Source organism: Heloderma suspectum, chromosome 4 (genome assembly GCF_057233095.1).
Source record: "Heloderma suspectum isolate Gila_16-S chromosome 4, 16-S_ref, whole genome shotgun sequence".
In the NCBI taxonomy this organism is placed as follows: domain Eukaryota; kingdom Metazoa; phylum Chordata; class Lepidosauria; order Squamata; family Helodermatidae; genus Heloderma; species Heloderma suspectum.
The window spans coordinates 191,198,700-191,342,878 of NC_139461.1; positions in this window are offsets into that span (position 1 = coordinate 191,198,700).

The following is a 144,179-nucleotide window of genomic DNA, read 5'->3' on the forward strand; positions in this document are numbered from 1 at the left end:
AAAGAATTGTCACTAAGCATTCTTTTGAAAACCCCAAAGTAAATATTAGTATTCCCTTAAGTACAAAATATCCCTTTAATAAATTATTTGCTTTTTGTTTAATTGTTCAACTTGTCTCCAGGGTTGGTGCCCTTATCATACCATCTACTAGGATGTTTTATTTATTCATTAATCTATTTATTACATTTCTATACCGCCCAATAGCTGAAGCTCTCTGGGCGGTTTTAGAGTATTAGAACTGGGGGCAGCAGGAAAGGGTCAGCTTGTGGAGTTATAGTAGCAGAGAGTTCTTTAGGCCCAGAAATATAAGCAATTGCTATAAATAAGAAACCCCATCAGTGGGACTGCCCAGTGAAAGTGCAGTTTCCCCATAGTTGGTGACAGTAAATGGGGAAAGGAAATCCCGCATATAGTCCAACACATCTGTAGGGCACCAGGTTAAGAAAGGCTGTTTTACTGAATAATAAGTTCAATGGTGGCAAGGTGAAACAAATGGGCAAGCACTTTTGTAGCATTCTTGGGCTCCCATATGAAAACTGTCTCCATGCATATTAGACTAAGACCAGAAATAGCATTTATTAAGCTTCTAATAAATTAAGGATGCAATCTTATGCATATTTAGACAGAAAAAAAGTCATGCAACTTCCAGCAGGCCCCGGCCAGACATGTTAGCTGGGGCATGCTAGGATTTGTAGGAGTTTTTCCATCTAAACATGCATACGATTCCACAATAAATGTATGGTATATGATGCCTTCCCACTTGTGTATGTGTGTGAGTGTGTGAGTGTGTGTGTATACATACACATGCACGTGCACACACATGCACGCATGCACGCACACACATTCAGTCATCGGTTGACTTCGCTCTTCATTCTTTTTTAGACTAGTTTAAAATGTCAATCTGTATAGGGGAAAAGAGTTTCTCTTTTTGTTACTATAATGTTTATTATTAGAAGATGCCATTGACAATGCTAAAACGGAATCAGACTATGGAGAGTCCCTGAGACCAAGAGAAGTTATTTTCCCATCACTTGTCATGGAACCTGGAAATAATTTTGTAATTCAACACTCAGGTGTCACCACTAGATAAAGAACTCTGTTCGGAACTCAGCATGTCCACTGCTGGTGTGAAAATCCAAGCCTGATGTAATTCTGAAAGTCCAAATGTGCAACTCTGATTCCAAATTATATTCACTTTGCTAGGAGGTGAACTCATAAGTTAAGATTTTAAAAAGTCATCTCCCTTGGAGGCATGTACATTCCCTTTTCCCACCCCTTAACAGGAAGAAAGAGTTCAGGGAGTGAAAGTAGAAGTAATTTAACCTTCTTAAAGCAGGTAAGATAGATTTGCTCCAGAGAAGATGTATGTCTGACAGTGTTCAAATTTGGTACACCATTTGAATAAGGAACATTTCATCCTTCTTACTTTCCAGTGGGTTCCAAGAACTACAGCAAGCAACACTACCTAAGGCATGCCCCATATAAGAAACTCTTATATGGGATGCCCTGTGAAAGAAATGATAGAAGTGCAAGAACACTGGGTGTGCCATTTGTTCCTGGGCCCAAATATTTCAGACCTAGAGATATGCATGCTGATAAACTGGCATGAACAAGTCCATGCAATCCTAATTGGTTATTGGTTTGGCTTGAATTTGGCAATTATATGAGGGTTTAGTGTAAGCTATGACTGGTTAGCTGTTAAGAGAGGTGTGAAATCCTTGAGAAATTTTGCGATTCTTACTGTTGTATCCCAGGACCCTGGCATGGTCTTGGGAGACTCTTGTCTTGAGGAGGAAAAACCTGGGATGGCCACAGAGATGTAACCTGGGGCCCAAGACATAGCCTTTGGGACACCCACTTGCAGCTGCCCCTTATTGCTCTTAGTAGATAACAGCAAATTGAAGTATAAGGAATATTGGCATAATAAATGTATTGAATGGTTTTGTATTGTAGTATTGTAGTGGGTGTTGGGGCCTCCTTCCCTCTCAGGTCCGTTGTTGGTCTCAACTTACAATCCTCAGTCAAGGAAGCACAGCAGCACTCCAGCTCACCTGTAGGGAATTCTGGGTATAGGCTTCCTACATGACTTGATAAGCCCCTGCCCTAAAGCTCACTGGTGAAAGGTTGGATGGGTTTGACCTTGTTTGTCCACTAACATTAGGCAATATGAACTGATACGTTGGGGACCCTCAACCTTAGAGGTATCCAGGGTAGTTTTTCCTCTTTGCTTTCCTCTCTGCACCTCTGGAAGAAGCTGCAGAGTCCAGGGATCATGAAGACCTCTTATTTGGTCCATCCCAAAGAAGAGCCCCCAAAGGGTCTATCCCATGAGGACTAGCTCCATTCCCATCACCTGGTGCTATTGACATGAGCACAGACAGGATGTTGCTTGTGTTGTAGTACTAGTTTCTTATTTTTATTTTATTTCTTCAACATTAGAAACAGTGACAAATTCAGATCTTATTTCTTGCCCAATCACTGCATGAAATGCTTCTGTCCTGATCACAAACCTTTACTGAGTTGTAGAAGTGTATCTGCTTTTAATGTTCTGTAGTGCATGATGGTTTTGTTTAAAATTATTTACAAATTGGCCTGTATAGACAGCATTCTAATATAAGTAGTAATGATAATACATAACATTGTATAGTGCTTTCAAGCATTCAAAGTGCTTCACATGCATTCTCTAGTTTCAGTCCTTATAATTGTATAAGGCATGATCTGTCAAGACTTACAGCGAAATCCTATGCATGCCTACCCAAAAGTAAAACCCATTGTTAAACATGTTACTTTGTCCCACTAATTTCAGTGGGAGAGTTTTCAGCAGATGCTTCGTTATTTTATTGAAATCAAGAAGGCTTAAGAAGTGCTTAATTTTGAATGGATCTTCTCCTTTGTTAGCAGCCTCAGTTTTCTTAAGGAGAAGAGAGAGAGAGCATGAGCAGATTATACATTTTACAGTGAATAAATAAATAAGGTATTATTTCTTTTTCCCTGTGAAATGCTGATTGTCCTACATTCACTTGGTAAGCTTTTAATAAACCCCTCAGGTCAAATGATAGGAGCAAAACCTCATAACATTTTATGACATCCCTTTGAAAAAACTGCTGTTAACATAAACATAATTGAACATGCAATTTGCATTACAATTAAACATTAGCACCAAAGGGAAATTATTTCTACTAGCATATTGTTGCATGAGTGTGTTTTCACATATATAAGATTTTTCCCCCTTGGGCAAAACAACTGTTTTCTAATTAAAGGTTAGAGTAGTGGTTGTCACAATGTTGGAACAGCCCTATGTGTGTGTGTGTGTGGGGGGGCAGAATGTTTGAAAGGGACACAAAGTGTTGAGGAAAGAGGAACCTCCAGCTGACAGATCCAGAGACACCTACCAGCATCACAGATTTAGCACTGCACTCACACAAACTTCTTTGCTATTAGAATCTGCAGAAAAGCAGGGTTCTAAACCCAGTATTGGACTGTAGAATATAGATAAGAGCACCAAGGCAGGAACTAATTGGATCTGCTGTTTACCACCTTTGAGAGTTTCCTAGTTCACAACGCAACAAGCCAGAGTATAGTTGTCTATGGGTTGAGTGTGGATTGTTGTTGAACCTTGGGTTGTTGTTGCATCGTGGCTTGTTGTATTGTGTGAACCTAGCCAAGCAAAGCACCCATGGTTTGTTATCCACAAATAACCAACAGTTCACAACCCGGCAACAAGCCATGGGTTTGTTCATGGGTTGTTCATGGTTAATGAACCATGGTTTGTTAATGTGACTGGGTTCACACAACATAACAAGCCATGATTCAACACAAACCCATACTCAACCCATACTCTGGCTTGTTGTGTTGTGTGAACCCAGCCATATTGTCAAACACTGTTTTCCAGAATTCTTGAGCATGAGGACACTTCCACCACTTTTTGGTGGCCCTCACCAAATAGTGATTGTGCACCATTGGGGCACTGCTTTAAGCAGCAAAATGGCTTGGACTGGCACTGGATTAGTGTCCCAACACAGCAGCAGGAAGTCATGTGTGAGGATTCTGTGTATTTGCCTGTTGAAAAGATGGCTGTTAATGGACTGAGGCAGAGTAAGTTTAGAAGAAGAGCATGTGCAAGAAGCCAGAAACACTGGCTTAGAGGATAATGTTGATAAGATATATTTTACTGCCAAACCCAACATTGTGGGGGAAAGCCACATAAATAGAGAGAGAGAAAGAGAAACAAATATGCAGTTCAGGACTTTCTGAAAAAATAACACAAACTAACTGCCCCATGCACATTCAGCCACAGAATAAATAGCGTATGTCCCCTGTGTTTTCAGTTTTAAAAGAAAGCAAGTCTCAGGCCTCATTACTGACTTGTCTTTCAATATGGTTAATTTGGAGCAATTAGTGATTTTTGCTCACATCCACTTATGTACTTATCTCTGGGACCTAATTCTGTTTTGCTTTGTATATTCCCATGGTTTTCTTGTTGTTGTTTACTGCCCAGATACTGCAACATTTCCACTTAATTGGAAAGTGCCAACATCTGTGTCTGTGTGAGTGCTTGTGGGGGTTCAAAATGCTCCAAAACAAAACTCAGCATGTGATGATTATTCTAAAGGGGTGTGTGTGTATTTATATCTATATATCTATCTACCTTCTGCAGGGGGTCACTCTCCTCTGTCTCAGCCACATGTCAGGAATACGGGGGGTAAAACTATAACTGAATGGAAAGGCAGATGCTCTGAATTCATATGGTCCCACGTTCAGTTCCCATCATCTCTTGGGTAACAGTAGGGAAGGCCTCTGAGACTGCAGAGAGCTGCTGCAGTCAAAGTACACAATGCTGGGCTATATTGACCAATGATCTGGCTCAGTATAAGGCAGCTTCAAATATTTAATGCTCATTTATTAAGCACTGGTATTCATTCCTCAATTCAGGCTTGTCCAAATGAAGGCAGCATCTCAGGGTTGTTTCTTTATGATAATTCCTTTTGTTGTAGGATCACTGAGTAAAAGAGACACATGCCTCGTGCCAGCTGTGATGAATGGTGCATGGGTACTTAAATAATTGCAGTAAATCCATGATATGAATAAAGTAATTAATTAACTTGAATGGTGGTTGTGGTCTCCTGGTCGACAGCTGGCTGGCCACTGTGGGAACAGAATGCTGGACTGGATGGACCCTTGGTCTGATCCAGCAGGGATCTTGTGTTCTTGTGTTCTAAATCATCTAGGTGTGTCTGTGTGTGCAGCAGAGTAGGGGTGGGGTGGGGGAATCAATCCCTGCCAGGCCAGCCACACCCTGTTTGGAGGCTATGGATGCTCAAATCAATTCTCCCAAAGCCCCTTTGCATCACATCTTGATAGTTATGGCAGATCTGTGGTGGTAGAAATTCTCCTCTACACATAGTCTTGACTTCTAGAAAATTACCAAGTGTATAATGGTGACATCTTGTCACATACTTAAGATATATCAGGCTCTCTATTGTTGCAAAGAAGGCATTCTCCATTCCCAGTACCTCCATTGCCAGTATTTGTCTTTAGTGATGGGAGAATCTGTCAAGCTCAGTTTCATCCAGGTTCTCATTGCTATGTTGGTTCTGTTCCAGTTGCACATAGGATTGCATATTTTTGTTTAATTCTGCATGGATATTTGTGCATTTTGTGTGCATTTTTTAGACACTATGCTATTTGCGTTCCCCTTATTTTCGCCGTAGTCTACGTAAATGTTTACGTAGACTAGACATGCCAAAATAAGGAACACAAATGGCGGCGCCCATGGGTGCTGCCATTTGCGTATGTGCAGGTTTTTTTTTTTACTCAGCCATGATAGGCTATGTAAACATTTATGTAGCCTATCACAACTGACTGCAGGGACGCAAATGCGTCGCCATTTCCGCCGCCATTTGCAGACCCGTCCGGCCAGGATCCGCGATGGGAGGGACGGGGCGCCTCCCCCCTGGCCAGAATTTTGGGGGGGAGGGACGGGGCACCTCCACCCTGGCCAGAACTTCGGGGGGAGGGATGGCGCACCTCCCCCCCACAGCGAATCAATTTCATCATAAGGTAAGTGACTTTTGTACATCCCTACTCCTTTACCAATCTTAAACCAGTCTGCTGTTCCATGGTCTGTTCTTACCATTGCTACTTGGTTGTTATACAGATTCCTCAGGAGGCAGACAAGATGACTTGGTATCCCCATACCACCAAGAACTTGCCACAATTTGTGATGATCCACACAGTCAAAGGCTTTAGAATAGTCAATAAAACAGAAATAGATGTTTTTTTCTGAAACTCCCTGGCTTTCTCCATTATCCAGCGGATATTGGCAATTTGGTCATTAGTTCCTCTGCCTTTTCTAAACCCAGCTTGTACATCTGGCAATTCTCGTTCCATGAATTGCTGGAATCTACCTTGCAAGATCTTGAGCATTACTTTACTGGCATGTGAAATAAGTGCCACTGTTCGATAGTTTGAACATACTTTAGTGTTTCCCTTTTTGGGTATGGGGATACAAGTTGATTTTTTCCAATCTGTTGGCCATTCTTGTGTTTTCCAAATTTGCTGGCATATGGCATGCATCACCTTGACAATATCATCTTGCAAGATTTTAAACAGTTCAGCTGGGATATCGTTGCTCCTGCTGCCTTGTTATTAGCAATCTTCTTAAGGCCCATTCAGCCTCACTCTTCAGGATGTCTGGCTCTAACTAGGGGGGGACAAGTCGCTTACCTGTCCTCGAAGCTTGTTCGCGGTGGGGGGGAGGCGCTTCGCTGCTCCCCCCGTGAAGTTCAGGCAGGGGAGGGGAGGCTTCCCGCCTCGCCCGGCCAAAATTCAGGCTGGGGGGGAGGCTTCCCGCCTTGCCCGGCCAAAATTCAGGCCGGGGAGGAGGCGCCTCACCTCGCCCAGCCGCGAACTCCAAAGTTCTTTTTTTAAAAAAAAACGCCCCCGTGATAGGCTACGTGACGATTAACGTAGCCTATCACGGCTAGATCTGCAAAGTCAGCCGTGATAGGCTACGTTAATCGTCACATAGCCTATCACGGGTGACTTTAAAAAAAAAAAAAAGCACGTATGCTAATGGCGGCCCCTATAGGGAGCCGCCATTCGCGTTCCTTATTTGGTCGCTGTAGTCTACGTAAATCTGTACGTAGACTACAGTGACCAAATAAGGAACGGGAATGGCGGCTCCCTATGGGGGCCGCCATTATCCGTACGCGCTTTTTTTTTTTAGTCACCCGTGATAGGCTACGTGACGATTCACGTAGCCTATCACAGCTGACTTTGCGGATCTAGCCATGATAGGCTACGTTAATCATCACGTAACCGATCATGGGGGCATTTTTTTTTATTTTATTGGAATGGCGGGGGCGGCAGCCGGTCGAAAGACCGGCTGCCGCTCCCGCCCCGGACGAACACCCACCGAACCGCCGGCCGGACCCGCCGCCGGGAGGGACATTCGGCAAAGGTAAGTCCCGTCCCGGGGGGGGTGCGGGGGTGCGAGGAGAATTTCTCCCCAAAACTTGTTCGGAGGGCCGAACACGTTGGCGCTCGGTCCCCCGAAGTTTCAGGGAGAAATTCTCCGCCATCCCTAGCTCTAACTCACTGACCACATGGTCAAATCTATTCCCGATATTATTATCCTTCCTATACAGATCTTCCATATATTCTTGCCACCTTTTCTTGATCTTGACCGTTTTCTTGACCATGCCTATGAAGTCATATTTAGTTAGCTAATGATATATCTCATTTCACCCTGCTGAAGGCTAAAACATGAATTGGAAGAACAGCAGAAGCAGATGGGTTATACTGATACACTTGGCTTGGTGGTGAATATTTACCTGGAAGGAGAGCACAGGTATCAACCAACAGGATGTGGGGGAAACCCTGAGACATCAGAAAGAACAGAAACAATGGTTTGGGGTCAAATTTGGTTCTTTCCACCTTGGGCCAGCATTAGGCACAGGTGGAAATTGCAACATGGGGAGAGACCCCAGCTTCTCGGAAGCTGCTCCACTAGTAACAATTAAAATATAAAGAAATCTCAAGTTCTTTCTGACCCCTTTAGCTCCTTTGCATCTCAATAAATACATAAATACATCTCAAGTTGTTTCTGTCCATTTTACAAAATTTGCAATTTTTGTTAAGTTCTTATTATAAAAAACAAAACATCCCAAACCAAGTGACATTCTCACCCATCACTGTCCTAGAGACATTCTCAAGGCCATCCCCCCTCACAAGTCCTCCCATTTCCCCTTTCGTTCATCTCCAAACAAACTTGGTGCTTCTGGCAGGGATTAGAAGTAGAGCTATGCTCAGATGGCCTCTCAAAGTTCTCCACCTTGTTTGTGGGCAGAGAGATTTGGGAGACAATTTCACTGAGGAGAAATTCTCAAAAGTTTCTCACAGGTAAGGCTCCCCATTGGCAGGAGTTGTGAGGGTTTGGAGGATTTTTGTGCTGCAACAACATCAACTGTATTGGCAGACTGGCCCCCATTTTGCATCTATCACAATGCAGGTGTGACTGGGGGCGGGGCGGGGGCAGTGTTGTGTCCAGCTCCAGGGAAGAGGTAGAGCTACTGCTGAGCCAAACTCTGGCCTCCAATTTCCTGAAAGTTTTCATCCCCCATGAAAAAGGCTTCCATTGTTCTACCTCATTCATAGGGTGTTTTATAATTTATTTTTGTGGTGTTCTTGAGTTTACCTAATCACTGCTAACCTCCCAGGCTGCCTGCACTTCCTGATCTGAAAAGGTCCTATGGGAGGAATTATCTCATGATGTCTTGCCCTGGACTTTAATTGAAATGTAGGAAATGCAGAAGGCTACAGGCAGCCAGAGAGATGATTGTACAATGATAAACAGGACGTGTACCCTTACTCCTAAGTAAAGTAAGCTCATGAAACCCAACCATGAGAATTTCTCTGAAATTTCTTCACCACTGAATTTCTTTTAAAAAGCCATTTCTCTTCTATTAAGTTGAATGAGAATTGTCAAAAAAAATGTGGGAGAAATTTACAACACAACACTAATTAGAAGGGCTGCAGTAGCAGCCTGGTTTAGTAGCCTGAAACTGCCAAAAGGGTCTCCAGAACTGCTGGCTTTGTACTTTCCCAGGGCTTTCTGCAAAAAGGACTCGGGGTTCTAGGTTAGTTTTTAGGGAAACTAAAATTCCCAGTAATCCTTGTACATGTGATATTGCTCCAGCATGCCAGTCTTTCTTGGAACTGTAGGACTCCTGGGGCCTTAGTGAGGATTCAGGTCCTGGAAACCTGAATACCTAGCAGTCCTGCCACCCACAATGCTCCTGCAGGGTCTAATAAAAGTGGCAGCAGCTTATCTCATTGTGTTGGCCACTGCGTATGTTTCAGCAGGACAGGGGCAACTCCAAGCTAATTACTACCTGAACCTCAACTATGGAGATGTTTGAGCTCCATGTGTAATTACTTCAGAAAAATTCCAGTCTGGAGGAGTGCATTGCTCCATGGTTTGCCTTCATCACTAGCATTATCCTCAATCAACTGCTCTGTTTGATTCACTGCAACTGGGCTTGAGGTGTTGCGAAGCTGAAGAGGCAACAAACTGGGGTGAAGTGGTCTAACTCTGAGGCATCCACCACCACTCTCTACAGAGCTGCCATTCCTCACCCCCCCCCCCAAGAGCTCTGGTTTGGGAGCAGGCACCACTGTTGTTCCCCGGGCTGGTGAACTCCTGAGCATCAGAATGGCTGAAAATCAGGGTCCTGAAGCCCTGAGGAGCGTAAGTAGAAACTTGCTCATGCTGGTCTGGGGAGTAGGGTTGAATGTCCTGAAGCGGTATGTCACATGAATCTTTATGTGAAACATCCATGTTATATCTTGTGTATATTACTACTACTTCACTAGTAGTTAGGGCAGTCTTGTGTCCTCTTTGACAGAGGACAATCCTCTATTTAAAGGTCTTCCAAAGGACTATCCTCTATTTTGAAGGCATCCCCTATTTGATGGGCTCTCCTGTCCGAGTCTGGGATAAAGATAAAGAACCATCCATTATCAGCCAGACTGATAATGGGGACCAGAAGGCCTGAACATATAAGACCAATTCTAGCCTGCTTGCACTGGCTTCCTGTATGCTTCTGAGCCCAATTCAAAGTGCTGGTTTTGAGAAAGCTCTACACAGCTTGGGACCACAGTACCTGACAAAATGCTTCTCCCAGCATGAACCAACCTGTACACTACTCTCTGCATCTAAGGCCCTCTTCTGGGAGGCTCAAAGAGTGGCAACAAGGGAGAGGGCCTTTTTGGTGGTGGCTCCCAATTTGTAGAATAATCTCCCTGAATAATCTCCCTGCCTGGCACCAACATTGTCATCTTTTCTGCGCCAGGTTAAAACGGCCCTCTTCTCTCAGGCATTTGGCAGCGTATAATGAATCTCTTGATTGTCTCTGGCTGAAGGTTTTAAATTGTTTTAGATATATGTTGTTGTTGTGTGCTATTTGTTTTATGTCATTATGTGAATAGTTTTTATATTTTATCTAATGTATGTTAATGGTTTTTAATGTTTGTGAGCCACCCTGAGAGCTTCAACTATGGGGACGTATCGAAATATATGAAATGGAATGAAATGAAGAGCTTGTAGTTGTCCTTGAAGTTTCCCATCAACAGAACCTGGACAGCAGAATGAACAAGGCACACAGGTCAGTCTTCCATGCTATGGTGAGATGTTCTGTATCTCTATTTAAATTATTATAATAATTTCTAAATTTGCATCAATATCTTTCAATTATCACATGCAAATTTTATGCAAATAAATATCCTCTTTGTCCCCTTTTTTATGATTCATGACCTCTTTTTCTGGTGATTCACAAGTGGCCACCCTACTACTAGTCCCTTGGCCCAGGTTAGAATATCCCCCTGGAGATATGAAAGCTTTCTATCTTCCATGACATCCTCTTGGGCTTGCAGTAGGAGTGTGAAAAAAATAATAAAAAAAGCATTCATTTGGATTGCAGAAACATGCTGGCTCACCCCTCTCCCTCCAGAAATGCAGTTGAGATGACAAAACACAATGTGACAGTAATTTGGCAATATGTAATTCTAATATCAATGTAAAACATGAAAGAGTAAAAAAAAAAAAATCAAATTCTCTACAGAGTTGACCTGAAAAAAAATATGAAAACGGTGACTTTATTGACTTATTTATTTTAATCTTCCAACCTGTCAGGAAAGCGTGATGGCCTTTGGAAGATGTGGCTCTTGAATAAGAGTCAATATAAACCAAAACCATGTGGGATTATATATCTTTAGCTAAACGGAAGCAATATGATACAGATCATTAACTCTAAACACCTTCTCCATTCGTCTTTAGCAATACACATATTGAGGTTGCTGAACTGAGAAATGTTACCGAGGGTACAGGCCATCCATTTTAAGCAGTGCTAGGGAAAATAAAAAATGATGGTGGGGCAAGAATTCCTCTTCTGAATTATTATGGGCTTGCTTAAACAATATTTGCTGTAGCTAGGCCTCCCCATAAAATATTGAGTGTAGATCATCGGAAGATGTAAAGTTGGCTATGTGTATATGTTGAATTACTGGATCTGTTGGTCGTGATTTAATTCTTGTACATGCATCGATGCCCTTTTTATCTTCATGGACAAGGAGGTTGTTTAATAGCATGAAGCAGTTTCCCTAACATGTTATCATAACTGTGCCTAATCATGATAAGTTATAGTATGCTATTTGTGTTAACCCACAAGTCGCATTAAAATATATCCCAGTAGCCTCTAAAAACAAGAGAAGCACTTATTTATGAGCTTCTGTGCCCACATTTCCATTCTGCAGATAAAAAATTTATTTAGCAACCCTCAAAAATAAGTCCTGGTATATATTTGCAACTGTGGTAAACTGTTAAAATGTAGTACACATCTTTTTGCTGTAAGTACTTCACAGCCATATTTTACAACAGAGGGCACAACACTCCATTCTTGCAGATTACCCTGTGGACCTTTTACATCCACATTATCTTTTTTTTTTTTTGCCAGCATTCATGTTTGAGTTGCAGAGCATGTGTTTCCTCTTAAAGAGGAGGCTAAATAAATGCAACTTTAAAAATAGAAAGCAGGTGCGAAGGGGGAAAGGACAAAGTGCTGGTATTATTTAGAATTAACATATTAAGCTTGAGAAGATAAAATATAAAAGAAGCAAGAAGGTTGGGAAATTCTGCATTTCTGAGGCAGAAAATGAATGCTAAGACCGCAAAATATAACCAATGGGGAAAATGTTGTTGTATGTGAGGTACATTTATTATCATTAGAATTGTATGTATGATAGGGTAAAACCTCTTTGCTGCCTGTCACTTTTGTGAGCTATGCACAGTACACACACAAGCACTGCTTGAGCTATGATGTCATGGAATATCTATAAACATTCTAACATTAAGGCCAGTCATCGTTCCCCCGCCCAATCTTAGCAAATACTGTAAGCATGTGTGTATTTTTAAGTGACATCTTGGCTGATGGGAAAGCGCCCTTACACTGGATCTAGGGTTTAGATGGGTTGCATACAGTTGGCAGAGAGGGGTGGGGTGGGGAGTTGAAAAGGCAGGGAAGCTAAGTGGGAAGAGTGCCTTGAAAGCAGGGTGCTAAGTAGGGAGTGGAGGGGGGATGACCATGACATAATGTGGCTAAAGGAAAGAGAAAGCATAGACAGCAGGCTATGGAGCAGGGATGTGAGAGAAGGATATTTGTTAGAGGCAAATGACTGGGGATCAGGAATAGAAGAGGTGGGGAGTTGAGGGGAGGGGATACTAAGAAATTGGGATTGCAAGGAAACTAGCATATGCCCTAGAGGCAGGAGGAACTGTGCACTCTTAAAAGGCAGAGGAGGGGGTTGGAGATGGCAAAGCAGTGTAGCTGAGGACTGAGAAACTGACTGGGAAGAGGTAGGATGGCAGAGCAACAGGTAGCCAAAAGAAAAAATAACTGAAGGAAGAAGAGTGGCTATGTGTCCTACCTTACAGAGGGCAGTCCTCTATTAAAGGTATCCTCTGTTTGAAGGGCTGTCTAGTCCAGCTCCAAGTTTAAAGATACAGAACCCTACGAAGGGAGAGCAGCAGGGTCCTTGATGTTCAATCAGTTACAGCAGATTGAGCAGGCACACAGGTCACCTGGCCAAAGTCTTCCCCACTCTGGAGAGATGTATTGTATTTCTGTTTAAATGATGGTTAATTCTAAACTTGCATCTATACAGATAAATTATCGTAAACAAAGGCTATGCAAGTTCGCACCCTCCTTTGTCCTCTCTTTTTGGCGATGCTTAAGTGGCCACCCTAGAAAGAGGTGGAGCAGAAAAGCCAGTGATGAGACAGAGGATAATTATGTGGAGACTGCAAATCTGTCATTGGAAAAGGCACACACAGTGAAATTCTGCCTTCCACTCTTAAGTCCGTGTGGTTCCCTGGTTCCAAGGCACTCTGATGAAGTCATGTTCTGCAACATGGATGTATGGGCTTTTGTCAAGCTTAGGGCCAGGACTGGGTCTCACTACCCTCAACTCCTCATTGGTAGGGATGGTGTGGGAACCTGATTCTGTCCTTGAATCTGGAGGACCCCCCCCCGCCTGCACCCCCGAGCCCCGCTCGCTGAGCCCCTGCCCCCACTCACCCCTGCCCACATTTGGTGAGCGGGCCGCACTCACCCCAGCAGCCTTGTCAAGCTCTGTGGTTGCCATTATTTGAAAAATAAAATGGCAATCGCAAAAATGCACATATTTGCGTATGCGCAAAAATGGGCATTTTTGTGAAATGCACATTTTTGCGCATACTCAAATATGTGCATTGCATTTGCAAAATGTGAATTTTCGTGCATATGCAAATATGTGCATTTTGGAGGTCGCTATTTTATTTTTCAAATAATGGCACCACAGAGCTCGATGAGACTGCTGGGGTGAGTGCGGGCTGCTTGCCAAGCATGGGAGGGGCTTGAGCACAGTCTGGGGATTAGCAAGCGGGGTCAGGGGTGGGTGGGCACCTGGAGAACCCAGACAGGAGTGGGTTCACACATCCCTACTCATTGGTGGACTGAAACAGACATTACTTTGAATGTGTGGCTAGTAGTTATGTCTTCTTTTCATTTTTATTCTAGAGTAGGTGCAGGGGGGGAAGTGATCCAGATCCTAAAAGCCACCTACCCACCACACTGGGGCCTGATCTGGATTGGGGGCCCTGTACCTACTCTAGCATAAAAAAGAAAGAAAGAGAGAGAGAGAGAGAAAGAAAGAAAGAGCTGTTGGACACACATTTAATGTAATGCCTGTTCTGGCAGAGTATATCACATTGCTCTCCTTAATGCCTTCTTCCATACCCCTTTATTCATACTCCATCATCCATGAGTATCTCCATGCCTTCATGCTCCACCCATCAACTATTTCCATTCCACTCTGCCATGCCTTATTTTGACTCCAGCTCTTTGTGTGGCCCTTTCACTCAAAGTGGCTGCTCCCTACCTAAGGATGGACGAAAGTCCCTTACCTGGTCCCGCAGCTGTTTTCAGTGGGTGGGGAGGCGCTCCAGTTCTCCCTCCGAAATTCTTGGTGGGGGGGGAGGTGGCCCACCCCTCCTGGCTGAAATTCAGGCCGGGGGGGAGGCGCCCCATCCCTCCCTGCTGAAATTCTGGCCGGGGGGGAGTGCCCCGTCTCCCCGGCCATGAAATAAAAAAGTAAATTGTAAAAAAAAAGAAAAAAAAGTGATAGGCTACGTAACGATTTACGTAGCCTATCACGGCTAGATTTTCAAAGTCAACCATGATAGGCTACGTAAATCTTTATGTAGCCTATTACGGCTGACTTTGAAAAAAAAAAGTATTTTTGCGGCGCCTGTGGGCGCCGCCATTTACGTTCCTTATTTGGGCACAGGTAGTCTACGTAAGGACTTACATAGACTACAGCGAAAATAAAGGCAACGCTATTTGAGTTGCCCTTATTTTCGCCATAGTCTACATAAATCTTTACGTAGACTACCCGTTCCCAAATAAGGAACACAAATGGTGGCGCCCATGGGTGCCGCCATTTGCGTACGTGCTTTTTTTTTTTTCAAAGTCAGCCATGATAGGCTACGTAAGATTTACGTAGCCTATCACGGCTGACTTTGAAAATCTAGCCGTGATAGGCTACGTAAATCGTTACATACCCTATCACTTTTTCTTTTTTTACTTTACTGGGAAATGGCGGTGGTGGCAGCCAGTCGGAAGACCAGCCCCCGCCCCCGCCGAAACGCCGCTGAAACGCCGCCGGGACACGCCGCCGAGAGGGACATTCACACGAGGTAAGTCCCATCCCGGGGGGGGTGTCGGAGAATTTCCCCACCAATTTCGGGGGGCCAAATGCGTTGGCATTCGGCCTCCCAGAGATTCATGGAGAAATTCTCCGCCATCCCTATACCCTACCCAGGGAAGTAGTGGGCTCTCCCACACTGGAGGCATTCAAGATGAGGCTGGACAGCCATCTGGACAGCCATCTGTCAGGGATGCTCTGACTTGGATTCCTGCATTGAGCAGGGGGTTGGACTCGATGGCCTTGTAGGCCTCTTCCAACCCTACTATTCTATGATTCTATGATTTCATTCCCAGCTACTGTTCAGACCATTTCATTGACTCATCATTTGGGAGTGCATTCCATTCTTATCCCCTTTTCATCTAACTCCACATCACTGTACTCTCTCATGGTCTATTGTCCTTCTATCTACTAACATCATCTCACCATGTTTCATTCAGGTTCCATCACACACAGCCTTCTGCATCCTGCTTCTACTCAAACTGCTGGTCAGGGACAAACTATACATTACACTGGGAGGTCAATAACTAACCTCCTGATGTGTGTATTTTGAACTAAATGCAGCTATTCAGGGAATGAGGTTGCTCATTTGATTGGGGAAGTGATGCAGGCTCTGGGAACATTTCACTCTACACCACTGATTTTCCAGGTCTAAATCATTCACACCCTCAAGTTGCTGTTTCAGCTTGAGAATACAAGCATGGTACAAGCATCTGCATCTTGTCCCAAGTAGCAGCTTGAGAGAAGTAATATACAGTGCAATCCTATCCCTGTCTACTCAGAAGTAACTTTCATTGACTTCAATAGGGTGTACTCCCAGGTACATGGGTATAGGACTGCAGCTTCAGATTGGAAAAATGGCATATGGACAAAGGATGAAACGCCCCCCATCCACCTTTCCGCTTCTTTATAGGTTACCAAAAGTAAATAAATAAGTTGTTCCATCTTCACAGATTAAGAAATGAGATCTAAGATGGGAAGGGCAAATATCTCAAGCCAGAGTTCGCTCAGGTCCTCATTTAGCATCCAATGCTAAATTCGTTCTGTCCTGATTCATCAGACTGCAATTTTATTTTAGTCTACACAAAAAATTGTATGTATTTTCAGTGCACACTATTTTTAAAATGTTTTTCTGTGCACTTTTCAGAGACGCAGATCTCTTTCAAGTGATTCCCCACACTTTTTTTTTCAAATATACACATTTTTGTGCATTTTCAAAATGGACTGTTTTTGTGCACATTTCATTTTTTTGCAAAGGACAAAACAAATGTTCAGGAAGTGTGAAATCAGTACATTCACCCATTCCCTCAATCTAACATTTCTAACACTGTCGGACTGCTTGCCCGCTTAGGTCTAGCACGTACCCAGGTCTCAGAGGATCTAAGAGTGAAAGTCTGACAGTCTGATAGTCTGAATAAATGAGGTTTGCTTCCTAGTTAGTGTGTTCAGGGCTGTAGCTTCCAGGTAGCTCATCCCATTATGGGCCTACAAGTTATGGTTTCTGAATAGTGCCCATCCAAGAATAATTCAACAGCTGCATTTTAGAGGTTTCTTTTTATATTCCTCTTCATGTTTCATGTGGGTCACCTTAAATTAACATTTGCCCCAGTGTTCCATTAGGAGTGCAAAAATCCCAAACAAGAAGTCTAATCTTAAATCTACCACATTTTGAAAAGGCAAGCCTTAAGTCAAAGACATCTTGCAGTCCAGCAGCTTTATTTAAAATATATGCCTTTCTTTGCTGCTTGTTCAGGTGTTATTGCATTAGATTTATTTATTTATTTATTTATTTATTGCATTTATACCCCGCCTTTCTCCCTCTCGCAAGGAACTCAAGGCGGCTTACATTCTCCTACTCCTCACCGTTGTATCCTCACAACAACAACCCTGTGAGGTAGGTTGGGCTGAGAGTCTGTGACTGGCCCAAAGTCACCCAGTGAGCTTCCATGGCCAAGTGGGGACTAGAACCCGGATCTCCCGGCTCCCAGTCCGTCACTCTCACCACTACACTACACTGCACTACACTGGAAGATACCTTCCCACCACTTCCTGTTTACCCAAATCAAATTTGGAAAGTTAAATCCCTCTTTAGTATAGCCCTCCTCCTTTCAGAGAAGAGACCACACTTCTCCTATGAGCGGATTTCATATAACATTATGTTGATGCTTACAGAAATACGTATTTTTAAAAGTATCATATCCAAACTACAGATATCAAGGAGAACATACAGTGGTCCTAGTTACAGAGACCAGAAAAACTTCAGAAATGTCTGGCTCTATTCTACTCTCACTAATTTTAAATTCTTTTGAAAGCTCTTTCTTCCTCTGTGCTCTTTTTTTTTTTTTTAATAACTTGCAGCTCCTGTACTTTCCTGTGAATTTTAAGACACATCGCAAGCAGCACAGTACTTGTTATTCCACACAGACAGATATAATCCCCCTCATAAAAATTGGCTGATTTTTCAAATAGCACTGAGACCCTCACACATAGTTAATGCTCTGCAAGGAAGTGTCCCAATTTTTAACAGAAACAAATAACCCAGAATAAAATAGGGCCTAGAGACAAAGTGGACATGACAGGGGCAGATTTAAACCTGGATCTGCCACAAACATGTAGAATGTTGGAGTTGGAGGTCTTCTTTAAGGAACAAAGGTGAGAAGTGTGGAATCTTGCCCCCCATCCCACCCCACCTTGCTTGTTCCCTTCCTCAGACACTTTTTACCCTGCTAGGGATCCCATACTGGAAGGGGATCCCTACTGAGAGTGTTTGGGATGAAAGATCATCATCATCTGTTTCTTTGTATGCCAATTTCCATGGAAAAACATGTTGAAAGCAGCTCACAACAACCTCAGATGTTTTACGCAGTAAAATACAGAAGCCTTTTAAAAAAATTAACTATTGTGAATCATAGCAAAGTATGAACAATCATACACATAAACAATCTCACATAGCTCAATAAACATTAGGATTAAATAGTCCAATAATAATTATACACAAGTCAAACTAAAGAGAAATGAACAAACTCAACCAGCAAAAATAGCCACAGGGACAGCAACATTTATAGCTTGAGTCAGTCAGTCAGGGCCCCACCCAACCAGACCAGGTGAAATGAGACACTGAACTTAGTAGGGATCAGGTTTTGCAGGACTCACAGCTAAATGTTCTCTAGATGGTCATAATTTCAGCACTACTGAATGCTCCAGAATGAAGAGGAAACTCTGGCAAGGTGTTCCCCTGGTGGTAGCAGCTGGGTCTGGGAAACTGCCCAACATGTGAATTTCCCACAATGCCCCAAAGTGATGCTACATCAGGTGTGGGAAATTCAGAATGTGGGCAGCTGCCGCAATAAGCCTGCTGCCAGAAAAATCCATAGCACAAACAGCAAGTGAGAGGGAGGGCTAAAGCAAGCATCAGCACCGGCGGGGCCAAGGCAGGCATCAGTAACAGTGGGCCCTCCTGTGGTGATGGAACCCCAAAGCTACTCAAAGATGCTGGGTACTGACTCCAGCCCTGGAGGAGAAGGTTCAGCCTCCCCCACCTTTCAGATGTTTTGGACTACAACTCCAATCATCCCTGACCATTGGCAATGTTGGTTGATGTTGATGGGAGCTGTAGTCCAAAACCTTTAGTGGGTACTAGGTTGGGCAAGGCTGATGATGACAATGATGAAGAAGAGGAAGAAGAAGAATTCATTATTTATACAATTTGCAGTTCTCACAGGAATATTTAGGCCACAAAGCAACTATACTCATATAGTGCTGAACATCAGTGTGGAGGAGGGGTGGGAAGTGAGAATGAATCCAGTTCTCTTTTCACAAACAGCTGACTGGAAAATGGGCAGGGTACCACCTACTGGATGGAGCCAGAACAATGGATTGGATCCAGAGTAGAATTCAGTGGAGTTCTACTCACATTGGAGGAAGGGATTGAGCATTGGGTAGGCAATCCCAGCCATTCCTTCTTTCTCCTGCAGCCCCTGTGTCCCCTGTGTCTAGGGAACCCTCTGAAGCAGTATGAGAGGTAACTCAGGGGGGCTGCAGCTGGGAGGGGCATACCCACTTCTTCCAGTGGAGAATGCCCCTGCCCCCTGGATCCCAGTTGCTTCTGTAAACAGAAGGAACTCTTCTGTTCATGAAATGGCCAATCTGGGATCCAACCCCATGTACACAGCATCCAATTATGTCTGTGTTCCCTCATTCTGCTAGCGATAAGCATGTGGAAACTTTGTTCTGTGTAACTGTGTCCCTCGCTGGATTGGGGTAGTAATGTATAAACAGTGGTGACACAAAATCTCTAAGGAGATTGATGATTGGGTTAAAGAACAGAAAGCAGAGTAGGGATAAATGGTAAATTCTCCCAATGGAGGGAAGTAAATAGTGGTCACCCCACTATTTAGTGGTTAGTGGTTTACTATTTAGTAGTAAATAGTGGTTACCCCACTAAGGCAGTGATCACCCCTTCATGGATCACTGCCTTGTTGTGGTGAAGGGGCTTGCATTACTCAGTGAAGCCATAAGCTATGCCGTGCAGGGCCACCCAAGATGGACAGGTCATGGCAGAGAGTTCTGACAAAATGTGGTCCACTGGAGAAGGAAATGGCAACCCACTCCAGTATTCTTGCCCAGAAAACCCCATGGAACGTATCACAAGGCTAAAAGAGATGACACCGGAAGATGAGCCCCTCAGGTCGGAAGGTGTCCAATATACTACTGGGGAAGAGCAGAGGGTATTTCCAAGTAGCGCCAGAAAGAGTGAAGCGGCTGGGCCAAAGCCGAAAGGACACTCAGCTGTGGATGTGTCTGGTGTAGGGGTGGACGAAAGTCACTTACCTGTCCTCGAAGCTTGTTCGCGGTGGGGGGAGGTGCTTCGCTGCTCCCCCCGCGAAGTTCAGGCCGGGGAGGAGGCGCCTCGCCTCGCCCGGCCACGAACTCCAAAGTTTTTTTTAAAAAAAAACAACGCCCCCGTGATAGGCTACGTGACGATTAACGTAGCCTATCATGGCTAGATCTGCAAAGTCAGCCGTGATAGGCTACGTTAATCATCACGTAGCCTATCACGGGTGAATTTAAAAAAGAAAAGCGCGTACGCAAATGGCGGCCCCCATAGGGAGCTGCCATTCGTGTTCCTTATTTGGTCGCTGTAGTCTACGTAAATCTTTACGTAGACTACAGCGACCAAATAAGGAATGGGAATGGCGGCTCCCTATGGGGGCCGCCATTATCCATACGTGCTTTTTTTTTTTTTAAGTCACCCGTGATAGGCTACGTGACGATTTACGTAGCCTATCATGGCTGACTTTGCAGATCTAGCCATGATAGGCTACATTAATCGTCACGTAGCCTATCACGGGGGCGTTTTTTTTTCTTTTATTGCAATGGCGGCGGTGGCAGCCAGTCGAAAGACTGGCTGCCGCTCCCGCCCCGCACAAACACCCGCCGAACCGGCGGCCGGACCCGCCGCCGGAAGGGACATTCGCCAAAGGTAAGTCCCGTCCCTGGGGGGGGTGCGGGTGGTGGGGGTGTGTGGAGAATTTCTCCCTGAAACTTGTTCGGGGGGCCGAACACGTTGGTACTCGGCCCCCCGAAGTTTCGGGGAGAAATTCTCCGCTATCCCTAGTCTGGTGGTGAAAAGAAAATCTGATGCTGTAAAGAACAATATTGTTTAGGAACTTGAATGTAAGATCAATGAATCAAGGTAAGCTGGAGGTGGTCAAACATGAGATGGCAAGATTGAACATCGACATCTTGGGAATCAGCGAACTAAAATGGACAGGCATGGGCGAATTTAATTCAGGTGACCATCATATCTACTACTGTGGGCAAGAATCCCTTAGAAGGAATGGAGTAGCACTCATAGTCAACAAAAGGGTGGGAAAAGCAGTACTGGGGTACAATCTTATAAACGATAGAGTGATCTCAGTACAAATCCAAGGCAAACCATTCAACATCACAGTAATTCAAGTCTATGCCCCAACCACTGATGCTGAAGAAGCTGAGGTTGATCGGTTCTATGAAGACCTACAACACCTTCTAGCTAACACCAAAAAAAGATGTCCTCTTCATCATAGGGGATTGGAATGCTAAAGTAGGAAGTCAAGAAATAACCAGGATAACAGGCAGGCATGGCCTTGGTGTAAAAAATGAAGCAGGACAAAAACTAATAGAGTTTTGCCAAGAGAACACGCTGATTATAGCAAACACTCTTTTCCAACAGCACAAGAGACGACTCTACACATGAACATCACCAGATGGTAGGGATGGCAGAGAATTTCTCCCCGAAACTTCGGGGGGCCGAGCGCCAAAGTGTTCGGCCCCCCGAACAAGTTTCGGGGAGAAAACCTCCGCACCCCCCCGCCCACCGCACCCCCCCCGGGACGGGACTTACCTTCACCGAATGTCCCTCCCGGTGGCTGGTCCAGCGGGCGGTTCGGCGGGTGTTTGAGCGAGGCAGGAGCGGCAGCCGGTCTTTCGAACGGCTGCCGCCGCCGCCATTGCAATGAAAGAAAAAAAAAACGCCCCCTGATAGGCTACGTGACGATTCACGTAGCCTATCATGGCTAGATTTGCAAAGTCAGCCTTGATAGGCTACGTGAATCGTCACGTAGCCTATCACGGGTGACTTTAAAAAAAAAAAAAAGAGTGTACAGATAATGGTGGCCCCCATAGGGAGCCACCATTCCCATTCCTTATTTGGTCGCTGTAGTCTACGTAAATCTTTACGTAGACTACAGCGACTAAATAAGGAACGCGAATGGCAGCTCCCTATGGGGGCCACCATTATCCGTACACTCTTTTTTTTTTTTTTAAAGTCACCCGTGATAGGCTACGTGACGATTCACGTAGCCTATCACGGCTGACTTTGCAGATCTAGCCGTGATAGGCTCCGTGAATCGTCACGTAGCCTATCAGGGGGCATTTTTTTTTTTTTTACTTTCGCGTTCACGGCCGGGCGAGGCGAGGTGCCTCCTCCCCGGCCTGAATTTCAGCCGGGCGAGGCGGGAAGCCTCCCCCCCGGCCTGAATTTCGGCCGGGCGAGGCGGGAAGCCTCCCCCCCCGGCCTGAACTTCGCGGGGGGAGCAGCGAAGCGCCTCCCCCCCACCGCGAACGGCCTTCGACGACAGGTAAGTGACTTTCGTCCACCCCTACCAGATGGTCAATATTGAAATCAGATTATGTCCTTTGCAGCCAAAGATGGAGAAGCTCTATACAGTCAGTAAAAACAAGACCTGGAGCTGACTGTGGCTCAGATCATGAGCTTCTTGTTGCAAAATTTCGGCTTAAATTGAAGAACATAGGGAAAACCACTAAACCTTTCAGGTATGACCTAAATCATATCCCTTATGAATATACAGTGGAGGTAAGGAATAGATTTCAGGGATTAGACCTGATAGACAGAGTGCCTGAGGAACTATGGGCAGAGGTCTGTAACATTGTTCAGGAGGCAACAACGAAATCCATCCCAAAGAAAAAGAAATGCAAGGAAGCCAAGTGGCTGTCTGATGAGGCTTTACAAGTAGCTCACGAAAGAAGGGAAGCGAAAAGCAAGGGAGAAAGGGGAAGATATATCCAACTGAATGCAGATTTCCAGAGAATAGCAAGGAGAGACAAGAAGGCCTTCTTAAATGAACAATGCAAAGAAATCGAGGAAAACAACAGAATGGGAAAGACTAGAGATCTTTTCAAGAAAATCGGAGATCTCAAGGGAATGTTTTGTGCAAAGACGGGCATGATAAAGGACAAAGAAGGCAGGGACCTAACAGAAGCAGATGAGATTAAGAAGAGGTGGAAAGAATACACAGAAGAACTATACAGGAAAGATCTGAATGTCCCTGATAGCCATGATAGTGCGGTCACTGAACTTGAGCCGGACATCCTAGAGAGTGAAGTCAAGTGGGCTTTAGCAAGCATTAGTAACAACAAAGCTAGCGGAGATGACAGTATTCCAGCTGAGCTATTTAAAATCCTAAAAGATGATGCTGTTAAAGTGCTGCATTCAATATGCCAACAAATATGGAACACTCAACAATGGCCGCAAGACTGGAAAAGGTCAGTTTACATTCCAATTCCAAAGAAGGGCAACACCAAAGAGTGTTCAAACTACCGCACAATTGCGCTCATTTCACATGCCAGCAAGGTGATGCTCAAAATCCTACAAGCTAGGCTTCAGCAGTATGCGAACCGAGAACTACTGGAAGTACAAGCTGGATTTCGAAGAGGCAGAGGAACTAGAGATCAAATCGCCAACGTTTCCTGGATCATGGAGAAAGCAAGAGATAGGGATGGGGGAGAATTTCTCCCCCAAACTTCAGGGGGCCGAGTGCCAACGTGTTCGGCCCCCCGAAGTAGTTTTGGGGAGAAATTCTCCACACACCCCCGCACCCCGCACCCCCCCAGGATGGGACTTACCTTTCCCGAATGTCCCTCCCAGTGGCGGGTCCCGGCGGCGGTTCGTCTGGTCTTCGACAGGGGCAGAGGCGGCAGCCGGTCTTTCGACCAGCTGCCGCTGCTGCCATTCCAATAAAAGTAAAAAAAAAAAAAAAACGCCCCCGTGATAGGCTACATGATGATTAACGTAGCCTATCACGGCTAGATTTGCAAAGTCAGCCGTGATAGGCTACGTAAATCGTCACGTAGCCTATCACGGGTGACTTTAAAAAAAAAAAAAAAGCATGTATGGCTAATGGCGGCCCCCATAGCGAGCCGCCATTCCCGTTCCTTATTTGGTCGCTGTAGTCTACGTAAAGATTTACGTAGACTACAGCGACCAAATAAGGAACGCGAATGGCAGCTCCCTATGGGGGACGCCATTTGCGTACGCACTTTTTTTTTTTTTAAGTCACCCGTGATAGGCTACGTGATGATTAACGTAGCCTATCACGGCTGACTTTGCAGATCTAGCCGTGATAGGCTACGTTAATCATCACGTAGCCTATCACGGGGGCGTTTTTTTAAAAAAAACTTTTTATTTCGTGGCTGGGCGAGGCGAGGCGCCTCCTCCCCGGCCTGAATTTTGGCTGGGCGAGGCAGGAAGCCTCCCCCCCTGGCCTGAACTTTGGGGGGAGCAGCGAAGCGCCTCCCCCCCCACTGCGAAGCAAGCTGCGAGACCAGGTAAGTGGCTTTCGTGCATTCCTAGCAAGAGAATTCCAGAAAAAACGTCTATTTCTGCTTCATTGACTACGCTAAAGTCTTTGATTGTGTGGATCACAACAAACTGTGGCAAATTCTTAAAGTGATGGGAGTACCAGACCACCTTACCTGTCTCCTGAGAAACCTGTACGAGGGTCAAGAAGCAACAGTAAGAACCAGACATGGAACAACCGATTGGTTCAAAATTGGGAAAGGAGTACGACAAAGCTGCATATTGTCACCCTGCTTATTTAACTTATATGCAGAGTACATCATGAGAATGCCAGGTTGGATGAATCACAGGTCAGAATTAAGATTGCTGGGAGAATGATCAACAACCTCCGATATGCAGATGATACCACCCTAATGGCAGAAAGCGAAGAGGATCTAAAAAGCCTCTTGTTGAGGGTGAAAGAGGAGAGGGCAAAAGCTGGTTTGAAACTCAACATTAAAAAAACGAAGATCATGGCATGTGGCCCCATCACTTCCTGGCATATAGAAGGGGAAGAAATGGAAACAGTGACAGATTTTACTTTCTTGGGCTCCAAGATCACCGCAGACGGTGACTGTAGCCATGAAATTAAAAGATGTTTGCTCCTTGGGAGGAAAGCTATGGCAAACCTAGACAGCATAGTAAGAAGCAGAGACATCACCTTGCCGACAAAGGTTCGTATAATCAAAGCTATGGTTTTCCCAGTAGCAACGTATGGCTGTGAGAGCTGGACTATAAGGAAGGCTGAGCGCCGAAGAATTGATGCTTTTGAACTGTGGTGCTGGAAAAGACTCTGACAAGTCCCCTGGACTGCAAGGACGTCAAATCAGTCAATCCTAAAGGAAATCAACCCTGAGTGCTCATTGGAAGGACAGATACTGAAGCTGAAGCTCAAATATTTTGGCCACCTAATGCGAAGAGAAAACTCTCTGGAAAAGACCCTGATGCTGGGAAAGACTGAAGGCAAAAGGAGAAGGGGACGGCAGAGGATGAGATGGCTAGATAGCATCACCGATGCAATGAATATGAACTTGAGCATGCTCCGGGAGAGAGCGGAGGACAGGAAGGCCTGGCGTGCTATGGTCCATGGGGTCGCGAAGAGTCGGACACAACTGAACGACTGAACAACAACAACAACAAAAATAGTGGTCTCCCATAGGGATCTGTATTAGGACCAATGCTTTTCAGCCTATTCATAAATGATCTGGAATTAGGAGTGAGCACTGAAGTGGCCAAGTTTGCCGATGATACCAAATTATTTAGGGTGGTTAAAACAAAAAGAGATTGTGAAGAGCTCCAAAAGGATCTCTCCAAACTTGGCGAATGGGCAAAGTGATGCACACTGGGGCAAAAAATCCCAACTTCAAGTATATCCTGATGGGATCTGAGCTAGCAGTGACCGACCAGGAAAAAGATCTTGGGGTTGTGGTGGATAGCTCAATGAAGATGTCAACCGAGTGTGCGGCTGCTGTAAAAAAGGCAAACTCCATGTTAGGCATAATTAGAAAAGGAATTGAGAATAAAACTGCCAATGTCATACTGCCCTTATACAAATCTATAGTGCAACCACACTTGAAATACTGTGTCCAGTTCTGGTCACCACACCTACAAAAAAGATATTGTAGAGCTGGAAAAAGTGCAGAAAAGAGCAAATAAAAGGGCTGGAGCATCTCCCTTGTGAGGGAAGATTGCAACAGCTGGAGCTGTTTAGCTTGGAAAAAAGGAGGGAAAAGGGAGACATGATAGAGGTCTACAAAATTATGCATGGCATGGTGTGGAGAATGTGGAAAGGGAGACGTTTTTCGCCCTCTCTCCAAATATGTAGAACCCAGGGTCATCCTATGAAGCTGATGGGTGGGAGATGCAGGACAGATAAAAGGAAGGACTTCTTTACACAGCACATAGTGAAGCTATGGAATTCACTACCACAGGATGTAGTGATGGCCACCAATTCTGATGGCTTTAAAAGGAGGTTGGATAAATTCCTGGGGGAGAAGGATATCAACAGCTACTAGTCCTGATGGCTATGTGCTACATCCAGTACCAGAGGCAGTGAGCCTATGTATGTACACCAGTTGTTGGGGAACATTGGTTGGAGGGTGCTTTTGTGCTCATGTCCTGCTTGTTGTTTCCTGGTCGACAGCTGGTTGGCCACTGTGTGAACAGAATGCTGGACTAGATGGACCCTTGGTCTGATCCAGCAGGGCTTTTTATATAGATATATAGAACTTACTTAAAGGAAAAAGAACTTTATAGAACTTTATGTAACCATAGAACTTAAATAAAGGGAAAAAATAGCCTTTGAACCAGGAATGGGGAACTTCAGGCCCAGAGGCCAATTCCAGCTCATCTGCGGTAACAATCTAGACCTCTGGGATTCCCCAAAAGACCATGCCCCATTTTCCCAAACCACCAATAATTTTGTGGTTTCCTGTCTGTTCTGCAGGCTGTCCCCCATTCTAGAAGGTTGCAATGCCTCTCCTAAGGCTTTGTCACTGGTAAAATGCTAAACTATGCAGGGTTTTTTAATTATTATTTGGGGCCCCACCCCTTTCACCTTCAGCCCTGTCCACCACTGAAATGCAGCCCCTGAGAGGTTCTCCAAAACTGAATTTGGCCCTTGGGCTGAAAGAGGTCCTTTGTCCCTGCTTTACATACTCTGAATCCTTTTAGAGGAGAGGAAATAAGACTTCTGGTCCATCAGATTCCAATTGACAAGGCAATTTGCTGATATTAATTTTCAAGTAAAGAACAATGTGATTCTAGCTAGCGCCAGAAACAATGTTGCTGAGGCAGTGTCCCTCCACCTTTGCTGAAGGTGTGAGGGTACGAAGAAACCCTCTCCACAATGAATAGGTTATTGATTGATTGATAAAATTTATTACCCACTTTTCATTATAAAATAATCCCAAAGTGCAAGCTATAAAACACAATAAAACCATACATTATCAACCAAAAGACAATAAATGAGGGTGAACAGTAACACAGATAAATAACAATTTACATAAAGCAGCAACACAAATTCAGTTGAAATCCTGGGTGAACAAATAGGTTTTTAGCTGGTGCCTAAAGCCTGTAAGACTTGGCACTGACCATATATGCAGTGGGAGGGAGCTCCACATTCAGAAATTATGTGATGTGGGAGCTCTCAATGCATGGAGCTCTGTGTAGAAATTCAGTGCCTTTATGATGGATGTCACAAGAATTAAGTACATGCTCTTCTATTCAACTACATCCCTTCCCCCATGTTATATTTCAAATATGACTGCAGCGTACCCCCGTTCTTTCCATACAGGCAAAAGGTTTGTCATTTGGATCTGTATGTGAACTGGTCATTAAGTTATTTTGCATGGTTCTAATAAGATAAGGAAGCCTCATATTTTAATGCTTGAAGGACTTTTGATACAGCCTGAGAAATGTAAAATAATATTACAATTTAAAAGGAGAGAGAATAGGGAGAGAAAGAGAGAGGGAGAAGGAGAATACGGTTCTGTAAAATATAGGCTGGGCAGAGAAAAACAATAGCCTACTATTCCATGTGGAAAAATCTTTCAGTTGAAGTGATTAGAAGACTAATATATGGAGGCGTTCATGCATTCCAAAGCAAAAGTGCATTAGCATGTATAAGGGAAGGAGACTGGGAAAGAAGCCGGCAGTATCCCAGCGGATTATGAAAATCGGAGAGTGCTTTTTGAAAATCAACTTTTATTTTCAAAGAACTCAACAACAAAGAAATCAAATTAGGTTGACCTAAACTTATTTTGAAAAGGGCAATGCTGGTAGAATAGAACATTGATCTATCACGAATGTTATCCTCACTGATTTGCTGAAAAAAATGTATGTGACAAACACCCTCCTGGAATATTTCTACAATTAGTGGTTGAACATGCCGGTATTAAATTTACAAGATGTTCATGCATTCAGCTTTCCCCTAACCTTGCTAATAATATGTTTTGAGCAAACCTGATTAGTTAAGCAACTTTGTTACCTATTTAAATTTCCATAATGCTTGTATTTCACAATAACGTAAGGCTCTGGGCAACAATAAAATGTGAATAATGACCCTTTTCATTTCAGCACTGTGTGAGCAAGAGAAAGAAACATCCAGTGTTTATGAGAAAATAGTGATTGGTGGAATGAATAAATAGTAATCACTCTGCATTAAGCAAACAAAGGAAAATATAGTTATATTAATATACACTCCTGTTTATTACAGCTTAGCCAACTATTCTAATCAACCATGACAGGAACTGAATATATTGGCTGCACCCAAAGGTGCTGTTTATTAATTTATCTTAGCACTTAATGATGGCATGTCAAAGTAAATTATGTTGCTTCATCTGTTGCATTTCTTTGTATTCAAGGAATGCCACTATTGGGAGGGGGATTTTTCTTTTCTTTTCCTTTGCTCTGCTTGCACTGAAAAGCATTGGGTATTCAGTATGGATGGGTTGCCTATACCCTCTTCCTTGTGAGGTGGTTTGTGCATGTTATGTAATTTAAAGCTGCCACCACCTACACTGGTCTGCTTTGCAAAGTCATTCCTATTTCTTACCAAGCCCAATTCAAGGAGCTGGGTTTGATGTAGAAAGTCCTACATTGCTTAGGATCTGGCTCCGAAAGGAGCACCTCTCCCTGTATCACCCTGCCTGTGAATTGAGATCTGCTGGGGAGACCCTTTTGATTACACCATCACCCAACATCTGTACTTCCAGAACTCATAATAGGGCATTATTAGTGGTGGCACCCTAGTTGTGGAATGCTCTCCCCCTGGCAGCAACATTGGTCAGCCTTCGGCATCAGTTGTAAACAATGCATGCCCTCTTATGGCCCTGTCTTTTTGTGATGCAAGTGGCCACCCAAAGATGGAAAAGGAAACGTGTGGAGTGTATTAGGGAGGGGGGATGCTTGGGACAGCTTTGCAGGAGGGGATTGTTGGTGGAGATGTGTGGAGGAGTGAAGCTGGGCATTTTTTTCTGGCTTGGATTTTAATCCAATCCAAAGAAGAAACTCAGGTTTTTAAAAGCCTACCCTGCATTTGAAGTGCACTTTTACAAGCCCCCAAACTTATTTCCAATACCAGGCTCAAAGTCCTTCGCCAACATCTTTCCCTAGGAGTTCTTCACATGGTTGTAGTCACCTGACAAGAGTTTAAAGCTTGGGACCACTGAACAAATGGTTCTCAGTCTACAATCCATCAAAATAATAATGGGCTCACTGTTGCTTATATTTTTTGTTCTGTGATGTGTTACTGCTTCACTTATTGTTGTATTGTTTTATGAGCTGATTTTATATATATATATATATATATATATATATATGGAAGATAGAAAAACTGACAACAGAGTATTTTAGAAAATGTTTTGAGATAAACTTTTGGTCCAACTGGCCTTAATCTGAAGGACAATTCATAAGCATTACACCAGTCATACCTCTGTTTTTTTTCTTCTAAAGAGCTTTCATCTCCAGGCATTCCAAACTGCCACTCCTGGTATCCATTTACCAGCACAGCCACTGATGAGGGTGGAAGCTGAAATGTTTAGCTCCCTCCCTCCCTCAAATACTCTGTTGTTAGTCTTTCTATCTTTCCTATATATTTTACCTTAAGACTGACTGTATCTATGGTGGACCCAGAGCTCTTGCTTTGCTGTTGTGTCACTTTACACCAACCCAGTGGAGGCTGGTGGCCCTAATTTCGGTGGGGCTGTGAATCCGTTCTGGATTTCAGTCTGAACCTTATCCTCAAAATAGGTTCATCACATTGGAGAGCTCCTTTAGAGTTCTGGCTGGTCCTGATTGAAACCCACAATGGATTCAATGCCCCACCGAAAGCAGAGCCACCAGCCTCGACTGCACCTCTGTCTCTCTGTCTCTCTCTGCCCTCCTCTCTAGTAACCACTGAGCTCTCATATATAATAATAGTGAACATATGCTCCAAGTGCATATCCTTATGTAGCTAGTCGAAACAATATCATTCATGCACAGGATGGAGCTCTCAACAGGCTTGGGATCTCAACACACACACACACACAAATTAGAAAAAAAAATCCTAAGTGGGGGGGAACCCAAAACAGCCCAAAGATCATGTTCAGTGAGCATGGAATGCTCACTGACCATTATGGGGTGTGGGTATGGGAGGGGAAATGAAATGGAGTGGCTGGAAATCTGAACAGAAGCACTCCATGCTGCAACATTTTGTTGCAGTCGTCCCTCTTGAAGTAAGAAAGAACAGGGAAATACTGCTAGGAAGCTATTTGTCGATTTGGCATCATCCATATTCTGTTAAAGCAGTTAACTTTATTTTTAGAAGTGCAATGCACTTTTTAATTACTAGAAGATTATTTGTAGCTGTGAATGTCTAAATCTGCACTCCCCAGTTATTGCATGAGAAGAGAATTAGCCAGAATAGAGGCAATTCAAGGAGTACAAGGTGAATTCTTCAGAGTCAAGGCAAAGGTTATTACATTAGGCTATCGTAATGTAGCACAATTGTATTATAAACTGAGTTTGCATTTCCAATTTTAATTGCACTTTGACTATTTAAATTCCACAGACATGTGTCAGAGCTTAATAACCATCAACTACATGTTCAGATTGAATGACCAAGTCAATTATTTCTCTGCACCTACTTATTAGAACAGCACTGAAGGCACATGAGGCGTAATAGAAACATGTTTCCAAAATTAATTTGTATCCATTTTCGGATGATACATTTCAGTGCAATAATTATTCCCACACTTGGACCATATTTAGAAGGTGCAAGATTAGTGCTCAATAGAAGTGGCTGCTCAAGGCCAATCAACAAGCCAGTCTGTGTACAGCAGCGTTACTGGAGGAAGCTTGGGCAATGCAAAAGTAGCCCATATAATGCCAGATAAACTCCCTTGGGCACATCTGAACTTTTCAGAAAGCATCTGTTGCAAGTGTTCTTGTAGGACGACCATCGTTACACCATATGAACACAGACTGGAATGCTAAGCATACATACGTTCAATTTGAATTAATCAATTAAACAGAAGGCATCACTGTGTGTTCAGGCCCACTGATTTTATGGGAAGCCAAGCAATATGCTTGTTTTGTAACAAATGGTCCTAATGAATTGGTATTCACATAACATGTGACCTAGAACCATGACAGTCAACTCATTAAAGGACACACAGGCTAAACAACTGGCCAATTAGACTCTGGAAGGCACTATTCTTTATTACAGAACTTCCAGCTCTGTGTCTTGGAGTCACAGACCACTGATTTACAGATTGACATCTCTCCCTACCACTAGAAACAAAACAAAAACAAAACATGAGTGATTTACTGACTTTGCCTGGTTTGTTTCACACAAAAAAGGCTAAAACATGTGTTTCTTCATTGGGTTTCCCAAGTAAAATTTCCTGTGATCATACCTTGCAAAAGCTGTGTTTGCTGCATCAAAGCCAAATACTTCAGCTTCTCTGCAAGCAAATTAAAATTATTATTATCTCTTCATTACTCCAAGGAGTTCAAGGCAGCATACATGGTTCTCACAACTCTACCTATCATCTGCACAGAAATCCTGTGGGGTAGGTTAGGCTAACAGATACTGAATGGCCCAAGTTCACCCAGTGAGTAGGAATTTCATCCAGATTTCCTAATATTAAATCCAACACCTTACATTCCAACCAACATCATCCAAGTAGACTTCCACTCATGTAATGGGACTTCCCTTTCCTTTCATACCCCTGCATCCGGATCTGTTCTAGAAGAGAGTGTCGGCTACTGGGTGGTATAGAAATGAAATAAATAATAATAAAAATGATAACATCTCTCAGCCCTCCAGAGCAGTATTTAGGGGCATATGGAGAACTACAGAGGAGAGAGGGAATCCATTCCATCAACTGTGTCCATTCCATTGGCAAATGGACACAGTTTGATTTCACCTGTTATGTGCGACACCAAATTAGCTTTAAACATGTGGTTTCCCCTTTCCCCCAGAGCATTGGCTTGTGTAGGAACTGACATGAGAACTATTCACACTCAAAGTAAGAATCATGTCCCTAGACCAACAAACTTGGCCTTTGCACAAAGCCTGATCTTTGTAAAATTTAGCAGCTAAGTGACTTGTGCTCTACATTCTCAGCAGACCTCTCAGCAGTAACAACAAGCAGTAAAACGCAAGCCATTGCTTGAGGGAATTGGGTAGGAGCTGCCACCTATCACAGTAAAGAAAAAAGAACTAGAGCTGAGCCAAAAATTTCTCAGATTTTTTTTCTGAGAATTTTGGAGATTTGTCTTTTGCTCACTTGCCCCCCTAGAAAAATAAGGACACTTTTCAAAATGTTCTCTGAATATTCTCCACCATTTGTTTGTGTAAATTCCCCCACCCCACCCCAAATGCCCCAGAATAATGCATTGTGTCTAGCGGGTTTGGAGCATAGTGGAGGATGCAAAATGGTGGTCACACTGCCAAAATTGCTGCTGTCACTAGTATCAACACAGAGGAGGAGGAGAAGGAGGAGGAGGAAGGGGAAAGGGTGGGGGGAGAGACAAAGAAAATGTAGCAGTGCTACTGCTAATGGCGAGCCCTACCCCCAAGAATCTGCTGGAGAATTTCTCCTCCCCCTGGATAAGTTTGGTGAAATGCTCCCTGCAATTTTTCTGCCTACAAAGATAATGGAGAATTTTGAGAGGCCATTTGCTCACAGCTCTAGAAACAATGTTTAAAAGCCCCACAACAATAGGAATGAAATGCCAGAAACATTCCTGGTGATGCACTGTAGCAAATGGTGAGCATAGGGAAATGGCAACAAGAGGTCTTACCAATTTATAGAGAAAAAAATAGAGGAGGAAAATGTGAGGGTTTTTTCTTTCTTCTAAGAATGTCTGCAGACTCAGAGTCCAGCAGTGGAAAGGCTGGTGATCTGCAGCAGCTGCAAAAGCTCAGATCAAGCGATGTGTTTCAGTACTGGAAAGAAATCATTTGGTTGTGACTTCTGGAGAAGAATCATGTGATGGAGAGAGGCAAAGAAGAAGATGTAAACTGGAGTGGACAAGGAAGGGTAGGCTACAAATTGAAGTGAAGTGGAAAAGGCAGGGCTGAAATTGGCTGACTTGAAAAACAGGCAGGTAACTCTGAAAGTGTAAAAGAAAGAGACAACTTGTAGACTGGAGTAAAAATGAAATGTAGCTATTCTGACCACTGGCTTGTGGTTGAAGGTCTACAGATTATTTTGGCATGATGCCTCCCCAGTCCCTTGTTCACAGTGGGTTTCCAATATCCATCCACTTTCTATTAGGCAAGAGGACAAACTGCAGTGGAAGCCAACTGTGTCCAAAAGACCAAGGCCCCAGATTGGCATTTACGCATATGAATGGGAATCAAAAATAATTTGTGAAGAGCAAATGGGTAGAGAATGGAGGAAGGTTGCTATTCTTCCTCCCTGCTTGGTGAGTCTTCCATCAGGAAGCTGCTGGAAGATGATAGGGCACAGTGACCTTGCAGCACCAACAGTAATAGATCGTTCCATCCATTGGCTCCATGGAGTGGATGGGCAGGAGTACTCAGCGCTAGCTAGCTATTTATTTATTTATTTATTTATTTATTTATTTATTATTCCCTTGCTTACTTACCTATTTACGTACTTACATGACTTTTACTCCACTCTAGCAGGAACACTCAAGCTGGCTTACAATGTTTTAAAAACAAAACTAGCAAAGAATAACTAAAAATAACAATCCAATGCAATAACTAAGCAGCAGCAGGACAAAATCACCAACCACAAAAAACCCACTCACCCAAACTATAACATAGAGACTGGGATGATGGTGGGGAATCAAACAGAAGGCAAGTTTGCCTAATGCTTTCCTAAGCAGAAAGTATATTTCACCTGGTGGTGAAAGATCATAACTGAAGGAGCAAGCCAAATCTCTTTGGGCAGAGTGTTCATAAAGAGAAGGCCCTTCCCTTAGTTTCAACCAGCTGATGGTGGTGAATATGGAACGGCATCTTCAGCTGAGTGCAGAGGTTGGACAGGGCCATATAGAGCAGTGGTGGGCATAAAACAGATCTGCAGAAGTTTTGGACTTCCAACTCTCAGGATTCTTGACAATTGGCCTTGCTGTCAGGGGCTTCCGGCAGTTGAAGTCCAAAACATCTGGAGATCTACTTGTAGTATCTAATTTGTTTTTTTGGTTTTTTTACTAGAACCCTGCAGGCCACCAGCTGGAGCCTGGTACAAGAGACATACATGTCTGAGCCTGGGACTTTGTTCTGAGTACCAGAGCAGAATGGCGCTCACACTCCTTCTGCACAAAAATTCACTCCTGGTTATCCCAACCATTCTTCTATTCAGCAGAATAATTTAGGGAGGGGCAAGGGAAGAGCACAGTTTTGTTGCTGCTATTGTTAAGCTATTAGAGTTAGAAATACGTAGGGATGGATGGACCCAACCCCATCCAGTTTTGGCAGGCACCCACAGAAGCACTGCCCATGCTCGAGCCCCCTTGGACCCGTGCTCGAGCCCCCACAAGCTCGCTGATTCACCCACACTCACCTAGACCCATCCATGAGTGCCCACCATTTTCCCAAGCTTCTTTTTACAGAAAAAATGAGGTCTTTAAGAATACACATATTTTAATATGTGCAAATTCGGGCTGGGAAAGATAGATATATGCAATATTAGAGGCATAAATGGGCCATTTATGCCTCCAATATTGCCTAGATCAGCCTTTCCCAGCCTGAATTTGCACAGATTTAAATATGTGCATTTTTAAAGACCTCCTTTTTCATAAAAACAATGATGGGCCGTAGTGGACAGGTCTGGGTGATTGCGGGGAACGTCCAGGAAGGCACAAGTGGAGGTGAGCAAGGCCAGAGGCTTGGTGGGCATGGTCCGGGGGTGCAGGCAGGGGGAGCCCAACAGACTCCCGGACCCAGTCAGGCACCCACTGTCATGTTCCCTTGGCCCCCACCTTCTTCATGCACACACACAAGAAGAGAGGCTTCAGTCTCACATATTTAATTCACTATCAACAGGTTTATTACAGATGCAAATCCCCAAAGACTCTCAGGCTACAAAGGAATAACAGCAGGGAATCCAAATGGGAGCTACGATGTTGCTAGCAGTTTGAACAGGGAGTTGCTGGCTAGAATAACTTAGGGAGGGAAACCCCTCCCATCCAGTGATGCTCCCCTATGTCAACCCTCACGCATCGTCAACCGGGTCAACAGTCTGAGCTCCACCTCTAACTTTTCCCACTTCACTCTGCGCCGCAGTCTAGCATCCCTCAGGTCATGCCTCATGCTCTCCTCCTCCTCCTCCTCCTGCATTCTCACAGAGGAGGGGGGGGCTTCAGGCCCAGCCATCTGGGTGCTAGCATCCTGAGAAGCACACCTCTCCATATGTGAACTTGCTGGGGAAGATGCCTCCTCCAGTTCTTGCTGTTCCCCTTCTGAATCTGAACTGCTAACTATCTCCATATGCTCAGAATCAATCCTGACACCCACACCATCCCTTGTCAGAAACACTTGCTGATCTACTGCAAATCACCCAGAGATCTACCAGTGATTCTGAGAATTTGTCCCGGGGGGGTACAGTATTATTTCAGATTCCAGTGAAAAAATAGGAGTGAATTCACAGTCAGGTAAGATTGCCAATGACCCAGAACAGAACAAACACCTTGCTGAATTCAACAACAGCCACCTCTTTTGAGCCAGTTACCAGGATAGTTTGTGTAAAAGCCATACATTGGGCTTGGCTGCCATTTTTTAAGTTGTTGTTTTTATATATAGTAAATATCGATTGCCCTATTTTCACTTAGCATACATGCTTAAAATGTGTATCTGTGCACGTACACTAGGACTGCAGGTTGTCAACTGCACAACGTCAATACACCATTTCATACACTGCTACGTGTGGGATTTCAGGGTGCGTGTGTGTGTGTGTGTGTGTGTGTGTGTGTGTTTCATCTCCAACCTCCACAAGCTCTGTTGAGCTGTTGGGGGCAGGATGGAGGATAGGGATGCTGGAGAAATATGAAACAGATTCAACTGATATTGGACTTCTGTGAATCCAGCCTGCAGATTCTAGAGCAGACCAGCTTTTTCCGAATTGTGCAGATTCCATGGACTTGGGGACCTTTTTATTTTTAACTTTTGGGGGGATTTGTGCAAACGTATGCAAGTATGCATTAGCTCAAGTGCACATTAGCAAAAGAACAAAGTTCTCATACAAAAAATCTAGTTCTATCAATAAGCTGAGGACAGAAGGAGAAACACCTGACAGCAGATGGAATGGATTTAACAAAAACCATACATCCCTAGTGGAGAATGGATCAATCTGTCAGTTTTGCTTTCTCCTGCATTCATTTTTTTTTTAACACCTCATGTCATGTTCTTTCCATCCCATGTATGGAGAAAGCTGTAAATTTTTATACATATGTATAAAAAACCCCAAACCAAATGAAATGTTTACCCATCCCTAGCAGACAGTGGTAGAAGAACATGACAGCGTGGTGGTGATAGATGTGAGGATTGCTCTCTTACTCACTTCCTTGTGTGGTATCATTGCCAGTCTTTGCCCTTGGACCTCTTTGGTACTAGAATTTTCTGAAAGGAAACATCGGCAACCCTACAGTCAACTAACTGTGTGAGCTGATTAGCTCCACATCCAAACGCTGCTTGCGTTTCCTCCAACCACATGCAGGATTGTGTATATTGGACTTAAGAGGACTAGAAATCTACTAGTCTGATCAGTGTTCTGCAGGAGAGGCCACGTTCTGAGTTAGGCATAGATATTTCTTGGCAGCTTGCAAAATTAAGCCTCGGGCTACTGTTTTCAGACATCAAAAAGGGACTCATTTCATAGGTTAATTGAATGAGTTGAATGTAAATTTGTTATCCAAGATTCTCATCTCAAGGATAAATTGGGTGGAGACGAGGTGGAAATGCCATTTTATTAATCATCAGTGTTTTCTCTGATGGATTTTCTATAGCATCTTCCATTATTGAACCTAATTTTCATTCTTCTTTTTTAAATCATACTTCATATTCAGTCTTAAGTAAATGCCAAAATGGCTGGCTGGGGGATGCTGGGAGCTGTAGGACTTTTTTCAGTCTAAACATTCATAGAATTGCACCCTTAAAAAGCAAACGTGTGTCTGTACAGACCACAGAGGGGGATCAGCTAGAATCTAAATGAAGATATACAGATTCCTATTCATAAACCCCAAATTCTCTCTAAGCAGAATTGCAAAAGTCAGCCCAAACTCCATTTTAGAAAGAAAACGATATGCTAGTATGTCAATGCAAGTTGAGGATGTCAGTACTTGGATTGAACTGGAGTGGCCCAGGAAATTATTAAATATCTGGGGAAATAATCCAGTACGTCTGGTATTCACCCACTGTTAATATGCACCAACTAATTTTGCATCATTTCTAGGTCAGATTATATTGTACTGGCAGTACAAAATGATGTTGCCCACTTTCAGACTGAGCCTATCATAAATGAAAATGTCTCATTCAGAATTAAATCCTAAACAGTATTAACAACAATAAAATTAAATGGGAAGAATGAGAACACAACTAATAGATCTGTTGAAGCTCTCAGAGACCCCTTGTTGAGAAATTGGTTCATTATTATTTAGAGGTTATGAAGTTGTCAAGGCAAAAGGTTCCATATTGCTTTTCTAACCAAAGCTGACTGATTAAGGGTGCTGGAAGGAATATGTTTTCCTTCTAGAATCTTAATTAGTTTGACTTTAACTCAAGACAGGAGATCCTGCCAGCTGTCAGCTACTACTTGGATCTCTTACTAATTAAAACTCTGAGGAAGCCTATTAAAGGTGTTCGAAAAGCCAAATCTTCCTTTGCAACATCTCTAGCATTGCAACAATGAATGTATGACAGCTCTATTATGGCCTGGGTGTCCTGCCTTTTGACTTACTCATTGGAAATGAGCCAAGTGTCCTTTTTGCTTCTGTATTCATCCTATGTCTATTCGTTATTGGATTTGGGATGCATCCATCAGGGTTTGGTTTTTGTTTTTGTTTTATTTTTTTATATTCCACTTCAGCATACTCCTCTGACATGCAACATTTCAAAAACCAGAATATTGTTGATTCTTCTGCCTCTAAAATGTGAGGCTGTTGTTGTTGTTGTTGTTCAGTTGTTCAGTCATGTCCAACTGTTCGTGACCGCATGGACCATAGCACGCCAGACTTTCCTGTCCTCCGCTCTCTCCCGGAGAGTGCTCAAGACAAGTCCATATTCATTGCATCAGTGATGCTAGCTAGCCATCTCATCCTCTGCCGTCCCCTTCTCCTTTTGCCTTCAATCTTTCCCAGCATCAGAGTCTTTTCCAGTGACTTTTCTCTTTGCAAAATGTGAGGCAGATGGAGCTAATTCAGTTTTCTTACTGGTGTTACAAAGACTTTGAGAAATGGATGGAAAGATGGTCTGTATCAAGTACAGTATTATTATTATTATTATTATTATTATTATTATTATTAGTTTTAAATGGCCTAAAGGTTTCCTGACTCACACATGCATGCTCATCACTTGATGTCAAGTGATGACATGTATATGTGAAGGGGACACCACACATAAAGCATGACTGATAGGACTTTTATTTTGCACCTCTGTCACCTCAGGTGATACTTTTCCATTTAGTTCAGGGTGCAACCCTATGAGTATTTTGACAGAAAGAAGTCCTACAACTCCCTGTGCTGGGGAATGCTAGGAGCTATAGGACATTTTTCTGTTGAAACATGCCTAGGATTGCTGTTTGCATCCTCTTTCATTCTAGGGATGTAGGAAAGTCACTTAGCATTTAACAAAATTGATTTGCGGTAGGGGGGAGGTGCTCCATCCCTCCCCCTGAAATTCTGGTCGGGGGGAGAGGTGCTCCGTCCCTCCCCCCAAAAATTCTGGCTGGGGGGGAGGCGCTCCCTCCCTCCCCCCCCGAATCCTGGCTGGCCAGGTCTGCAAATGGCAGTGGCCGTAGCCGCCGCTGTTTGCGTCCCTGCAGTCAGCCGTGATAGGCTACGTAAATGTTTACGTAGCCTATCACGGCTGAGTAAAACAACAACAACAACAACAACAACACACGGGTACGCAAATCGCGGTGCCCATGGGCGCCGCCATTTGCGTTCCTTATTTTGGCACATCTTAGTCTACGTTAACATTTACGTAGACTACGGCAAAAATAAGGGTGACGCTACGCTATTTGTGTTCCCCTTATTTTCGCCCTCTTAGTCTACGTAAATTTTACGCGGCCCATGGGCGCCGCCATTTGCATACGTGTTTTTTTTTTCTTTTAAATCAGCTGTGATAGGCTACGTAAACATTTACATAGCCTATCACGGTATTTTTTAAAAATCTAGCTGTGATAGGCTACGTAAATCTTTACGTAGCCTATCACATTTTTTTTTTTTTTTACTGGAAATGGCGGCGGCAGCCGGTCAGAAGACCGGCCGCCACAGCTGCTGCCGCCGAACCACCACCGGAGCCGCTGCTGCCGCCGCCAGGAAGACTCACCCAAGGTAAGTCCCATTCCGGGGGGGCAGATCATTTCGCCATCAATTTCGGGGGCCGAATGCACTGGCATTTGGCCTCCCCAAGATTCGTGGCGAAATTCTCTGACATCCCTATTTCATTCAACTGCCAGCCATCAAGTGTACAGTAAACAGCTGTAAGAAACCCAAGTGACATACATGTATGTATGTATGTATGAACCAGACCAGATTACAGCGCAAGTGTGTTTCAGGAAAAAAAAATACTGCAGTAATTTCTAAGTTAAAGAAATTTGGGTCATTGCACATGAATTCCTGTTTTGGAGGTCATGACGGATATTTCATCTGCTCACTGATTTCATACAGACTGCATAAATTCACAGAAGAACCACAATTCAATCAATATTGTCTGCAAGGAAATTTCCTCTCGTTCTGAAGTAGCCAAAGGCTACTGTAACTCTTACTGATAGCATCATGAGAATTATGCCCCCATGGTTTCTTCCCATGCTTCTATAGTAACATGTGCATCAAGGAACAATGGGGTCTGAACCAATGAGGTGGTGTCATATTTAGAGTGGCCAAATGCAAAGGAAGAAAGGGCACTTGCCTAGGATGGACACCTATGCGTCACCCAAAAAGAGGAAATGTATCACCAAAAAGACAAAAGAGAACACCAAGTAGCATAACATTTGCATATGCTACTTTATATGTATAGCTGTAAATTTAGAAATAATTACTATAGTTTAAACAGATATACAATGCATCTCACCACAGTGAGGAAGACCGACCAGGTGGTCGGTGTGCCTGCTCTGTCTGCTGTCCAGGACTTAGGGATGGCGGAGAATTTATCCACGAATCTCGGGGAGGCCGAATGCCAGCGCATTCGGCCCCCCAAAATTTTTGGTGAAATTCTCCGCCCCCCCATCCCCCCGGGATGGGACTTACCTCCTCCAGTGTCCCTCTTGGCGGCGGGTCCCGGTGGGAGTTCGGCGGCGTTTCATCGGGGGCGGGGGCGGCGGCCGGTCTTCCGACTGGCGGCTGCTGCTGCTGCCATTACAAAATAAAGTAAAAAAAAAACCACACCCAGGATAGGCTACATAACGATTAACGTAGCCTATCACGGCTAGATTTCCAAAGTCAGCCGTGACAGGCTACGTTAATCGTTACGTAGCCTATCATGGGTGACTTTGGGAAAAAAAAAAGCACGTATGCAAATGGCGGCCCCCAAATAAGGGCTATTTGCGTTGCCCTTATTTTTGCCATAGTCTACGTAAATCTTTACGTAAACTACCGGGACCAAATTAGGAACGCAAATGGCGGTGCCATTTGCGTACGCGCTTTTTTTTCCCCCCAAAGTCACCCGTGATAGGCTACGTAACGATTAGGGGTGGACGAAAGTGACTTACCTGTCGTCGAAGCTTGTTCGCGGTGGGGGGGAGGCGCTTCGCTGCTCCCCCCACGAAATTCAGGCTTGGGGGGGGAGGCTTCCCGCCTCGTCCGGCCGAAATTCAGGCCAGGGGGGAGGCTTCCCACCTCGCCCAGCCGAAATTCAGGCCAGGTAGGAGGCTTCCCGCCTCGCCCGGCCACGAACTCGAAAGTTTAAAAAAACAAACAAAACGCCCCCGAGATAGGCTACGTGACGATTAACGTAGCCTATCACGGCTAGATCTGCAGAGTCAGCCATCATAGGCTACGTCAATCGTCACGTAGCCTATCACGGGTGACTTTAAAAAAAAAAAAAGCGTCGCCCTTGAAATAGCGTTGCAAATAGCGTTGCCCTTATTTTCGCCGTAGTCTACGTAAATCTTTACGTAGACTACAGCAACCAAATAAGGAATGGGAATGGCGGCTCCCTATGGGGGCCGCCATTATCCGTACGCGCTTTTTTTTTTTTTTTTTTAAGTCACCCGTGATAGGCTACGTGACGATTGATGTAGCCTATCACGGCTGACTTTGCAAATCTAGCCGTGATAGGCTACGTTAATCGTCATGTAGCCTGTCACGGGGGCGTTTTTTTTTTCTTTTATTGCAATGGCGGCGGCGGCAGCCGGTCGAAAGATCGGCTGCCGCCCCCGCCCAGGACGAACACCCACCGAACCGCTGGCCGGACCCGCCACCGGGAGGGACATTCGGCAAAGGTAAGTCCCATCCCGGGGGGGGGTGCGGGGGGGTGCGGAGAATTTCTCCCCAAAACTTGTTCGGGGGCCGAACACGTTGGCGCTCGGCCCCCCAAAGTTTCGGGGAGAAATTCTCCGCCATCCCTAGTAACGATTAACATAGCCTATCATGGCTGACTTTGGAAATCTAGCCGTGATAGGCTATGTTAATTGTTACGTAGCCTATCATGGGTGTGTTGTTGTTTTTTTACTTTTTATTTTGCGGCCGGGGAGATGGAGCGCTTCTCCCCGGCCTGAATTTCGGCCGGGCGAGGCGGGGCGCCTCCCCCCCAGCCTGAATTTCGGGGGGAGAACCGAAGCGCCTCCCCCCCAGAGCGAAGGAAGCTGCGGGTCCAGGTAAGTCCCTTTCGTACATCCCTAGTCCAGGTGCTAACAGCTGATGGGCAGCTTCAAGGGCCCTGATGACCCTTCTTGTTGTTCTTCCACTTTAAACTAGATTTGGACCAGGCAGCCCATTAAATAGAGGATGCCTTCAAATAGAGGACTGTCGTCCATAAAGCAGGACACCTGGCCACCCTTGAATGGTTGTGCAGAAGAAAGAATTTTGGCAGATACAACATCATCCTGAAGTGAGAAAAGCTGTACCTGTACAAATTCTGTACAAATACAATGTACAACCTGTACAAATGAAGTGAGAAAAGCTGTACCTGTACCTGTACAAATACAAATTCCTTCTTTAACACAACTACTAAGAGGAGCCCTGCCTCTTTCCCTTTGCAAATATTTACAATTACACGAATGACAATTTCTTGCAAGTATATTTAAAGAATCAAAAGTGAAAAGTAAAGCTGTGGAATCACTCATCAACATTTTTTCCTAATTGGGAAAGGCGTAGTTGGAAATTATATTGCCTAACTGACAGTGATGAGGTTGTATGTTCAATAAAGGGACATATGTACCTCAAATATTTCCTTGTATGGTTACTGCTTTCTTTCTTAAAAAAAAAAAAAGTAGAGAGAAGCAAGGCAGGGGAACACCTCTGGATGTTGGTTATAACCATCACTGCTTGAGCCATCTATGGCTTTTCAACAGCTCCTGATAAAAACAACACTTTTTTCTTCCCATGCCAAAGCACAGACCTATGTGTCCTTTCGTTAAATACTGTTAGATTTTTCCCCTCCTCCCTTTGAAAGACCACTCTCCAGGGATTTGGTATTTGACAACACTGCATTCCATTAGGTTTCTACATGTCTTTTAAAATTATTTCTGGAAACCACATAGACTCAATGTGGAGAGTGGTAACCTTTAGAATACTTGATATTACAACTTGGCTGTGCAAAGAATACATGCATTCAATTTGCATGGCTTCCATTTAATGATAAGACTCTCATCAGAAGTTGAACACAGTAGTGGGTCCAATTTATCATTATTTCTTGCATATGGTCATGGGGTTCCTCAATAATTTACTAGCAACACTACTTTCTGGGGGATGTCATGTTTGTGCCTTAACACATTATTTGTACAATAAGGTGTTAAGTATTTTCATTCACATTCCTGGAAACATCCCTGTTGCTCTCTCTTCCCTTTCAACAGCATGTCACTGGCATGGATCAAACAGTCACTGGTTTATCACCCAAAAGAGATTTCCTAGTGTTGGCTCTACCTAGAGATGTCGCTAGGGATGTACGGACTGTGTAAAATCTGCTCCATCTGAGTTTCGTGAATTGTCACATGGCTTTTGTTCCGTCATCCGCTCACAGATAGTGATGGCGGAGAATTCCGCCATGTATTTCAGTGAGGCTGAATGCACTGGCATTCAGCCCCCCGAAATCCGTGGCCAAACGGACTGCCCCCCGCCCCCCCGCGGATTCCCCCCGGGATGAGGCTTACCTGGGGCGGATGTTCCGGACAGCGGCAGGTCCGGTGGCGGGACCGGCGGCGGCTGGTCTTTCGACCAGCTGCTGCAGCTGCCATTGTGGTCCTGGTCTTTCCCGTGATAGGCTACCTAAGTATTTACGTAGCCTATCACAGCAAGCCAAGCAAAAGAAAAAAATGGCATACACAAATGGCGGCAGCTATGGCGGCCGCCATTTGCATTCCCTATTTTTTGACGTTTTAGTCGACATAAATATTTATGTAGGCTATTACAGAGAAAAAAAAGGGAATGTAAATAGCCCCCACTACGCTATTTGCGTTCCCCTTTTTTTTGCCATAATGGCCTATGTAAATATTTACATAGACTAAAATGGCGAAAAATAGGGAATGCAAATGGCAGCGGCCATAGCCGCCGCCATTTGCGTATGCTGTTGTTGTTGTTTTCCCCAGCCACGTTAGGCTACGTAAATACTTACATAGCCTATCACGGCTGCCTGGCTGGATGCAAATGGTGGCCGCTACAGCAGCCGCCATTTGTGTCTGCAGCAGCCCGTCCGCGGCAGGAACTCTGGCTGCGGACGGGTCTGGCCGGCTGCGGAGTGGAGCCGGTAGGGCAGGATTCCAGGGGCGAGGAACGTAGGGATGGGGGAGAATTTCTCCCGGAAACTACGGGGGGCCGAGTGCCAATGTGTTTGGCCCCCCGAAGTAGTTCGGGGAGAAATTCTCTGCACCCCCCCCGCCCCCCCGGGATGGGACTTACCTTTCCCGAATGTTCCTCCCGGCAGCGGGTCCCGGCGGCGGTTCATCAGATCTTCGACAGGGGCGGGGGCCCATGGGCGCCGCCATTTGCATACGCGCTTTTTTTTTTTTTTAAAGTCACCCATGATAGGCTACGTAACAATTAACGTAGCCTATCATGGCTGACTTTGGAAATCTAGCCGTGATAGGCTACGTTAATCGTTACGTAGCCTATCACGGGTGTTTTTTTTTTTTTTACTTTATTTTGTAATGGCGGCGGTGGCAGCCGGCCGGAAGACCGGCCGCTGCCCCCGCCCCCGCCCCCACCGAACCGCCGCCAGGACCCGCCGCCGAGAGGGACATTCGAGGGAGGTAAGTCCCATCCCGGGGGGGAGGGCAGAGAATTTCACCAACAATTTTGGGGGGCCAAATGCGTTGGCATTCGGCCTCCCTGAGATTCGTGGAGAAATTCACGGCCATCCCTAAATTTACCTCACTACGTTTAATGTATTGTCCCCCATTCCATTCAATGTTTCCTCAGCAGAAACATATGTATTTTTCTATGGATTTATATGCATAAATTTTGGGAAAGTAAAAAAATCATCTTAAAGTCCATGGTCTCTGCACAGCCTGAGCGGGGCACTCCACAGTAGATTCATCAGGTCAGATTCTTAGAAATCCGAGCTCATTTAAATCCATCTCAAATTTCTCCAGAAATCCATCTCAAATTTCTCCAGCATCCCTAGTTGCGAGTGTCCATTTGGGGGCTTCCCATCAATTTGGCCCCCTGGATGCCAGTCTGTGCCTCCCTGCTCTTGCCCGACTCAGTGCATGCCAAGTCGGGCAAGCCCGGTGGCCACTGCTCCTTGCCCGAGTGTTGCTCTTGGCGGGGGCAGTGGCAGGACGGGAGCCGAGATGCCTCTTGGTTCCCATCCTGCCATTGCCGCCACCGAGAGCAACTGCGCCCCCTCTGTTGGTGCTTGGCAGAGAGGGAGACAGTTGCTCTCTGAGGAGGCAGCAGAAACAGCATTCAATGGGTTTCTGCAAACCACCAGCTGGCTCACATCCCAGCCCACTACGCTATTTGCATTCCACTTTCTTTTCTTCATCTTAGTCTATGTAAATATTGAAGTAGACTAAGACAGCGAAAAATAAGGAATGCAAATGCGTACGCGTTTTTTTGTTCTTGTTGTTACCCGGAGCCCTCCGCGGCTGGAAATCCGTCTGCGGACGGCCCTGGCCTGGGCCTGGCTGGCTGCTCCGCGGAGCTGCCACGGAGCACAGCCGGCCATCAAGGATTCCGGGAGGAGGACCGGATCGCCTCCCCCCCGTCAAGGATTCCGGGGGGAGGGATGGAATGCCTCCCCCCCACCATGAACAGAATCCACGAAAAGGTAAGTCACTTTCGTACATCCCTAGGCCACGGCCAGCTGCTGTGGACGCAAATGGCGGCTGCCGTAGTGGCCACCATTTGCGTCCAGCCAGGCCGCCATGATAGGTTACGTAAGTATTTACGTAGCCTATCACAGCAAAGAGTAGGGGCGCAAACGGCGGCCACTACGCCGTTTGCACCACTGCTCTTTCCGTGATAGGCTACATAAGTTTATGCTTTTTCTGTGATAGGCTACATAAGTGATAGGCTACATAAATTTTGCTTTTTTCAGCAAAAACTCTCAAAGCAAAGAGGCACCTGGCAGCCCCAATGCAGGAGACTGAACTAGGGATGGCAGAGAATTCCTCCTAGGGATGTCAGAGAATTCCACGACGGATCTCGGTGAGGCCAAATGCCAGTGCATTCGGCCCCCCCGAAATCCATCGTGGAACAAAGCCCCCACCCCCCCAACCCACGAAAGGCACATGGGACAAAGTCCTTGCTGCCTGCACCCCACGAAAATTGCGCGAAATGGAGCACTTACGTGCTCCTGTCCACGCTGCTTTGTGAATGGCAGCTGTCCTGCGGCCACCATTCGCTTCCTCCTCTCAATAGCCATGATAGGCTACGTAAATACATAAATATTTACGTAGCCTATCATGGCAGGGGGAAAAATACCCAGCGTACGCAAATGGCAGTAGCCGCCACCATTTGCGTACACTGGGGTTTTTCCCCATGCCGTGATAGTCTACGTAAATATTTACGTAGCCTATCACGGCTCAATACAGGGACACAAATGGCAGCGGCTATGACAGCTGCCATTTGTGTCCCTGCAGGGCTGCCCAGCGGCTGGATGTCCGGCTGCGGGTGGCCGGAGCTGGCTGGCGGCTCTGTGGCTTGGCCGCAGAGCGGAGCCAGCTGGGCAGGATTCCGGGGGGAGGGACAGAGCGCCTCCCCCCCACTGCGGATGCCTTTCAGCGGAGCAAGGTAAGGGATTTGTACATCCCTAATTCCGCCACTGATCCCAATGAGGCCAGATTCTCCGGAGTCCATGGCAGAATGGAGCACTTACCTCTGCCTCCCTCTGGAACCCTTCTTCAGCTGGATCCTGCTCTCGTCGATCCTGCAGAGCCACCAGCTGGCTCTGTAGCGCCAGCAAAACAGCCCCATTACTGTGCTGTATCATTGGTTGAGGGCTCATTCCGGACGCCAAGGGCATCTGCTACGCCATTTGCGGCCATAAAGCCCTTAGCTTAAGCTAAATGTATGCAGCCATTTATGCAATGCTCTTTGCATCCGGAGTCAGTCAGCCTCAGGCTCAGCCAGTGATATGGTAATGGTGGCTGTATCACTGGCACTCTGGAGCCCGCTGGTGGCTCTGCGGAATCACCGCGGAGTGGAGCCAGGTGGCAAGGATTCTGGGTGGAAGGACAGATTGCCTCCCCCCAAGGGTGGATTCCCTGGAGGACTGGCAGGTAGGGAATCTGCCTATGCCTAGACTGAACTTGCCAAGCTTCAGACAGTTTGGCCCAGTAGTTTTTGTGCTAGGCACAGGTAAAAGCGTGGATGCAAATGGCGTGGTGGGCCATGGACGCAAAATGGCGTAGTGGCTAGGGATGGCGGAGAATTTCTCCCCGAATCTTCGGGGGGTCGAGTGCCAACGCATTCGGCCCACCAAAATCAGCAGTGAAATTCTCCGCCACCCCCCCGCCACCCCCCCAGGACGGGACTTACCTTTGGCGAATGTCCCTCCCGGCGGCGGGTCCCGGCGGCGGTTCAGCGGCGGTTCGGCACGGGCGGGGGCGGCAGCCGGTCCCCCGACCGGCTGCCGCCGCTGCCATTGCAAAAAAAAAAAAGTAAAAAAACAAACAAACCCGTGCATAGGCTACGTAACGATTTATGTAGCCTATCATGGCTAGATTTCCAAAGTCAGCCATGATAGGCTACGTAAATCGTCACCTAGCCTATCACGGGTGACTTTGAAAAAAAAAAACGCTTACGCAAATGGAGGCGGCCCATGGGCGCCACCATTTGCGTTCCTTATTTTGGCACGTCTAGTCTACGTAAAGATTTATGTAGACTACGGCGAAAACAAGGGCACGCTATTTGCGTTGCCCTTATTTTCGCCGTAGTCTACGTAAATCTTTATGTAGACTAGATGTGCCAAAATAAGGAACGCAAATGGCGGCACCCATGGACCACTGCCATTTGTGTACGTGCTTTTTTTTTTTTTCAAAGTCACCCGTGATAGGCTACATGACGATTTACGTAGCCTATCATGGCTGACTTTGGAAATCTAGCTGTGATAGGCTACGTAAATTGTCACGTAGTCTATCATGGGGTCTTTTTTTTTTTTTTTACTTTTTGCTTCGTGGCCGGGGAGACGGGGCGCTTCTCCCCAGCCTGAATTTTGGCCGGGAGAGGTGGGAAGCCTCCCCCCCTTCGCCTGAACTTCGGGGGGAAAAGCGAAGCGCCTCCCCCCCACCGCGAAGCCAAGCTGCAAAAAGGTAAGTGACTTTCGTACATCCCTAGTAGTGACCATGGATGCAAATGGTGTAGTGGGCGCCATTTGCGGCCATAAATGCAGCCATTTACAGCTGCATTTAGGTTAATCTACCAGCTTTGAGGCCGCAAACAGCGCCCACTACACCATTTGCATCTGGAGACTTACTTAGAACAGCGATAAGGCACGGCAATGGCTGCCAGCTGTATCAACATTTGTCAGCGATGCGGAGCAGGCAGCTGGCTCTGCAGGATCGACACGGAGACAGATCTGACCTGGATGGATTCTGGGGGGAGGCGGAGGTGATTGCTCCGTTCCACCATGGCCCCAATGGGGTCGGATTCTTGGAATCTGGCCTCATTGGGGTCCGTGGAGGAATTCTCCCCCATCCCTAATTCTGACCCACTTTGGAGCTCAACAAAACATTGCTGAAGCACCCTGCTTCAGATTTGGGATTCAGACTGAAGCAGTGCACAGCGTGTGTGTGTGTGTTAAAAGTTAGGAAAGGAAAGGTTCCTCCTGTGCAAGCACCGGGTCATTACTGACCCCTAGAGGGATGCCGCTAGCACTGGCATTTTCATGGCAGACTATAGAGGGGTGGTTTGCCATTGCCTTCCCCAGTCGTGACTACCTTTCCCCCAGCAAGCTGGGTACTAATTTTACCGACCTCGGAAGGATGGAAGGCTGAGTCAACCTGAGCCGGCTACCTGGGATGCAGCTTCCGCTGGGATCGAACTCAGGTAGTGGGGAGAGTTTCGGTTGCAATACTGCCGCCTACCACTCTTCAACCTGCACCTTTAGTTGTAACCGAACTTCTATGGTAAGATTTTGGTGTTATGGAGTCTGTATGCCACATTCACAGTCTTCAAGGGCAAACCTCCGTGTACAAAACATTATAATAGTGGGAACTCCCATATAAATACATAGTTTCACTGATTGTGGACTCACACTAGAAACTGATATTATATTAACTCCACCCACTGTCAGTTCCTGACCCGAAACCTCCAGTCCAACATAATTCTGTCCCAGGAATACATAGGGTTGTGAATGTAGGGCTGCTTCAGACTTCAATTTACATTGAAGAGTTATGAAGTGTCACTAAAAATAGCGTGGGAATGCTACAAATAGGCCTTTAGAAGTTGTTGTTCAGTCGTTAAGTCATGTCCGACTCTTCGTGACCCCATGGACCATAGCATGCCAGGCCTTCCTGTCCTCTGCTCTTTCCCGGTGTGTGCTCAAATTCATATTCATTGCATCAGTGAAGCTATCTAGCCATCTCATCCTCTGCCGTCCCCTTCTCCTTTGGCCTTCAATCTTTCCCAGCATCAGGGTCTTTTCCAGGGAGTTTTCTCTTCGCATTAGGTGGCCAAAATATTTGAGCTTCAGCTTCAGTATCTGTCCTTCCAATGAGCACTCAGGGTTGATTTCCTTTAGGATGGACTGATTTGACCTCCTTGCAGTCCAGGGGACTCGTAAGAGTCTTCTGCAGCACCACAGTTCGAAGGCATCAATTCTTCGGCACTCAGCCTTCCTTATAGTCTAGCTCTCACAGCTATACATTGCTACTGGGAAAACCATAGCTTTGATTAGACGGACCTTTGTCGGCAAGGTGATGTCTCTGCTTCTTACTATGCTGTCTAGGTTGGCCATAGCTTTCCTCCCAAGGAGCAAGCATCTTTTAATTTCATGGCTACAGTCACTATTTGCGGTGATCTTGGAGCCCAAGAAAATAAAATCTGTCACTGCTTCCATTTCTTCTATATGCCAGGAAGTGATGGGGCCAGATGCCATGATCTTCATTTTTTTAATGTTGAGTTTCAAACCAGCTTTTGCACTCTCCACTTTCACCTTCAGCAAGGGGCTCTTTAGATCCTCTTCACTTTCTGCCATTAGGGTGGTATCATCTGCGTATCTGAGGTTGTTGATAATTCTCCTGGCAATCTTAATTCCGACCTGTGATTCATCCAACCTGGCGTTTCTCATGATTTACTCTGCATATAAGTTAAATAAGCAGGGTGACAATATGCAGCCTTGTCGTACTCCTTTCCCAATTTTGAACCAATCGGTTGTTCCATGTCCGGTTCGTACTGTTTCTTGTCCCTCGTACAGGTTTCTCAGGAGACAGGTAAGGTGGTCTGGTACTCCCATCTCTTTAAGAATTTGCTAGAGTTTGTTGTGATCCACACAATCAAAGGCTTTAGTGTAGTCAATGAAGCAGAAATAGACGTTTTTCTGGAATTCTCTCGCTTTCTCCATGATCCAGAGAAAGTTGGCAATTTGATCTCTAGTTCCCCTGCCTCTTCAAAACCCAGCTTGTACTTCCAGTAGTTCTCAGTTCACATGCTGCTGAAGCCTAGCTTGTAGGATTTTGAACATAACCTTGCGGGCATGTGAAATGAGCGCAATTGTGCAGTAGTTTGAACATTCTTTGGCATTGCCCTTCTTTGGAATTGGAATGTAAACTGACTAGGGATGGCAGAGAATTCCGCCACGGATCTCAGTGAGGCCGAATGCCAGTGCATTCAGCCCCCTGAAATCTGTGGCGGAATGGCCTGCCACCCCCCGCCCCCGCGTGGATCCCCCCCGGGATGAGACTTACCTGGGGCGGATCTTCCGGGTGGCGGCAGCTCCGGCGGCAGCTCCGGCGGTGGCGGCGGTGGCTGGTCTTCCGACCAGCTGCCACCGCCGCCATTTCCAGTCTTGGTAAAAAAAAAAAAAAAAAGACGTGATAGGCTACATAAAGATTTACGTAGCCTATCATGGCTGGGTGGGTTTAAAAAAAAAACACCCGCGTACGCAAATGGCGGCGGATACAGCCACCGCAATTTGCGTTCCTTCTTTTTGGCCGTCTTAGTCTACATAAATATTTATGTAGACTATGATGGAAAAAATAAAGGGGAACGCAAATAGCGTAGTGGGCGCTACTTGTGTCCCCTTTTGATTCGCCGTTTTAGCCTATGTAAAGATTTAGGTAGGCTAAAACGGTAAATGAAAAAGGGACGCAAATAGCGCCCGCTACGCTATTTGCATTCCCCTTTATTTTCGCTGTCATAGTCTACGTAAATATTTATGTAGATTAAGACGGACAAAAAGAAGGAATGCAAATGGTGGCGGCCGTAGCCGCCACCATTTGCGTACGCGTGTTTGCTTGTTTTTTACCCAGAGCCCTCCGCGGCCGGAAATCCAGCTGCAGACAGCTCTGACCTGGCTGGGCCTGGCCAGCTGCTCCCTGGAACTGCTGCAGAGCACAGCTGGCCATTCGAGGATTCCGGGGGGAGGGACGGAACGCCTCACCTCCCACCATAAACATAATCTGCCAACAGGTAAGTCACTTTCATAAATCCCTAAAACTGACCTTTTCCAGTCTTCTGGCCACTGAGTGTTCCAAATTTGTTGGCATATTGAGTGCAGCACTTTAACAGCATCATCTTTTAGGATTTTAAATAGCTCAGCTGGAATACTGTCATCTCCGCTAGCTTTATTGTTACTAATGCTTCCTAAGGCCCACTTGATTTCACTCTCTAGGATGTCCGGCTCAAGTTCAGTGACCACACTATGATGGCTATCAGGGACATTAAGATCTTTCCTGTATAGTTTTTCTGTGTATTCTTGCCACCTCTTCTTAATCTCATCTGCTTCTGTTAGGTCCCTGCCTTCTTTGTCCTTTATCATGCCCATCTTTGCACAAAACGTTCCCTTGAGATCTCCGATTTTCTTGAAAAGATCTCTAGTCTTTCCCATTCTATTGTTTTCCTCAATTTCTTTGCATTGTTCATTTAAGAAGGCCTTCTTGTCTCTCCTTGCTATTCTCTGGAACTCTGCATTGAGTTGGATATATCTTCCCCTTTCTCCCTTGCTTTTTGCTTCCCTTCTTTCCTCAGCAACTTGTAAAGCCTCATCAGACAGCCACTTGGCTTTCTTACATTTCTTTTTCTTTGGGATGGATTGAGTTGCTGCCTCCTGAACAATGTTACGGACCTCCGTCCATAGTTCCTCAGGCACTCTGTCTACCAGGTCTAATCCCTTAAATCTATTTGTCACCTCCACTGTATATTCATAAGAGATATGATTGAGGTCATACCTGAATGGCTTACTGGTCTTCCCTACGTTATTCAATTTAAGCCGAAATTTTGCAACAAGCAGCTCATGATCTGAGCCACAGTCAGTTCCAGGTCTTGTTTTTACTGACTGTATGGAGCTTCTCCATCTTTGGCTGCAAAGGACATAATCAATCTGATTTCAATAATGACCATCTGGTGATGTCCATGTGTAGAGTTGCCTCTTGTTCTGTTGGAAAAGAGTGTTTGCTATGATCAGTGTGTTCTCTTGGAAAAACTTTTATTAGCCTTTTCCTGCTTCATTTTGTACACCAAGGCCATGCTTGCCTGCTATCCCGGTGATTTCTTGACTTCCTACTTTAGCATTCCAATCCCCTATGATGAAGAGGACATTTTTTTTGGTGTTAGTTCTAGAAGGTGTTGTAGGTCTTCATAGAACCGATCAACCTCAGCTTCTTCGGCCTCAGTGGTTGGGGCATAGACTTGAATTACTGTGATGTTGAATGGTTTGCCTTGGATTTGTACTGAGATCATTCTATCATTTTTGAGATTGTACCCCAGTACTGCTTTTCCCACCCTTTTATTGACTATGAGTGCTGCTCCATTTCTTCTAAGGGATTCTTGCCCACAGTAGTAGATATGATGGTCACCTGAATTAAATTCGCCCATGCTTGTCCATTTTAGTTCGCTGATTCCCAAGATATCAATGTTCAATCTTGCCATCTCATGTTTGACCACCTCCAGCTTACCTTGATTCATTTATCTGACATTCAAGTTCCTAAATAATATTGTTCTTTACAGTATTGGACCTTCTTTTCACCACCAGACACATCCACAGCTGAGTGTCCTTTTGGCTTTGGCCCAGCCGCTTCACTCTTTCTGGCGCTACTTGGAAATTCCCTCTGCTCTTCTTCCCCAGTAGTATATTGGACACCTTCCGACCTGAGGGGCTCATCTTCCAGCGTCGTATCTTTTAGCCTTGCTGCAATACGTTCCCTGGGGTTTTCTGGGCAAGAATACTGGAGTGGGTTGCCATTTCCTTCTCCTGTGGACCACATTTTGCCAGAACTCTCCACAATGACATGTCTATCTTGGGTGTCCCAACACAGCATAGCTTATGGCTTCACTGAATTACGCAAGCCCCTTCATCACAAGGCAGTGATCCATGAAGGGGCAGTGGTACCTATATATTATATATGTACTCTAATCTGTGGCTAGGGATGGGGGAAAAATTCATTCAGTTCACACTTTAATGTGAATTTACCTAATTTCACACTTTTAAACCAATATGCAAACTCAGTAAGCCTTCCAAATTTGCACTTCTTTGAATTTGCAATGGAGTTCTCCAAGCAAACAATGTGGACAAAATTGTCTATGTTCGGGGAATATATTGGTGAATGCACATATTAGTAAATGTTCAAAAATGCATTGTATTAGGAAAATCCCTTACAAAAATGTATGTATTAGGAGTAATGCACACAAAAAATCCATACAAATTTTAATGTGAACATTTTAATTAAAAAATCTTAAACTCTGGAATGATGCATACTTAAGATTGGAAATGAGGTAATGAAAGAAATCCAAATTGACAGATCCTTCCATCCCTATCTCTGGCAAATGTGGATTTGAGCATAAACTATGACATTGGCTGTCACAAGATATAGTGATTTCCACCAATTTAGATGGCTTTACAAGGGGAGTAGACGAATTCCTGCAGGAGAGGGCCATCAATGGCTACTAGTACTGATGGCTATATGCTACCTCCAGTATCAGAGGCACTATGCCTTTGAACACCACTTGTATAATATATATTAAATATATATTAATAATATATATTAAAATATATTAATATACTTCCCAGCATTTATAACTCCATATGGGCAAAATCAGCTGTGTGGGGCACTATCTGGAGCAGGGAAATGACAGGCGGAGAAAATATAAAGCACCCCCTTCCCCTCCAGTCCCACTTGCCCCATTTGGGAAGTGGTTTTTCCTCATTTAAAGGATCTGTCAAGCTACTTTTACACACATTTGTGTGTAATCCATTGTTTGAACTTAAAATGAAGCTAGAAACTTATGACGGAACACTTCTTCTCGCTGCCGGCCATTTCTCCATTTCCTTCATTTATATCACAGCTTCCCATCGATATTTTTTCTCCCTCGGAGCCCAGACTAAATACAGAATAAAATTCTAAACCCCTGCAATCAATGCACTGGGCATGCTTTTAAAATGCTTTATTATAAATAAGAAAAACATAAAAACATATTCACATGAGAATAACAGGATAAACAAGAAAGCCATGTGATTTCTTTTCCTTCGTTCTCCTTAATGAAAGTAGTGGATCGATAATTCAATGAGGAAAAAAATTCATTACAGCTTTTCTTAACCCAAATTAGTTTTCCTTTGGATTAATGACATCTATATTTAGGTTAAAGGGATGTCATGAAAACACTGAAGGTTAATTAGGAATGCCCCTTCAAAACATTTTTCTTACTACTATTGGCATATGTGTTCCTTTACCCCCCCCCAAAAAAAACCCTGATGTTTATATTTTTCTAAAATGATCTCAGCATATATGGGCTGTCTTGATGTTTAAAATATATGTAGCTGTAAAATTAGGCATTGTATGATGCCATGAGTTGATGTATGTACAGCAGCATCTTATAAATTCTGTTTTAGTTGCACTTCCAGTCCAATATCTTACTTCTAGATAATTAGGTGCACAGGTTTGCACAAATCTGGCAGTAACTGTAATGCCATCAGGATGGTACATAGGTAAATTGTGCCCTGTTGCTGGAAAAAGGATAAGGTTTTTATTAAAAGGAAAAGGAGGAATTTTACAAATAGAAGCAAGAAGACAGGAAATCTAAGAAGCACTCAACACTTGAACAACTCAGAGAGAGTAGATTTGGTTGTGGCAATGTACAGGTTGCAGTCCTCTGACCATTATTTTGCACTACCAAATATTGTTGTTCAGTCGTTCAGTCGTGTCTGACTCTTCGTGACCCCATGGACCATAGCACGCCAGGCCTTCCTGTCCTGCGCTCTCTCCTGGAGTGTGCTCAAGTTCATATTCATTGCATCGGTGATGCTATCTAGCCATCTCATCCTCTGCCGTCCCCTTCTTCTTTTGCCTTCAGTCTTTCCCAGCATCAGGGTCTTTTCCAGAGAGTTTTCTCTTCGCATTAGGTGGCCAAAATATTTGAGCTTCAGCTTCAGTATCTGTCCTTCCAATGAGCACTCAGGGTTGATTTCCTTTAGTATAGACTGATTTGACCTCCTTGCAGTCCAGGGGACTCGTAAGAGTCTTCTCCAGCACCACAGTTCAAAAGCATCAATTCTTCGGCGCTCAGCCTTCCTTATAGTCCAGCTCTCACAGCCATAAATTACTACTGGGAAAACCATAGCTTTGATTAGACGGACCTTTGTCGGCAAGGTGATGTCTCTGCTTCTTACTATGCTGTCTAGGTTGGCCATAGCTTTCCTCCCAAGGAGCAAGCATCTTTTAATTTCATGGCTACAGTCACCGTCTGCGGTGATCTTGGAGCCCAAGAAAGTAAAATCTGTCACTGCTTCTATTTCTTCCCCTTCTATATGCCAGGAAGTGAAGGGGCCAGATGCCATGATCTTAGTTTTTTTAATGTTGAGTTTCAAACCAGCTTTTGCACTCTCCTCTTTCACCCTCAACAAGAGGCTCTTGAGATCCTCTTTGCTTTCTGCCATTAGGGTGGTATCGTCTGCATATCGGAGGTTGTTGATAATTCTCCCAGCAATCTTAATTCTGACCTGTGATTCATCCAACCTGGCATTTCTCATGATGTACTCTGCATATAAGTTAAATAAGCAGGGTGACAATATGCAGCCTTGTCGTACTCCTTTCCCAATTTTGAACCACTCGGTTGTTCCATGTCTGGTTCTTACTGTTGCTTCTTGACCCTCGTACAGGTTTCTCAGGAGACAGGTAAGGTGGCCTGGTACTCCCATCACTTTAAGAATTTGCCACAGTTTGTTGTGATCCACAAAATCAAAGGCTTTAGCGTAGTCAATGAAGCAGAAATAGATGGTTTTCTGGAATTCTCTTGCTTTCTCCATGATGCAGCGAATGTTGGCGATTTGATCTCTAGTTCCTCTGCCTCTTCGAAACCCAGCTTGTACTTCCAGTAGTTCTCAGTTCGCATACTGCTGAAGCCTAGCTTGTAGGATTTTGAGCATCACCTTGCTGGCATGTGAAATGAGCGCAATTGTGCGGTAGTTTGAACACTCTTTGGCGTTGCCCTTCTTTGGAATTGGAATGTTAACTGACCTTTTCCAGTCTTGCGGCCATTGTTGAGTGTTCCAAATTTGTTGGCATATTGAATGCAGCACTTTAACAGCATCATCTTTTAGGATTTTAAATAGCTCAGCTGGAATACTGTCATCTCCGCTAGCTTTGTTGTTACTAATGCTTCCTAAGGCCCACTTGATTTCACTTTCTAGGATGTCCAGCTCAAGTTCAGTGACCACACTCTCATGGCTATCAGGGACATTCAGATCTTTCCTGTATAGTTCTTCTGTGTATTCTTTCCACCTCTTCTTAATCTCATCTGCTTCTGTTAGGTCCCTGCCTTCTTTGTCCTTTATCATGCTCGTCTTTGCACAAAACGTTCCCTTGAGATCTCCGATTTTCTTGAAGAGATCTCTAGTCTTTCCCATTCTGTTGTTTTCCTCGATTTCTTTGCATTGTTCATTTAAGAAGGCCTTCTTGTCTCTCCTTGCTATTCTCTGGAACTCTGCATTCAGTTGGATATATCTTCCCCTTTCTCCCTTGCTTTTTGCTTCCCTTCTTTCCTCAGCTACTTGTAAAGCCTCATCAGACTTGGCTTTCTTGCATTTCTTTTTCTTTGGGATGGATTGAGTTGCTGCCTCCTGAACAATGTTACGGACCTCCGTCCATAGTTCCTCAAGCACTCTGTCTATCAGGTCTAATCCCTGAAATCTATTCCTCACCTCCACTGTGTATTCATAAGGGATATGATTTAGGTCATACCTGAATGGTTTAGTGGTTTTCCCTAAGTTCTTCAATTTAAGTCGAAATTTTGCAACAAGAAGCTCATGATCTGAGCCACAGTCAGTTCCAGGTCTTGTTTTTACTGACTGTATGGAGCTTCTCCATCTTTGGCTGCAAAGGACATAATCAATCTGATTTCGATATTGACCATCTGGTTATGTCCATGTGTAGAGTCGTCTCTTGTGCTGTTGGAAAAGAGTGTTTGCTATGATCAGCGTGTTCTCTTGGCAAAACTCTATTAGCCTTTGTCCTGCTTCATTTTGTACACCAAGGCCATGCTTGCCTGTTATCCCGGTGATTTCTTGACTTCCTACTTTAGCATTCCAATCCCCTATGATGAAGAGGACATCTTTTTTTGGTGTTAGTTCTAGAAGGTGTTGTAGGTCTTCATAGAACCGATCAACCTCAGCTTCTTCGGCCTCAGTGGTTGGGGCATAGACTTGAATTACTGTGATGTTGAATGGTTTGCCTTGGATTCGTACTGAGATCATTCTATCATTTTTGAGATTGTACCCCAGTACTGCTTTTCTCACCCTTTTGTTGACTATGAGTGCTACTCCATTTCTTCTGTGGGATTCTTGCCCACAATAGTAGATATGATGGTCACCTGAATTAAATTCGCCCATGCCTGTCCATTTTAGTTTGCTGATTCCCAAGATGTCGATGTTCAATCTTGCCATCTCATGTTTGACCACCTCCAACTTACCTTGATTCATTGATCTGACATTCCAGGTTCCTAAACAATATTGTTCTTTACAGCATCGGATTTTCTTTTCACCACCAGACACATCCACAGCTGAGTGTCCTTTTGGCTTTGGCCCAGCTGCTTCACTCTTTCTGGCGCTACTTGGAAATACCCTCTGCTCTTCCCCAGTAGTATATTGGACACCTTCTGACCTGAGGGGCTCATCTTCCGGTGTCATCTCTTTTAGCCTTGTGATACGTTCCATGGGGTTTTCTTGGCAAGAATACTGGAGTGGGTTGCCATTTCCTTCTCCAGTGGACCACATTTTGTCAGAACTCTCTGCCATGACCTGTCCATCTTGGGTGGCCCTGCACGGCATAGCTTATGGCTTCACTGAGTTACGCAAGCCCCTTCACCACAACAAGGCAGTGATCCATGAAGAGGATCCTTAACTCTTATCTAGTGGCTTCTAAATGTAACCACAACCCTTGTCTTAGGGAGCAACTATGGAATCTGGGTTCAAATCTATAGTGGGATGTATGAGATGGGAGAATGCCAGGGCCCAACAATTTTATCCAGTGCCTCCAGACCACCTGCCCTCTAAAATATGCTGACAGAAGTGAACTCTCGGAGGGGAAGAGTTTAAGGCTGTGATCCATTGTGTGCTTACTTGTGGGTAAGTCCCATTGAACTCAGCAGGATTTACTTCCAAGTAAACATCCATGGCATCAGGCTATATAAATGCAACTTCACCCATGACAAGCCTTTAACAGTGAACTTCCATACATGTCTATTTGTAAAGAAGAAGAAAAAAGGAAAGGAAGGAAGGAAGGAAGGAATTGAAAAGCAAAGGCTTTGGAAACCAATGTTCAAGTATCAAAAGCTTTTCTAGAACTGACACAAACTATGCCCGCAATTCTAGATGACCTTTATTGCTGGAAAATGACATATTCTTATTTTGTTACATTTTTTATAGCCCCCTTGAAAATAACTCACATCTATAGAGGAGCTGCGCAGGAAGTCCCAAAGTTTTTTTTTTTAAGGCTTCAGAGACCTCTGCAGACGACCCTGAGCTAGCTCATAGTGACCAACCTTGGAGAAAGTCCTCAAAAACTCCTGCAGTATCTTTTAGATACCCTATGCAAGGATTTTCACAACCCTCATGACTGTTAACTGGGCCAGAAGCATGCAGGCTCCGCTGTTACGAGTAACCTGGATTGGGTCCACCCAGATTTTCCCTTATTATCTACCAAAAGCTCAACTGGCAAGTAATATCATTATTAGTTCCATCTTTCTTCCTCTGCAGTCTTCTTCAGAGCTGAACCCTGTTTTGTGTCAAGGTAACACTCAGTTCTCATCTATAATTTCAAACACATATTAAACACCTGAGCAGAATAGATATCAATGTAAATGTAAGCTCCATTCAAGCATTTGGTGCCCATGGGTACCGAATGTACGAAGAGGCCAGCAGAAATGTGCCGGCTAATTTGTCCCCTTGATGATGACGCCTTGGTTGACAAAGGTTCCTGTGCCCATATTGGAGACCCTACACATGTAGAGCAGCCCCTCCAGCCTGATGCTGATCACATGTTGGTTGGGGGTGTGGCTGGCACACACAGTGTCATCAAGGGGCTGGCCCCTTCACAAAATCTGATCGTGGCCCCTGAATAGGGCTACAGTTTAACACACACCACTCAGGACACAAGTTGCTGTGTCTTATTCCGATGATTCCATTCAGATGATCTCAGCAGAACCCTGAAGAGATATTTCCATGATAACAGCAGTTAATTTAAAATCTGTGAAAGGGCAGCTTTTGTTTTGAAATGACAACAGGAGGAAAATGACACATCAGTAAATAATGTGAGCATTAAAAATGTTTTGCGCACAAGAGAACACCACAACGTATGGTTCTTTAAATGTGAGGAGAAAAGAAATATAGCTTTGTATTTAGAATTTGATATGCCAAGACATTAGTTTATATGTTATGAGCTTTGGATTGTATTAGGTTTGCTCCCTGGGAAATCAAAATCATATCACATTAGTATGAAATACAAACAGCTCTTTATTTCTTGTAGCTAGTTAAACCGTCTCTATGTTTTCAGTATTGTGATGGTAGCTGTTGTACCCTTCCAGGAGTTCCTAAACATTATGTAGGATTAAGTTCTAATAGGATACATTGCTGTCTTGCTCTTAGTGAGCACTAGAGAATATTTTCCTTCTGCTAACATTCTTTACGCTAAAATGAGAAAACAATGCTCTGACAAATTATTATTATAATAATATGTATTTATATCCTACCTTTCCCCCCAATATTGGGCCTCAAGACAGCTTTAGAACATTAAAACTTGTACAGTTAAAACATATAAATAGGAATATACAAAAGTTAAAAACAAAATTATGTCATCAATAATATTAAAATTGTATAAAATATCAAAATTTTAAAAGACAACAACAATATAAACAATAGTACCCATCCATCATATTCTCACAGGTCCAGACTATCTATCCCTAAAGGCCTGCTGGAACAATTTTTTTTGCCTGCCTGCGGAAACAAACCATGGAGGGTGCAAAACAATTATTCCCACATTGGCATCTAAAATGAAGGTCAAATAATTTACTGATCTATTAATGAGTGATATTTATGAGGGTGGATATGGATCATGCCAAATCCAGGAACACATACATTACTTTTAGTGATGGCATGGGCACCCACTTCCATCCGGGGATCAGGTAGAACCCCCTTGCCCTCACCCTCAAGCCCATACCCCTGCTTACCCTTTCCCATGCTCAGCGAATGGCCCACACTCACCGCAAAATGCGCATTTTCATGCATAAGCAAATATGCAAATTTTTCAATCACCATTTTATTCTTCAATAAACAGTGACCGCGGCGCTCAATGAGGCCACTGAAGTGAATTTGGGCTTCTTGATGAGTGCGGGAGATGCTCAATTGCAGTCCGCTGACTGGCGAGTCGGGGTAAGGGCTAGGCGAGTGCCCAGAGATCCCAGACGGGGGTAGGCTCGCACCCTAATTAATTTATAATTTAAATCAGCAAGTAGAATGAGTTACTTGCCTTTACTGCTAAATCTACTCCCATTTGTAAGTTAAAACCAGCCAGCTACAGCCATTCCTCAGTTCTTTAAACTCAGATTGGAGAAAAACTTAACCCAGAAACCTAATAAAAATTCTAAAACAAAATGAGTTAGTTTTCTAGACAAAAGCCCTTCCTATGTACTCTTTTTTGTCAGGAGCTTCAGTTGTTAGTGCTGGGAACTCTCATATCCATATGCTGTTGTCCTGTGGGGCAAACCAGCAGGGCTGCAGGGCAGAGTGCTTCCTGGGGGAGGGACGGAGGGGGAGGGACAGATGGAGGGAGGGAAAAGTTCCCAAAAATGATGGGTGGGGTTTGGCACAGCACTAGTTTCAACACAGAAATGATGACAGAGAAGCAGGGGTGGGCAGAAGGTAGATCTGGCTCTACTGATGGATCTTTGGGTGATTTGGAGTAGATGGCAAGGATTTCTACTTCCCAGTTGTTTAACAATAGGAGCAGTGCAATGGGCAGTGTCCATCAGTGTTGCTCTGCAAATTCAAACAGCACTAGCTGAGCTCCACCAAGTCTTTTCATTGTGCAAGCGGTTGCTGATTATGCTTGCACAAGTGGTTGTGCAAGCTGTTGTTCAACTGCACTTGCACGAACATAACTGTCATGCCCTACCTGGAGGAGGATTTGTCTGAGTATGAAGAGAAGGGGGAGAGCCAGCACAATGGGCCTCAGCCAGAGTTAAGCATGGAACAGGAGGCCTTGGCTGACAGTCCTCCCTTGGAAACATTGCAGGAGCAATCTGGCCCCTCTCGAGCAGTTCCTGAATTTCCTAAAATGCTGGAAGCAGAACCAGAGTTGATCCATCCCTCTGAACGGCAGAGAATCAGACATGAACAGCAAAAGAACAAAAGGAAGTCACAGTGTGGGGCCTCCCTTAAAAGCAAAATGCTGACCTAATTAGCCAGCTGTGCTGATTATCGACCACCTATAAATTCAGCCCCGCAGATGCCAACTCTCTGCTGCAAACAACAGCATCTTAACCTTGGCTTTGGGATTCCAGGATATCAGATCTGACAGGCTCCTCAACCTTCGGCTACCCATCTGGACACCCCCCTGACTGGCCTTGACACTTGAGTACACAGATGCTGGTGAAGTGACCTTTGGACTGCTCTGACCTTGCCTCTGGCTGTGCCTGCACTGAAACAGGACAGTAACTTTCATTGGATTCTCCTCCTGTGCATAGTTCTGAACCTAGTTTCCTCTAGTGCAACATCCTCTGAGCTAATGGAATGACACAATTGGATACTGCCCAATGTCTCCCTCTGCCCTAAAATATACTGCTGAAATGAAGACAGCTTGGGGGTAACTAGCAGATTTCAGTCTAGAAGGGCTGAGAGCCACTCAGTTCTGATTCTTGAAACAAATTCATGGGCTCAGAATTATGTGATGCAAAGTGTATTTGTTTTGCGCCAGTCTCTGGTTGGTGGATCTCAGGGTTCCGGGTGAAAAACAAAATCGATCCTGCAAACCTGACATCTGCCCACCCCTGCTCTAGAAGTAAAAGATCCAAATCAAAATATAATGGGCAGTATCCAATATTGCCACCGTGCCTCCGTTCATTCTGTTGCACGTGCAGGGCCCACTGCTAGTGCAACAGGAAGTGAGCGGTTCCTGAAGTAACCCTGGAAACAAGCAGAAATGTCTCCCTTCTCCACTGACATGCCCATTCCAGAAATGAATATTTCCTCTTGTTTCCGCTTGCTTCAGGAACGGCTGGCTTTCCATTGCACTAACAGAAGATCCTGCTAGCAAATAGGCAATATTGGATACTGCCCCATAATGACATAAACAATGCATATATCTAGATCTAGATGATATAGATATATCTTCACAGTAGAATGGCAGAGTCACAAGCCACACTACACACAGAGGTGAGATTTGCACTGAAGCTATAGAATCCCAAAGATCTGTGTGTGCCCCCAGTTGATGTAGAGCATGATAGTGCCATAACTTACAATGCACCCTACTCCACTCATGATTTTACAGCCTGTGGCCTAGACTTATAAGGTGTATGCTGAATGACAGCATGTGTGTGCACCCACAAAAGGTGTTAATCACAGCATAATGTTCACTCTTCTTAGCTCATTCCCAACTGCCAAAAATGAAGGAAGATTGAAATAAATTATTTCTATTTAATGTTCATTGTTCAACCACATGCCGCTCAAGCGTTTCTCTCCCACCCACCCTTCTTTTCAACTTTTTAATTTTCTCCTCCCTGGTTAATGTGAAATGCTAATGATGACTTGTAAGTTGCAGGCTGCAATTAAAGCCTTTCGCATGTCTCCTGTAAATTGCAGATATAGCAGCAAAAATTCGTACAGTCAGGTATTCCTGTTAAAACATGCTTCTTTGGATAGCTTTCAGATGGATTTTTGTACAAAAACAGAAATTTAATACAAAACCATATGCATCTAATTTCCTCTGCCAGTATTCTCTATTTCTGTTCAGTTTATACGTTGACTTTTTAGCAGGAGTAGTTTCAGATGTTCAACCACATTAATGATACTACTCATGTACTACAGAGGAAATAGCTTGCAGTCATTTTCAGACATAGGAATCTTCATGTGTCATACAAATAAAGAGAACATTAGTAACTGGGCAGATTAAAATAAAATAAATGTTTAACAACAACAACAGCAGCAACATTTCTATACTACCCCATAGCTTAAGCTCTCTGGGCAGTTTACAAAGACTAAAAACCATTAAAATACATTATAGGAAGTGTAAATCCTTTTACATAAAAAGATATAAACAGACATCACAAATCAACCATAAGACAAATTTGGGACCTGATTAAAAACTCATCATAGGCTGCCAAATACCTGAGAGAAGAGAAGATAACAATGTTGGTGCCAGGGCCTCGTCAGGGAGATCATTCCACAATTGGAGGGCCACCACAAAGAATGCCGTCTCCCTTGAGGCTTCCTTCCGAGCCTTCCTCAGAGGAGGCACCTGGAGGAGAGCCTTAGATGCTGAAAGTAGTATATGGGTAAGTTAATGTAATGTAATGTTTAATATAATATAATATAATATAATATATAATATAATAGATGTATTTACTTATACAACATTCTGGAAAACCATATAAGATTTATTTAGTACCTGAAAGGCTAAGAGAGCCATCCTATGATCCCTGGGAGAGCATTCCAGGTACCATAGGATGCTCGGATTACTTCTTCCGAGGTCAGAGACAGTGCTCCAACCTCTGAAGGAGTCAGAGATCCAGCCCTGACCCCACCCCTTGCAGACAGCATGGAAAGAACCACACCGGCTGCCTCTCCGTGGTTGGAGAATTGACCTCAGAGAGGGGGGAAAGGGCAGGGAGGAGAGGAGACTAGAGAGGCCAGGATATGATTTATCCTGAGCCTCCTTCAGCCTCCTTCCCTCCCCCTGCAAAGCACCCTCACTAGGTGGACTGAAAAGCTCATCTAGCAAAAAATCAAAGATTGGAGGATGGGGCGGCAAAGATCACATCCACAGCTCCTTCTACCTTGCTGGCTTCAGCCCAGCAGGGCATAGGGATCTCAGGTGCCTCCAAGTTCAAGGGCTTCAAAGTAGCAACGGGGCAAGCCATAGGATTGCCCCCCAAGAGATTTACTATGGCATCATCTTTTGGGAACTAGAGCCCACTTGTGCCAACACGTGTAATACAATCCTTAAATGGCAGATATTCAGGGGTACAGAATCTGGCTGCAGGACTGCTGGCTGGGACTGGACATTACAAACATATTATGCCAATACTCTGTCTTCGTCACCTGCTCCCAATCTATTTCCAGGTCCAATTTAAAGTGTTGATCTTTAAGGCCCTCCACAGCTTGGGAACTCAGTATCCTTCTGGACTTATCTGGACACTGAGATCTTCATCTGAGGCCCATGGCTATGGCTGAAAGGGCCATTTCCATTGTGGGATTCCAGTTATGGAATCCTTCCCCACTGAGGTTGGCCTGGTGTCTACTCAAATGTCTTTTCAGAGCCAGGGAAAGCCCATTTTATTTATCATTTTTGTTTTAACTGTATTATATATTGTCTATTCAGTACAATAAACTGATAGGCTAGATAGAGCCTGAAGAAGTTAAAGGAAACAATCAAACAGAACGTAATTCAGTTAGGATGCCTAGAGCACAGAATTGCCAAACCTTTAAGATGAAATTATTTTCTCTTAGTAGGTTAGCAAATTGTTATAATTATCTGGAGGTACTTGAGGCTGGGGTGTATGATCAACATATGACAAACATGGGTACCACGTTGCATAAAACAGTTCAGGTTGTTTCCAAAACTGTAAAATGCGTGCTGAAGCTCTTAACATTGTTTTAACACTGATGAGTTTTGAATCTTGGCTCTTTGTTTTCCTTGTTCTGTTGTGATCTTATATCATGGCGTTGCTGTTGTTTTAATGCTGTGTTTTGTTTTATTTTATTGTATTATTGTACTGAAATGTTAACTTGTTTATTTTTGTTTGTTTTTGCCTGTGAGCCAGCCAGAAAATATTTTGCTAGAGGGTGGTATACTATGTGTGTATGTGTATGTTATGTAGTTCGCAACCAGTGGGGCATAAGGACCATGAAATACAAAGGTTAGCAGTAGGACTGTGACAATTCTATGCGAAGCCAAGTATATACACATATGTCAAAAGTGGCATCTGAAATGTTACAGACCTATGAGCAGCCTTTGTATGGTCCTTCTACCCAAGTATTCGCAATTTTGTTTGTCTTTTTTTTTGCAGTCAAGTACATATGAGATTATATTAGTGCTCTGCTGAAAATGTCTCCCATGTTTTTTTCAACCATTCTCATTCAATTTGAATTTGATAGAAAATAAATTGGCTTTGAAAAGAAATTCAAAGGAGGAGACATTTTGGAGAAATTCTCATGGGTTGGGTTTGGGGTTCTTGTGCTTATCTGTCTTGTGAGGTGGCTGAGGAGTGCGCTTGAGTGTCCTGACTGTCATCGTACAGTAATCTCTGTGGCAGCCTGTAGCCTCCTCGGCTTCCTGCGCTTCAGTTAAAGGCATAATGAGGAAGAAGATCTCATGAGGCGATTCTTCCCAAGGGCCTTTTCCAGTTCAGGAAGTACAGTGGCCTGGGAAGCTGCAGAGCAATGGAAAGATGTGTAATAGGGAGAGAAAAGAAAACACACACACAGCACCTTTGGCCACCCCGCAGTGATTAGGTAAGCTCAAAGATACCACGAAAATAAATTCAAAATTCTGCCTCAAAAAAGTGGAAGCTTCAACACAGTTGATGCTGTTGCCACTTGCAGGAGCAGTACAATAAACCAAAACTCCTTAAGGAATAAAAGAAAGAAGCTGTGCTACTACAACCCCTGCCAATAGTGAGCCCTGTCTGTGAGAAACTGCTGGAGAATTTCTCCTCCCCTAGGAGAAATTCGGTGAAATTCCCCCCCTCCCATTGCTCTGCCCACAGATAGGCTGGAGAAGCCATTTGTGCACAGTTTTAGATTATATATACATATATACCCCCATAAAGGTAGGGCCCTGCAACAAAATATTGCAGTGTGGAGTGTTTTTGTTCAGCATTCTAGCTACTCCATTCCATTTTGTGTCCCCTGCCCCACAGTTTCCTTGCCCCCACAACAGTCAATCAGCATTCTTTGCCAACTGAGCATGCTCAGTCTTCATTGGCCTATTTTTGTTATTTCCTCTCTCTGTCTGTTGGGTTTTTTCTCTTCCAGGTTGGAGTATTTGGGGGGCGGGTTGGACATACTTGTGCCAATCCCAGCTACATTAAAATCCTTGATTCATCTGTTGATGTCTGTCAGCAGCTTTCACTTTCAACCCTTGGGATATTTTAAAACAGCCTCCCAGTATGAAATAGAAAATGGCCTGTCCAAACAATTAGATTGTTCACTCTAATATATATATATATATATATATATATATATATATATATACACATATATATATATATATATATATGTGTGTGTGTGTGTGTGTGCGTGTGCGTGCGTGCGTGCGTTCTGTTCTCCCTCCCCAGCCACTTAATTCCATTCTCCCTCCCCTTTGGTTGTCAGATTTTTTTTCCCAGTCAGCCAACATTCTGTGCCACTGAATCCTTATGAGGCTGTTTTGGGGTCCCCCCTCCAGAACTTCATTTGTTTTTTAGGTAAAGATTTATTGGGCATCTCTAAATCTTGGGATAATCCCACATCTGCTGAGACCACCCTCTCTTGTTCATAGATGGTACTATTTTGGCTACAGCTCTATGACCACTGAACTCAGAAATAGAGGGAATGCTGATAATATGGGGTAGAGTTCTCTTCATCAGATTCATGAAGTATTATTCTCAGTTGGTTATATATCAGTCAATTGATAGATACTTACCAGGGATAAAATAGATTTTTTTGGCCACGAAAGCTTATGCTGTGACAAATGTATTAGTCTTTAAAGTGCCACATCATTCTCTGCTGTTTTTAATACAACAGACTACTACTTTCAAATTTCTTCCACGATAGGTTATTATCGCATTTTTAAGAGTGCTGTCTTCTGGGTGACACTAATTACAGCATAAAGATTAGAAATGAATGATGAAGAAGAGGTATAAACGGCTTTTGATGACTTCTGCATTCTCTAGTTGAGTGATTTTTCTTTCACCACTATAAGCACAGAATGTTTAGCCAGGCTGTAAAGTCTGATCAGCTGCTGCCTTGCAACCTAGCACTTTAGGACAGTGCAAAGTGTATGCAAAATGCTAAGTTTGGACATATGCCCCTTTGCCTTAGCATGGATGTACTGCAAAGTTTTAAGAAGAAGATGGACACTGCAGCCTGATTTGCATCCATTATGGTTAACATTTGTAAGGATGTTTTGGATATCTGATTTTCCTCTTCCAATTAAGGGTGTACGATTCCCCTCTGTCTGTTCCGGTGGGGAATCCGTGGGGGGGGCGATCCGTTCCTCCCCCCTGTAATCCTCTAGAGCAGTTCCATCCACTTGGATTCCGGGAGGGGGGAACGGCTTGGGGGCGCTTACCTTCCCTCCTGCCAGCCAGAGCCATTCGCCTCCTCCCTGTCCCTGCCAATTGCCATGTGTTTTTTAAAAAAAGCGATCAGGAGGATGTGCCCATAGACTTATATGCAAATAGAGTCATGAATCGTGTGTCTAAGTCTATGTGTCCATAGGCTTATATGCAAGATTCACAGCTCTATTTAGCATATAAGTCTATGGGCACATCCTGCTGATAGGCATTTTTTATTTTTTTAAAGAAAAGACATGGTGATTGGCAGGGACAGGGAGGAGGCGAATGGCTCTGGCTGGCAAGAAGCAGCCGAGTGCCGTTCCGCCTCCAGTCCTCCTGGAGTGGAGATAAGTGGTCCCAATCCGCTGCGGATTCCTGAGGCCGGATTCCAAAGAATCCGGCCTCATTTGAATCCACAGCGGATTTCGCTGACATCCCTACTAGGGATGGACGAAAGTCCCTTACCTGATCCCGATGCTTGCTTCGCGGTGGGGGGGAGGCTCTCCGTCCCTCCTCCTGAAATTCTGGTGGGGGGAAGCACCCCGTCCCTCCCCACTGAAATTCTGGCCGGGGGGAGGCGCCCCATCCCTCCCTGCTGAAATTCTGGCTGGGGGGGAGGCGCCCCGTCCCTCCAGCCGCGAACCTCGTCTCCTGCCGGGACGCAAATGGTGGCGGCCGTAGCCGCCACCATTTGCGTCCCTGCAGTCAGCCATGATAGGCTACATAAATGTTTACGTAGCCTATCACAGCTGACTTAAAAAAAAAAAAGCGCACGCAAATGACGACGCCCATGGGCGCCGCCATTTGCATTCCTTATTTTGGCATGTGTAGTCTACGTGAACATTTACGTAGGCTACAGTGAAAGTAAGGGCAACGCAAATAGCGTTGCCCTTATTTTCGCCGTAGTCTAAGTAAATGTTTACGTAGACTACACGTGCCAAAATAAGGAACACAAATGGCGGCGCCCATGGGCGCCATCATTTGCGTGCGCTTTTTTTTTTTTAAGTCAGCTGTGATAGGCTACGTAAACATTTATGTAGCCTATCACGGTGTTTTTTAAAAATCTAGCTGTGATAGGCTACGTAAATCTTTACGTAGCCTATCATGTTTGTTTGTTTGTTTGTTTGTTTTTTACTTGGAAAGGGCAGTGGCGGCGGCCAGTCGGAAGACCGGCCGCCGCCACCACCGCTGCCACGCCACCACCACACCGCTGCTTGAGCCGCCACCACCAGGGACATTCAAGCAAGGTAAGTCCCGTCCCGGGGGGTGGCAGGGGGTGGCGGACCGTTTCTCCACCAATTTCAGGGGGCCGAATGCACTGGCTTTCAGCCTCCCTGAGATTCGTGGAGAAATTCTCTGACATCCCTACCATATACCCACTTTTGTAGTTATGTGTCATGAACATGGGATTCCAGCATGTGGGAAGAAGGAAAGTAGCAATGGAAACAGAGGGAAAGTTTTTACAAATCTAGCCTTTTACACATCCAAGAAAGGACACAATTCCGCCAATGTTTGTCACTTTTAAGTTCACTGATTTTCTTAAGGGAGTCACTGACATGTCCTTCACATGTCTATTCAGAATTAAGTCCCCTTGAGTACAATGGGGCTTACTCCCAGGAAAGTGATATTAGACTGCAGATGAGGGGAGCAATCCTATGGCCGCTAGACAGAGGCTAGAGGGCCATAGGATATGCCGTTTTCCAGGAACCGAACTCGGAGCCCATGCTCCGAGGTCGGTTCCCAGAGACCCAACATCCCCCCAATTCCACGTTGCCTCAGAGGCAGCACAGAACAACCCCATCCTCCACGCTCACAAAAGTGCGGAGTGCGGAGCAGCCGAAAAGGGGCATGGCTGGGGGCATTCTGGGGCGCCGCGGGGAGAGCGTAGCTGCCTGTACGATCCATTCCACGAGTCATACAGCAGCCTCCTTCCTCCGCAATCGGCTGTCTAGCCAAAAAAGTAGGGGTAGACGAAAGTCACTTACCTGGTCTCGCAGCTTTTCGCAGTGGGGGGGAGGCGCTTCGCTGCTGTCCCCATGAAGTTCAGGCTGGGGGGGAGGCTTCCCGCCTCGCCCGGCCGAAATTCAGGCCGGGGGGGAGGCTTCCTGCCTCGCCCAGCCGAAATTCAGGCCGGGGAGGAGGCGCCTCGCCTCGCCCGGCCAGGAAATTAAAAGTTAAAAAAAAAATGCCCCCGTGATAGGCTACGTGACGATTAACGTAGCCTATCATGGCTAGATCTGCAAAGTCAGCCGTGATAGGCTACGTAAATCGTCACGTAGCCTATCACGGGTGACTTTTTTTTTTAAAAAAGTGCGTATGCAAATGGCAGCCCCCATAGGGAGCCGCCATTCGCGTCCCTTATTTGGTCGCCGTAGTCTACGTAATCTTTACGTAGACTACAGCGACCAAATAAGGAATGGGAATGGCGGCTCCCTATGGGGGCCGCCATTATCCGTACGTGCTTTTTTTTTTTTTTTTTAAGTCACCCGTGATAGGCTACGTGACGATTTATGTAGCCTATCACGGCTGACTTTGCAAATCTAGTCGTGATAGGCTACGTTAATCGTCACGTAGCCTATCACGGGGGCATTTTTTTTTTCTTTATTGGAATGGCGGTGGCAGCAGCCGGTCAAAAGACCGGCTGCCGCTCCCACCCCGGACGAAGACCCGACGAACCGCCGTTGGGACCCGGCGCCGGGATGGACATTCGGGAAAGGTAAGTCCCGTCCCGGGGGGGCAGGGGGCGGGGTGTTTGTGGAGAATTTCTCCCCAAAACTTGTTCGGTGGGCCGAACACGTTGGCGCTCGGCCCCCCGAAGTTTCGGGGAGAAATTCTCCGCCATCCCTACAAAAAAGCAGGGCAGGGGAAGTGCGGAGGGCATGATCCCCTCCGTGCTTCTCCTGTCCTGCTTAGGATAGGCGGTCACCTCGGTGTTCGGAGGTAGCTGCCTATCTGGATAGGATTGAGCCCTTAGGTATTTTAATTGTTTCTTATTGAAGTCAGTAAGATTTAAAAGTGCTTCACTTTGCCTAGATCAAGTTCTAGAACATGTAAAATGTGTGGCTTATGATATGTCTACAAAGTTCTGCTTCCATATATTGTGGAAAACATCTGATATTCTTCCCACTTTTTAGCAACCCAGAACGGGTCGGGGGCTCCCCAAAGCACTCGGTGTGCTTCAGAGCTTCAGCACCCCTGGCCCAGCCGCGCCAGGTCCTTACCTGAGCCTCTGCCGCCTCCATTGCTGCTGCCACCACCGTCATCCTCACTGCCACCACTGCCTCCACCACTGCCGCCACCCTCCCCGCCATCCTTGCCGCCTTCTCTGCCACCGTCCTCACCGCCACCAAATCCTGAGGCCTGGATGCATGCACCGACTCTTATTGCAGGGAGTCACCATTTCACAAATGGTGACACCCTGCAATAAGTGTCGGCGCATGCATCCAGGCCTTGGGATTTGGTGGCAGTGAGGACGGTGGCTGAGAAGGCAGTGAGGACGGCAGTGGTAGTGGAGGTGGCAGCAGAGAAAGTGGTGGAGGAGGAGGCGGCGATGGAGGCGGCAGCAAAGTCAGGGGGGTTGCATGGGGGTGTCAGGGGGGGACCCAAAGTGGGGTTCAGCATACGAATCCTGCTTCAGGTTTGGGGCTGAGTCAGGTCAGCCCCCCCCCCAAATCTGTCCAAACCGAACCGGGCCCGCCTCCGAAGCCACTAAGAGGCTTCCGAGCTGGATCTGGGGGTCCCTACACAGCCCTACTAGATTTGTTCTCACAAGATGGGAAGGCTACTCCATTGAGTGGCTTCTAAAGGAACATTGAGGACAAAAGCTCACAGCGCAGTGGCTATTAGCCATGGCATTGAGGAATGGATTCTTCTTTGTAGGGATGGGGGAGACATTCATTCAGTTTACATTTTAATGCCAACTTGTCAGCATCATCTGACTCTCTGGACAATATGGGCCCATTCTTGCTCTCAAGATGGCCCCTTTGGGAAGCGCTCCCTCTTCATGTGTGTGCTAGATGTGGGGGAGGAAGAAAAGAGAGAGGTTGGGACAGAGAAGAGTAGAGCCAGACAACACTGCAAAACTCCATTGATTTGTGCTCTGGCCTGACCCTCCTTTGGCTCTGGTTTCATCCATCATCAGCTCTGGCTCTGCTCACCATTGGCTCCAGCTCTGCCCCCAGTTGACTCTTCCCTGGTTCAATGGCCTTTCATAGGAAACTGGTTCCCAAATTTAGCACATCCCTAATGTATCCCTTTAATATTTAAGAAGTGATTACCAAAAAATGGCACTCATGGCAGCTTCCAAATCAAGAAAATACTAGGTTTCAAATTGGGGCAGTTATCCTGAATTTTTATGTTTTATAATTATTATTATTATTATTATTAGAATATCCCTTGGTTTTATCTCTTGAATGTCGTAACCCACCCCTGGCTTTTGGAATTAAGAGCTTTTTTTCTGCTTTTTTTTTTTTTTTTTACATGGGGCATGTAATATGCATTCATCATTCCCTACACACAGTTGTTTATACATTCTTTCAATGACATCGTGACCCCTCCAGGCAGGTTCACTCCTGTTTTTAAAGAGCACTTTCTAGGGATGTCAGAGAATTCCACGATGGATCTCGGTGAAGCCGAATGCCAGTGCATTCGGCCCCCCAAAATCCACCGTGGAATGGCCTGCCCCCCTGCCCCCCGTGGATCCCCTCCGGGATGAGACTTACCTGGGGCGGATGTTTCGGACGGCGACGGCTCCAGCGGCAGCAGCGGCGGTGGCTGGTCTTCCAACCGGCTGCCACCGCCGCCATTTGCAGTCTGTCTTTTTTTCTCTTTTTTTTCCCCATAGATGTGATAGGCTACGTAAAGTGTTACGTAGCCTATCACATCTGGGTAAAAACAAAAACAAAAAAAGTATGCAAATGGTGGCGACTATGGCCGCCACCATTTGCGTTCCTTATTTTTTGCCGTCTTAGTCTACGTAAATATTTATGTAGACTAAGACGAAGACAAGAAAGGGGAACGCAAATAGTGCCTGTCAAGGGCTCCTTGGAGGCCTCTCTCAGTCTAATCTAGTAGCCAAGTCCAAACAAAGACAAAGGGATTCTTTTCAAAGCTTTATTCCTCTTTTACAACTTAACAACTCTACTATTAGCAACTAGATATGAGCTGCAGAGTACCTATGCCCTAAGTTGGAATAGTTGGTCCCTGTTTGAAAAGGAATCACTGGCAGACCCTGAACTTAAGGACTAGGGAGAGTCCCTCCCCTTTTCCCTTGGATCCTCCGGGCGCAGCCATTGTTTGCGTGCCAACCGGGCACTATGCCTCCTTTCTGCGCCCTCCATTCGGCTCCGTTCTCTGCGTCGGCAACGCGCATCCATCAAGTCTGCTTCCCGCGCTCTGTCACTCCCAGGACTGCTATCTAAGTTAGGAATGTGGGAGGAATCTCCGTCAGCTGTTGGCCCTGGGAAAGAGAAGTGCGCTCCTCTCCCAGGAGCGACTCCTCTTCCTCAGAATCAGAACTACTCTGGGATTCTATGGGCTCAGTGTCCACCCTGACAGTGCCCAGTATGCTATTTGCATTCCCCTTTCTTTTTTCTTAGTCTTAGTCTACGTAAATATTTACGTAGACTAAGATGGCGAAAATTAAGGAACGCAAATGGCGGTGGCCGTACCCGCCGCCATTTGCGTATGCATTGTTGTTGTTGTTTGTTTTTTTACCCAGAGCCCTCCACAACCGGAAATCCAGCTGCGGACGGCCCTGGCCTGGGCCTGGCCGGCTGCTCCGCTGAGCCGCCACGGAGCACAGCCAGCTGTCAAGGATTCTGGGGGGGAGGACCGGATCACCTCCCCCCTGTTGAGGATTCTGGGGGGAGGGATGGAACACTTCCCCCCCACCATGAACAGAATCTGCGAAAAGGTAAGTGACTTTCATACATCCCTAGCACTTTCCTCCTGTGGTTTGTTTGTTTTTAGAGCACGGAAAATGTGGTATTATTTGTGAAAGCAAAAGAAAACACTTTTTCCACTTGTATAATTTTGCTATTCTGCTATACCACAGTGCCCCCTAGAGGACATATAGCAGAAAAGGAAATGTCCTTTGTGCAGTGCTCATAGCTCAGTTCTGCGATGGAACCGAAAGTAGATACAGTGGATTAACAGCCTCATGTAAAAGCTCTTGAGTGTGATAAAAAAATTCCACATAGCAAGGAGGATGCATCCTTGTATTCTATTGACTACCAAGCTCTTACATGGCTCCCATTCATTCCAACTGGACTGATACAAGAGAACATCCCATTGGATTGAACCATAAATCTTGATTATTCATTAGAGCAGAAGTACAACACTATTTGATCATTGGTTTTACAAATTGTCATTACGGGAAGCAATGTGAATTAACTCATTAACACTTTTTAGATGTTGTAGCATTGGCCAACAGACACTCTTTTCAAAAAGATATATAAGATATATCTTAACTTTAAATATAAAGATATCTTTAAATTATCTTTAAAATATAAAATATGTTTTATATAAGAGATAAAACATATATAAGGTTTTCAAGCAGGTATTAAAGATGCCCTTATTCTGGCAGGCCTTCCCTTTTTAGAACTTTCCCTCCTTTTGCTGAGTTTTGTATATTATTTTGAAGCAGTGTTATTTTAAGCTGTGTTTTATTGTTGAATTTTTTAAACAAATTGTTTTTAGTTCCAAGTTGTTTTTAATTATATGTTGTTTGTCCGTGTGTTTTATGTAAATGGTGTTTAAACTTCATATATTGTATTTTAATGTTTTAACTTTTCTAAACCACCCAGAGACTTCGGCTATGGGGTGGTATAGAAATAACAATAACGTTTTTTTGTTTTTTTTTGTTTTGTTAAGTTTTCTTGTTTGTTCTGTTTGTTGAAATTCACAATTAAAAAATGATTGATTGATTGATTGATTGATTAATTGATTGGTGAGGTCCATATATCTGCTGATCAATGTAGTTCGATGTTTCAGTGACGTTTACCTGTATGTGGATTAGATTACTTCAGACCGGAGATGCCTCACATTATGGCATCCTGTTACAAGCAACAAAGAAATCTCCATGCATAGGATATTGGCAAGACAGGGAGAGGACTAGGATAGACATTCACTTTTCTATGTAGAAGCATCTTTCCCCTATGGGGGAGCATTAGTTATGTGTAGGGATGTACAAAATTGCCCTTACCTGGCTCTGCTGGGTTCCGCTGGGGGGGGGAAGGCGCTCCATCCCTCCCCCCAGAATCCTTGCCGGGGGGGAGGAGCTCCGTGCCTCCCCCCCCCCCGGAATCCTGGCTGGCTGGCTCCACTCCGCAGGGTTTCCGGGGAGCCGCCAGCCAGCTCTGCCAGCAGCCGAACATCCAGCCACTGGCTAGCAGGGACGCAAATGGCAGCGGCCGTAGCCGCCGCCGTTTGCGTCCCTGTAGTCAGCCGTGAAAGGCTACGTAAATCTTTACGTAGCCTATCACATCTGACTTTAAAACAAAAACAAAAACGCGTGTACGCAAATGGTGGCGGCTACGGCCGCCTCCATTTGCGTTCCTTATTTTGGGCCGTCTTAGTCTACGTAAATATTTACGTAAACTAAGACGGTGAAAATAAGGGGAACGCAAATGGCGTAGCGGACGCTATTTGTGTTCCCCCTTATTTTTGCCATCATAGTCTACGTAAATATTTACGTAGATTAAGACGGCCCAAAATAAGGAACGCAAATGGCGGCAGCCATAGCCGCCGCCATTTGCGTACGCGCGTGTGTTTTTTTTTAAGTCAGACGTGATAGGCTATGTAAAGATTTATGTAGCCTATCACGTCATTTTTTGTTTATTTTTTTAAACCTAGCCATGATAGGCTACATAAATCTTTATGTAGCCTATCACGTCGTTTTTTGTTTTTTTTAAAAAATGAAGCCATGATAGGCTACATAAATCTTTACGTAGCCTATCACGTCTTTTTTTTTTTCAGCACTGGAAATGGTGGTGGCGGCAGCCGGTTGGAAGACCAGCCACCACAGCTGCCTCCGCCGAAGCCGCTGCCGGAGCCGCCGCCACCCGGAAGATCCACCCCAGGTAAGTCTCGTCCTGGGGGAGGTCTGCGGCGGGGGCGGGGGGGGCAGGCCATTCCGCCATGGAGTTCGGGGGGTCCAAATGCACTGGCATTTAGCCTCACCGAGATCCATGATGGAATTCTCTGCCATCCCTAGTTATGTGTGAGCCCTCACCTGCAGTGTGAAGTGGCACAAGAGGCTTATCACCTCAATGCGTACTAGGCCTTAATTTCACTCTTCTGTTTTAAAGGCATTTGCTAATATCCTGTGCAGGGCTATAATTTGTTTTAATCATCTCACAGGACTGAAAAGAAGATCTATACAATCAGGAACACCCAGTGTGGTCTAAAAGTGACAAGAACTCATTAATCCTTCCAGTTATTTTTAAAGCAAGCTTCAGATGGAATTGTAATCAATACCAAAGGTCAGTTCACATTAAAAGTATTCCAATGAGCTTTAAAATGCAGGCGTTTATCTATTATGTAGTTATTACTGATGAAATGTTGGCCACAAAACTGATGTATCTTTGCATGATCACTGCGCACCTCTGATACTGATAGAATTTGTGAACCTTAAATATGCTAAATTAAATTATTGTGAAATAATGGGGACATTGCTATATTTGTTAATGCATATACTGACATTAATTATATCTATGACAGTGTGTACATATGTGGGTTGGATGCAGATCTGATTATGCTTAGAGTAGTCCAACTGAAACTTATTGGACAAGTAAGTCATGACTAACTTAAGTCCCATTGATCTCAATGACATGACTAAATCTGGATCTAACGCATGTATATTTAGTAAGTATGTAGGCACCATCATTAAAAGATCATCCTCAGTGGTCCTTTTCCATGAGGCCCTGCCAAGAGATGTGAGGCAGGTGGGTACCAGGAAGAGAGGGCCTTTTCTGCTGTGGCACCCCTGGCTGTGGAATGAGCTCCCTAGAGAGGTTAGCCTGGCACCTATGTTGTATTCCTTCCGGTGCCAGGTGAAGACCTTTTTATTCTCCCAGTATTTTAGCATTTTAGCTTCCTAGTCTTTTAGCTTTGGTGTTTTAAATCTGTATTTTAAATTTCTGCATTGCTGCTAGGTTTTATTCTGGTTGTACTGTTTAATTGCAGTTTTAAGCTTTCATATTTTATATTGTTTTATCCTGCACTTTGTGGTTTTAATTTTTGTGTACTGTCCAGAGAGCTTTAGCTATTGGGCATTATAGAAATAATTAAATAAATAAAATTGCCATTCAACATGGACATCCCTGTTAAAGGACACTATAGCAATAGTATTGGTTAATATCAAAATGACCAGCGGGTTGGATTACTTGCCCTATGAGGAAAGGATGCAATATTAGGGTTTTTTTAAAAAAAAAATTGGGGGGAGGGAAAGTGAGTAAGACGTAGGGATGTAAGAGAAATCCACGGGGGGGGGGGGGCATTGACAAGTTTTCCTAGGTTTGACCCTGTCCCCCGGACTTCATTTTGGTTCCCACTGTGGAGCCCAACTCTATCTGCAGCACTTTGAGCCAGTTCAGAGATTTTCTAGGAATTTTGTGCTTTTTTTTTTCATAGGTTTCACAATTCGTGCAAATGCTGGAACCTGTGGGGAAAATATACAAAAAAAAAAAAAATTCCCAGAGTTCAGGGAAAACCCCACAGCTCGGTTCACAAATACAAATCAAGTCGTACAAAAAAAGAAGTCAAGTCAAAAAAGAACTGGATTTCCCTGTGAAGGACATCCCTGGTAAGTCCCATTGATTTCAATGGGTTACATCTAAGTATTACTAAATCTAGGTCCAACCCTATGCATGGAAGACAAACTTATTTTGCAAGATGTGAATACTGATATATAATATATAAACACTGAGCAGGGAAGACATGATTTCTTCGGTTTCCTTCTACATTTATTTACAAATCTTTACAAATAGTGAGTCCTTTAATGTTTGAAGGAGTCATAAGAAGTGCTGCCTCCATGTGATATTTCCTACCCCTGCTTTACAGTTTGCATAACAGGAAGAAAAAGAAAAGATACATACATGTGGTTTGAGAAAGTATTAGTTTAAAAAAAAAAAATCACCAAACCCTCCTTCTACACATCTTTTAAAAAATTAAACTTGTATTTGGAGATTTCTATATTACAAGACAAGGGCTTAGAAATTTACCCTGATTTAACACCTTGTTAAGCATTACTTAACCTCCTAGCAGTCACTGAATCTATGTGCCACATAAACTGAGTTTTGCCTAATCATGTCACAATTAAGGAGCAGTCATTGCCATTCACTATCATTAGGTTAAATTGGTTTCTTGGGAGATGTCCTGGTAAAGCAGTCATACTGGCTAACTGCTGTTCAATTATGCGGGAAGTGCTATATGAATGGGCAAGGAAGCAGTGCTGTAGGTTAACCATTTCAACACTTTTTAAAAAGATTGTATTTGTAACAGAATCACAACATTGTAAGCAGCTACATCAGCCTTCCTCAATGTGGCACCCTCCATATGTTTTGGACCAGAACTCCCAGCATTCCTGACCATTGGCCATGCTGGCTTCAATCTGATACACACTTATCTGAAAGTAAGTCCCATTGGACCATAAGACTTACTTCTGAGTAGACATACCTAGGACTGCACCGTAGGTTCTTTAGCCAAAAAATATATGTTATGATGATTTTTCCCCTTGTTTTTTTGTTTCATTTAGTATAGGGTTATTATGTAGGGATGTACGAAACACTTACCTGGTTTCGTCCAGGGACATCCAGGGTGGGGGGGAGGTGCTCCATCCCTCCCCCTGAAATCCTCGATGCGGGGGGAGGTGATCTGTTCCTCCCCCACAGAAAATTGCCCAGCCGGCTCTGCTCCGTGGCCAGGCCGGGGAGCCGCCGGCCGGGCCAACCCACAGTGGGGCCTCCATCTGCTGCCGGGCTGCTGTGGACGCAAATGGCGTCCTGAGTAGGGGATGACATTTGCATCCGTATGGTAGCCCATGATAGGCTACGTAAATATTTACATAGCCTATCACGGCAATCAAATAAAAAATGGCCGTAGCCGCCGCCATTTGCGTACGCGGTTTTTTTTTTTCTTGCTGTGATAGGCTACGTAAATACTTACGTAGCCTATCACGGCCTCCACAGGGATGCAAATGGCTACCCTCCATTAGCCGTGATAGGCTACGTAATTATTTACATAGCCTATCACGGCTATGATGAGGAAGCGAATGGCGGCTGCAGACGCAGACGCCATTCGCAAGTCAGCGCAGACAGCAGCAGGGAAATGCTCCGTTTCGTGCCCCTTTCGTGGGGTGGGGAGTGGGGGCTTCATTCCATCATGGATTTCGGGGGGCTGAATGGACTGGCATTCAGCCTTACTGAGATCCATGGTGGAATTCTCTGACATCCCTAGCATTCGGCCTCACCAAGATCCGTGGCGGAATTCTCTGACATCCCTATTATTATGAGAAGTATGCATATATGGGAGGGGGGACAGCTTATGGGGTGCAGGAGAGCTTAAAGGCTATGAGATCTTATAAGTACAGCATGCTGAAGGGGGCTTAATTTAGGGATGTACGAAAGTCACTTACCTTTAATGAAATTTGATTCATGGTGGGGGGGAGGCGCTCCGTCCCTCCCCCAAAAAATTCTGGCCAGTGGGGAGGCGCTCCGTTCCTCCACCCCCGAATCCTGGCCGGCCGGGCCCGCAAATGGCGGTGGCCGTAGCCGCCGCCGTTTGCGTCCCTGCAGTCAGCCGTGATAGGCTACGTAAACATTTACGTAGCCTTTCACAGTGTTTTTTAAAAATCTAGCCATGATAGGCTACGTAAATCTTTACATAGCCTATCATATTTTGTTTTTGTTTTTGTTTTCTTACTGGAAATGGCGGCAGCAGCAGCTGGTCGGAAGACCGGCCGCCACAGCCGCCGCCGCCGAACCGCCACCGAACCACCACCAGAGCTGCTGCCACCAGGAGGATTCGCCAAAGGTAAGTCCCGTCCTGGGGGGGGCAGGGGGGGCAGACCGTTTCGCCACCAATTTCAGGGGGCCGAATGCGCTGGCATTCAGCCTCCCCAAGATTCGTGGCAAAATTCTCTGTCATCCCTAGGGATAGTACTTAGAAGTGGGGGTAACACTATAGGGTATAAGGGGCAAATAGGGAAACACAGAGGTACAGATCAATGCTGCAGGTTTGGATTCTCCTTCCTTGTACAAAACTGTTGATGTTGTAGCTTTAGATCTCTCTGTGTCTTGACAGGACCAAAGCATCAAAAGATCCATTAACTGCAGAAAAGAAGAACTTAGGGCTATTTTTGAGTCAACACCTTATGTCAAGCAGGGACATTCCATTCACCTGGTTTTGAATGGAATGTAATCAGAGGCTCAAAAGGCTTCCACATAGGAGATCAATGGAAACCTAGGTGCCAGGACATCTTGTTTAAATTTAAGATTCCTTGTTGGTTGCACTTGATGAGTAAGGGCCAAGCTACACCACATTACACTTACTATATAGCATGTAGTGATGTCTTAGTTTTGTCTTATGAATGAATTACAGGCATTCTTTGAATGCAGCACGTGAGGAGAAGCTTATCTCTTCCCTTATCTCTTCCCTCTCTAGTTGTATTCTGACTGACATTTGCTCAACACCTTTACTCTGAAGCTTGAGGGGGAAAGTCACTATTTATTTATTTATTTATTTATTTATTTATTTATTGCATTTATATCCCACCTTTTTTCCTCTTGCAAGGAACCCAAGGTGGCTTACATGATTCTCCTCTCCGTTTTATCCTCATAACAACAACCCTGTGAGGTACGTTCGGCTGAGAGTCTGTGACCGGCCCAAAGTCACCCAGTGAGCTTCCATGGCCGAGTGGGGACTAGAACCTGGATCTCCTGGCTCCCAGACCAACACTCTCACCACTACACCACACTGGCTCTATTAAAGCCTATGTGGGCTTTATCCATAAAGATCCAAGCTGCACTTGGAGCAGGGAGGGGATTTTTAGTTCAACATGAATGGAGTGAAGAGATCAGCCTCCCCTCAACGCACACTGTGATCAAAGAATCCCTTCCCTGCATACCTGTAATTAATTTACCACCACCACCACCCAAAAAAAAACCCCAAGGTGTAGCTGGACATGAAGCGTAACATGTAGTGTGGCCCAAATTTTGTATATAACCATGGACTCCCAAACTTTATCATTCCACACTGCTCCCCAAAGTAGCAGTGTTGAAAACCTCCCCAAAGTAGCCCGTTGAGGAGGACTGGCTATGGAATGCTGACCAGTGGTTAGTGGAATGTTGGGGCGGAATGGAAATCTGGGTGCGAGGGGGAAGAGAATGGAGTACGGCATGGCATGGCTGGCTGGAACAGTGAACAAAAGCACTCCACACTGGAACATTTTGTTGCAGTCGCCACTTGACAATATTCATTAGCCATAAGGATAGCTAAATGGAAGCTGCATGGAAGCTAAATGGAAGAGGTGCAGCATATCTTGAACTATCAGATGTTGGGGATAAATGGGGAGAACTGCTTGCACTCTCCTTGTGAGTCCTCCAGAACCAGTTAGTTGGCCTCTTTTGGAAACAGTATGCTGGAGGAGATGGACCCTTCCTTGCTCTAATGTGGCAGGGCTCTTATGTTCTCAAGCAGCCTTCCCCAACCTGGGTCCCTCCAGATGAAAATTAGCTATGCTGGCTGGGGCTGATGGGACTTGTAGTGCAAAACATCTGGAAGGTTCCAGGTTGGGGAAAGCTGTTCTTAAGTAGAACCCTGAATCTAACCAATTTTTTGTTTGTTTGCTTGTTTCTTTAGAAGTCTGTGCTTTTACAGTAAATATTGTTGAGTTATCTGCAACTGCTGGTCACATAAGTAAAATAGTTGATTGGATTTTATTGATTTTGATGCAGCGTGCACTACTTGAACAGCAGTGCCGAGGACAAAATTGCTGAGAGCGGCCATGAAAAGACCTTTCAGTGCATCCACACAGAGACGTGAGTCCTGGATCCTGAACTGCAGTGATAAGCGATATAAACTCTGGGTCTGATTCAGATAAGGAGCTCAGTGGGTTATTACTTAACTGGATTTGGGGGGCGTGAAAAGATTGGTACTTCCGATATCCATTTAAAACACAGATCAATATTTGACATTGTCCTCAAAGGTTAAATTAAATACCTATTCTCTCTCACACACAAGCACTGATAAGTCTAAGAACCAGTGTAGTGTATTTTCCTTCATTCACTAGCCGGGATTCAAATTCTGCTTGGCTATTAAGCTCTTGCTCCAGTCACTAGAGCTCAGTACAACCAACCTCACAGGGCCGGTGTGAGAATAAAATGGAAGAACTGCATGCACATTGCCCTGGGCTACTTGGTAGGAAGTCAGGGCCCATAAAGAATAGGCAATAAGTAATGTATAAATGATTGATAAGTAATGTTATCATGTATATTTCATTTACTGAGCCAGAGGGCAGAGGCCTGATCCTGACACTCCAAGGAGGGTATAATCCCAATAATTCATCTGGGCTAACATAAAATAGATGAAGAACAGGGAGGAATCCTGAAGAGCCAAAGAAGAAGGGCACCGGGAGCACCAAGACTATAATTCTGAGTTAAAATAAAGAACAAAAAAAAATCTGCAGTAAAAATGTTGTGCAATTTGATGTACTCCTAAACCATCTGATTTGCTTCCTTTTCCTGGATGAAGACGTTGAGCACTGCAGACTTACTGTGCTGCGTTATATCATGCAGCTAATTCTGGCAGAAGGCTAAGTATTCGCTTTTATGAAGTCAAATATAATGGAAAGCCCCGGGCAACTAACAAATGTGATGTCATTTTGGCAAATGTGCTGGATTTTTCCCCCGCTCTCCTAATAATAAAAAAAAGTGGCTCCTCAAGTTGGGAACATGGGCAGCCTTTATTTACAACACAATTAACAGGATGCCATCGAGCTGTAATAGGTATGTATATAAACAAGAAACTTTTCAAGGGAAAGAACTCTGCCCAATATATAGGCTGGTTACAAAAGTCATGCTCTCCTTCTCACCCTTGTGGGAAAGTAATTCTGTGGCTCCTTTTTATCCATGTTTAAAACCTCGAGTTGACCCCTGTTCTTTGCCATAAACTTCCACGGAGAGGGATTTTTCACTTCTTAAGCTCATAAACTTCATGCTCAGAGGGCAAGGAATGGCCTTTTCACAGCACAGAATTATACTCTGTAAGGGTGCAATCCTATGAATATTTAGATGGGAAAAAGTCCTACAGCTCCCAGCATGCCCCAGCCAGCAACAGCTTGGTTGGCCCCCAAGAATGTTTTTGTTTCATCCTGCATTTGTTTGGACACAAAGTGGGCATAGGACTGTGCAGTTCTTCAGAATCTTACAAAAGAAGGATGCGTTGGGATTGGGAATGGCGTCCATACAAGAAGGAAGTGGCTGGGTCATTGCCTCTTTGATTTTGTGTAAGAGCTATTCTGTGGAAAGAGGTCTCACATGATTTTATGAATCCATTGCTTCCTTTATGTGATCCCCATGTTTTATCCATTTTATTTTTTGTCGCTTAGAGAATAAAGGATGATGTCTTCATAGCCCATGAGCTCATTGTGTCCATGCACAGAGTTAAGTAGCACTCCTTGAGGTCAATTAGGTAGGGATCCAGTAACCAATAATCCCTTTTATGATGTCTTGTACAGAAGCCCTGGATCTTTGGCAGCTCCACCAGAAGCAGAAAATGCCACATTTGGAAAGGGGTGCTCCCTGCATCCATCCAAATGCCTCTGCACACTGTTTTTTTTTTCCCAGATTACCCTTCCAAGCCATCTGGCAGCTGGTTTGCCCAAGCAGATGGTTAATGAGGAGTTGATGGAGAGAAATTAACTCCTGAGCTTCAAGAACTTCTCAGTTCTCAACATCATAATTTCTCAATGGTGTTTGGCTCAGAAGTATTTCTGCAATTAATGTTTTTTTGAGTTTATAAAAATTTGCATCATCCAGTTTTGATGACAGGCACTTTATTTTTTGTAAATCCTGTTTATACACTATTGAGAATTCCAAAACTACATCTCCCCTCACACTCCCATTACCAAGCCATTGTTTCCTCCATATCCTGGATGTCAACCAGGGAGCTAGAGGTCTCACGTGTGTATTGCCCAGGGTCCATCAGTTGCCAACCCCTACTGTATTGCATATATAATACATATATAATACCCTGTTCTTAAAGAATCTTCAGATCATAGAAAGTATCATAGAATCATAGGGTTGGAAAGACAAGACCATCAAGTCCAACCCCCTGATCAATGCAGGAAGCATAATTCCCAGGCGGTCTCCATCCAAGTATTAACCAGGGCTGACCCTGCTTAGCTTATGAGACCATGTATGTGTTTGCATTTTTAAAATAATACATTTTCTTCAATTATTACAAATATTGCAGTTTCCCATGTGGAATTTCCATAGATCTTATCCCCATCAATTGACCTTAATTGTGTTTCATTCCTCCCTATCTCCTGATTTTATATGGTGATTAAATAAACAGAAATACTACATAGTGTACAAGGAATATGTACCACCTCGTTCAGCTCATTGTCGTACCAACTTTGCTCAAAGGTAATTTGGTCCTATCAGATGTTATGAGAACAGACAAAATGGGGGTAATGAGAATAGGTTGGAGAGGTCAGTGTTTAGGTTAGAGGGATAATCATGGGGGCGGAAATCCTTCTATTTCAGAAAAGTCTGATTAAAGTGATGGAAGGGATATTTTGGGGTTGGCATTAGGGGTGGACGAAAGTCCCTTACCTGTCCTCGAAGGTTGTTCACGGCGGGGGGGAGGCGCTTCGCTGCTCCCCCCGCGAAGTTCAGGCCAGGGGGGGAGGCTTCCCGCCTCGCCCCGGCCGTGAACTCAAAAGTTTAAAAAAAACAAACGCCCCCTGATAGGCTACGTGACGATTAACGTAGCCTATCACGGCTAGATTTGCAAAGTCAGCCGTGATAGACTACGTCAATCGTCACGTAGCCTATCACGGGTGACTTTAAAAAAAAAAAAATGCGTACGCTAATGGCGGCCCCCATAGGGAGCCGCCATTCGCGTTCCTTATTTGGTCGCTGTAGTCTACGTAAAGATTTACATAGACTACAGCGAAAATAAGGGCAACACTATTTGTGTTGCCCTTATTTTCGCCGTAGTCTACGTAAACCTTTACGTAGACTACAGCGACCAAATAAGGAATGGGAATGGCGGCTTCCTATGGGGGCTGCCATTATCCGTATGCACTTTTTTTTTTTTTTAAAGTCACCCGTGATAGGCTACGTGACGATTGACGTAGCCTATCACGGCTGACTTTGCAAATCTAGCCGTGATAGGCTATGTTAATCGTCATGTAGCCTATCAGGGGGCGTTTTTGTTTTTGTTTTCTTTCATTGGAATGGCGGCGGTGGCAGCCGGTCAAAAGACCGGCTGCCGCTCCCGCCCCGCACGAACACCCGACGAACCGCCAGCCGGACCCGCCGCCGGGAGGAACATTCGGCGAAGGTAAGTCCCGTCCCGGGGGCGGTGCGGGGGGCGGGGGTGTGGAGGATTTCTCCCCGAAACTTGTTCGGGGGGCCGAACACGTTGGTGCTCGGCCCCCCGAAGTTTCGGGGAGAAATTCTCCGCCAACCCTAGTTGGCAAGTGTTTTGTCTTTGTACAAGCAGTTGGACAGAATGGCCCTTTAAGCAAGCCTGTAACATAGGGAAATGTGTTTCCCTGAAAAATTGGGGTGGGTGGACTGCAGGGTTGTCACTTCCTCGCTTGGACACTGAGTGATGCCCTTTAAACCAGGAGAAAACATAGCTGCCATCTTCCATGGCTCTTTCTGCCCACTCTCCATGGTCCAGTTGCCCGTCACAACTTCAACTGCAGTGGTGAGCAGGTCTCCAGGTGTGCTGCACAGCAGGTGACTGAAGAAGGTGGACAACAGGATCATGGAAAAATGGGTGTGCAGAGCTGCAGCTACATTTCCACCCAATTCAGCTGGAGAATTAGATGAGCAATGTTCAGGGTAAAAGATGGCAGCCCTTGTTCAAATGGGGTACTGTTCCCCATTACTCATTTCTTTTTTATTATTATTTCTGAGTTATACCTTATTCTTACACCTTAAAACAGATTTTGATGTAAAGAATATGTTGGGGTTGGCATATGTCCTGTCACCATCATTATTGGAGGCACAGTAGTGCCTCCAATAGATAAGACGATCAATCAAAAAAGGAGTCCGTCATGTTAAATGAAAATTCAGGTGGGTGGGTATTTCTAACCTTAATAAAAGCAAAAGACTTTCACCAATCTTCCTAAAAATCGTATGTGCTGGACAGAAATGACTATTTTACATAATTTGAAAATTTCAGGAGGATTGGTTAAAGATTGACAGAGAAAGGGCAGTTAATAGAAGAAATAAAACAGGCAGTTTTGGCACTGAAAACATGTGTTGGCAACTTTTTGTGCCCATCTTTTGCCAAAAGCCTGGAGGTCAAATATCAAAATCATATGTTATGTTTTCCTATTCCGTTTCTATTGTAGTTGGTGGAAAGGACTTTCTTTTTTAAAATTCAATTTACTTATTTTAAAAATATTTTTGTGTGTACAATGAATCCCTATGAGATTTCATAAGGTGGCACTCCGAATTGGTCGGGGGGCGGGGGAATAGCTGTGTGGAGAAAAAGCAGCAGTGGCTAACTGAGTTGCTGGGACCTGTGTGTGTATGCTGACAAGGAATCCCCTCAGCGTGACTGGACCCCACTGCTTCTGTTTACTGGTCTGCACTCCCAGCAATTCCCCTTCTTCCTCTGCTCCCCCGTCTCCTTAATCATTTGTGTTACTAAGGGCCCAATCCTATGCATGTTTAGAGAAAAGGCTTACAACTCCCAGCATTCTCTGCCTAAACATGCATAGGACTGTGCCCTAAGTTTCCCTTTTGAATTCAAGTTCTGGGAACAGACGGCTTAGAAGGAAGCTATGGCATGGAACGGGAGTGAAACTTTGCTTCATAAGCAGGCCTGTCTTTCCTTGAGGGCAGAAAGTTTTGCTGCCTGGAGTCTGAGAAGCAGGCAGTCGTGCTGACAAAGCTGTGGTCAAGCCATGGAAAAACAGAGCAGTATGAGAGAAGGTTACGTTTGTTGCTCCCAGCAGCTAGCAGCTCCACGAGCCCAGAGTGTTCCCATGTACCCTGATCAGGCCTAGAATAAGATCAGCTCCCTAAAACCAATGAGAAACTGTCCCTGCAGGTTTCTGCCCCCCCCATGTCATTCAGAACCAAATTTTCCAGTTCGCAATTACAGAAAAGACTGTAGGGATGTACGAAAGTCACTTACCTTTCCATGGATTATGTTGATGGTGGGGGGGAGGCGTTCCATCCCTCCCCCCGGAATCCTCGATGGGGGGGAGGCGATCCTTTCCTTCCCCCCGGAATCCTCCATGGCTGGCTGTGTTCCGCGGCAGCTCTGCGGAGCAGCCGGCTGGGCCCAGCCCAGCCCAGAGGCATCCGCAGCCGGATTTCCGGCCGCAGAGGGCTCTGGGGGGGGGGGAACCGCGTACGCAAATGGCGGCAGCTACAGCCGCCGCCATTTGCGTTCCTTATTTTTGGCTGTCTTAATCTACGTAAATATTTACGTAGACTATGACGGCAAAAATAAAGGGGAACACAAATAGCGTAGCGGGCGCTATTTGCGTCCCTTTTTGATTCACCGTTTTAGCCTACGTAAATCTTTAGGTTTACGTAGGATCACCCCATAAGATCACCCCATAGGATCACCCCATAGTGCAAGAATGGACATCAAAATGGCAAATGCATTTCTATGGAAGCAAGTGTAAAGTGATGCACATTGGAGAGGTGGGGGGTGGGATCCCAACTTCACTTGTATGCTTGTGACTGACCAAACCAGAGATCTTGGGCTTATGGTTGACAGTTTGATGACAATGTCAACCCAGTGTGCAGCTGCTATGAAAAAAAGGCACATTCCATGTATTCCAAGGCATAATTAGGAGAGGAATCGACTTGGCTGAGGGGATGGGAAAATGCTGCAAGGCACTGATGTTTCAACATACTCTTAAAGCCCCCCCCCCCATCTATGACTTTCTGGTTCAAGTCAAGCAATTACTGTATAAGGACAGTAATTTCACATCTTCTCAGGGCAATTTCTCAGAATTCAAACAAAAAGAAAAGTACAAACTTCCCAGTTACACAAGATTCTTTGTACAACAGAACCAGAAGTATGCCATATCATGCACTCAGAACTTTTCATTTATTTTTTATCATAGAAGCTTCCACACTGCCTGTCACTTTTTCAAAACCACATCTAAGTGAGAGATATAGATTGAAATTGTATGCAAGCCTATTATTTATTTATTGCATCTTGCTCAAAAGTCTCCCAAGGTGACTTACAAAGATAGGAAATAAGACAGGCCCTGTCCACAGGCTTACATTCTAAAAGACATAAAAGGAAAGGGGATTGGGAGGGAGGAGGAAACACACAGCCAAGATGGAGAAGCCATGTGGCGTAGCTGTTTCTCATTACATATTGCATGGTGCATACAAGAACACAATGCAAAAGGAGGAACATCGAATCAAACATGCTATAAAGGCTTTGGACAAGTCAAGTTTACACCGAACAAACCATATTTGTGTTGAACTCAAATAAACAGTAAGTGAAGACAATTCCTGCCTGCAGGGTTACCATCTAGAAAGACCTGACACACAAGGAAAAAAGAATAGGGAGGGATGGGGGGCAGGGAATAGGATGCAAACCTAGGCACGTTTAGGCAGAAATGAGCTCTACAACTAGGGATGTATGGGAGAAATCTGCCATGGACCCCAATGAGGCTGGATTCCAAGAATCTGGCACCATTGGGGCCAGTGGCGAAATGGCGCACTCACCTCCACGCGGAATCCTTCCAGGTTGGATCCGTTGCTGCCTTGATCCTTTGGAACCAGCTGTGTCCCCGGCGAATGTCAATACGGCGGGCAGCCATTGCTGTGCCGTATCGCTGTAAGTCAGACTCCGGACGCAAATGGCATAGTGGGTGCCATTTGCGGCTGTAAAGCTGGTAGATTAGCCTAAATGCGGCCGTATTACTATTATTTTTAAATCAGGGTTGGCAAACAATTGTACACCATGGATTGGTTAGGGATGTACAAAAGTCACTTACCTTTTTGCAGCTTGGATTCACGGTGGAGGGGAGGCGTTCCATCCCTCCCCCCGGGATCCTCCCTGGGCTGGCTCTGCTCCGCGGTGGCTCCATGGAGCTGCCAGCCAGGGCCGTCCACAGCCAGAGTTCCGGCCACAGACGGGCTGCTGCGGACGCAAATGGTGGCCACCGTAGCAGCCGCCATTTGCGTCCAGCGAAGCTGCCATGATAGACTACGTAAGTATTTATGTAGCCTATCATGGCAAGCCAAAAAAAAAAACCCGTGTACACAAATGGTGGCGGCTACGGTGGCCACCATTTGCGTTCCCTATTTTTAGCCATTTTAGCCTACGTAAATATTTACGTAAGCTATTACAGCGGGGGGGGGGGGGAAGGAACGCAAATAGCGCCCACTATGCTATTTGCGTTCCCGTTTTTTTCGCTGTAATAGCCTACGTAAATATTTATGTAGGCTAAAACGGCTAAAAATAGGGAACGCACATGGAGGCCGCCGGAGCTGCTGCCATTTGCGTACGCTGTTTTTTTTTGGGGGGGGGGTTGGCTTGCCATGACAGGCTATCACGGCTATGATGAAGAAGTGAATGGCGGCCGCAGGGCGGCCGCCATTCACCAGTCTGCACGGACAACGGCAGGTAAGTGCTCTGTTTTGCACACCTTTCGTGGTTTGGGGGGGGCGGGGGCTTCATTCCGCCATGGATTTCGGGGGGCCAAATGCACTGGCATTTGGCCTCACCGAGATCCATGGCGGAATTCTCTGACATCCCTAGGACTAGTGATGCAGGGAAGTGAACTTGTTCCTGCATTCCAAAGGCTGTTTTTCTGTGTGATTCTAAGAATATCACATATTATTTTAATTATGATCATTATCACTGATGTTATGATTTGGAGTGTTTTTGTGTATGTGTGTGTGTGGGGGGGGGGGTTGCAAAGGGTTCCTGCTGTCTTCCAAGGGATATAATCATCATTATCATCATTACATAAAAAGGGATGCCTATACGTTCTTCTGAGTAGTCCAGTCCTTCTTAAAACTTATGCATAATCTGGAGAGCTTCGGCTATTGGAGGGTACAGAAATAAATAAATACATAATTTTGTTCGGTGCTGCTTCTGAGTAGGCCTGCTCTGGTGGATGCTTTGTGATGGATTTTTGGATACTTTCAGAACAAAAGGATGGATGTTAGGAGGCTTTCAGAACTTCTTCCTTTGTTCCACAGGCTGCTTTTCTATGTGGTTCTGAGAGTATCACATCTTATTTTAATTATTATCATCATCATTATGACTGTGTGGACTCTCTACTGCCATTCATCATCTTAAAGTCACCTGACTCTCTGTGAAATGGAAGTTATTGCTAGAACAGAAGAATGTGGATATAAAGGAGTACTTTCGTGCGGTGATGTGATTCCCCCTCCCTTTGTATGTTTTGTGCCTTGGTTTTCTCCTTATGTGGTATGGGGTGGGGATTCAAACACTGCTCCTCATCCACTGATCCCCCTTGGCTCTGCCTCTCATGACCCCTTGGCTATGTCTCTGCTGATTTGAGCTCTGTCCCACCATTCAGACTGGCCACCATCCTCCACTGTATGATAGTGGTGTTTAAAATTATGCATAGTTAGAGAAAGTGGATAGGGAGACATTTTTCTTCCTTTCTCATAATACTAGAACCCGGGGTCATCCCATGAAGCTGATTGGTGGGAGATTCAGGACAAGTAAAAGGAAGGACTTCTTCACACAGCGCATCGTTAAGCTATGGGATTCACTGCCACAAGATCTAGTGATCGCCACTAATTTGGATGGTTTTAAAGGGGCATTGGACAAATTCATGGAGGATAAGGGTATCAAGGGCTACTAGTCATGATGGCTATAGCTACCTCCAGTATCAGAGTCAGTATGCCTATTTACAGCAGTTGCTGGGGAGGAGGGTGCTGTTGCGCTCATGTCCTGCTTGTGAGTTTCTCATGGGCAGCTGGTTGGCCACTGTGTGAACAGAATGCTAGAACAGAATGTAGTTTTGTTGGTGTTATTCATTTTTGAACGATAGGTATTGCTGGGGAGAGGAGGTATAAAGTTTTGATGATTGCCTTTTGTGCACACCACTTGCTTTCCGGATTCTTCATGATGAAGGCTTTGCATCAGCAATGTTGCTTCTAAAATACATTTTCTTTCTGTCACTATGACAAATGCATCGTAACAGTTCTTGATTTCCCATTTTGATTTCCCTATCCTTCTCTTCTTATTAGAGGGTGGAGACCCTCACTTGAAATACTAATGTCTTTTGGAGTGAGGTGTTCCCGTTCATTATGGTTCAGTAATTGGCCTCCTTTCTATTATCACGGGCAGTTTGGCCAACTGCAGTGTTTTACAATTGCAAATTAGTTTATATGGCTTCCCTCCACGTGGTGTATCATGAAACATTTTACAATCATTTACACAGAGAAAGAAAATGATTCCAAGGGAAAAGGGGTCAAAGTATATGCAAACCAATTTCACATCTGTCTTCAGCACAGAGCACCAGAACACCGCAATAGCTGAATGAACAACGTTGTGAGGGAATTTGCTTTTATACTGAATTTCAAGGCATTTTTACTTCAGTCACACTTTAGGGGATTAAAAATTGAGAATTGTTTTACAGGGTTAAGGGAGAATGCAAAAGACTGCAAATCAAAAACCTTGGTGTGATCACTCTGGAAGCAATATTTGGTGAGTATGCACAGACTGAAAACTTGCCAATTTTGCATGGCAAATAATGGAAGTAGCAAGATACGAAGCAAGTTCTCTAAAATATTCAGTGTGGGGAGGACATTTTTTAAGGCACCATCAAGCACTTCCATAGATTGATTGATTGATTGCATTTATATCCCGCCTTTTTTCCTCTTTGAGGAACCCAAGGTGGCGTACATAGTCCTCCTCCTCTCCATTTTATCCTCACAACAACCACCCTGTGAGGTGGGTTGGGCTGAGAGTCTGTGACTGGCCCAAAGTCACCCAGTGAGCTTCCATGGCCGAGTGGGGACTAGAACCCGGATCTCCCGGCTCCCAGTCCAACACTCTCGCCGCTGCACCACACTGGCGCTCTACACCACACTGGCTAGATTGGGCTAGGAACAGAGGAAGCTATTTTATACAGAGTCAGACCAGTGGTCCATGTAGGTCAGTACTGTCTACATTGACCAGCAGTATCTCTTGAAGCTTTCAGATAGTTTCCCCCCCCCCCCAAGCCCTAACTGGGGGTGCCAGGGATTGAACCTAGGACCTTCGGCATGCAAAACATGTGCACTACCCCTGAGCTGTAACCATTCCCTAACCATTTGGGTTGCATCCATCTAGCCCAGTACTGCCTATTCTGATTTCTGAATGGAAGTGAAACAGGACATTACTTATGGAAACCCACCAAGTGAAACACAGTCCATCAGTCATGTGTGTGGCCTTCCAGGGGCTTGATAACCTTCTCATCGCTGTGGTACAAGTCCTGTTGGGCCACAAGCCCTGGGCCACAAGCTGTTGTTGTTCAGTCGTTCAGTCGTGTCCAACTCTTCGTGACCCCGTGGACCATAGCATGCCAGGCCTTCCTGTCCTCCGGTCTCTCCCGGAGAGTGCTCAAGTCCATATTCATTCCATCAGTGATGCTATCTAGCCATCTCATCCCCTGCCGTCCCCTTCTTCTTTTGCTTTCAATCTTTCTCAGCATCAGGGTCTTTTCCAGGGAGTTTTCTCTTCGCATTAGGTAGCCAAAATATTTGAGCTTCAGCTTCAGTATCTGTCCTTCCCATGAGTACTCAGGGTTGATTTCCTTTAGGATTGACTGATTTGACCTCCTTGCAGTCCAGGGGACTCATAAGAGTCTTCTCCAGCATCACAGTTCGAAAGCATCAATTCTTCGGCGCTCAGCCTTCTTTATAGTCCAGCTCTCACAGCCATACGTTGCTACTGGGAAAACCATAGCTTTGATTATACGAACCTTTGTCGGCAAGGTGATGTCTCTGCTTCTTACTATGCTGTCTAGGTTGGCCATAGCTTTCCTCCCAAGCAGCAAGCGTCTTTTAATTTCATGGCTACAGTCATCGTCTGCGATGATCTTGGAGCCCAAGAAAATAAAATCTGTCACTGCTTCCATTTCTTCCCCTTCTCTATGCCAGGAAGTGATGGGGCCAGATGCCATGATCTGAGTTTTTTTAATGTTGAGTTTCAAACCAGCTTTTGCACTCTCCACTTTCACCCTCCACAAGAGGCTCTTTAGATCCTCTTTGCTTTCTGCCATTAGGGTGTTATCATCTGCATATCTGAGGTTGCTGATAATTCTCCCGGCAATCTTAATTCTGACCTGTGATTCATCCAACCCGGCGTTTCTCATGATGTACTCTGCATATAAGTTAAATAAGCAGGGCAACAATATACAGCCTTGTCATACTCCTTTCCCAATTTTGAACCAATCGGTTGTTCCATGTGTGGTTCTTACTGTTGCTTTTTGACCCTCATACAGTTTCTCAGGAGACAGGTAAGGTGGTCTGGTACTTCCATCTCTTTAAGAATTTGCCAGAGTTTGTTGTGATCCACACAATCAAAGGCTTTAGCGTAGTCAGTGAAGCAGAAATAGATGTTTTTCTGGCATTCTCTTGCTTTCTCCATGATCCAGCGAAGGCAGTGATCCATGAAGGAGGGGCCACAAGTACAAGTCCTATTGAGCCATCATACACGGCTGCCGTTGTTCTGTAGTAAGCTTGGTGGTTCAGCAAGAGACTGTGTTACCAGAATTATGACACCTGCAAAAGTATTTTCAGGACTGCTTATATGCCCTACTGTATTCTGCCATGAGATCCCAAACAGAGAAATAAATTCAAAAGTTGCAGTATATGACAGGGTTTAATTTTCCTAATTTAAAACACCATACTGAGGAAGCTATTCACTATATATATATATATATATATATATTTAATAGCTTCCTCAGTATGGTTTTTTAAATTAAGAATATATATATATATATATATATATATACATACACACACACACATACATACATATATATATGTTTGTAGATATTTATGTGTGCGTGTATTCTATTAATTGATTATATATATATATATATATATAGAGAGAGAGAGAGAGAGAGAGAGCAGACTGCTTTAATGACAGCAGAATTTACCTTACCATAAACCTAAACCTTTAAGCTGTGTTGATATTACCGCTCCCGTTGTTTTTCATTGGTCCTCATTAAAAACAGTTTTAAGTTCCTTCCTCACTCAAAAAGATTGGAGCCCAAATTTGAAGACATCAAGTCTTCATTTCTGGCTGAATTGAAGTTAAGGGATATTACAGAGTCATGCTCTAGGAAGTATTGTGCTAGAGATAATCCCCGCCCCCCAGTCCTACTGCTTGATACATGTTGCCAAAGCAGGAAATGATTAAGCCATTTTTAAACACCAGAAAAAGAGCTAATCTTTTCTAGATTTATTTTTTAGGACTAGAATAGAGTGTGAAACTAAAAGGAATGGGGGAAAGCACCAGCAGACACCCAAACATTCTTTTAAAAGTGCATATGTTGTTGTTGTTTTAATAAAAAGTGGTGTTCAGAATGTATAGTAGCTTCTTCACTGGTTGTGAATAAAGCAATCAGCAGAGTTCAGCAACAACTCCATAGCCCAAATCGGGTTAGGGGTCATATATGGACAGAACATTTGCACAGGTGAAATGGGTAGTAAGCACATTGTAACCCCCCCCCCAATCCAAAGCACAAGTGGCACATCTGTAGTCCTTTTTTAAATCCTGTTCAAGAGAGAAAATATGCCCAAACAGCTGATTGGCAGGATTTTAGCTTTTTTTAAGAAGAGCCCCATAAACATGCATTTTAAATATGTTCAAGAGCTTGCTAAGTTGAACTGTAGCTTGAATGTTGGTCCAACACATCAGCAACAGGTTGGGGGAGGCTGGTCTATGAAGTTGACAAAATTAAGGCCCTGAATCAGCTGAAGGACAAAGACCAGATCTCACCAAGGTTGAGGTAGTTTGTGGAAGATCAGGGGTGCAAAATGTGCAGCATGTGAGCCACAGGCAGCCCCTCCCCAAGCCTAGTCTGACTGCCCTCAGACCCCCAGCATCTGCTGTCGCTGAACAAAAAGCAAAAAGGAGGGTCAAGGGAAAACAGTCTAGGACCAAGCTCTGTGGTTCCTTCCTGCCACAGATGTTTCATTCCTATGAAGCAGTGTTTGAAGGTTCCTTTCAGCTTCCTAGGATGCTGTGGGGATGCTCCAGGAGCAAGGCTTGTATAGCAGGAACCATAGAGCCCGTGTCTAGAGCTTTTTTCCCCCTCCTTCCTCTTTTGGTGATCGGGTTCGGATAACTGGGGAGAGGGAGCTTCAACACCCTAATGCTGTGACATGGAACAGATGCTGTTGCTGCAAGACCAAGACCTGTTGCTGCTATGGTGTATATGTGTGAGAGAGGGGGTGGTGTGTGTGTGTGTGCGCGCGCACACATGTGTGAATGGTTTGAGAAAGTTTGTTAGTGGTGTGTGTGTGTGTGTGTGTGTGTGTGAGGGAGGGAGGGAGGTGACTGGTGTGTTCACACACCTATATGATGTGTGGGCCCTACCAACCCAGCAGACACCTGATGCAGCCCTCAGGGTCATAAAGGTTGTGCACCCATGGTGGAAGATGACGTGACATGCCATCAGATACATGGGTATAGTACCTCCTGGGAATTATATGTATTTTGGCTAAATTATGTGCACATTTGGTTTGGTAATAGAAGCAAAGCCCTTATCATATGCCAGACTGGAGAGTGGTTCCGGGCAAGACAACAACAACTAACATTTAAGAGACTAAAGCAGCTGATCACAGAGATGGCCCTGTGTTGGATACTTCCTGCCAGGAAAGCAGCTGATTCTAAAGTGTGGTGTATCTGGAAAGGGACTGGGGTGCAGTTCTGTTGCAGGAGCAAATGACTGAATGTGCAACCAGGATCTTGTCAGAAACAGAGAAGGAGAAAGAGATACTGGCAGCGGTGTTTTGAATAGCGTGCTTCTACCAGTATACTTACAGGCACCCATTAGTAGTCCTTTCTGATTATAAACTGCTAGAGGCAGTGATGATAAACCTTCTCCTTAGTGCATCTAAACAGTTGTAGTGTGTGTTGATCTACCAACAGAAATATCAGGTAGAAATTGCATATTGTCCTGGAAAAGCTCCTAGTGTTGGCAGACACAATGTCGTGCCTATCTCCCCAGTGCTGGGGATGCTGCATGGGGATGGTGGTGGTGGTATGGACATTGAGTCAATCAACACTCAGGGACTTGCAAGCAAAAGACAGATGCCTGTAGGAGGAGATATATATCTTCACAAGTTAGGGACTGTGTCCAACATGAACTGGGATGGACAAATCTATTTCCAGTCCATGTCATTTTCACTTGTGTGTGTGTTTTCAAACCTATAATTCAGTTCCTTTCTGTTTTAAAATTAATCTGCAATTCTTTTTTTAAAACATTTATTGAACATTTTTATTCAAATGTGCATTTCAATATGTATTCTGAGAGAAAATATGTATTTAAATGCATATTGTTCTATTTTGGTACATTTAAACTGCCAAGATCTACACAACATTCAGAGCAGGGTAAAATCTGATGGGAAGTGAAGTTTCAATCCACGCATTCATCCAAGAAGTGCAGGATCCAGTCATTTTGTATCAGAATTCTTGAAGATCAAATTCTTATGGCATACCTACTTATGTATCATGGGCAAACACTTGTAATTCCAGCCTCTTTGCAAAAGACTGTCATGAAAATTACACATGGTTTACATGTGAGAGCTGATAGGGTCCTGCAAAAAGCTTCTGTGTGTTTGTACTGGTACATGCGTAGACCATGGTAAAGATGGTGGCCATCATTAAATCTTGTGGAAGCAAATTCAGTGGCCCATTTGGCATATCATAATAATCCAGAATAAACAAAGCATAAACTGAGGGTCAGTGGGTTGTTTAGCCGCTCCTGCTTGGCGCAACAGCAATTGGGCACCATATACTAGCACACTGCCACATTCACAATAATCCAGAATAAATTCTGGATTATTGTGAATGTGGCAGTGTGCTAGTATATGGTGCCCAATTGCTGTTGCGCCAAGCAGGAGCGGCTAAACAACCCACTGACCCTCAGTTTATGCCTTGTTTAGTGTTACATGTGAATCAGGAAATCTGGCTTGTTTCTCCCACAAGAAGCCAGAGAAATAACCCAACAACAAACCATGGGTTATTGTTCTGGCTTGTCAGGGAGAATAGGGAAAACAAGCTTCAGCACACTGCTTGCGTTCACGATAACCCAGAAATTACTTGCAAACCAGGCCAATAAGTTAATTCAATGTTCAAATTGGATTTACCATCCTAAATTTCACTGCTACAAGAAATGTAAATTCAAATGATTCACTAGAAGTAAACAACCGCCCAGAGAGCTCCTGCTATTGGGCGGTATAGAAATGTAATAAATAACAACAAGAAGAACGTGCTAAGGGGAAACCTCCTCTTACCACTAACTTTCCATTTGTGTTCAGAACTTACCTCCAGTGAAGAATATTGTGTTCTCACAATATGAAAATATCAACAGATGATGATAGATGATTGGCAATAGCTATTATTTGATATCAACTGAAGACATGCAGCTGAGCTATGATATAAGTGAACGTTCATATCATATGTGAAGGCCTCCATGTGGAGTGCGCATGTTACATGTTATTTTAGGTGTGTGGTAGAAGGAAGTAGGGATGTACGAAAGTCACTTACCTGTGACGAAATTTGATTCGCGGTGGGGGGGAGGCGCTCCGTCCCTCCCCCTGGAAATTCTGGCCGGGGGGGAGGCGCCCCGTCCCTCCCGCCGCAAATCCTGGCTGGCCGGGACTGCAAATGGTGGCGGCCGTAGCCACTGCCGTTTGTGTCCCTGCAGTCAGCCGTGATAGCCTACGTAAATGTTTACGTAGCCTATCACGGCTGAGTTAAAAAAACAAACAAACACGCGCATACGCAAATGGCGGCGCCCATGGGCACCACCTTTTGCATTCCTTATTTTGGCACGTCTAGTCTACGTAAACATTTACGTAGACTACAGCGAAAATAAGGGGAACAAAAATAGCGTAGCATCTATGTAGCATTTGCGTACGTGCGGTTTTTGGGTTTTTTTTTAACTCAGCCGTGATAGGCTACGTAAACATTTACATAGCCTATCATGGTATTTTTTAAAAACCTATCCGTGATAGGCTACGTAAATCTTTACGTAGCCTATCACGTTTTTGTTTTTTTTTAACGTGGAAATGGTGGTGGCGGCAGCCAGTCGGAAGACCGGCCGCTGTCAAACCGCCCCCGAACCACTGCCGGAGCCACCGCCGCCAGGGAGATTCACCCAAGGTAAGTCCCGTCCCGGGGGGGGGGGAGACTGTTTCGCCACCAATTTCGGGGGGCCGAATGCGCTGGCATTCGGCCTCCCTGAGATTCGTGGCAAAATTCTCTGACATCCCTAGAAGGAAGGGGTAAAACACTTGGTCCTCCCCATGAGAAGTCTCTGAATCATATAAATACATTGACCTCATGTAACATGTATACGTTCCTACAATAATAAATACAGGACATCTGTTCCAAGCACATAAGATCTGTCCATACAATCTTCAGAACTGAAATTAACTCCAAAAACCCATGTTCAAACTTCCCCCGTTTTCTTACTGCTGTTATGTAAGTTGTATAGATTTAGCACTGAACATATTACATTTGTTAAAAGAGAGAGAAAAAATCTAGTCCTAAAAAAAGAGGTTAACGCTTTCTGAAGCTATCAAGGTTGATATGCTAATAATTTTATTCTGATATTTCCATGTATAAAGGAATAATTTGTCTCATTGCTACTGCTATAGTAACTGCTTCCTCCAGGGTCATTTTCGGGAACACATTCAGACTCAGCTTGCAGGTAGAAACTACTAAACTGCATACGAGTTTGGTCTACTATCTGAGAAGGTGGTATGTTAGGATGAGGTGAATCTGGCAGGAACCAGCTGATCCCCAACATCCTTTTTTCATAGAATCATAGAATAGTAGGGTTGGAAGGGGCCTACAAGGCCATCAATTCCAACCCCTGCTCAATGCAGCAATCCAAATGCATTATTCTGTGTCCTGCATTCTGGGATGATCGAGAAGGGATCCTGACCTTCCTCTCTGTGACAACCTTTCAAGTACTTGAAGAGTACTTTCAAGTATCTCCCCTCAGTCTTCTCTTCTCAAGGCTAAACAATTTGGGGAAGTATGAAAGAGCCTTACCTGGAGTCCTCCGGGGGACCGCAGGGGGGGAGGAGGTGATCTGTCCCTCCCCCCCAGAATCCTCACTGACCAGCTCCACAGCAAGTCCACAGAGCTGCAAGCTGGCTCCGGCCGCTGGCGGATGTCTGGCCACTGGGACGCAAATGGCATAGCAGACGCCATTTGCGTCCCTCCTCTTTGCCATGATAGGCTACGTAAATATTTACGCAGCCTATCACGGCTAAAGCAGGGACACAAATGGCGTCCGCTATGCTGGATGCCATTTGCAGCGGAGCAGTGGATGGCAGCAGATGGACCCCACTGGCCGGCAGCAGGCAGGTTCCGTCCCGGGGGGATTTCAGCAGGTGGCGGTGGTGTAGTCCGTTCCGCCACGGACTCCGGGGGAGTTGGAGTCGGTGGTGGATTTCTCCGCCATCCCTACTAAACATGCCCAGTTCTTCCAGTCTCTCTTCATATAGGGCTTTGTTTCCAGTCCCCTGATCATCTTTGTTGCCCTCCTCCGAAACCTCTCCAGCTTGTTTGCATCCTTCTTAAAGTGCAGTGCCCAGAACTGGACACAGTACTCCAGATGAGGCCTAACCAGTGCTGAGTAGAGGGGAACTAGGACTTCCCAGGATTTGGAAACTATGCTTCTATTAATGCAGTCCAAAATAGTATTGGCCTTCTTTGCAGCCAAATCACATTGTTGGCTCATATTCAGCTTGTGATCTACAACAATTCCAAGATCTTTCTCTCTTGTAGTGTTGTTGAGCCACGTATCTCCCATCTTGTAACCATGCATTTGGTTTCCTTTTCCTAGGTGCAGAACTTGGCATTTATCCCTATTAAATGTCATTCTGTTGTTTTCTGCCCAGCGCTCCAGTCTATTAAGATCACTTTGGATTTTGTTTCTGCCTTCCAAAGTATTAGCGATCCCGCCCAACTTGTGTCACCTGCAAATTTGATCAGCATTCCCTGCACCTCCTGCTCCAAGTAGGGATGTACGAATCCCACTCACCTGTCCATTCCGGGGCATCAGCGGTGGGGGGGAGGCACTCCATCCCTCCTCCCAGAATCCTCCATAGCGACTCTGCAGAGTCGCTGGGCGGGCTGCTGCGGCTGCTACGCCGGCCACCATTTGCCTGGCTGCCAAGCCGTGATAGGCTACGTAAGTATTTACGTAGCGTATCACGGCAAAAGGCAGCCACGCAAATGGCGGCCACTACGCCATTTGCGAGGCTTCCTTTTGCCACGATAGGCTATGTAAATACTTATATAGCCTACCACAGCAAAGAGCAGGGGCGCAAATGGCGTAGCGGCTGCCATTTGCGCCCCTGTTCTTTGCTGTGATAGGCTATGTAATAGGCCACGTAAGTATTTACATAGCCTATCAGGGCAAAAGGAAGCCACGCAAGTGGCAGCCACTACAAAGGCCGCCATTTGCGGCTGCAGCAACCCAGCAGCGGCTGGGAGACCAGCCGGAGCCACCACCACTGCCAGAGCCACCGCCAGGTAAGCTCCATTCTGGGGGGATTCCAGGGGATGGCGGGGGGGGGAGGTCATTCCACCACGGACTCAGGGGGCTGGATTCTAAAGAATCCATCCTCACTGGAGTCCATGGCAGAATTCTCTGACATCCCTACCTCCAAGTCATTAATTAAAATGTTGAAGAGCGCTGGGCCCAGGATTAAGCCCTGCAGTACTCCACTTGTTACCTCTTCCCAGTTTGGGAAGATCCCATTGATAGGGATGGCAGAGAATTCCTCTACAGACTCCAATGAGGACTCCCTTGGATTCCGTGGCAGAATGGAAGACTTACCTCCGCCTCCCCGCGGAATCCTCTTTGGCCAGATCCTCTGGATCCAGATTGCCAGCGATATGGCCGCCATGCCATATCGCTGGCTGAAGAGTACTGACTGCAGATGCAAATGGCATCCAGGACACCAGTTTCATCCGTGCTTTTCATTCATGCGATAGGCTACACAAATATTTGCGTAGCCTATCACGTGAATGAAAAGCACAGCCGCAAATGCTGTCCAGGACGACGCCGTTTGCGGCCGTAAAGGCCTTAGTTTAAGGTAAATGCAGCCATTTATGGCTGCATTTACCTTAAACTAAGGCCTTTACAGGTGCAAATGGCGTCCTGGATGCCATTTACATCCGCAGTCAGTCAAGTCCCCTTCAGCCAGCGATATGGCATGGCAGCCGTATCGCTGGTGCTTCGGAGCTTGCTGGCGGCTCCGCAGAATTGCTGTGGAATGGAGCCAGCCAGCGAAGATTCTGGGGGGAGGAACGGATTGCCTCCCCGCCCCCTGCAGACCACCCCCCTGGACTGGCACATAGGGGATTTGTACATCCCTACCCATTGATAAGCACTCTTTGAGTCCGCTTCTGTAGCCAACTGTGGATCCACCTGATTATTGTTTCCTCTAGCCCACTTTGAGCTAGTTTGCTCATCAGGATATCATGGGGCACTTTGTCAAGAGCTTTGCTGAAGCTGAAGTATATTACGTCCACAGCATTCCCACAGTCCACAAGGGAGGTTACTTGATCAAAAAATGAGATCAGATTCATCTGGCAGGATTTGTTTTTGACAAATCCATGTTGGCTTCAAGCAATCACTGCATTGTTTTCAAGGTGCTTACAGATGGATTACTTTATCATCTGCTCCAGAATTTTCCCAGGGATTGATGTCAGACTGACTGGTCTGTAGTTCCCAGGTTCCTCCTTTTTACCCTTTTTGAAGATAGGGACAACATTAGCCCTCCTCCAGTTGTCTGGCACTTCACCTGTCTTCCATGATTTCTCAAAGATAATAGACAGTGGCTCTGAGAGCTCTTCTGCCAGTTCCTTTATTACTCTAGGATGCAGTTCATCTGGCCTTGGAGATTTGAACTCATTCAAAGTAATTAGGTGTTCCTTGACCATATGCCTATCAATCTCAAGCTGCAATCCTGCCCCTTCAGCCTATACTTCGCCTTTGCCAGGGGGCTCATAGACCCGCTTTTGGGAGAAGACTGACCCAAAGTAGGAATTGAGCACTTCTGCCTTTTCTTTGTCATCTGTTATCATTTTGCCATCCTTATTTAAAAACTGAACCACCATTTATTTCCTCTGTCTTTTACTATGCATGTATCTGAAGAAAGTTTTTTTGTTGCTTTTAGCATCCTTTGCTAACCTCAGCTCGTTCTCAGCTTTAGCCTTCCTGACGCCATCCCTGCAATTCTGTGCTACCTGCCTGCACTCTTCCTTTGTTGCTTGGCCTTCTTTCCACTTCCTATATGTGTACTTTTTTGTTTTCAGGTCATTTCTATGCCATATTTTTGTGAAGCCACATTGGCTTCCTCTGTTGTCTTCCACCTTTTTTTCTTGTTGGAATTGTTTGTAATTGTGTCTTTAGAATTTCCTCTTTTAAAAACTCCCACCCATCTTGGACTCCTTTTCTCATTAGAGTCGCTTGCTATGGGACCTTACTGATCATTGTTCTGATCAGGGTACACATTTGGCTACACTCGGCTTTTGTTTCCTTTAGAACCAAGAACTCAAATATAATGGTCGCTTTCCCTCAGAGTTGACTGCTACTTTATCCACTAAGTCATTTCTGTTGGTTAGGATCAAGTCAAGGATAGCCAATCCTCTAGTTACTTCCTCTACTTTCTGTAGGAGGAAGTTATCTGCCACACAAGTCAAGAATTTCCTGGAGGGGCCATGGTTTGCAGCATTTGTCTCCCAACAAATATTGGGGAAATTGAATACATCATGCTTCCTTGGTTATTTGCTTTTCAAAAGTTTCATGCTTGATTGGGTGGCCGGTAGTAGCCTCCAACCACCAGGTTCCTTTTATTCTTTGCTCCATTTATTTTAACCCAGATGCTCTCAATGAGGCTACCAAGCTCATCCTCCTGGATTTCTGTGCAAAGACATGTATTTTTAACATATAGTGCAACCCCACCTCCCTTTCTGTTCCTCCTGTTCTTTTTGAACAAGTTATATCCTTCAATTGCTGTATTCCAGTCATGACATCCCACCAAGTCTCAGTTACACATATCAAGTCATAATTTCCCTCCTGTATTAAGAGTTCAAGTTCATTCTGTTTGTTTCCCATACTCTGGTCATTGGTATATAGACATCGAAGACCATGTGCTTCATAGTCGGGCTTTCTTCCTACATGTTTGTGAAGACTATTATTGGGCGCTATTTAATGAAAGCCTTCTAAACCCTTCTGCTCTATGGTGCATGCCAGTTTTTCAAAAATCAAAATTAGTACTAGGTAAGAAATACTCCACTGATTTTCAGTTAATTTTAGGTATCTAGATTTCTTCAGTTCTGATCTCCAATGTGGTTAAGTGGGACATCTTATATCGGGGTTCACAGCAGCATTTTCACTTAAGGAATCCCTGTATGTCTGTTTAATGAACCCCTATATGTCTCGCACAGAATTAGGATAGCCATGTGTTCTCTTTGACAGAGGATAGTGTTCTGTTTGAAGGGATGCCAGAGCATTGTCCTCTATTTTGAAGGTGTCCTCTATTTGAAGGGTTGTCCAATCCAAGTCCAGTTAAAGATAAAGAACCACCAGAAGGAAAGGCTGGGCCTTGAAGTTGCTCATCAACAGCACCTGGTCATCAACCTGAGTAAGGTACTGTGACCAGGTCACCTGGTCACAGCGTCCCACACTATGGTGAGATATACTGTATTTCTATTAAAATTATAATAATTATTTCTAAATTTGCATCTCTCTATATTAATTAGCATGTGCAAATTGTATTCAAATTGTTGTCCTCTTTTGTTTTCTTTTTGGTGATGCATGCATGTCCTCTTTTTTGGTGATTCATAAGTGGCTACCCTACACAGAATTTCAGTTCAGTGTAGAAGCTTTACTATAACTAGTGCTGTGCCGAAAATTTCTCCCACATTTTTTTCACCATCCTCATTCAATTTAATAGAACAGAAATTGCTTTTGAAAAGAAATTCAGAGGAGGAGACATTTTGGAGAAATGCTCATGGGTTGGGGTTGGGTTTCTTGGGTTTACCTTACTTAGGAGGTGGCTGAGGAGTGAGCACAAGTGTCCTGTTTTTCATTGTATGATCATCTCTCTGGCCATCTCTGTAGCCTCCTCAGCTTCCCTCACTTCTTTTAAAGCCCTGTGGAAGGCACCATGAGGCAATTCCTCCCATAGGGCTTTTTCAGATCAGGATGTGCAGGCAGCCTGGGATTAAGTAAGCTTAAAAACACCACAAAAATAAATGATAAAACATCCTGAATGTGGCAAAATAATGGAAGCCTCTTTCACAGGGGGAGAAAACTTCCAGGAAATTGAAGGACAGATTTTGACAGAGCACTAACTCCACCTCATCCCTAGACACAACACTGCATTGATGGATGCAAACTGGGATCCATACTGCCAAGGCAGATGATGCTGTGCTGCACAAAGACCCCCAAATCCTTACCAAAAAAAGAAAGAAGCTGTGCTATAAATAAGCCCTGCCAATGGGGAGCCCTATCTGGGAGAAACTGTGGAGAATTTTTCCTCCCCCTGGAGAAATTCACTGAAATTGTCTCCCAAATTTCTCTGCCCACAAGTAAGGTGGAGAATTTCAAGAGGCCACTTGTTCACAGCTCAAACTACAACATACACACACACAGTTCAAGGGGGCACCAACCAGGCCTGCTGGACCTTAGGGTTGCCTTGCATGAACTGAGAATGCACCCTCGATCACACCCAGCACTCCCCTTCACCTGTGCATTGCTTGGGGAATTGGTAACAGTGGGCAAACTGTCTTCCATGGAAGCTTGCCTGCTTCCCAGATTTTTTTTTTTTCATTGCAGAATTCCTGATAAGCTCCCAAAGAATATAGTGGTGGTCCCCATCTTTGGAATTCCCTCCCCAGAGAGGCTTACCTGCCACTGATTCTGCTGTCTTTTGGTCAACAGACCTATTTGCCCAAGCCTTTTTGATGTTCTCATCTTGCTTCATCTCAGTGGTATGAGTTTTTAATGGGTTTAACATCGCTGCTGTTGTTAATGTTCCCGTAATGTTGTATTGCTAATTGTTTAACTGTTTGTTGCTTTTAATTGTTAGCCACTCTGGGACCATTTTTAGAGTTGCATCAGGGAAGAAATCTAAATAACTAATCCCTGAACATTTTGGGGAGATTCTTCTGGATGGGGTTTGGGGTTCTTGCACTTTCATTAGTGGTGAGGTGGATGAGAGGTGTGTCCTCTCTCCATTGTACAATCATCTCTCTGGTGGACTGCACCCTGCCTAGCTTTTCAGCACTTTAGTTAACACTCAGGAGATGTCATCATGAGAAAACTCCTTGTATGGGATTTTTCCAGATCAGGAAGCATAGAGTGATGGAGAGATATGTGACAGAAAGAAACACACAAACACACACAGAGAGCATCCTCAGCCACCTCACAATTATATGATAAGCCCAAAAACACCACCAAAAGAAATGCTGAAGAAACTCTAAAGTGCTCTGAGAATGAGGCAGAACAAATGGAAGCCTCTTTTGTAGGGAAAGAAAACTTAGGGGCATTTGAAGGCAGATTTTGGTACAGCACTAGCATCAAGGGACAGCATCCAACGGGGCACTTATGCCCCCACCAATTCATTTCTGCCCCATTGAGTCTAGTGGGTCCCACCAATTCCATTGCACAAGTGGGACTTGTCACTTACGCAAGGGAGATTTAGCACTTCCTGAAGGAAGCCCCAAAACAAGCGGAAATGAGGTCTGCTGATCTGCCTCCTCCCAGAAATGAGTGTTTCTGCGCATTTCAGATTGCCCCAGAAGTTCCATATCACTGTTGCACAAGCAGTGGGGGGCTGATTGAGCAACGCAATTGGTGGGGTGTAAGAGAATCAGTGGCGACAATAAACTAGGGCGGTGCACCATTTCTGCCCAAAGCCTGAGCTCCAAGTTGAAGTGGGGTCCTTTGGGCCACCTCTGAGGTGAAGTGGAGGGAACCCAAAGCAGCCCAAGTCAAAGCAGTGTGCTCCTCTGAAGCGCTTCAGTGAGCTTCGGCATGATCTGGAAGCCCAGCTGCCACACCGCCACCACTACTGCTGCCCAGTCCCCAGCTCCTTACCTGGGTCCCCTGGACATGCACCAACAGCCATCTTGTTCTGGAGTGGGTGGAGCCATTTTTAAAATGGTGACTCCCTGTATTTCCAGAAATACAGGGAGTCACCATTTTAAAAATGGCTCCACCCACTCCAGAACAACAAGATGGCTGCTGGCATGCATCCAGAGGGTCTTGGAGTTAGTGGCCGCAGCAGTGGTGGCTTCCGCTGCAGCTCTGGCAGTGGCTCCCCCAGTGGCTGCAGCTCCCCCCCCCCGAAACAAGGGCCCAGGTAAGGAGCTGGGGGCTGGGCGGCCAAATTGGGCCCACCTCAGAAGCCCTGAAGTGGCTCCAAGTTGGATTGGGGGGGGGGTCCATGCACAGCCCTAGCATAAACGTCCCATTGGATTCTGCCTGAGAGGACTTTGGAGGCAGAGTGTCATAGGTCTAGGACACAGGTGAGCAACATGTAGCCCTACAGTTTGGCTTACAAATCCCATCAACCCTAGCCAACATCGCGAGGGATGATGGGAGTTGTAGACCAACACATCTGAAGAGCCACAAGTTGCCCACCCCTGGTCTAGGAGCTGAAGAGATTGGGGAGCTGAATTTCATATTGATTTGAACTACAGTGCAACTCTTTCACTGTAGGCATCTAATACACATTATATTGTGAGGTGGAATGTTTTGGAGAAAATCAGGGTGTTTTTCCTTCTTTTAACAGATCTGCAGAATGAACCTTAATCTACTTTGCAGATTCATAATATTTTTTAAATGTGGTGTTTTATGCCTGCTAAATTTAGCTATTTCACTGTGTTGCCCAACAGGTTAGTTTGCTATGTACACCAGTTCTGTTTTTGTTAAAAGAGGGCATGTTCCTCCCCACCACATACACAGATGCAGCCTGAAGTGGTACAATCCAGGAAACACTTTACCACTTAATTCTGCTGACTGTGTAAAATGACCTCCAGCCTCTTCCATTCATCATGCTCTAGCTGGACTCCAAGGTCTGTTGTACACTGCTCAGTATCGTCTGTCCTGTTAAAATGACAGTTTCCTGGGTGATAGAATGGTCTTTCAAAATTTTCCATTTTATAGAATTGGTGACTGTGGTGCTGACTATTCAGTATTGCTGAGCATTGGAGATAACCTTTGTTGCAGGGAAAGGCTCACTCTGAACTACCTGTATTTGTAAACTCTCTACAATAGGTACCTCTGAAATTCTTTTCATTTAATAGAACTTAAGCCCATTTCTAGGGGCAGTGGAAATAAATTGCTTTAATAAAAATTGATGGCACATCACATTAAATGGGGTGATGTGGCATTATTCCGTGACACATAACATAATGCAGAAACAAGATGCAAGGTACAGAATGCCTGCAGATTTTTCTTTCCCTTAGTGTTGCAGATAAGATTTATACAGAAGCCATGGCCCTGACCTTTTCTGCAGAAATCAAGATCAGCTTTCTTCTCTGAAGGCTGACTTCTTCAAACGCTTTTGCTAACCCTGGCAGTGCAATGCACAGAGAGCAGCGTGAATGAATTCTTTGCATCCTGCCCCAGCTTTGATACACAAAGAAGAAGCTTTTATTCACCGAACCCGGGTGAATTTGAGGATCTAAAGGATTTGGCGCTGCGATTGAGTGTGAATCTCACTCAAATTGCATGGTCACTGCGCCCTCTGAGCCAAATGGAGACCTAAATATATTGATGCAGTTGAACATAAATTACCAGGAAGACTTCAGGAGAGATGTAATGCTGCCACAACTGCACTTTGCATTTGTACTTACTTTCTAAAAGAAAACTGAATGCCCATCACTCTAATGAGTGGGATATATATGGAGGAAACGTCTGTATATTGCAATGATCCCTGGAGGTTGCAGTGCATCTCTCCATGGAAAGATACATTGTCAGATCCCTTTTAGCAACAGCTTGGGCACCCAATGGCAGGAATGTAGGGTAGGTTTTGCCTTCAGTGGGTCACTTGCGAGAGTCGCCAGCAGCCATTCCAGCAGGCTGAAATGGAGGGAGAGGAGAGACAGGGCCATATTATCATCCCTGCTGAAAAGCTACTTCATTTTTCCTCTTCCCTTCCCATCCCTTTTTCCTTGTGTGATGTCTTTTTAGATTGTAAGCCTGCAGGCAGGGGCTGCCTTGTTTTACTGATTGCATGCAAGCTACTCCAGGAGCATTTTTGACCAAGGAGCAGGATATATGTGTGTGTGTGTGCGCGTGTGCGAATAAATAAAAGAGGGATGGAAACTCTATGTTTTTCCCATGATGTATAAGGCCATCCTGAATCACATACACCACACTGGTGCTGGTGGTACAGTAGGTAAAGTGCCAGAGCTTGCTTTCTGAGAGCCCCAGTTCAAGACAAACACGTGTGGTGTTTTCTGATTAGCACTGATTTGGATGGGTTGAAGAGACCTAAAGTGATCCCCTCCCATGCCCAATCTGTTAATTACCAAACTATTGGCTTGCTGAAAGGGTGTCTCTTATGGAATTAAGTGTCTGTTAGCCTACCCATGTCATCTTCAAGAACATGGTTCTTGCAGGGTGTTGGGTTTTTTAAAATTGCCATGTGGTCATCAAGAGATTTCCTAAAATTATAGGAATCCAAAAAAGCCAGTGGAGCAATTGCAGGTGTAAATATGTGGGCAGGAAAAGTGTTAAGCACTACACTAAATTTCTGTCCTGCAAATGGGCCCCACCTCCCCACATTAGTTTATGAGACAAACACACGGCTGGGACAAACTCAAATAGCACTAGCAGAGCTCTGCTGAATCTTTCTGTTGTGCAAGCATGCACAACTGGTTGCACGATACATTGCACAATGGGTTGCACAAGAATTTTGCATAACGCATTGCATAATAAGTTGCACTAGCAACATGCACAACTGCTTGTACCACTGTGCTTGCACTTTAGCTGGATTTTTCTCTTGTGCATAATTCAGAGCCTAGTTTCTGCTAGCACAACATCATTTGCGCTAATGGAATGACACAGCTGGATACTGCCCTATGTTGGTCACATGGAGTAGTATTTAATGGTATCCCAGTGCCAGCACTAATGATGCTGCACTAGCGTAAACCAATGCTTGCACAATATAACTAACACAAGGGGTGAAGTGGCAATGTGCCATCCCATTCATTATATCTCGCAAGCATCGGGTTACGCTAGTGCAACATCATTAGTGCTGGTGCTGGGATACCATTGGACACTACCCATAATATGCCATCCTTCCCTAAACTGCATATTGCATACGCTCCCTGAAAGCAGAAGAGTTTGATCCCTGATTCTATTCAACTTCAGAACACATTCCTGGGAAGCAGCATGTCATTAAAAATAAAATTATATACAAATAAAATTGAAATGATTCACAACATTGAGCTAATAAGCAATAGAAGAATATAAATGGATCTAGTACGCAGGGCTGCAACATCAAGCCCATTTCTCTACACGTTCAAAATTGGTTTTGAATTTGCATTACTATTATTATGCATGAGACTGTAAATTCTGTGTAAACTGGTAACCAACAAAAATGATCATAAACCGCCAAAAGCCAAGTAAATACTGTGAAAACGTGAACATTTGTTTAAAGAGAAGAACCAGGTGCATGTTATTTACACTTCATCATAGCTCAGTTTTTAAAGTTTCTGTCAGAAAGAGGGAATATTCCATAACCAAGCAGTAGCAAAAGCTTGGTATAAATTAGAAAGTAAGGCGGAAATAATAGGAAAAACAAACGCTTAAACATTGTTCCTATAAACTAGGATTTGACATCCATTAAATTATAAATGGAAAAAGTTGAGTTTTAGCTCTACTGCAAAAGTCTAAATTTGTAATGAGAAAATTGACCACCTATATACAAAGAACTTGTTCAGTTCCTATAAGCCAGGGTACAGAAGCCCTGGCCTGGGAGCCAAATCTGGCCCTCCAAGGTTTCCCAGAAGGCCACACTCCCTTCCTCTGGCCCCACTCACAATTCCCCAACCACCAGTTGTTTGGTAGTTTCCTGGCTTTCGTGCAGCTTTTTCCTCATTCTCAAAGGTCGAAACTTGAAATTAGAGTTGTGCGCAAATGGTCTCTCGAAATTCTCCACCCTCTTTGTGGGCAGAGAAACTTGGGAGACAGTTTCACTAAATTTCTCCAGTGGGTGGCAAAATTCTACATAGTTTCTCACAAGTAGGGATCCCCATCAGCAGGTTTGTAAGACAGTTTCTTTCTTTTTTGGTAAGGGGTTTGGGGATTTTCATGCTGCAACAACATCATTGTCTTGGTAGGCTGGCCCCCAACTTGTACCACAATGGAAATGTGACTGGGGGGGGGGGCAGTGTTGTGTCTAGCTTCAGGGATGAGGTGGAGTTAGTGCCCTGCCAAAATCTCGCTTCCAATTTCCTGAAAGTTTTCTCTCCCCCAACCCCAATGAAAGAGGCTTATATAATTTATTTATTTATTCCATTTCATGTCTATACCGCCCAATAGCCAAAGCTCTCTGGGCTGCCATTGTTCTGCTACATTCAGGATGTTTTATCATTTATTTTTGTGGTGTTTTTGAACTTACCTAATCATGGCTAGCCTCATGGGCTGCCTGCACTTCCTGATCTGTAAAAGCCCTGTGGGAGGAATTACCTCACGCTGCCTTAAGCTGGGCTTCAATTGAAGTAAAGTGTAGGAAGCTGAGGAGGCTACAGGGCAGGCTGCCAGAGAGATGATTGTACAATGAAAATTAGGATACTTGTTCTCACTCCTCAGCCACCTCCTAAGTAAGATAAGCCCAAGAAACCCAACCCCAACCCATGAGCATTTCTCCAAAATTTCTTCACCATTGAATTTCTTTTCAAAAGCAATTTCTGTTCTATCAAATTGAAGGACAATTAAGGATGTACGAAAGTCACTTACCTTTTCGCAGCTTGGATTCACGATGGGGGGGGAGGTGCTCCGTCCCTCCCCCCAGAATCCTCCCTGGGCCAGCTCTGTTCCATGGTGGCTCCGCAGAGCCGCCAGCCAAGGCCGTCCGCAGCCGAAGTTCCGGCCATGGCTGGCTGCTGCGGACACAAATAGCAGCCGCTGTAGCGGCCACTATTTGCGTCCTGCCAGGCTGCCGTGATAGGCTACTTAAGTATTTACGTAGCCTATCATGGTAAAGGCAGCTACGCAAATGGCATAGTGGCCACCATTTGTGTGGCGGCCTTTGCCGTGATAGGCTATGTAAATACTTACATAGCCTATCACGGCAGCCTGGCAGGACGCAAATGGCAGCCGCTATGGCAGCTGCCATTTGCATCCACAGCAGCCTGCCGAGAGACCAGCTGCCACCGCCACCAGAGCCGCCAGAGCCGCCGGAACATCCGCCTCAGGTAAGCTTTGTCCTGGGGGGGATTTCGTGGGGTGGTGGGGGGTGGGAGGCTGTTCCACCATGGGTTTCGGGGGGCCGAATGCCAGTGCATTCAGCCTCACTGAAATCTGTAGCGGAATTCTCCGCCATGCTTAATGACAATGGTCAAAAAAATGTGGGAGAAATTTTGGGCACAGCACTAGTTGAAATGCCTCTCCCGAGTAGGCATGGCGGAGAATTCTGCCACGGATTTCAGTGAGGCTGAATGCACTGGCATTCAGCCCCCCCAAACCCCATGGCAGAACAGCCTCCCACCCTCTGCCACCCCGCAGAATCCCCCCCGGGACGAAGCTTACCTGGGGCGGATGTTCAGGTGGTGGCGCCTCCGGCAGTGGCAGCAGCAGCTGGTCTCTCAGCCATTTGCATCCTGCCAGGCTGCCGTGATAGGCTACGTAAATATTTACATAGCCTATGACGACAAAGAGCAGGGGCGCAAACGGTGGCCGCTACGCTGTTTGCACCCCTGCTCTTTGCCGTGATAGGCTATATAAATACTTACGTAGCCTAGGGATGGTGGAGAATTCAGTGAGGCTGAATGCCCTGGCATTTGGCCGCCCAAAATCCATGGCAGAATGGCCTGCCACCCCCCCGCCGTGGATTCCCTCCAGGACGGAGCTTACCTGGGGTGGATGTTCCGGACGGCGGCAGCTCCAGCAGCGGCTGGTCTTTCGACCAGCTGCCACAGCCTCCATTTGCATCGTGGTCTTTGCCGTGATAGGCTATGTAAATATTTATGTAGCTTATCATGGCAAGCCAAGCAAAAAAAAAAAAACAGCGTATGCAAATGGTGGCGGCTACGGCGGCCACCATTTGCATTCCCTATTTTTCGCCAATTTATCCTATGTAAATATTTACATAGGCTATTATGGCGAAAAAAAAGGGGAACGCAAATAGCGTAGTGGGCGCTATTTGTGTTCCTTTTTTTCCTGCCATTTTAGCCTACGTCAATATTTACATAAGCTATTACGGAGAAAAATAAAGGAACGCAAATAGCGCCCACCACGCTATTTGCATTCCCCTTTTTTTCGCCGTAATGACCTACATAAATATTTACATAGACTAAAATGGCAAAAAATAGGGAATGCAAATGGCAGCGACCATAGCCGCTGCCATTTGCATATGCTGTTGTTGTTTTTTTGCCCAGCCGTGATAGGCTACGTAAATACTTACGTAGCCGTGATAGGCTACGTAAATACTTACATAGCCTATCATGACAGCCTGGCTGGACGCAAATGGCGGCCGCTATGGCGGCCACCATTTGTGTCCACACCAGCCTGTCCGCGGCTGGTAGTCCGGCTGCAGACGGCCCTGGCCGGCTGCTCCGCGGAACCGCCGCGGAGCGGAGCCAGCCAGGCACAATTCCATGGGGGAGGACCGGATCACCTCCCCCCCCCACCAAGGATTCTGGGAGGAGAGACGGAGCACCTCCCCCCCACCGCAAATCAATTCCACGAAAAGGTAAGTGACTTTCGTACATCCCTAACGTAGCCTGTCATGGCAGCCTGGCAGGATGCAAATGGCAGCCGCTATGGCGGCCGCAGCACCCAGCCGTGGCCAGAACTCCAGCTGCGGACAGCCCTGGCCAGCAGCTCTGCGGAGCCGCCATGGAGCAGAGCCAGCCCAGATTCCGAGGGGAGGGATGGAGCACCTCCCCCCCACCGCGAATCCAAGCTGCAAAAGGGTAAGTGACTTTCATACATCCCCACTCCCAAGGCTTATTTCCTGGCAACAAGAGCTTTAAGCTGCAATATGCTGGTATTTTTGGTTTTTTGGCCCTCCCCCTTCTGCCTCAGCCCCAACCATGACTGGAATACAGCCCTCAAGAGTTTCTCCAAATGGAATTTGGCCATCAGACCGAAAGGCTTTCTGAACACCTGGTCTAAGCAGATGCAACTGTGACCCAGACAAAACTGAGCTGGACAGTCCTATTCATATAGATAAGTCCCGTTATTTTTGCATATTACTACAAACCACGTATGAGGCCCTCTGAAAGCAAAAAGGACTCTCATGCTGTTAGCAATGACAGTGGAAATTGTTCTGCTCATCATAATTGACAATAAAACCCTTGTAGGGCTTTGGATGGTTTACTCATGCTGTAGCCTGCCCAACCCAAAGGCTTGGGTAACAACATCCAAGAAATACAATCTCTTACAAAACCTAAAACTTGAAGCCCTATTCAGGTGTTCTGTTACTGGCTACTACAACCATGTGAGGAGAGGCAGCACTACGGCCCCACCCCTCTCCTTCATTACATCCATTGCCCTCTGCCTGTGGAGGGCGAATATCTGAATACAAGAGCCTCCTGTATCCATAGAGGCTCTCCACACAAGCTAGATAAGTAGATAAACTAGAGGTAGATAATCCAGCATTCTGGCTCATGTTGAAAGTCTCCACAGATACAGGAGGCTCTCCTCTTCAGACCGTTGCCCTTCAAGAGTATAGGGTGACAAATGCGATGACAGAAGGGATGAGGTAGAGTGCTCCCTCTCTTCACATGTTCATAGAATCATAGAATAGTAGGGTTGGAAGGGGCCTACAAGACCATTGATTCCAACCCCTACTCAATGCAGGAATCCAAGTCAGAGCATCCCTGACAGATGGCTGTCCAGCCTCATCTTGAATGCCTCCAGTGTTGGAGACCCCACTACTTCCCTAGGTAATTGGTTCCATCGTCGTATTGCTCTAATGGTCAGGAAGTTTTTCCTGATGCTCAGCCGATATTTGGCTTCCTGTAACTTGAGCCCATTATTCTGTGTCCTGCACTCTGGGATGATGGAGATGACACCCTTTCAAGTACTTCAAGAGCGCTATCATATCTCTCCTCAGTCTTCTCTTCTCAAGGCTAAACATGCCCAGTTCTTTCAGTCTTTCTTCATAGGGTTTTGTTTCCAGCCCCCTGATCATCCTTGTTGCCCTCCTCTGAAACTTCTCCAGCTTTTCTACATCCTTCTTAAAGCGCGGTGCCCAGAACTGGACACAGTACTCCAGATGAGGCCTAACCAGTGCTGAGTAGAGGGGAACTGGTACTTCCCGGGATTTGGAAGCTGTGCTTCTATTAATGCAGCCCAAAATAGTATTGGCCTTTTTTGCAGCCACATCTCATTTTTGCCTCATATTCAGCTTGTGATCTACAACAATTCCAAGATCCTTTGGAATCCTTTGGATGTTTGTGGTACCCGGTAAGAGAACACCTGAATAAGGCTTGATTCTCAAAGCATTCCATCCCCGGCCTTCAAAAGAGAACAACAAACTCTGCATCACTTCATCCTCAGACTCAGAAGTGTCTCCATCAAAGGTTATCAACACCTTAAGGACATATCTGTGTGTACCACTGTGGTCATTTCTTAGATGAGTAAATCAAGTGTCCTGCTTTTGTTTGATTTTGGAAGTTATGATGGAACATAGCTTGTTGGGCCCAACACACCTGAAATACTGCTTCCGTCCCTTCTATAGTCCATCTAAGGCTGTGCATCAGTGGCAAGATTCAGTTCAAACTCCCCTTCAGCAAATCAGAAAGGGACCCAATTCAGCTCAGACCAATTCAGAGGGCACCTACTTCAACCCAGGCCTGAATCAGAACTTTCTTTGTGACACTGAAAGCTCGCCATTGGATATCATAAGGAAATCAAGGGATGACTATAACATCGTTGGGTTTGGGCACAGTTAGGGATGTCAGAGAATTCCACCACGGATCTCGGTGAGGCCGAATGTCAGTGCGAAGCCCCACGCCCCCCCACCGCGCAAAAGGCGCGCAAAACAGGACACTTACCTGGTGCCATTCACGCTTCTCTGCGAATGGCAGCCGCAAGTGCGGCCGCCATTCCCTTAATCACTATAGCCGTGATAGGCTATGTAAATACTTACGCAGCCTATCACAGCTAACGCAGGGATGCCATTTGCGTCCCTGCTGAAGCCATGATAGGCTGCATAAGTATTTACGTAGCCTATCACGGCAAAAAAAAAAGGGAACGCAAATGGCGGCAGCTACAGTGGCCGCCATTTGCGTTCCTTTTTTTTTTTGCCATGATAGCCTACATAAATATTTACATAGGCTATTATGGCAAAAGAAAGGGGCACAAATGGCGTAGTGGCCGCCATTTGCGTTCCCTTTTTTTTTGTTGCCATAATAGGCTACATAAATATTTACGCCTATCATGGCAAAAAAAAAAGGAATGCAAATGGCAGCCGCCATAGCCACAGCTATTTGCGTTCGCTGTTGTTGTTGGGGTTTTTTGCCGTGATAGGCTATGTAAATATTTACGTAGCCTATCATGGCAAAATACAGGGACGCAAATGGCAGCAGCTACAGCAGCTGCCATTTGCGTCCCTGCAGGCTGCCCAGTGGCCGGATGTCTGGCTGCGGGCAGCCCTGGCCAGCAGCTCTGTGGAATTTCCATGGAGCGGAGCCAGCTGGAGAGAATTTCAGGGGGAGGGACGGAGCGCCTCCCCCACACTGTGAATGTCACCCTTTGAAAAGGTAAGTGACTTTCGTACTTTGAAAAGGTAAGTGACTTTCGTACAGGCACAACTGGATGAAATTTGTAGGTACTAGCAGCCTCTTCTTTGAGGGGATGAAACTGGAAGTAACCTTTACATTTCAGTTTTATATGCCCAAATAGTCAAACCTTTTGTATATTATGGCATAATTATTTTGACACAGGGTCCTGGACTATGCTCTATTGCCATCTGGGTTCATTTTAAGGCAGCGGTGAGCAACTTGTGACCCTCCAGATGTTGATGGACTGCAACTTCCATTAGCCCTAGGCAGCATAGCCAGTGGTGAGGGATGATGGGAGTTGCATTCCAACAATATCTGAAGGGCCACAAGTTGCCCACCCCTGTTTTAAGGTGAAGTTTCAAGAAGAAAATGGGCTTAAAAGCTCCCAGTGAAACCTATAAAGACCTAAATGGATTCTGCCCACCATATTTGAAATAGCGCCTCCATTCTGTTCAGGACTTTATAGGTCTCATTATAAGTCCTTTAGCCCATTGTTGTTGTTTTCTCTCAAACCTTCACCTTGAATTGAATCCAGAAGGCAGTATGGAGCCAGTTCAGATGTTGGAACTCTGGCACTGCCTCCTGATAGCCGAAACTTGATAGGACTGCAGAATGTTGATTTCAGGTTCTGGATAGTAACACTGGAATTTTAGAAGTGCCATTGACTGGAGATGAACTGTTTGAGAATGAACTGAGAACGTAGTAAGATCCCTGTTTTGCTGCAAAACAAATGCTGTGTTTTGAGCTCTCGCTTAATGTTAAACCTGTAATTACCATAGTAACTGTTCCTCAGTAAAATTATTATGTGCACATGCATCAGCAAGGAGGAAGTGTGTGTTTTCACTTCACAGCATTTGAGACTGTAAGGCCCGACTGGAATAACATTTGTTATTTCCAGAGATAACATTAAAATACATATGACCAAAAAAAGCTCATAATTAGGTTACTGAAGGAAATAGTGTAAATCAAAATGGACCTAAAATACTCCATAATGTAAGGTCAAAACATTTGTAAGAAATGACCACTCATAATCATTTTGAGGCCAATGTAGCCTTGACCTGCACTATTTGAGATAAATCTTTAGTATGAGGATAAACCAATCTGAGCTTCCTGACTTAATGCACCATCTATCACTTTGATTTTATCAGTGTTTGACATATACCACCATTAATTAACTGTACGGGCAGTTCTGCCTCATTTACCAGGCCATTAATCTGGTAGGAAGCAATGCAGCAGTCTGTAGGAAATGAGTGGGTGCCCCAAGAATGATACTATCTTCAGAAAACATGGAATAGTGCCATCACTGAGTACAAGGAAAGAGAGATGTGTTAGTCTGTTGAAATTCCCATTCCAATTCTCCTGCCTTTCCCATCTGTCTTATGCTGGCCATCAACACAATAGGTAGTAGAGCTGGATGGATATACAAGTCCTGATGTCCTTCATGCTCCAGCCAATGCTTAGGTTGCACACACATGCTCTCGCTCCTCCCACTCCACTTCATTCCTCCCCTATCCTGTGCTCAGCTTAATAAAACATTTAGGCTGGGGAAAGCTGGGAGTTGTAGGACTTTTTTTCTGTCTAAACATGCATAGGATTGCATCCTTAATGAAACATTGAAACCACAATTTGCCAGAAGATCCAAACTGGCTACGGTTTGAGTGAACCTACCACCAGTCCAGGGTTACAAACCAGGGTTTTTATCTTGGCTTTCCATTCTGTTTTGGAGAGATCACCAGACTCACTGTTTCCAGTTTGAGCATCATGGCCACCCATAGTTTGACAAGCCAGGGAATGTTCTGTTAAGGTGAACGCATGAGGGGAGGGAAGAGTACTTGTCCCAATGGCTCATGACACACTCAAGTGCTCCAGCATTCAGTTTGAGAATGACTGTAGTAAATAAACCAGGATGTACCAAAATGCACCCCGGATTTCACTGCCACATTTGTGGTTACTAAATGGTGGGTCATTTGGGCTGATTGGTGGGATTGGTGGAATTAAATGATTGGGCTGACTGGGCTGATTGGTGGAAGTAAATGCACTGTCATCCATGGAGCTTCTCCATAATCCTCCTGAATGGTTTTGGGAGGAAAAAGTGGCGCTTAGTGGCTGCCTGGAGGAGCACTACAGAAGGTGGTAAGCTCCTCCACCATTTTGTTTTAGTATTTTAAAAAATAATGTTGCTCCCTTCATCCCCTAAAATTTGCCAGGGGGGTTGTCGCCACCACCATCACTCTGGTGCACAAAATTCATGACAAAAGTTTTCCCACTTTTCATTATTGGCCCATAACACAGGCACACCTTTACTCAAGAGTAGTTTTGGTTGGTTCTGTTTTCTTTTCAAGAAATAGTTAGAAAAGGAAACCATTTTAACTGATGGGTTGGCTCAGTTGGACTCTGAGGAGAAAACTGTATTCTTTATTGCATGGATGAAGGACCTCTTTCAGCCTGAGGGCCAAATGCAGTATTAGAGAAGCTCTCAGGGGCTGCATTTCAGTAGTGGGCAGGAGCGAAGGCAAAAGGGGTGAAACCAAAAAAAACAAAACAGAAATATGAGCAGCTTAAAGCTCTTCCTGACAGCAACTAAGCTTTAGGAGAGGCATGCCAACCTTTTACAATGTGAAAAAAAAATTATAAAAGCCAGGAATCCACAAAACAGTTGGTGGTTGGGAGGAAAGGTGTGGGGCCAGGGGAAAGGGGGTGGAGCTGTGTGGGGAACCTTGGAGGGCCAAATTGGGACCCCGGGAGGGCCAGATTTGTCCCCCAGGCTGAGGTCTCCCACCCCTGATTTATTGAACCCCAATTACTGGCTCTTGCTCTGTTAGGGATGTGCAAACTCACCCCCATCCGGGTTCTCCAGGCACCTGCCCAGCCCCTGCCCCTGCCCACCTGTCCCCAGACTGCACTCAAGCCCCTCCTATGCTTGGTGAGCAGCCCACACTCACCCCAACAGCCTCATCAAGCTCCACGGTCGCCATTTTTTTTAAAAAAAATGTGATTGCAAAAATGTGTATTTTTGCCATTGCCACTTTATTTTTCAAAAAATGGTGACCGCGAAGCTTGCCAAGGCTGCCGGGGGGAGAGCAGGCCACTTGCCAAGTGCAGGGAGGGGGCGAGCAGGGGTAGGGGCTCAGTGAGCAGGGATCTGGGGTGCAGGCAGGGGGGTTTCCGCCGGATTCCCAGACGGAATCGGGTGCCCGCACCATCCCTATTGTCTGTACAAGTGATGGGTGATGGTAACATAACAAATTGATTAAAGAGGATGATACTCAGCTCTCTGGGAGAGCATTTAATGGAAACTTCAGCAGGGTTTCTCCTGGTCCAAGGGAAGGAAGGAATGAAGGACTCTGGAGGCTCAGTTGTACTTATGCGGGCAGTGCACCATTATTTCACTGTACCCAAGTACAACACTTGAACTACATTTAGCATTCTCCCTTTCACTCATCTCATGTCACCTGCAAACCCTGGTTCCATAGGTCTCCATTCACAGGGTCAGTGGAGGAAGCTTCCCCGCCCCCCCCCCCACATATTATTTTTGATGTATCATGCCACCTCAGCAAAGGATCTGCAGTCTTCCGACATTTTTTTTAAGCCATTTCAGTCAAGCGTGCCTTGCCGTTTCACCAGCCCAAATTACTGAAGGGCACAGATCTATCTGCTTTCTCCTGTACATGGAAAAAAAGCCTCCCAGGCAAAGATTTCAGTTCAGCACATTCATTACCTTTTAATTGCTTCTAAATTGCATTGTGACCTGTCGCATCGATAGCAAATCTATCTAACAGAAACTAGCACAATTTGAGAGTATGTGGTGTTAAAAGCTTTACTGGCAGTTGTTGTTTTGTTACTCCATTGCATAAAGGACATTCCATGAAGGACAATGTCATTTTGAGAATTCCACCCACCCACCCCCAGGACTGTAATATTAACTTCCTTTGTAAGTGTCTTTGTATGCCAGCTCTGTAAGATGAGAAACAAGTGTGTTTCTTTTGGGCTCTGAACAGAGCATCTAAATAAGGATCAGGGTCTCTCTCTCTCTCTCTCTCTCTCTTGTCTTTTTCTTCCTCTTTAAGTATGATTTTTTCAAGTGAATTTTTCCCTGACAAAATATTTTTTCAAAAGTTTTCAATGTCAGATGTAGCATAGCCAAAGAGAAATACACCTGCATGCAGGCACAACTGAATCAAGCATTTCAGTTGACTCTTATGTCATGGCATAAAAATCACCCTCGGAGAAAAGATAAGCTTGACTACCTTTTAGGCTGAGTCACAGCAGGCGCGATACCATAGAAGGTAAGCTATCATACCAACCACTGAGAAAGCAGAGGTATAAAAATCATTGCTCCCCTGGAAGACTTAGTCTAAGCTATTTTGCAGTCGCTTAAAGAATGTCTCCGGCACCATCCTACCTTCTAATGATTACAGTCGCCAAGCATTTTGTTGTTGTCGCTTTTTACTGACTTTATGTCTTTCTCCTTGAATAAATTAGCAGAGTGTTGGTTATATTCATATTATTCTTATTATCATAGCTCCTTGCTTAACTGGGAACAATGTCATGAGTTGTGCAGTCCTAGTGGAAAGGAGGGGAGCAAAAAGGAGTTGGCGGCTACTTGAGCATAGCAGTGCAGCCTATGTGGGGAAGCCCGGGAGTCAATCAGGACTCTGGTGGGCTTGTCGGCAGGTAGGGCTGCATGGGTGGTCCAGATGGAGAACTATCTCCTTCTGGGCCACCTGTGACTTGTAAATAGGGGCCACCCACATGGCTTCAGCATTGCCGTCGCCAATTTCCCCATCCACCCCAAAGTAATGTATTTCTTCCTGTGGGCTGAAATCAGTCACCGGTTAATGGGGCTGGGAAGGAATTTTACCTGCATGTGAACTGGCACAGGGTTTTCGCCTTCCCCATTAAAATAATCTTAGACCGGTGGTATGCAGTGGATTTGCATTGCATGACAAGGTTAACTTTAGCAGCTCAGCTGCTAAAGGTAGCCATTCTTAATCACCACTGTGTAGGCATGGAAGGCACTGGGCTGGATCCATTTGTAAGGCAGATCAAGATATGTCCTACCCGGAGCCAGCTTGTCTGGCTGAAAGAGGGGGGGCCATTGCGGGCGGGTGGGGTGATAAGACATATGGGCCTCTGATTGGTGCACCCCAGTCGCACCACCAGTCGTAGAGGAGCAGGCCAAGTTGTCTTAAACTCGACCCCCCTCCTTATCTCAGCTCTTTGGCGCGACGCAGCTAAAGTCACGACGAGGGACTTTGGCCTGCTGGAGAACAGCTTCGTCCTCGTCCCAGCCGCCTGGACCGTGATAGGCTACGTGACGATTTACGTAGCCTATCACGGCTGACTTTGCAAACCTAGCCGTGATAGGCTACGTTAATCGTCACGTAGCCTATCACGGGGGCGGTTTTTTTGTTTTTTTCTTTTATTGGAATGGCGGTGGCTTGGACAACTCGAGCTTCGGGCCTTGGACTGAAGCTGTACACAGCCCTAATTATTATTCATTAATGCTTGGTCCTAACTTCCCTACCTATGCTACCCCTTCTAAAATCCTATACACAAGAAACCCCACTAACTAGATGTTGTTTCCACAATCACACAGAAAGATGAACAAGATGTGGGATTTTATAATTAAAAAAAACAAAGTAAAGTTTATTTAATACGAGAGATGTTATATCACTCAGTTCTCGGTCTTACCCTGCCTATTCCACCCCTTCTAACTCCTCTTCCCACGTCCCTACTATCTAGATGTAGCTTCATCAAAGCCTAAGGCCCTCTTTCCCCTATCCCCAAACCCTGTCTAACAAACTAACTGTCTGCTCCTGCCTTTTATAAACTCAGTCTCCACACACACACACACAGGCCCCTCCCACCTTTCACTCACTCACTCACTACCCAACAGTTAACCCTATCTTACCTGGGTCACATTTAACTGTGAAAATACATACATTAATATAATAGGCATATGTTACAGGCTGCCTTTAGCTTGGTGGGCCACAATTATTATGCATCATTATTTCTCATTTGGTCCCAGGGTCTGAGGATGGATTTTTTTGATTGAAAAGGGTGAATATGTCGATATGAAATAGAAGAACACATCACCCTCACTGCATTGGGGCATTCAACTCTGTCAAGATGGCTTTTATGTTTGGAAAATAGATTTCAGAGTCTCACACAGTGGTTTAAATATTATATTGCACCATCTGCACTCTGGTTAGGTAAATGCTTGAAATATTAGATTGGACCAAAGCCCTTCCATATTTTCTTTTTTAAGTGGAGGAGGGGAGGAAGAGACTTTTACATACAAATGCTTTGGTTGATACTGTAACAGAAAGATAATGTTGCAGCCAGTTTTACATACTAAAATTAATGGAATATCCCTTTATAAAGAAAAGAAAAAGAATATGTGCTGAATAAACCTTCCTCTTCTCTAAAATGACCCTGTTTATAACTGCAGCTGTGAAAGCAATTTAATGAAGACATCCCACAGAGCAAGGACTATGTTGTGTAAGTGTCAGTGGTGTTTAGTGTGGGAAGGAGGAGAAATTATTGCATGTATTAAATAAACACCCCCAAAATGATGTCAAGAATAATGTTGCACAGCAAGGCATATCTGAATTATAGCTACTGCTGAACATGTATCTCTGCTCTCTCATGTTCATCCCTTACAACACATAATAAATATTGCACGTCCTTCAGAGACTGCTTGAGTGGAGCATCATAAAACTACCTCCTCTTCAGCCCTGCTGTGCTTTGCTTGGGAAGGAGCCAGAAGAACTAGTTAGAGAGGAGTTCTTATCCATCTTTGCTCTCTTCTGGTCACAGGGATATAGCTAATAAACTTAGGGTGGCCTCTTACGCGTCACCAAAAAGAGGAAATGCATCACCAAAAAAAGAGGACACCAATTCGCATAATATTTACATATGCTAATTTATATGTCTAACTGCAAATTTAGAAATAGTTACTATAATTTAAATAGAGATAAAGTACATCTCACCATCGTGAGGAAGACGGACTTAGTGACCATTTGAAACCAGACTTAGGGATCCTTCACACTGGACTTTTATCCTGCAGTTGAGTTTGCTCCTTCACGGAAGTTTGAGGGCTCTTTACATGATCCCGTGACCCTGCAATGATCCTACTGCACTAAATGCCCTTTGTTCCATTTTTAAATAAATCAAGGGATGTCAGAGAATTCCGCCATGGTTCTCGGTGAGGCCAAATGCCAGTGCATTAGGCCCCCTGAAATCCATGGCGGAACGAAGCCCCCCCCCCATGAAAGGCACGCAAAACGGAGCACTTACTTGCTGCCATCCGCGCTGACTTGCAAATGGCGGCTGCGCTGTGGCCACCATTCGCTTCCTCATCATAGCTGTGATAGGCTACGTAAATAATTACGTAGCCTATCACGGCTAATGCAGGGATGCCATTTGTGTCCCTGAGGAGGCCGTGATAGGCTACGTAAGCATTTACGTAACCTATCTAGGGATGGGGGAGAATTTCTCCCCGAAACTTACCTTTCACGAATGTCCCTCCCGCCGGCGGGTCCCGGCGGCGGTTCGGCAGGTCTTCGTCAGGTCTTCGTCAGGGGCGGGGGCGGCAGCCGGTCTTTCGACCGGCTGCCGCCGCCGCCGTTACAAGAAAAGTAAAAAAAAACCAAACGCCCCTGTGATAGGCTACGTAACGATTAACATAGCCTATCACGGCTAGATTTGCAAAATCAGCAGTGATAGGCTACGTTAATCATCACGTAGCCTATCACGGGTGACTTTGAAAGGAAAAAAAAAAAGCACAAACGGCTAATGGCGGCCCCCATAGGGAGCCGCCATTCGCGTTCCTTATTTCATCCCTGTAGTCTACGTAAAGATTTACGTAGACTACGGCGAAAATAAGGACAACGCAAATAGCGTTGTCCTTATTTTTGCCGTAGTCTACGTAAATCTTTACGTAGACTACAGGGACCAAATAAGGAACACGAGTGGCGGCTCGCTATGGGGGCCGCCATTTGCGTACGCGCTTTTTTTTTTTCCAAAGTCACCCATTATAGGCTACGTGACGATTAACGTAGCCTATCACGGCTGACTTTGCAGATCTAGCCGTGATAGGCTATGTTAATCGTTACGTAGCCTATCACGGGGGGGGGGGTTGTTTGTTTGTTTTTGAAGTTCGCGGCCGGGAAGACGGGGCGCTTCTCCCCGGCCTGAATTTCGGCCAGGCGAGGCGGGAAGCCTCCCCCCCCGGCCTGAATTTCGGCCGGGTGAGGAGGGAAGCCTCCCCCCCAGCCTGAACTTGGGGGGAGCAGCGAAGCACCTCCCCCCCACCACCAAGCAAGCTGTGACACCAGGTAAGTGACTTTCGTGCATCCCTAATTACCTATCACGGCAAGCTAAAAAAAAAAAAAAACAGCATACGCAAATGGCGGCAGCTACGGAGGCCACTGTTTGCATTCCCTTTTTTGGGGGTGTTTTAGCCTACGTAAATATTTACGTAAGCTATTGCAGAAAAAAAAGGGGGAACGCAAATAGCATAGTGGGCACTATTTGCATTCCTTTTTTTTTCACTGTAATAGCTTACGTAAATATTTACGTAGACTAAAACGGCGAGAAAAAAAGGAACGCAAATGGCACCCACTACGCTATTTGTGTTCCCCTTTTTTTCACTGTAATAGCTTACATAAATATTTATGTAGGCTAAAACACCGAAAAAAAGGGAACGCAAATGGCGGCCGCAGTAGCCGCCACCATTTGCGTACGCTGTTGTTGTTTTTTGCCTGCAGGCTGCCCAGCGACCAGATGTCCAGCTGTGGGTGGTCCCGGCCGGCGGCTCTGCAGAATCTCGGAAGAGCAGAGCCTGGCCGAACAGAATTTGGGGGGAGGGACGGAGCGCCTCCCCCCCCACGAATGTCACTCTTTGAAAAGGTAAGTGACTTTCGTACATCCCTAAATAAATCACAGATAATGAGCTATCACATTACCCCGTTGTGTTCTGCTTGAGTTCCCTCCATGAAAAGGGGAAAAGCAGCAAGAAAAGGAGTGAGATCAATGGAAGATAATGGAAGACTCAGATACGGGGAGAAGGAGGGGGAAGGGGGGGGACAAGAAGTGGGTGAAAAAGGGAGTCATTGTGATCCTGCATTTAAAATGGAAGCAGAAAGCCCCATTTTAAAGGCAAGATTTTAGGCTGGTGTAGGAATGCCCTTAGACTGGGTAAATTAAATATAGGCCTGTCTTATGTAAAGCAGGACACCTGGCCACCTAGTACAGTCACAGAGTTGATGCGCTGTATTTCACAATAGCGAAGGACAAACACCAACTGTATTTCCTAGTGCAGCCTTCTTCAACCTGGTGCCCTCCAAATGTGTTGAACTGCAAATTCCATCATTTCCTAGCTAGCATGGCCAATAAATAAATAGAAGTAATGTTTAAGCTAGGGACTTCCCAACTTGTAGCTCATTATCTTATAGTTGGGGATAGATTGTTTTGCATATTTACATAACTGTATCTACCTTTCCCTTCTTTCCTTTTGCCATACGAAGATAGGAAGCTGCCTTATACTCAGCCATTCTATTGGTCCACCAAGCCCAGTATTGTGTGATTGGTAGCAGTTCTCTTGGGCCTAAGGCAGAAGTGTCTTCCATTACCTGCAACCTGACCATTTTAACTGGAAATGCTAGGGCAGAGGTAGGCAACCTTCTCAGGCTGTGGGAACATTTGGAAATCTGAGAAACCATCCTGTCCACAATCATAAAATGTCTACCATGGGTAACCAGGGCTAGTCACAAAGGACAAGTAACCTGCCCAGAAGCATTCATGGGAAGTGAAAATGGCAACAGCTTGAGTCTCCCACTTCATTTTGAAGCAATCCCAGCTTCCAGTAAGAAAATATCAATATATTTTTAAATAAAAATTGGGAGGAGTACAGCATCTCAGTGGGCACCAAAGAAGGTGTCTGTGGGTACGTTGCCTAGGGATTGAACCTGGGACTTGGGATCCATGGGACCTGGGATAACTGCATGCAAAACATATGCTCTACCACTGAGCTATGGCTTTCTTTCTTCTGAAGCTAGAAGAGACATTACTGCCCAAACCAGCAGGCCCACACCTCCTCTGATTCTCTGCCCATGCCATCTTGCAACTTGTGATGTGATGTCATCACACATTGAGTTTCCTCACCCCTCAAAACAGCAGCCAATGAAGTGGAGTGGGGAGGAAATGACACTGCATATCCTGTTAAGTTAAACTAGACATTACTAACTGGGAGCAGGAGGGAGAAACAGAACAAGATCCAGGATTGTTACTTTTGGTGTCATCAGTCTGGTTGTGGCATCATTATCTAGAGGAGAGCATACCCCTTCTTTTTTTAAAAAATCTTCATTTGGTATACAATTTCCACACAGTGGGAAAGAGTTAATTGACACACACACCCCACCCCTGAATGTGCTCATCTGTGGAGGAAGGTTGCAGCATCAGAGGAGCAGGCCCTAGGCAGACAGTGCTGGGCCTGAGGAGTGCTGCAGCCCAGTGCCCCATGGAAGAGAAATCACACAGTGTGGCTAGTAATCATGGCCAATTTGGCCATTGGGTGATTTCAATGCTGGAATCTCATGAGATGCAGTACTTGCATCTCACAAGAACAAGATTTGGGCCAACCTATATAAGGCCTTGACCCATGTGGCCCAGCATCATTCTGGCTGGATTGGCAGCACAACCTGTCCACCCTCCCTCTGTATGCAGGGTTAGTCCAGGCATCTGCTGGTCATCCTATTGGGAGCTTGGAAGATTTTATTTTATTTTTTTCATGCTAACAAGACTGGCAGAGGATTGGCATGTTTTTTGCCTTCCCATGGAATTTACATATAATCGTGTACCTTCTTTGTTGTTGTCGCGTTGAATCATCACAGCCTTGGCTGGGAAATAGCACAGTGGGAGGAACTGAGGCTCTCAGTTAATAAACCCAGATGCCATAATTGGGAGCACTGGGCACCACCCAGCCAATTCTGGATGACTTCTGGGGAATGAGAACCATGCCAAAAGCAGTTGGAGCTCATTTATGGACACACCAGAATCTAAGGCTCAGGCATTGCATGACATGAGCCAAATGTCTGTGGGCTGAATGAGGCATGGGCAGCAAGACCCCCTGAAGATAAGATAGAGCAAGAGGTTTTGTGGCCTCCAGCTTCCCCCCACCCTGTACCCAACCTGTTTATCATGGCTCTAATTAAGTACAAGTTGTGGCCAAGTTTTAACACAAGACCAGCATCTGCCTCTTCCTTATTGAACACAAAGTACATTCTCCTTACCAACTTCATATTTTTCATCCATATGAAACATGTATTTATGTATCCACTCATTCAGGTCCCAATGAGCAGGGCTGAAATGAAGTTGTGACCCTGCTGTTTTTTTCACCAGTCAAGTCACTCCATTTCTTCCAGCCTCCCTTGTTAAATTGATGAGGCTCATAAATTCCTCTCCTCCAAAAATTGTGCTGATTATAATCACTGAACTTGAAATTCCTTACTGTTAATTTAATGATGAGACCCGTAAATTTCAAGCCGTGAACTGGGCTGGAGCCCAGCTCAGAATTCATATTAGCCAATGAAACCACTCCATTTCTTTTTCCAGCCTTATAATGTCTCACAAAATGAAATAGTGTCCCAGTGTCTCTGGAAACGACAGACAGAAAGTATATATTAGTCAGCTCCCATGTTGTTTTATTAATATTGTACTTATTAATTTTTTATGTAGACCAGACAGTGCTTTACAACCTAGGTGGTTGGAGGGTTTTTTAATGTTATTTATATTTATATATATATATATATATATATATATATATATATAAATAATGGAGTTGGTTGGGAACGTTATTGTATAATAAAACCTTGTCTAGCTTTTGGACTTATAGAGAAGCTGGGACCATATAGGAAAAAGGTCATCAAGACGCAAGTAATTCAAGCCTATCATCTTGTGCTTATAACTACATAGCATTCTCAGAAAGGAAACTGGTTATTGATTACCCCCAAGACTCCTAAGATCAAGTATGCCTCTGTATCATTCACTGGAACTCCGCCTCTCCTCCCCCCAGAACTCCACCTTCCCTCTGCTACATTTTTGCAGTGGCAAGCTCAATTTCCATTTGTGGAAGTATTGCATAGTTATAAGATTTGAAGATGGGTCTATTAGACATCCATTAATTAAATGACCACTGGAAACGTCGAGCTGCTCAGATGGCAAATGGTATTTTGTAATGAATAATGTTTATGTATTCCAACATTAGTGGCATCTCAGCATTCCCTGATACATTCCAAGGGAGACAAATCAAAGAACAATTTAAGTAAAAATAGATTCAGCTGAACACATACTTTTCACTAGAGATAGATGAAAGTTTTCTAGATTGGACTTGTTTCCTGTTCTTGCTGGAATTAATGACAGTAGTTGTAGGGCCAAGACATTCTTTGAATAAGCTGGACTTGTGAGTCAGGAGCTCTACATCTCAGGGACAGTGTCATGGGTGCTCTCACAAAATGGCTGCTATGGGGCCACCTTGCCCCTTCATAAAATGGCTGCCATAGTGGGAATGGCCAGTCACAGAACATTCATTTCCCAGAAGCCAAAGTGGTGAGATGGAAAGAAACATAACTTGCCCAAGAACCTAAGTACAAGGCAGAGGTGGGGTGTGAGCTCCAAAGCACAACACTACTCTTTTGTACCCAAATGAAGAGGGCACTGAAGAGCAGCACTTCAGTTTGCAACAAGCCAGCCCCCATGTGTGTGTGTGTATACACGCGTGTGCACACGGGAACACACACACACACTATATTACCACAAGATAAAAGTTACCCTATTATATCCTATTGTGCTCATTTAATGGAAGCCATTAATTCTCCACCATGCATCACATTCAGAAAACCACCCAATCTGCGTAAATTGTTAGTTAACACTGCACTTAATCAAGATACTTGCAACCCAGAATCATGCCATTATAAATCACCGTGTTGCATTACCTGCAGTTACCTCCAAGAAACCACTTCTTTCAGGACCACAGTTACTAACAAAACTTAGTGTATTAGGCAGTCGTTAACATGCGCTTCTACACTGATGTGGTTTACTGAATCTTAAGAGAGGATGTTGTGTTCAGTATGTATGGAAAACTACAACAGACCTAAGAACAAGATTCCATAACCACAAATCTGTGATTCTTACCAACAGACTGGAGCAGCCTGTTGCAAGACATCACAACTCACCTTCGCAAAGTTTCTCAGAGACTTATTTGCTTCCAATAGATAGGGATGGCATGGGCACCCAAATCGGTCTGGAAGTCTGGTGGATCGTCCCCCACCCGCACTCCTGAACCATGCCCCTCGAGCCCCTGCCCCCCGCTTGAAACACACACACTCACCGAGCTACCAGCACTCACCCAGTACCTTTCTGCGAGTGCTGCAGGCACCATGTTGTGAAAAAATGGTGATCATGCTATGCACACATCTAGTTGTATGCAAAGCAGCACCGTGAATGGCCCATCTCCTCAAGATTACAGGTGTAAATGGCCCATTTACACCTGTAACCTTGCAAATATGGGCCATTCACGGCACCATTTTGCATACAACTACGCATGCGCATAGTGCGATTACCATTTGTTTGGCAAAATGGCACTCGTGGTGCTTGAGGATGGGTCCCGGGTGAGTGTGGGTGGCTCGGTGAGTGGCGTGGAGCTCAAGCATGGGTCTGGGAGTGTGTGTGTTCGAGCAGGGGCAGGGGCTGGGCAGGTTCCCAGAGAGCCCAGACGGTAGGGATGGACAGGTGCCCTCCCCCAATAGAGCAAACAAAAGACAATGACATGCTTGACAAAAGGGAAAATTTCTAGATCTACAGATTGAGAACTCTTAGTCTGATGGCCTAATTGTCTGTAGCACAATTCGAAGGCATTACACCAGTCATACTTCTGTTTTTTTCTCCTAAGGAAATTCATCTCCAGGCATTCCAAACTGCCATTCTGGATATCCCTTTAACAGCAGAGCTACTGATGAGGGCAGAAGCTGAAACATTTAGCTTAAATATATATTTTTGAATACTCTGTCATATATATATATATATATATATATATATATATATATATATATAAATAAATAAAAATCAGGAGGGACAGGGAGCATGGCAGGCACCAAGAGAGATATCTGTGGGTACATTGGCACCCACCAGCGTCACACTGGAGACCCCAGAGCTAGAAAGTTACGTCACAATCATGGGAATGCAACATGTAATTTGGGGCTTTTGGGAGGACAAGCATACCAGAAGGGCAAAACACGTGCACACACTCACCCGTTTATAAGCAAAAAGGGCACACACTCGATATGACCGTTCTATAGACTTCAGTTATTCCAGACAGGGCAGGTCTATAACCATCCAGTGAAGCAAGGTAAAGTGAAAGAGCCTAGACAGATTGGCAGCCACACACCAGTGTGAAATTATATGAGAGTTCCCCTGTTGTTTCAATCATAGGCTTTTGATTTGGTTCTAACGCTGTTCCTCTAAATCTCCCTCCCACTCAGAAAACCATGGAAGTTAGTTAATGACTGCTCTTGCTATCCAATAGATTTTAAGAGCTCCGTGTTTTTCCATGATAGGTTAGGCTTGCATTTCTTGGAGCAAGTAAGCGGGGGTTGTCCCATTGTCCATTTTTGTGTACATCCTCTGAACCCTGTGCTTATCTGCTGGAAGAATTCTAGTTTTATTTAACTTACGAGCAGGATTTCACAACTGTGCAGGCATCTACTGAGCTTTGACATTCTGAATATACCTGATCTCAGTACCCCAACAAAACCGTAGGGTAAACTTGGATATTGTGGTCTTGTGATACCGCCTACATCCTTTTCACAACTTCATATAAACTGAAGCAGCAGTCCTTGGTGTGACCTAGTTTTTTTTCCCTTCAAGATTTCTAGGTGCCTGCTTCCAGAACAGGGCTCTCGCTGCTGATAGTCCTGAATGATGCCATTCTCTGTGATGTCACTCTCAAGGGAGCCTTCCTTCTCTGAAACTATTCCACCACTCACAGAATTCCAGTCACCACAGACATCACTGAGCAGAACCCAATTAGGGATGGCGTGGGAGCCTAATTCCATCTGGGAATCTGGCAGAAAACCCCCTGCCTGCATCCCACCTCTGCTCGCTGAGCACCTGCCCCCACTCGCCCTCTGCCCACACTTGGTGAGTGGCCTGCATTCACCCCAGTGGCCTCATCAAGCTCCACAGGCATTATTTTTTAAAAATGAAATGGTGACTACAAAAATATGCATGGGTTGGGGGTGGGTTTGCACATCCCTAAACCCAGTGCCTTGAATATCTGTTGGAAATATTATAAGATTTTGTTTCATGTGGATGTATGGCTGTGTTTTGTACCTATGGATTAAACCAGGGTGCAGATCTTTAGGCCAGTGGACAAAACTGGACTTTCTGGGGTCCAAGTCAGGCCCTCTGGGGTTCCCTTTCTCCTGTGACCCAACCCTGTTTCCCTTGGCCACCAATCATTTGGTGGTTTCCTGGCTTTTGTGTGTGTCGTCCCCCCCCCCATTTTAAAAGGTTGAAATGTTTCTCTTAAGGCTTAGTTACTGGCACTAAGTATTTCAAGTTACAATATGCTGGTATTTTTGGCCCCACCATTTTTGCCTTCAGTCCTGCCCACCACTGGAATGCAGCCTCCAAAAGCTTGCCTGAAATGGAATTTTGCCCTCAGGCTCAAAGTAGTGCTGTGCCAAAAATTTGTCCCACATTTTTTTCAACCATTCTCATTCTATTTGATAGAAGAGAAATTGCGTTTGAAAAGAAATTCGGTACTGAAGAAATTTTGGAGAAATTTGCAAGGGCTGGGTCTGGGTTTCTTGGGCTTACCTTACTTAAGAGATGGCTGAGGAATGAGCACAAGTGTCTTGTCTTTCGCAGTACCATCATGTTTCCATGCCTGTACCCTCCTCAGCTCCCTACACTTCAATGGAAGCCCAGTGGAAGGCAACATGAACTAATTCCTCCTGTAGGGTTTTTTCAGATCAGGAAGTGCAGGCAGCCTGGGAGGCTAGCTGTGACTCTCAGAAACACCACCAAAAGAAATTCAACAGAAATTATAGACTGTCCTGAGAATGAGGCAGAACAGTGGAAGCCTCTTTCATGGGGGAAGAAAACTTTCTGGAAATTGGAGGACCGATTTTGGCGAAGCATTAACTCCAGCTCATCGCTGGAGCTTGACAAAACACCCCCCCCACACACACACACACACACACCAACATTGTGGTGGATGCAAACCGGGGGCCAGCCTGCCAACACAACTGATGGTGTTGCAGCATGAAAACCCCCAAACCCCTTACAAAAAAAAAAAAGAGAAGAAGCTGTGCTACAAGCCCAGGCAATGAGGAGCCCTACCTGGGAGTAACTGTGGAGAATTCTTCCTTCCCCTGGAGAAATTTGGTGAAATTGTCTCCCACATTTCTCTGCTCACAAATCAGGTGGAGAATTTTGAGAGCCCATCTGTGCACAGCACTAGCTCAAAGAGGTTCAACACCCCTAGGTTAAGCTGATATAGTTTTAGAGGGGCCACTATATGCTAGGGCTGTGCAGGGACCCCCTGATCTGACTTGGAAGACACTTCGTGGCTTCTGAGGTGGGCCCGATTTGGCTCGGACTGATTCAGGGCCCCCCAACTGGACTCGGCCTAGAACCCGAAGCAGGATTTGGATGTATAAAACACAGCCATACACCCACATGAAACAAAATCTTATAATACTTCCAATAGATATTCAAGGCACTGGGTTTAGGGATGTGCAAACCCACCCCCAACCCATGCATATTTTTGCAGTCACCATTTCATTTTTAAAAAATAATGCCTGTGGAGCTTGATGAGGCCACTGGGGTGAATGCAGGCCACTCACCAAGTGTGGGCAGAGGGCGAGTGGGGGCAGGTGCTCAGCGAGCAGAGGTGGGATGCAGGCAGGGGGTTTTCTGCCAGATTCCCAGATGGAATTAGGCTCCCACGCCATCCCTAATTGGGTTCTGCTCAGTGATGTCTGTGGTGACTGGAATTCTGTGAGTGGTGGAATAGTTTCAGAGAAGGAAGGCTCCCTTGAGAGTGACATCACAGAGAATGGCATCATTCAGGACTATCAGCAGCGAGAGCCCTGTTCTGGAAGCAGGCACCTAGAAATCTTGAAGGGAAAAAAAACTAGGTCACACCAAGGACTGCTGCTTCAGTTTATATGAAGTTGTGAAAAGGATGTAGGCGGTATCACAAGACCACAATATCCAAGTTTACCCTACGGTTTTGTTGGGGTACTGAGATCAGGTATATTCAGAATGTCAAAGCTCAGTAGATGCCTGCACAGTTGTGAAATCCTGCTCATAAGTTAAATAAAACTAGAATTCTTCCAGCAGATAAGCACAGGGTTCAGAGGATGTACACAAAAATGGACAATGGGACAACCCCCGCTTACTTGCTCCAAGAAATGCAAGCCTAACCTATCATGGAAAAACACGGAGCTCTTAAAATCTATTGGATAGCAAGAGCAGTCATTAACTAACTTCCATGGTTTTCTGAGTGGGAGGGAGATTTAGAGGAACAGCGTTAGAACCAAATCAAAAGCCTATGATTGAAACAACAGGGGAACTCTCACATAATTTCACACTGGTGTGTGGCTGCCAATCTGTCTAGGCTCTTTCACTTTACCTTGCTTCACTGGATGGTTATAGACCTGCCCTGTCTGGAATAACTGAAGTCTATAGAACGGTCATATCGAGTGTGTGCCCTTTTTGCTTATAAACGGGTGAGTGTGTGCACGTGTTTTGCCCTTCTGGTATGCTTGTCCTCCCAAAAGCCCCAAATTACATGTTGCATTCCCATGATTGTGACGTAACTTTCTAGCTCTGGGGTCTCCAGTGTGACGCTGGTGGGTGCCAATGTACCCACAGATATCTCTCTTGGTGCCTGCCATGCTCCCTGTCCCTCCTGATTTATATATATATATATATATATATATATATATATATATATATATATGACAGAGTATATATTTAAGCTAAATGTTTCAGCTTCTGCCCTCATCAGTAGCTCTGCTGTTAAAGGGATATCCAGAATGGCAGTTTGGAATGCCTGGAGATGAATTTCCTTAGGAGAAAAAAACAGAGGTATGACTGGTGTAATGCCTTCGAATTGTGCTACAGACAATTAGGCCATCGGACTAAGAGTTCTCAGTCTGTAGATCTAGAAATTTTCCCTTTTGTCAAGCATGTCATTGTCTTTTGTTTGCTCTATTGGGGGAGGGCACCTGTCCATCCCTACCGTCTGGGCTCTCTGGGAACCTGCCCAGCCCCTGCTCGCACACACACACTCCCAGACCCATGCTCGAGCTCCACGCCACTCACCGAGCCACCCACACTCACCCGGGACCCATCCTCAAGCACCACGAGCGCCATTTTGCCAAACAAATGGTAATCGCACTATGCGCATGCGTAGTTGTATGCAAAATGGTGCCGTGAATGGCCCATATTTGCAAGATTACAGGTGTAAATGGGCCGTTTATGCCTGTAATCTTGCGGAGATGGGCCATTCATGGTGCTGCTTTGCATACAACTAGATGTGTGCATAGCATGATCACCATTTTTTCACAACATGGTGCCTGCAGCACTCGCAGAGAGGTACTGGGTGAGTGCTGGTAGCTCGGTGAGTGTGTGTGTTTCAAGCGGGGGGCAGGGGCTCGAGGGGCATGGTTCAGGAGTGCAAGTGGAGGAAGATCCACCAGACTCCCAGACCGATCTGGGCGCCCATGCCATCCCTATCTATTGGAAGCAAATAAGTCTCTGAGAAACTTGGCAAAGGTGAGTTGTGATGTCTTGCAATAGGCTGCTCCAGTCTGTTGGTAAGAATCACAGATTTGTGGTTAAGGAATCTTGTTCTTAGGCGTGTTGTAGTTTTCCATACATATTGCACACAACATCCTCTTTTTTTTTAACTTTCAGTAAACCACATCAGTAGAAGTGCATGTTAACGACTGCCTAATACACTAAGTTTTGTTAGTAACTGTGGTCCTGAAAGAAGTGGTTTCTTGGAGGTAACTGCAGGTAATGCAACACGGTGATTTATAATGGCATGATTCTGGGTTGCAAGTATCTTGATTAAGTGCAGTGTTAACTAACAATTTACGCAGATTGGGTGGTTTTCTGAATGTGATGCATGGTGGAGAATTAATGGCTTCCATTAAATGAGCACAATAGGATATAATAGGGTAACTTTTATCTTGTGGTAACATAGTGTGTGTGTGTGTGTGTGTGTGTGCCCGTGTGCACACGCGTGTATACACACACACACACACACACACATGGGGGCTGGCTTGTTGCAAACTGAAGCCCTGCCCTTCAGTGCCCTCTTTATTTGGGTTCAAAAGTGTAGTGTTGTGCTTTGGAGCTCACACCCCACCTCTGACTTGTACTTAGGTTCTTGGGCAAGTTATGTTTCTTTTCATCTCACCGCTTTGGCTTCTGGGAAATGAATGTTCTGTAACTGGCCATGCCCACCATGGTAGCCATTTTATGAAGGGGCAAGGTGGCCCCATAGCAGCCATTTTGTGAGAGCACCCATGACACTGTCCCTGAGGCTGTCACCACAGCTGCCTCCTCCATCGTCACTATCATCACCATAGCTGCTACCTCCACAGCTGTCATCACCGCTGCCAGCTCCTGACCCCTGGATGTAAAATGGAGACTACCTGCAAGAAGACCCGGTGCGTGTCGTTGGCGGCAGCAATGGAAGCAGCAATGGCGGTGGCAATGACAGAGGTGATGATGACAATGATGTGTGGCTCAGATAAAGATCTGGAGGTGCCTGTGCGGCTGGGCACCAAAGCGCTTTAAAGAGCCCCTGACCTGCTCCGGGCTACTTTGTGCCCCCTCGGCTTTGCCTCAGATGGGGCCCAAAGTGGCCTGAAGCAGCCCACTTCGACCCGGGCCTCAGGCTGAAGTGTCGCGCAACCCTACTATATGCTATGTTTGCATTTGAATTTGAACTGAGATAGATGATACTTTTCACCTCAAGCCTCTGACATGAGGAGTATTTTAAAAATACGACACCAGGCAGCATTTTATTCATTGGAGAGAATGTGAGGATAAAGATGATGCCAAACAAATGATACCTTGTCATTTGCACTGCCCTTGATCTGCAGAAAGCTTGTCATACACTTTTTTACTGTTGTTTTTATTGTTGCACCAGTGGCAAAGAGCAGTTATCTCTTTTAAAAGACTTCATTATACTGTGGCACAGTACAAATAACATAACATAGGGAAGGATCATCCTCAAGAGTTTACAATCTAATTACTACTTTTCCTGTACTTACAATATGACTTTGACCAAGGCTCACTCAGGGGCCAAGGCCTCTCAAAGATGAAACAATAAGTCTTATCCATTTCAGTTGCCATGTGTGTGTTTCTACATTTGATGGAGATTCTGTGGGGGGAAAAAATGGTGTCTGTTGTTAGCAACAGTGGCTAAATAACTGAGTCCAGAAAATACAAGGCTTGGCAACCCAACGTTGCTTGGTTGCAAAAGGCACACATCAAGCCCTGGTTAAAAAAAAGTAGCAAAAAACTAGTACTGGGATGAAAAGTTCTCCCACATTTTTTTGACAATTCTCATTCAATTTCATAGAAGAGAAATTGCTTTCAAAAAGAAATTCAGTGGTGAAGACATTTCATAGAAATACTCATGGGATTCGGGTTGGGTTTCTTGGGCTTACCTTACTTAGGAGGTGGTCCAGGAGTGAGCACAAGTGTCCTGTTTTTCATTGTACAATCATTTATCTGGCCACCTGTAGCCTCCTCAGCTTCCTACACTTCAATTGAAGCCCAGTTTAAGGCACCACGAGGTAACTCCTCCCACAGGGCTTTTTCAGACCAGAATGTGCAGGCAGCCCGGGAGGCTGGCTGTGATTAGGTAAGCTCAAAAACACCACCAAAAGAAATTATAAAACATCCTGAAGGAGGCAGAACAATGGAAGCCCCTTTCACAGGGGGACAAACCTTTCAGGAAATTGGAAGATGGCTTTTGGCAGAGCACAAACTCCACCTCATTCCTGGAGCTGGACACAACACTGCCCCCACCTGCATTGTGGTGGATGCAACTGGGGGCCAGCCAGCCAAGACAGCTGATGCTGTTGCAGCACGAAAACCAACAAAAGCCTTAGGAAAAAAAGAAATAAGCTGTTCCCGGCCAATGGGGAGCCCTACCTGGGAGAAACTGTTGAGAATTTCTCACCTGCCTGGAGAAATTCTGTGAAATTGCCTCTGGAAGTTCTCTGCCCACAAGTAGGGTGGAGAATTTCAAAAGGCCATTTGCATGCAGCTCTTCAAAAATATCTTTGGCTCTGTCTTACTAGCAGGCAGTGATCTCTTCATGTATCCAGGGGAACTGTTTAGCTCTGCACCCTAGGTGACCCCTGCCCTGCTATTACATCTCTAATACTCTAAGATCAGATTAACCCTTCAAGCCAAGTTGGGGGCACTTGGGGGGGGAGGGGTGGATTTCTCTGTGACAGCCATCCCTAGAGTTGTAACCCATTTTCAAATTAATAAATGGGCCCAGAAGTTACACTTTCTCTGATAATATACCAAGGATGAAATCCTATATGCACGTACTTGGGAGTATGCTTCGAAGTATACAGTGGGACTTACTTCTGAGCATACACATCTATGATTGCACTGTAAATGAAAGGAAAGTCAATTATAATCAATAATAAAAAATGTGTTTCGTACTGGAATGTAAAACAATAAAATAAAATATTAATTAATACAATAATAATAAAAAGTTTCCTTTATGATTTATCATTCCATTTTACTTTCAGTTGGTGATAGTCTGCACCTGTGCTTCAGGTATCACTGTTTTCCAAAATTGCTGATTTCCTTGAACCTCTTTTTCATTTAGGCTGCAATCGTGTACCTACAAGCCCCATTGAACACAATGGAACTTGATTCTGAGTAGACATATACAAAATTTCTTGGTTAATGTCCACAATGGGCCACCCCTATCAACCCACCAAATAGCTGTTTGGGGGAGGGAAACCTGAATCTGCTTGGAAAGAGGTGCGCAAGGAGAGTCCACCTCATGCACTGGTTTCCCAGCTGGATCACCCCCTCTCCACGAGCTCGCCAAATAGCTGTTTGGTGGAAAGGGAAACTTGACTTGAATCTGTTGGGAAACAGGATAGGCTGGGCAAAGAATCCCCTTTCGCTTTCTCATCCAAATTCTCAGAAATGTGAAACTGCAGTCCCATATCCATCACTTTTGAGGTTCAGATGGATTTGGATAGATTTGAGAAAGACATGCTTGCTGACAATATGTTTTCCCAAACTGCATCTTGGCATTTTCGGAGGCGCACTGTGAGGGGGAAACATGGTTTCAAAATACGAAGAAGAAGAAGAAGAAGAAGAAGAAGAAGAAGAAGAAGAAGAAGAAGAAGAAGAAGAAGAAGGACGACGCTGCCAAACCCATCTTGTTCCTGGTGCCCTACTACTTCTGATCAAAGGATAGACTGATAGTTTTTGAACTGGTTAGTCATAATTTGTCTTGATTTCTGTTCTCCTAGGGGCTGCAAAATTCTTAAGGCTCTGTGGAAAGTTTGAATGTGGGGGTGGTTACTTTTCTCTTTTTACCAATTAACACAGTGGCTTGTCTTTACTTTTTAACTCTCCCCCGGCTTTTGTCAACCAGGAGCTGGGGAGTGGAGGAGACAGGTGGGAAGAGAAAAACTGAATGAAACTCTGTTAGTTTCCATGGCAACAAATGACTTGCTGTTGACACTTTTCTTAGTTTTTACTGGCTCCATCCTAGAAATTTCTTTGTGTACCTATAGGGCTATAACTACAAAGTTTAATATGTAATTATCATCCACACACACAATAACAAATGAGTAGGAAACAGTCTATATACATCTTAGATTTTATCCTCTGATTTCACTTTCCCCCCCAAGCAAGATAAAAGTTAAAAGTCCTGATGAAGAAAATCAGACCCAGCAAGTTCCTTGTTACTGTTCCACTATTCCAGAACTAATGTAACGTATGGGTAACCCCCACAGAACACAATGGGTTTTCCTTTTCGGTAAACATGCATGACGCTAACCACTGTACCTTACTCCCTTCAGTAGAACTCAAGGAGTCCTCCCAGCTCCTATCAACACAAGGAGATGTTCACCTGCCTCATTGCAAATATCTCAGAAAGAGCTGGGACTACCATTTCTCCCAGCTGCATTTCTGCCTGCATTTCCTGGAAGAATGGAAGTAGCCCACTCCCCCTTTTATCGCTCTGCAAGATTCAAGGCTGACACATCCTTGTTGCTCGAACTACTGTACCTTATTCCCTCCAGTAGAACTCAAAGAGTCCTCCTAGCTCTGCAGGATTCAAAGCTGTGTCAGCACTGAAGATTGCCATATGCAATCTTCATTCACCAAAGCTGCAGGCCCTTCTCCTCAGCCTACTTCTAGGCTGGCCATTTATGAACCACCAAAACGAGAACAAAAGAGGACTGTGATTTGCATAAAATCTGCACATGCTCATTTATATGTATAGTTGCACATTTATAAATAAATAATTTAATTTATAATTTATATGGATTATAATTTAAATAGAAATAAAATACATCTCAGCATAGTGCAGACGTCTGTGTCCAGGGCCTTGTTTCCACGACAACAGAAGGAAAAGGGAGGAGTGGCTCTGGCTCACCTCACACACATTTTTGTAGGAGCGGCTTTTGGTCCAGGCAGGGCTTCATGAGGGTGTACATCACAACATTCTAAGTGGCTTCACATAACTTGTTTCCAGGTGGTGGTGGTGGTGGTGGGTTTGGCGTGAATGTCATCTGAGTAGCAAGGGCTGCTCAACCAGTATGAGAGGCTCTGTAAGGAAGGTGCAAAGTAGTTACTTCCCCTTGAGCGCATTTGTAAGACAAGTCCCCCAACGAGCCCCAAGCCTCATTGAACACAATGCGTGTTAATTCTGAGTAGACACACATATGCTTGTGCTTGGAAAGCAGGGAGGGGGGGAGAACACAGGGATGGGAAACCAGCTCCCTTCCTAAGCAAACCCATACTGAGCAGGATCTCTATAATGAAGGCTCACAAAGCAGTTACTTCCAAGTCAATAAAGTGAACAAGGGAGAATCAGAGCCTTGAGATTGCACTTTACAGCACTGAGGGAACTGGATTTTAACAGAGCCATTTCAATTGAGGGGGAACTCTGTAAGTACTGATGTGGGAATTTAGAGGGCGTCTCACTCAGCACAATGGGAGTTACTTCTGAGCAGACATTAATTGGTTTGTGCAAGGACAGGAAAGACACAGGAAACACCCCTTGGCCATGGTCACAGTGAAAGGCACACCCCTGGGCATGGCTAGCATACCCGAGCTAAATGTGGGGTTGGGACACACGGCAACTATACCAGGGAGAACCCAACTTAAGAAAAAGAACTGGACTTAAGCAGTCTCAGGAAATCTGGTTTTTCCCCAATAAGCTCTAGGATGGCTACTGCCACTGGATGGCTACAAGATCATGTATCCCTAATGACCTCCACATGCAGCCAGTTCAAAGTAAATTGCTTGTGGAAACAGGTCCCAGGAGACCTGTTCAGTCAGCTGTTCAGGTTCTAGCTGTTGATGGGCAACAGTTGTTTTGGTTCGTAATCTTTAAACCAGAACTGGGAAGAACAGCCCTTCAAACAGAGGACTGTCTATAAAAGAGGACACATGGTCACCCTACAAATTCTCTGGCTTTTTAACTAATGCATCTTTAAAATTTCAATTTCCCAACCCAAATTAATGTGTAGACTGGATTTCAAAGGCCAATCACAGCAAGTAAATCTTAATCAGTCTCTGACAAAGTCTCAGCTCCTTGGCATCAGCAAGAAGTGGTTATTTGCACCAGGGCTTTTGAGGTAAATTTTAAAGGGTGGGTTGAGGTTCGTATGGGGGGCGGCACTCACTAAGTTAGGCCAGACCCTACCTTATACATACTATTTGGGTACAGTTATGAGAAGAATCAAATGACAGTGTGGCAGCTACAGGGCTGGGCCTAAGATATTTTGCTGCCCAAGGCAGTGCAGCAAATAGACCCCCACCCTTCAAGTCAAACTGCGTAGTACCCTTAACAGGTCATGTTATTTTGGCACCTCAGGCAAAAAATCTCAGAAATGCCTCTTCCCCTTTCCTGGCAATAAAAACATAATCATGATAAATTAAGCAACTAGGAACTTGCTGGCTGCCCCTTCATGACACTTAAAGTCTGCTGCCTGAGGCAGCTGCCTCACTCTGCCCAGTGGTTGGGCCAGCCCTGGGCAGATGTGTTTTATGAAGGGAATAGAAAACAGAGGAAAGATGAAAAGTCAGCCCTTTGGCTTGGTAGTTAATATATCTCCGTTTGTGGCACTAGCACTAAATATTGGAAATTGGCGTTGATTACTTAGTTGAGATATTTGTGATATGGAACACTAATTTCTGTAAAATGAAATGAAATTTCAGGAAGCTCTAATGAAAATCTAATTGAATTATGTCCATATTAAGGCAGTGTATTCATTTTAGTGCACTCATGTTAATGAATCTCCCACTGCTCATTTAGTCATTATCATCTTTCACTCTCAGAGTTCAGTATTGTCTTGCTATTAATTTGCCACTGAGCTTTCCTTTATGTAAACCTGGCTTTGCTCATTATCCACATCGGGGTGGTGGTGTTGGGGATATACATTTCCAAAAGGCCAGAAGTTACCGGTATCCTACCCTGTATGAAGCCACAAATTAATTTGGGCAAAGACTCAAACCCTATGTAGGCATTCAGCCTGCTCACCCAAGGGCTAAAAGTATGGTGAGGCGGGGGGGGGGGGGCATGCAAACCTTGCCCCAATGTCCCCATATGTCTAGCTCATCTAAAGACCATTGCACATTTAGCACTAATGTCTGAAGGGGGGTTGTACATGAGTTACAGGGAAAAAATCAGTACTGGAAAACAACTGCATAGCAGCTCTGGCAAATGGAAGATGTATTGGTGATGTGACCTGCACTAGCCAATAGGCACATCCCAGGACAGAAAAATCTACTTTTGTCTGGAGGGCTGTCTTCCAAAGTTACATCAGTCTTCACCCTCAGATGTCAGAACTTGAGTTACTGATTTGTTAATTTGTTTTGCTTGTGAGAAAGCTGTGAGTTGCTTCAGAGACAAATGGCTCTCTACTATTTTGAGAAGACAGGGAAAAGTTTAAAACACACAAATGCATATTACAAGGTGAACAGTTGCCTAAGTGGTCTATAAAGCAGTCAGCTAAACCTAGCAACTTGCAAGAATTAATGGCAGAGCAAGGCTTGTCTTTTGATCTTCCCTGCCTGCTTGCTCGTCTGCCTGCCGCCTAGAGACACCAAAAGGGTCTGGAGAATATTCTATTGTCTCACAGATTAGATGACGTACATCTAGAGCTGATGAAATGGGCTAGTGACAGCACACACAGAGGGGGGTTCCCAGAGTACTGTCTTGTGATACCAGCTGTCCTCTATTCATGCAGAGGTCAAACAGGGAAAGAGAAAGGAAAGGAAAGGAGCAGGCTTACATTTTCTGCAGGATCATGAGAACAAACATCAGGTGTGAGCTCTGTACACCATTTTTATCCTTGCTGGAAACACCCATCAGCCTGCATGATGTGTTTCCTTTTGCAGGCACAGTCTAACAAAGCTCTTTGTCCTTGGACACTAGCAAAGTCATGATTCACTACTGCAGGTTTTGCTTACATGACATGCATATTTCACAGGCATCAGATACTGCTGTGTTTTCCTAAGTGAACAGAACTGGATCTCAACACCCAGAAGATATTTTAATTCACTGACTATTCAGATTAGAAGACTATTTGGAGTAATGCATAATATATTCATTGCTTGTATTTGTATGAATGGCTAAGCCACCCACCTACCCTGTCCCCAAGAGACTTCTCTATATATGATTGCATAACCCTCAGTCACTAACAAACAGACCTGTCGCCAAGCCAGTAAATACTCAGACTCAGACTTTGGTGAACCTCCAGGGAAGGAAGTGGGGATCTCCAAAGCTGAGGGACAGACACCCCTCTTTATTTTTATTTTAAAGACAATATTTTTGTATGATAACCTCAGAAATGGCAAATATTATACATCAAACTATATATACATCAGCATTGGCTCTACTAACAATATGGGAAGAACAAAATGCAAAAGTTACATTTAAGGAATTATTTGTGTTCATGCTGATGGCAGCTCTCAAGGGTAATAGCAAAAGTTGGAAAACTGCACAACTTCTAACATGGAAATCTTGGTACATGGAGCTGTGGCAATTAGCCATGGCAGA